Below are 143,855 nucleotides of genomic sequence, written 5' to 3' on the forward strand. Positions count from 1 at the left end.
TGGAATTTTTTTTTTTTTTTTTGAGATAGGGTCTCGCTGTGTTTCCCAGGCTGGAGTGCAGTGGCACCATCTTTGCTCACTGCAACCTCTGCTTCTTGAGCTCAAGTGATCCTCCTGCTTCAGCCTCCCGAGTAGCTGGGACTACAGGCATGCACTACCATGGCTGGCTAATTTTTGCAGTTTTTTTTTTAGAGGCAGTGTTTTGCCATGTTGCCCAGGCTGGTCTCGCACTCCTGAGCTCAATGATCCTCCCACCTTGGCATCCCAAAGTGCTGGGATTACAGGCAAGAGCCACTATGCCCAGCTTTGTTATGGATCTTGAGCCAACAGGAAAACAAAGCCCAGCCTGACTTCTCAACCAAGCTGCCACTCCCAATATGTTACCTCTCCCAGGACCCTTTGTTACCAGGTTTTGCTCCATGGGAGTGTGCTCTTTTCTCTGCAATGTTGAGGCCCCATCTATTTCTTTTCCCCTCTCTTCCTTTCTGTCCATTCTTCTTTAAGCATCCCTCTGTGAATCTCTCAAAGAAATTTTGTGTCAGCTTCCTGATGTATTTACAGATATTCCCATGTTAAGGGGCAGGTCTTGGGTCACAGAGTTCTAAGATAAATCTACTCTCACTGCCATGGTCATATTTCAAAATGACTGTGAACCCAAAGCATGGGCCTTGTAACAGTCTGAGCTGTCCAGTGACTGAGGAGGTAGTGAGCGATCTGTCATAGGAGGTGTGCAAACAGCACCCTTTTAGAATGCTGGGATTGGGCCTCCTGTGGTGAGCCAGAGGAAGAGGCAGCAGAATGGAGGGCCTTCCAGATTCTAGAGTGAATAAAGGGAGGGATATTGAGGGCTGGAAGGGAAGCAAGACAGCTGGCCAAAGACACACTTGATTCAACAAGCTATTATATATCAAGCACTTAGAAATGTACCTGATACCTAATGAACATTAGCTATTATGATGACTGTGAATGATTCATAGACTATATAATGAAGGAGCTGAGATCAATCAGTCCTTCACTCCCATCACTGATAACAAAATAGATGGGGAATTGGGGTCTAGAGGGGGAATGGGCTTGCAATGGAACTTTAGGAGCTGCGCTGGGACTACAACCTACGCCTCTGCCTCCCAGGAGAGCCTCTGCACAAAGCCAGGCTGGCTTCTTTGCAGGAAGAGGCAAGAGCTCTAGGTGGGCCTTTGTTGATGCTTAAGAACCAAGCTGCTTTTTAATTCCTGTCCAGGCAGCTTGTGGGTTAGAGGCAGTGGAATGACAGCAAGACCTGAGGAAGTAGATGCAGGTGTCTTCTGGGGAGTAAGCTCAGGAGTCAGGCCCATGTCCTGCCACCCCCACTGTAGCTCCAGCCAGCAACAAGTATCTTCCTCTTCAGGATGGCCTCCTGTCCTGTAATTAGTGTTGGGATTGTATTTCCACTCTGTCCTTTTATCCACTACCTCAAAAAAACCACCCAGATTAAGGGAGTGGAGTGAGAAGAGCCAATGCCAGGCAACCTGAGATGAAACAAGGAACGATTCCTATCAGACTGAGTTCCTGGAAGGCAAGGGCCAACCTTCTCCACCCCAAGTGTCCCAGTCTAGCCTGGTCTAGAATTCCCAGAGCCCCAGGAGAATCTTGGTGTCCCCACCCTAGAGAGCTGGGCCAGACATGACCACACCAGCCAGCCCTCCACATGGTCCAGTATCTCAGGACAAAAAGCCTTCCCAGCCCCATTCTGGCTCAGTTCCTTCCATGGTCTGCCAAGAGCCATGTGGCACCCAGATCACCGCTTCCCACCAGTGGCTGCTTTAGTTTGCCTTTTATTTTACCAAAAATAACAACAATAAAGTCTTCCCTCTGTTTCATAAAAATACATTTTCCCACCCTCCCCCCAACCCAGAAATCAGCCCTTGCCGCAGCCTAGAATCCATCATGCAAGTCACAGCACTCTGGGGAAAGCTCCTACTACCCTCGCTCCACAGCTCTGGCAAAGCTGCCGGGCCACCCGGGAGGCGGCAGAGGCAGAAGTCCCAGGCCCAGCTGGCTGGCCCCAAGAGCTCCATCTGTTTCCCCAAAGTGCAGGCAGCTTCTAGGCCATTTAGTGGGGCATGATATTGGATGCTTGGCTCAGGAAACAACCCCAGCCAACCCAAGGGCAGTGGGGCATGTTGGCATCAGGTTAGAAATTATTGCTCAAAGCAGAAACAGTTATGTCCTAGAGAAGGTCTGTTAAACCCTCTTTCCATGTGCATCTCTGTGTAGCAATAGATGGGTCAGGATCCCTGGTTTCTCCAGCTCTGTGAACGCCTCCCTGTGAGGCCTTGGACAGTTTCTCCCTCTTCTTCTCCTGGCTTCAGTTTCCTCGTATGTACATTGAGACATGAGACTGGATGATTCTCAGGTCCCTTCTGGCTTTCATTCTGGCCTCCCAGAGTGGAGGCTCTGGGAGGGCAGAACCCGGTTCCTGCCTCAGTTTCCCCACCTGTGGGTCTGAGCATAGTGCTGGGTATGGAGGTACTGAGTAATGGAGTGCTGAATGAACATCCCAGTCTCCCTGTGGATAGCTGTGCTCTGAGATCCAACCGTCCAGAATGCCTGAGGGATGGCTGGGAAGGAGGCAGGTAGTTTTAGGATGGAGGATCTCCATACCTGGAAGAGTCCATTCACCAACTATATCCTCAATGTCCTGGGATGGGAGAGAAGACTCCAAAGTTCCCAGCTGAAGTTCCACAAGCTCCTTGGACTGGGGGATTATTCTGTGCTGGGCTTCAGATCCGAGGAGCCAGGTCTGTAGATTCTGGGAGCTAGACTGGAGTATATGATTCCCAGATGAAGGGCCAGGGGACCTTTGTGTACTTGAGGGATCATCTCCAACCCCCAGGCTACCTATAATATAGGCCTTCTTGGAGGCAGAGGGATGAGTATAATGTCAGCTCATGGGCATCTGTGGGTAAGAGAATCAGAGCCTGTGGCTGTGGTGGGTCAGGGTTTAGGAACTCAAGGCAAGGCTCCTCTTCCTACCTTCCCCTAGCTCTCCAGGACTCATGCTGATGGAAGAATGTAGCCTGGAAGGTTTGAATGTAGAGCAACATCTACAACCACATTTTGGGCACTTAGTCACATGGTCAGATATACTGAGTGGGGACGCTGAGCTGTCATCACTCCTACAGTGGCCGTGGTCTGATGGTCCCATGGTCTGATGGTCCCAATCTATTTATCCATCCATCCAACGTTTATGGAAGGCCTATTATGTGCCAAGGAGGGGTAAGGCAGCTAGCTCTCACAGACACATCCCACAGTGAAAATCACACACGCACACACCCCGGCATCTGTGCTCACTCACAGGCAGACTGCTCACTCTCTTGCACCTTTCTTGCCATCACCTTGGCCACACCCACATTCCTCCAATAGGCTTGGGAACCAGCATGGAAGGGTCAAGTGTCATAGAAGAAACCCCCTAGCCTACCCTACTCCCACACTTCATGCCAGAGGTTTAACTCCACTTCCCTTCTGTTTGCCCGCCTAGATGCTCTCCCCTTCTCCATCCACAAGCGGTCAGGGCGACAGGTAGGCAGACTCCTGAGAACCAGAAGTCCAGAGGCTTTGGGTGTGTGGAGTGGTTCCAGTGCCTTCAGATTCCTTCAGGCTCCTGGAGGTCCCCTCTGCCAGCCATCCTGTGTTCAGATTGTCCATCTGATGGCCAAAAAAGTCCAGACCTGGGCTCAGTGGCAGATCCGCTCTGTCATCTCCCTCTGCAGAGACACAAGGTAGGGAAGGGTCAGTCAGAGCTCAGCCTACTAGGCAATCCCTTCCCAAACCATAGGGCCTAGCTGCTCTTCTGTCTGAGCCTGGCCCGTTCCCCCAGCAACCCCAACTCTTAGGCTGCAGATCTGGGTTTGTAAACCGACACCTGAAAGAATTCTCTATTGAAGTAGATAATTCACAGTTATATGAATGGCCTTCCCTAATTTATCTACTTGGGCATTGGAATTACTTAAAGCAGGCAGCTTTTGGACATGAAAACTCAGAGGCTAGCCTTGGTAGGGGAGGGTGGTAGGGCTTGGCCTCACCAGTGGCTCCAGCTCCCGCTGGTCCACCAGACTGAACTCGCGGATGAAGTAGTAGAAGTGCTTGTAGCAGGTGTTGACGTGCGCCTCTGCCCCCATGCTGAGGATGCTATCGAAGTGGTGGATGTAGACATGGACAAAGACTCGGAAGAGGCGGGTCAGGATCTTGGTGCAGACCTGCTGGAAGTTCTTAGGGAAGGGAACTCCTAGAGGGCAGGGGAGGACAGAAGAAGGGGATCAGTATCCTGGTGCCAAAGCTCTGTTCAACTTTTCCCTCCCACACACAGGCAACCAGGATGGCTTTTTCCCCAGCATACTTCTTAGTACACTTCCCTTTGGGAAATAGAGAGTGGTTTGACTTTCTCCCACACTTTTTTTCTTTTCCTTTCTTTTCTTTCTCTTTTTCTTTCCCTTCTTCCCTTCTTCTCTTCCTTCCCCCTCCCTCCCTCCCTCCCTTCCTTCCTTCTTTCCTTCCTTCCTCTCTTTCTCTCTTTCTTTCTGATGGAGTTTCCCTCTTGCTCAGGCTGAAGTGCAATGGCACGATCTCAGCTCACTACAACCTCTACCTTCCGGTTTCAAGCTATTATCTTGCCTCAGCCTCCCAAGTAGCTGGGATTACAGGCATGTGCCATCATGCCCAGCTAATTTTCCATTTTTAGTGGAGACAGGATTTCTCCATGTTGGTCAGGCTGGTCTGGAACTCCTGACCTCAAGTGATCCACCTGCCTCAGCCTCCTAAATGCTGGGATTACAGGCAAGAACCACGGTGCCTGGCCATACTTTTCTTTTTAATGAAGCACAAATCTGACTGTGGCTCTCCCCTGCTGGAATATACATCATCTCCCACATTTTCCCATCACCTAAAGCAGGGCTTTGCAAACTTGTGGGGGTCACTGACCAACCCTTCTTAGACTATGATAAAAGTTACGACCTAAACTCTCCCCAGAAATATGTGCAATTGCAGAGATGCTCACATCACACTCTGGTATACAAGTCCAAGGAGAGTTCAACAACTGGATCCATTTAAAAAAATCTCTGGGTCTTCAGGATTAAGTCCTAACTTCCCAGCAGGATGCTGCTCAAGGCCTTTCATGATCTCATCCTGACCTCCCTCTCTAGCCCCACCCCGTGTCCCTCCTCTTTTCAACATTCACACAGAAGTCCTCAGACCCCCAATCCTGGAAATGATGAATTCTGCAAGAATTAGTTCAGACAGCCTTCATTCCTTCAAATATTCAACACGGAGAACCTTCCATTTGTGAGCCAGGTCCTGTGCTGGGTCCTTCACACCTTTAGCTCTAATCCTTAGAACAATTAGCCTTATGTGTCCGCTTGTCATTTTAGATATGATAAAACCGAAGTGCTTATCAAGGTGAAGCTGCTAGCCCAAGGCCACATAACTATTAATCAGTGCAGAATGGAGACAGGATTCAAACACTCTTTGCACTGCACTGCAGCGACCCTCACAGATATGGGACCCATAAGAAAGGCCCCGTTTCTGCATAGTCCCCCCTGCTCAAGGCAGAGATCTTGGTGGCTTATGCCCTCTTCTCTGTGTGGCAGTCACCCAGGGTTTTAGGCATCTACACCTGGAGTCCCACAGGCCCAGGGAGGTATGGCCGGCAGGGAATATGAGTCTACCTACATTCAGGTCCCCCCAGCTCCGTAGGCCCCCTCCTCTTCCTCACCGTTCCCAGGTGGGGTCGAGCCTTCCCTCCCTCTGAGACCCTCCAGCCCAGCCCAGATCGCCCAGACATATCCTGCCCATCTAGACTTGGGGTCCTGAGCTCCCATGGACCTGAGCCCCAGTTCGGAATTCCTCCCAGTTCAGTGCACTTTCCCTCAGTAGCCTCAGTTTCCTCCTATGTAAAATGAAGGTGCTCACTGTCAGGCATGACAGCGCAGGAAATGGCAGGTCACTGGCCGGGGAGGAGCCGTGGGCATTGAATTGTGACTCAGAGCCCAGCTTCCTTCAGCATTCAGACTTCTCCCCTCAGGGCTTGACCACCCTGCCCCACCCACCGCTGAGCCACACAGCCTCTGTGGAGATGAGCTCCAGGTTGGGGCTGGGCCAGGCTACAGGTGGGGCCGGTGTGATGAACACAGTGTCATGCCTGCTCAGCTCCTGGACCAACACCCCCCTCCTGCTGCCTTTGGGTGGGTAAGCAGTGCCTGGGTGACATCACTCATCTCCCCTCCCTACCGTCACCCACCCAGGCTGCCCAGCTGAGATAAGAAAAGGCCCCACAGCCTGTGCCTGGCAAGGGAAAATTCTGCCCTCAGAGCCCCAATCTGAGGTGATGATACCATCAGGGTCCACCCAACCACCAACTCCCTCCTTTTCCTGAGGCCAGGAGTCAGAGGGAACCCCGGGAGGCTGGAGGTCAGATCAGCTATGACGTCGGGGCACCTGTTCTGGAAGGTTCTGAGAATCACAGCATCTGTGGTCTCGCCAGAGTGGTCTTTGGTGGGACCACTTATGCTTTAGAAAAGAAAAGCCCTCTGAAGTGGGTGGATCACCTGAGGTCTGGAGTTCGAGATCAGCCTGGCCAAGACGGTGAAACCCTGTTTCTACTAAAAATACAAAAATTATCCAGGCGTGGTGGTGGGTGCCTGTAATCCCAGCTACTCAGAAGGCTGAGGCAGCAGAATTGCTTGAACCCCGGTTGAGGGGGAGGCGGGGGCAGAGGTTGCAGTAAGCTGAGATCACACCACTGGGCGAAAGAGTGAAACTCCATTTCAGAAAAGAAGAAAGAGAAGAAAAGAAGAAAGAAAGGAAGGAAAGGAAGGAAAGGAAAAGAAAGGCCCCAAATTGGGAGTCAGGAAGTCCTAGTCAAATGCTTGACCTTGAGCAAGACACTTTTAACCTGTTTCAACCTCGCTTTCCTCTTCCACAAAATGGGGATGAAAATCATCCCCCAACCCTGCACAGAGTGTCTATATCAAACCAAATCCTCATCTGTGGAATAGGCTCCCAGTGGCTCCCTCCCCACCAGGTGACGCTCACCAACGCGCGTGGGAAAGACCTCTTCGTCGTTGATGAGGCCTTCGATCCAGTCCATGAGCAATGCCATATAGCGTGGCGCAGAGAGCTTGGCCGGCCGCCGGTACTGGCGCTCATCTTGCCAGCGGTACTCGTAGCGGGGCCCACCGGCCATGACCGGGCAGCTGGTCTCACTGCAGCGCTCGGCCATGGTACCGTAGATGAGGTTGATGCGGTTGAAGAAGTCCACCACATGCACAGCGATCCAGTCGTCGATGTTCTCCCCAGGTGGCAGCCTCACCACACTGCGCAGGTCCAGGCCCGACTTGAGAGAGGCCTGTGCCTTCTTGTACAGCTCAAAGCGCTGTGTGCCCGGCTCAAAGCGCTTCCGCGGCCGGAACGTCTTGTCCTTGGCGAACACCTGCTTCAGGCACAGGGCCATGGCCAGCTGGGCCTGGGGCTGCTATCCAGGGGCTCAGACCTGAGGATACCCTGCCAGGGACAAGGGCATGGGGGAGCTGGCGGTCAGGGCCTTATCATCTGGAGTCTGACTTCCCAATTCATCATTTCCCTGTCACCTCTCAGACTTTGCTCAACCTCTGCATCCCCTGCCTGGGAATCTAAATCCTCAACCCGTAGGTCCAGTGCCCCGCCCTCTTTCCAGGCTACATTTGTCCCCCTTGCTAAGCCCCACAGCCCTCCCATCTCGTTTGTCTCTTTTCTGCTTTCATTGCAGAGCTGGGCCTGGGCTCTAAACAGGTGCCCCTCGGACTTGCTGTTAGTCACGACAGAGGTAGCAGAGGCTCCCTGCAGGCCCACCAGCAGACAGGGGCTTGGACGAGATGACCTCTAGGAGCCCCCTTGGCCAGCTGGTGCAGCGTGGGAGAGCCTCACAGCATTGTGCTGGGGGCAGGGTGGAGGGGGTGGGGGATGGCTTTCGGCTTCCTCTGGGATATCCCGTAGTCCATCCGGCCACCGGGGATTCCCAGGGAGCAGCAGGGAACTTTTCTACCAAAAATGTCCTTTCCTTTTTTTTCACCCTGAAAGAGGAAAGGGCCCTCCGGCTGCCAGCTGGGAGGCTTCTGAGTGTGGCTGCAAGCACTGGAGAAGGGGGAGGGCGGCAGATCAATGAGGGCATCGCTTCCTCTGACAACAGCTGGAGATCCTTCCCCCAAAGCCAGCCTCCTCCAGCCCCAATTCTGAACAAGCCACTGGCCCCTCCCCTTGCACCTGACACTCAGTAGACATTCCTAGAGCAACTACTATGTGCCTGGCACTGGGAGGTAGAAGAGTATAGTCAGATTCATCCAGGAGGGCCCATGTAGAGCTCAAGCAAATTTGCTTTGCCTCCTAGAATTTAAGGACCCCAGATTCAGAACAGACTTCGGGAGACAGTGATCAGGGCCCTACGCTCAGAGGCAGGAGTCCTGGGTTCTAGTCGCAGCTCTACCATTGGCTTACTGGGTGACCCCTGTATCACCATGGATTTGGCCCATCCAGGTCCTGGGTCACTCTGCTATAGCTAGGTTTCTAAGACCTGAGTCATCTCATCTCACCTGTGAGTGTGTGAGCTACTGGGAAATGCAGACCCATGTACCTACCAAAACTAGAATTTAGCCACAAACTAAGCACTGCCCCTGCCCCTAGACTGAGCACTAAGGCTGAGTATAAGCTAAGAATTGCCTTCTTTTTCCAGGCTAACCTCTGACCTAGGCTCTGGCAAGTGTGAGCCCTGACTCTAGCCTTTAGCCCTACTCTGAGGCTTGCTTATGGCCAAAGCCTGGGCTTGACCTCTGACTGATGCTGGAGCACTGTCCTTTCTCACATCTCTGGTAACCCTGGGACAGGATTGGGGAAGGGAGGGTGGGAACCAGGTGACAATTGGGTAAAAGCAAAGGGAAGGCACATATTGCGGGAGGGATATTCTGGCAAGAAGTCAAACTAGCTGGGGAGATGTTTGAGACAAAGGTCCTTCCTTGAACCCACAAAGGCAGGCCAGGATGGGGGCAGTCTGGTAAAATGAGAGCAGCTTGGAGGGTAGAAACAGGCCATTCAGCAGGAACTTGTTCTCTTGAAAAAACTCACAGATGTGAAAGGTCATCTCATCCATCCTGACTCTTCAACTTCTCACCCAAAGAAGTCCCCAGGGTGGGACCCCAGTTTCCTGAGCAAAGAGGAGATTTCTGCGCTTCACTTGCCATCTCCATTTTAAACTCTGCTTGGGGCAAGTGCTTCCCAAATCCCTCACATTGCAATTAGGCGGGGCTCCTGGGCTCCCCACATTGCATGACCCCCTTTATGACAGTTAGAAATAGGCCCCCACCTTGGCATTCAGCACCTTGTCCTACCTTTCCTGCCCCACTTCCCACCTCCCCACACCAACCACCCTGGGCTTCTTCCTGATTCCGGAACATGCCCCCACTCTCTTGCTTCTGCATGTTTTCTTATACCTCCACCTGCCTGACCACACATCCTCAGATTGGCTGCTACCTCCTCCCACAGCCTCCTCTCCTGAACTCAGATCTCCTTCTCCTTGGGTAGAGGCTGCTTTTGGTCATTGCAGTCTCCACTCCATCCCCAACCCAGCCCCAGCTTAGGAAAAGGCCTGGCACAAAGTCAGTGTTCAGGCTTGAAGGAAAGCTTAGACTAGAATCTTAGAGTTAAAATAGCCCTGATAGATCAACGGGCCCAGCTCACTTGTACACATGGGAAAACTGAGGCCAAGATGAGGAAACTGAGGCCTAAAAATAGGACTTGAGGAGCCTGTGTTCACACAGCAAGTTACAAGCAGAATTGGGAACTGAGACGAGGTGGGGCTCAGATCATGACCAAGGGTAAAACACCATTTTCCTGCACTGGCTTATCAATGGTCTGGTGCAGACAGAGAAGAGGAGGGGAGTGGAGGGACAGTGGAAGCATCTTCTCCACCAAACAGCCCAACGTGCTTCCTGTCCCCAACACACTGACTCCGAACAGCAACTGGGATGTCCTGACCAGTGAGCTAGAGTTCCACCTTACTCCCGTGGAACTTCAAGGCCTGGGTCTCTTTCCAGGAAAACGTAAGCTCAGGGGGTGGGTGCAAGGCAGGTACTCTTCTAGCCACAGGGTTAACTCCCTTCACTCTCCACCCCCATGCCCTCACTGAGTTTCTGTCACAGAACCTCTGTCCCTCCCTGAACCATTGCTGTTCCCCCTCCTAGCCCCCATTTCCCAGTGCTGGCTATCCTTTCACTCCTGGAGTGGCAGTGGCTTGCTCATTCCCTGGGTGGGGATCTGGGCTTCTCAGATGAAGACAGCAGGGTGACCCTCCCTGTTTCTGATATTTAGCTCCCTGCTAGGCTACATCTACCACTCCTTGGGCCTGGGCCAGAGGATGGCCGCAGTTTGAACCCAGAATCCAGCCTGGGACGCTCTTCAGGACAGAAATCGAAGAGAAAAAGTAGAGGCGAAGACTCCACGCTCTCCTTGGGGCGCGCAGCCACCCACGCCCACCCCCGGCTTCCCTGCACCCCCAAACCAGCTCCTAGGGCCAGGCAGGTCGTAGGACCCAGAGGAGCCCGCCTGACATTTCCGCTCCCCGAAAACACGCCCCCCAACCCCTCTCCTCTGCCCCGTACCGCCCCCTCCAACCCCACCCCAACTTTCGAAGCTCTGAGCTTCGGACCCCAGCCCCAAGACAGCGGCCAGTCTGCCTTCGGGCGGGACTCTCCTCCAGACCGTGCCACGCCAGGACAGCCGAAGAAATGAAAGTGGAAGCCAGGCGGGCGGGGTGCGCGGCGAGGCCGCAGGGGCACGGCGCACACTCACGGGTCCTCCTCTGGCCGCGGGGTCACATTCCCAGCCACAGGGTCGCCCTTCCCTTGCCGGTCCCGCAGTGCCTGTTCTCTCTCCTGTCAGCCTGTCCGTCTGCCTGTCCTGCCGGCTGCGGCCGCCCTCCTGCCCGGGTGACGCCAGCTCCGCCCCGGGCCCGCCACGCCGCGGCCACAGGGCGGGGAGGGGCGGAGAAAGGGGACTCCCCTCCAGCCCAGTACACAGACGCACTCGCCCCCACCCTCCCGGAAAGTCCATATCGGGCTCCCAGCTTCCCCCTGGACAAAGGACTGAGCTGCCCGCCCCCTCAGTGCTTCCTTGGACCTCCACCAAGGAGGCAGCCTCAGGTTCCCAGACGGTAAAATGGGGAAAAACTCGGCTTCTTCTGGAGCAGAAACAAGAGCTGCTAGATGAGGGTGTTCTTTGCCCTCCTAGAATCGTCTGCGTCACACTTGTCCCGGGACCCGATAAGGGATCAGGACTGTCCTATCCACTCCCATATCCTCAGCTCCTGGCACATAGCAGGAACTTAAAACCCACTTGATGGATGAATGAATGAATGATTGAGTGAAGGAATGAATGAACGCCTTGGGAATCATGAGCTGAGTCCTTCACCCCTGAGGGACAGGCCCAGAAGAGCCTCAAATCACAAACTTCATCTCCTCACCAGGGAGGGGGCCTGGCTCAGGCTGGGCTGATTCTCCTTGCTCCTCACCCAGAGTCACCCCATTTCTTACCTCCAGACTTTTATCCCAGCTGTTCCATTTTAGAATACCTTCTCTCCCTCCTTCCTTCCAACTAAATCCAAACCACTCAAGATCCGATCTGCTCTCCCTATCACCTGGGTTCCTTCGAAGACAGAGAGATATCCCACCAGCATTCAGTGCACACTGTGGCCCCCAGGCCCAGGGACCAGTTGGCTGCTCTGTCTGGGATGGGAGGGAAGATTGGAGGCCTTCTAGGGTAGGAAGACCAAACCAGAGAGCTTAGCTGTAAAAGCCACTCTGGAGGGGTAGGGGAGAACTGGAGGCCACAGGTGGGCATTTACTATGGCACACTGGACACTCCTTGTGTCTGGACCTTCTGTTTGCTGGATGACATGAGAACACGCTAGATCCTTAACCCAGATCATATCCTTTGCAGCAACATGGGCTGGAGCTGGAGGCCATTATCCTAAGCAGACTAACACAGGAATAGAAAACCAAATACTGCATATTCTCACTTATAAGTAGGAGCTAAACAATGAGACTACGTGGATACTAGGAGGGGAACCGCAGACACTGGGGCCTGCTTGGGGGGAGGGCGGGAGGAGGGAGGATGAGACAAAAATACCCATCAGGTACTATGCTGCTTACCTGGGTGATGAAATTATCTGTACACCAAATCCCCATGACACAGAGTTTACTTATATAACAAACCTACACATGTACCCTTGAACCTAAAATAAGAGTTAAAAAAGAATCCCAGCTCATAGAACTGTGGATATGTTCTTTTGTTGAGCACCAATTTTTGCCCCAGTCTAAAGTTCTCTGTTGTCTGACTCTTAACTCTCTGCCCTGAATCCCCTATAAACAAACACTTGCTTATGGAGCAAATTAAAATATGCTTCTTTATTTATTTGATATCCTAATCAATATCTTTTATTAAGTATAACTCTCCACTCATATCACATCAGGGGATTGGGTGATGAAGCTGACCTGGTTGCTGACCTCAGGTGCTGACAGGTCAGTAGAGGGGACAACACAGAGAGATACACAAGGTCAGAGCTCAGTCACCCAGAGGTGAGAATGTGGTTGTGGACTAATGGACTTTGTAAGAGTAGGGGTATTTGCTGGAAGTACATAGAACACCCAGAACGGGTATGTTTAACAAAGACATTATTTACAGGTATGGTCAAGGTGTAGGGAAACCACACAGACAGTGTATCACCAAAGGACTCACAAGAGCAGAGGCTGTCAACCCTAGGCTGCAGGAGTGCAGGAAAGGAGTGGTGAAAGTGGGAGCTCTGAGGAGGGGGCAGCTGTGGCCTAAGGTGGAGGGGTATACCCAGCCCACAGCAATCATATAGGGAAGGACGGGGGGCAAGTAAGAGACCTCACTCTCCTCCCTCTCTCCCTCCCTCTGATCTCTGGCCAGGTTTCCCCCACTAGCTGAATCCTCCCAGAAGCTGAGAACAAGGGAACCTGTTGCTGCAGCCTGTAGATGTCAGCCTCCTAGGGCGTAGAAATGGGTGGAGGGTGGAGAGCCGTCTGAGGAACCATGTGGGGTCAGGGCCGGCTTCACAGGGGAAATGATTTGGAAACTGCTTGTGTTTTCCTTATCATTCAGTTCTAAATAGTTCATAAATTTCAATGTAATTTCCTCTTTAACTCTTGAATGATTTCGAAGTGTGTTTTTCAGTTTCTTAGCCTATGGGAGGTTTATGTTTTTCTTGTTGAGTTCTAATTATATTGCACTGTGGTCAGAGATCATGGTCTGGAAGATTCTTCGGAATTTGATGTGACTTCCTCTGTGGCTTTGTGCAGGGTCATTTTCTGGACTTCTGAGCTGGGTTTTATAGGATAGGGAGGAGTTTTTCTGGTGAAGAGTGAACAGCACAGAACCTTACACTGTGGGAAATAGAAATGATCCATTTTGAAGGAATATCAGAAGTTCCCAGCTCATCCTCAGAGTCCCTGGGTGTCTGTGGGATGGGAGGCAGGTGGAAGGGTTGGGGGAAGCCAGAAAGCCCAGATCTCTCAACTACCTGTACCCTCTTCCTGCCCTTCTCAGTCCTGGTTAGAGAGACTAGTTCTTCTAGGAGGCTCTGCTGGGGCTGAAAAGACCCAGACCTTGGAGAACAGTGTCCTGGCTTTACCATAATTTCGCTGTGTGGCCTTGGGATGGTTTTTCCCTCTCTGATGGCACACTGTAACCCTACAGCACTGGAGACCTACACAAGACAGGCTCTGTTCCCTGCCACTGTGTCCTGAGTATGATAAATGGCTCCAGAAGAGTTTAAACAAGGCTCATCTCTGAAGCTTGGCGGAGCCAGTGAGGACCTACGATAGGACGTGACCTTTTCCACTACTCAGCCTGGGCACAGGCCCCCCTTGCAGTGGGAACTCTGAGTGGCAGCAGGGTGGTGTCTGCCTGCTGTGTGCCTTTGGGAAAGCCCTTGCCCCTCTCTGGGCCTCAGTTTCTACACCTGTACCATGAAAGCATCTTCTAGCCACACCAAGTACCACTCCAAGTACCGTATCAGAACCAGCTTCCTGTGCCTTCCCACTGGAGGCCTGTATCCAGTGACTCCACTGATACAGAGTGGCCACTTCCTGGGGACTCCGCAGCCCTTCCTATGCCAAGAAAGTTCCCCCTCCCTCCCTGCCCCACACAATGAGCTACTGCACCCTCAGTTCACCTTACCAGATGTCTGGCAGCTACTATAGCCTGATGGGGCCCACCCTCTCCTCACTCTCTCCCAAGAAAGAGTTTCCATTTCAGCTTCTGCCCCTCCCTGCCCAGGAGGCAGGCTCATCTATCCTGGATTTTCCATCCTGGCCCACTGAGGAGAATGCCATGGGCACCCTTATGGCAGTCAGAGGAATTGAGGTTAGACTTCCTTTCACTTGAAGGAGACAAGGTTCAAGGGAAGATGGCAGGGTAAGACAAGGTTGACAAGGATATGCACTAAAATTCTGTGTGACTATGGACAAGGCACTTGTTCTCTGAGCCTATTTCCCCTTCTCTAAAGTAAAGACAACAACAACAACATCTGCCCCACAGAAGAGCTGAGAGAATCAAATGTGATAGCCCTTGGAAACAGTAGAAGGCTGTGGTCAGTCTGTTTCAGGGGTGCTGCCTTCAAACACCCAGCAGGTGTTTGTGTGGAAGAGGGACTGAGCTTGCTCCAGGGTCCTGGAGAGCAGTGGGCAGACACCCAGGACAATATGAAGGGGCGCTTGGCATATCAGAGCTGTCCAACCATGCAGCCTGGATGGCTGTGCTGTTCTCTCAGGAGGGAGCCGTGCAAGCAGAAGTTACCAGCCCCTGGTGACATGGACTTCAGAGGGTTTCAGTCCCTCCAGAGAAGGGGAGGGCCCTCTTGCCTCTAAGAACCTCAGGCTCCACTGTTCTCTGCTCCAAGCTACTCCTCCTTCCCAGCCCTCTCCCCTTAAGGTAGAGGCATTGCTCTCATCTCTTCCATCTTGGGAAGGACACCTCTGGAGACTGGGGTGGAAGTCTGGTGTGCATAAGTGCCTGAAGACAATTTCACAGCCCTCAGACCTCACCCTCAACATGGTCCCAGTAGGCATTGTCCCCTCCAACCATTTGGGTTAGTTCCCAGCCTGGGGTGCCCCGGGAGTGGAGGTGATAGTTGTGGGGGAGGGGTGGTTTCACCAGTGTTCCAGGCTCAGCCTTCCATAGAACCCACCATGAAGGCTGCCCAGGAAATTCTGTCCAACCCTAGCCCCTCCTCTGCTGCTGGGGTGCCTCCATTTCAGCCTCTGGGGCTGCCTGCATAGAGCAACCCCTACTTAGTTCAAAACTTTTCTACAGAAAGCCCTCAGATTGCCCCAGTCTGGATGCACCCTCCTCCTTTCTCCACAGCACAGCATCCCTTCTCCAAGTGAGTTCAGTAACACCTGCCTCCCTGCCTCAGAGTTGCCAGCAGGGATGGGGGTTTTTATGGTCCCCAGAGGCCTGGGTGTTATCTTTTAGCAATAGTGGTAGTAAATTATGGCCAGGCGCAGTGACTCATGCCTGTAATCCCAGCACTTTGGGAGGCCAAGGCAGGCGAATCACAAGAGGTCAGGAGTTTGAGACCAGCTTGGCCAACATAGCGAAACCCCGCCTCTACTAAAAACACAAAAATTAGCCAGGCATGGTGGCTTGCACCTGTAATCCCAGATACTCAGGAGGCTGAGGCAGGAGAATCGCTTGAACCCAGGAGGCAGAGGTTGCAGTGAGCCAAGATCCAGCTTTGGTGATACAGCGAGACTCCATCTCAAAAAAATAAAATAAAAAAAATAATGGTGGTAAATTATGCTTTAAATTATTATGGTGGTGTGAAAACACATCACTTTCTTCTATTTGTTCATTCACTCTTACATTCCACAAGTATTTACTGAGGGCCCATTAGATGTCAGGCACTGTATGTTGGCCAGTTGTAGACCTTCCCCTTGCTTTGTGGGTGGTGACAAAGGCCTCGGTCTTCTAAGGAAGTTCCACTGGGCCCACGTGTCCCATTGGCTACAGAGGAATATTATTGAACAACAAGTCAGGGAGGGGGTGGCTTGTAAAAGGGAAAGGTACTTGGATATCACTTAGTGTGATCTCCTCGAAGTATGTGGAAAATTGAGACATAGGGAGAGAAAGAGATCAGCCCAATGATGAATCACGACAATAAAAACCATTAAGTGAACCTTACATATGCCTCTCCCTGAAAGGCATATTCTCATTTCTTCTTCTCAGCAACCCTGGGAGAGAGGGAGGTTTATCTTTCTAGAGCTTTTAAATTGTTCTTCCCTTCAGAGAGGGATGGAGGGGCTGGAGAGAAAGTTCCACTAAGTAGGGAGAAGGGATTGGCCATGTTTAGATGATGTTCCAAACCCTACACTGCAGCTCTCTCTGGGTCCCATCTTGGCTTCATGTCCAGGAGATGGGAAAGCTGTGTCTGCTGCAGCGGGAAGCAGCAATTCGGTGGGTGGAGTCCACTTCTTGGTGGAGACTCATGCTGCATCCTGTAGAGTCTGGATTCCACACAAGTACAGCTTGTGACTTCCAGCAGTTGTTAATCCAGTATGTCATCAAATTGCATTTGGGGCCTTTTCAAGAAGCAGCTGTAGGAGCTCTGCTTTGCCTAAGGCTAAGTAGACTAAGGGTATGCTCTTCTTTCCCAGGAAGTTTTCCTAAATTACACCAGTTGCCTGGAACCAACCCTCCTCAGGGGGGAGCCCTTGACACGAAAAGTTCTCAGTGGTTTGTAGTTGTGCTCCTTGGTTAAGCCCATGGAGGTTGCGTCTTCCCTTTTGGACTGTAAGCCCTCAGAATTGGGGTTTTATTTATTTTGCCTCCTCCCATATTACCTTGTAGCAGCAACCGACAGTTGTAAGGAATGTTGTGGTTTACAAAGTGCTTTTACTAACTATTTTTTTTTTTTTTTTTGAGATGGAGTCTCGTTCTGTCACCCAGGCTGAAGTACAATGGCGTGATCTCGGTTTACTGCAACCTCCGCCTCCCAGGTTCAAGCGATTCTCCTTCCTCAGCCTCCTGAGTAGCTGGGATTACAGGCACACACCACCATGCCCAGCTAATTTTTGTAGAGACAGGGTTTCGCCATAGTTGGCCAGGCTTGTCTTGAACGCCTTACCTCAGGTGATCCACCGCCTCGGCCTCCCAAAGTGCTGGGATTACACATGTGAGCCACTGCGCCTGGCCTACTCTGGTCATTCTTGAGTCCTGCAACAACCTTGAAATGCGAGTATTGGCTCCAAAAGGTGAAATGACTTGGTCAGGAAGTACAGCTTGAAATGGCAGAGCTGGGCCGCGTGAGGTGGCTCATGCCTGTAATCTTAGCACTTTGGGAGGCTGAGGTGGCAGATTGCTTGAGCTCAGGAGTTAGAGACCAGCCTGGGCAACATGGCGAAACCCCATCTCTACTAAGAAAATACAAAAATTAGCCAGGTGCAGTGGTGCGTGCCCATGGTCCCAGCTATTCAGGAGGCTGAGGCAGGAGGATTGTTTGAGCCTGGGAGGCGGAGGTTGCAGTGAGCCGAGACTGCTCCAAGGCACTCTAGTCAGGGTGACAGAACAAGACTTTTATCTTAAAAAAGAAAGAAAGATGGCCGGGCGCGGTGGCTCAAGCCTGTAATCCCAGCACTTTGGGAGGCTGAGACGGGTGGATCACGAGGTCAGGAGATAGAGAGCATCCTGGCTAACACGGTGAAACCCCGTCTCTACTAAAAAATACAAAAAACTAGCTGGGTGAGGTGGCGGGCACCTGTAGTCCCAGCTACTTGGGAGGCTGAGGCAGGAGAATGGCATAAACCTGGGAGGCGGAGCTTGCAGTGAGCTAAGATCCGGCCACTGCACTCCAGCTTGGGCGACAGAACGAGACTCCGTCTCAGAAAAAAAAAAAATCCAGTATGTCAGGAGGAGGGTGCATCCAGACTGGGGCAATCTGAGGGCTTTCTGTAGAAAAAAAGAAAAAAAAAAAAGAAAGAAAGAAAGAGAGAAAGAGCAAGCAAGCAGAGCTGAGACTCAAAAACAGGTCCAGTCACAGGGTCTATCCTTCTGCCCGACACTGCCTGAGCACTTAGCAAATATAAGTTAGGCAAAGAACAAGTCAGTTTGAATGGGGGTTAGACACTTTCAAAAAAATGCTCTCCTGGGAAAGTAAACGATAAGACATCTGTGCCTGGATCCATGTTAAAGCAATTGGCAGCATTAAGTACATCGACCATCCTCCATAACCTTGACATCACCTTAGACTTCTCACTCACTCTTTTGATACTCTTGCAAAATGTGCTGGGGCAGATCATATTCCACACATTCTACAGATAGCACCCAAGGGAGGAAGTCATTTAGTGTGAGCTGAGAGTTGAAAAACAGATAAGAAGGAGGCCAAGTACAGAGAGAAGAAAGGGAAACAGAAGGCTGTCTGAAGGTCACTCGGCTTCTAGAGTGCCGAGTTGCCTGCCTCTGGGAAGAGGGCATGAGGTAGACTTTGAGAGCAATTCCCTCTCCGCAGGGGTGCCCAGAGGACACAGTGCAGGTTGCTGGCTCTGAGACAAACTGAGAAGGGTGAGAAAGTTCCAGCAATCAATCCTAGCTCCAATGGGGTGTGAGTCTCCCAACTGAGCTCTGTAGCTGAGTTCCCATCAATCCCTCACACCCCTCAACCCTCTCCCCTGCCACTGCTGCCTGCCTGGATTTCCATGTATCATCCCCCTCTGCTCACTCACCACAGGCAAGTACAAAATGCATGCAGGATGGATGGAGAGCTTCAGCCTGTGCAGGCAACACACAATTCTCTATGTAGCTGCAGGGGCCAGGCACAGATAGTCCAGCGCAACAGATAATCCAGAATTTGTTTCCAGGGGTCACGAGCCAGGGAAATTCTCAGCTTTCAAAATCAAACAAGGAAAACATCTGAACTCCAAGCATCTGGGGAGGCTTTCCTCTCTTGCCCCATAGAGGTCTTACCTAAGGGCATGCTGGGAACAGCTAGTCTCATCCAAGAAATCTTTACCAGAGGCAGACAATAATAAAATCCTTGTCTTTTTCAGATATTTTCCAGTTGGGTTGCCTTGGACTGAAGTGCAAAGAAAATTTGGAACAAAGAGATAGAAGGAATGCTGCTACCGATACCCTGTGTGACCTTGGGGAAGTCACTTCACCTGGTTTGGAGCCTTTTTCCTCAGGTGCAAAGTAAAAGTAAAAACTTATTGCAGGGGTTCCCAAATCAGGCTGAGTTTCAGAATTACCTGGAGAGAGTTAAAGAAAAGAAAAGAAAAATATTAAGTTGGTGCAAAAGTAATTGCGTTTTTGACATAAATGGCAAAAACTGTAATTACTTTCACACCAACCTAATAGTTTCTCAGGCCCCACCCCAGGCCAACAGAATCTATGTCTCAATGGTGAAGCTCAAGAATGGACAGCTCTGACAAGTGCATCAGGTGTTTCTGATGCCCAGCCAGGTAGGAAAATGACAAGGTTAGATGGATTTGGTCTCTTTAAACTGTAAACAGTTATGTTTAATAAGTTGCCAAGGAACTAAATACATAGACATCTGTAACCAGGAATAACTTTGTCTCAGATAAGCCATCTACAAATAATCAGGCAGGCCTGCACCTTGGCCCAAAACTCCAGATGTTACCGGGCTTCCGACCTAGATGTTAGCTGCCAGGCTTTGGGTCTGCCTGCTCGCCTGCCCACCTCCCAGATTCCTGATGCCTGTGCCCTGGTCTGGTATGATTACCACTGCTCAAGCCTCTCTAAATTCCTGGAAGAGACTTTCTGAAAATTGAAACATGGTGTAGAAAAATAGTACAAAAGAAATATGTTCTATAAATGAAAGGTCTAGTTCTATAAGATTTATGTTCCAGAAACAGAAATTCCTCCTCCTCTGTATAGATGTGCACCTTGAAAAGATACTTAACCAGCTACCGTTTTGCACTTTTATTATAGTGCTAAGCACTCTGTGTTTGCTACATCATTTAATCCTTTCTTATGTTTTGAGATAGGTCCATTATTATGTTATTTACAGATGAGAACACAAAGGCTCAGAGAGACTGAATAACTCGTCTAAGGCCAGACAGTGAACGAAAGGCAGAACTGGGATTCTAATTTAGTCCTGACTCTTCACATCTATGATGCTGTTTCCCCAGTGTCCTCATCTGTAAAATAGGGAATAATATTGGCCGGGTGTGGTGGCTCATGCCTGTAATCCCAGCATTTTGGGAGGCCGAGGCAGGTGGATCACCAGAGGTCAGGAGTTCGAGACCAGCCTGGCCAACATGGCAAAACCCCATCTCTACTAAAAATACAAAAAGTTAGCTGGGCGTGGTGGCACACACCTGTAGTCCCAGCTACTCAGAAGGCTGAGGCAGGAGAATCCCTTGAACCAGGAGGCAGAGGTTGCAGTGAGCCGAGATTGCGCCACTGTACTCCAGCCTGGGCAACAAGAGTGAGACTGTCCAAAAAAAGAAAAAGAAAAAAAAAGGAATCATATTACTTTTAAGGTATTGTTGCAAAGATCAAATGAAAGAAACTTAGGCATCTCAGAGAGTCTTTTGGGGGTCACACACCAAGTGAGATTCAGCAAAATACCTCTCTTCTCCCTCTCTTCCCCTGCAAAATTAGTGCCAAAATGTAAGACATGTCTGCTACTTCTTTTTTTTTTTTTTTTTTTTTGAGGCGAAGTCTTCACTCGGTCGCCCAGGTTGGAGTGCAGTGGCGCGATCTCGGCTCACTGCAAGCTCCGCCTCCCGGGTTCGCGCCATTCTCCTGCCTCAGCCTCCGGAGTAGCTGGGACTACAGGCGCCCGCCACCGCGCCTGGCTAATTTTTTTGTATTTTAGTAGAGACAGGGTTTCACCGTGTTAGCCAGGATGGTCTCGATCTCCTGACCTCATGATCCGCCCGCCTCGGCCTCCCAAAGTGCAGGGATTACAGGTGTGAGCCACCGCGCCCGGCCATGTCTGCTACTTCTTACTTGACCAGAGGCAAGGTCAAAATGGGAGAATGAATGTGGGTTGGAGAAATGAGAGTGCAAGATGGGGATCCATACATATTGTGAGTGTGGGAAAAATAGCAGTAACAAACATGTGGGGTCACAGTGGACCACATATCAAGCATGACCTAGTAGTGATTGTTTCAAACCATGGCAAATATTTTTTGGGTAAATGAAGATCTTGAGAGGACATCACTAATCTATGGTTACTGCCATGGCAGATGTAGAAGAGGACCAAGGTCACGTGAATATCATATCTGTTGGGAGGGACATGGGTTCTGGGCAATAGAGTGAAGATTCAAGTCAAGATGTGATGGGAGCACTGGACTGAAACCAGCCAGATGGAATGGGGCTATGTGTGGAGGTCCAAAGGACTAAAGTTCCAGGCAGGAAAAGCAATGTTTGACAACAGATTATGGGAAGATAGCAAGGTGGGAATAAAGACGAAGGCCAGGAAAGGTGGAATCAGTGAGATGACTTCAGTAAGTGGCTATGTGGGGAAATGACTTCCAGGTGGGCCATGCCAACTCCCAAGGGACGGCCACCCAGAATCCACTCTGAATACCCCACAAGAGCATCTTGGGCTCAACTCCGGGCTCCAACTGTGAGGCAGACACTGGTGACACTGGCTAGTCTGTCCAGATGCAGGTGAGCCAGAGGGTGAGGGGCTGGGGTTTTGGGTCATATAACTAAAGACAGACAGTTCTGCTGAAGAGATGCCAAAGCAACTTGAGAGTTATTTTTGCTTATCAGCAGGAGAGGTGGTTAGGTGGAAAAGTGAAGACTCTCCTGGGAGGTTCCATCTACAACAGGCAGAAGGAGGTGAGGGTAGTGAGAAGAGGCCAGATTTTGGCTAGGAGTGGGGAAGAACTGACTTACTCAGAGCTGTCTCAGCATGGTGCAGGTCAGTTAGCAGGTAGAGAGTTCCAGTCCCCGGGAAAATTTTAAACAGTTGTCCAATGGCTTAGTGGTGCTGTAGGGAGGCCTACAATGGTAGGTGGGAGAATTAGACTAGACCAGGGTTTTTTTTCAGTCTTTCTTGAAAACTGTTTCTTCAGATGACAGCTTATGAGAAGCCCCATAAATAAAACACAGATTCTCTGGTTGAGTTGGGGGGTCAGACTCCCAAGGTCCCCAGCTCTGGACTTTGGGGATTTCTTGAAGCACAGTTTGAAAACCGGTGATTGGACAGTCTGTAAGGTCTTTTTTTTTTTGAGATGGAATCTTGCTCTGTCGCCAGGCTTTGGCTCACTGCAACCTCTGACTCCCTGGCTTAAGCCAGTCTCCTGCCTCAGCCTCCCGAGTAGCTGGGATTATAGGCACCAAACCCAGCTAATTTTTGTATTTTTAGGAGAGACAGGGTTTCACCATGTTGGCCAGGATGGTCTCAATCTCCTGACTTGGTGATCTGCCCTCCTTGGCCTCCCAAAGTGCTGGGATTACAGGTGTGAGCCACCGCGCCCGGCCGTCCCTCAACCTTTTTTTTTTTGAGACAGAGTCTCACTTTGTTGACCAGGCTGGAGTGCAATAGCGCGATCTTGGCTCACTGCAACCTCCCCTCCCAGGTTCAAGCAGTTTTCCTGCCTCAGCCTCCTGAGTAGCTGGGATTACAGGCTCCTGTCACCATGCCTGGCTAATTTTTGTATTTTTAGTAGAGATGGCGTTTCACCATGTCGGCCAGGCCGGTCTCGAACTCCTGACTTCAGGTGATCCGCCCACCTCGTGCTAGGATTACAGGCATGAGCCACCACACTTAGCCTGTAAGGTCTTTTTTGTTTTTTTGGAGACTGAGCCTTGCTCTGTCCCCCAGGTTGGAGTGCAGTGGTGCAATCTTGGCTCACTGCAAACTCCGCCTCCCGGGTTCACACCATTCTCCTGCCTCAGCCTCCTGAGTAGCTGGGACTACAGGTGCCCGCCACCATGCCTGGCTAATTTTTTGTATTTTTAGTAGAGATGGGGCTTCACCATGTTAGCCAGGATGGTCTTGATCTCCTGACCTTGTGATCCGCCCGCCTCAGCCTCCCAAAGTGCTGGGATTACAGGCGTGAGCCACCGCGCCCAACCAGGTCTTTTTTAATGTTAAGGTTTGGCAAGGCAAGACAAGAATTTGAAAGTGACAGCCTGGTACTTAATTGTTTTGCTCCAAAAGTTTGTTCATCATCTCTCAGTTCTTTCTGCTTACAAACCCTGGACCTGACTGCCTTCTCTGTTCGCCCCTTGGCTTGGTTTTCCACATGTAGCCTCTGCAATAAGAGCAAGCAAAATGACCACTGTCTTGGGCTGGGACATAACCACAATGTGTTTGTCAGAGCTGGATCTCACTTTGCAAGCGATATTTGTAGACTTGGGTGGTCTGAGTTTAGTGGTCACTCAAACGGAGTTTATTCAGCATCCACAGAGTATCTTATCCCTCTCTACCAGGTCTCGTGTTGGACACTTGGAATATAATGTCCAGTATGATATGATCCCAGTCTCCAAGGGCTATTCAGTCTGGTGGGGAAGCCAGGCTTGCAGGGGGGCCATGTGGAAGGGAATAGGTCTCAGGGAAGGCTTCTCATAGAGATACTACAGTGAAGCTTTGAATTAACTTAAGGAGGAATAGGTATTTGAAGCAGGCAAATGTATTTGAAAAGAGCAGAACAGAGGTAGGAAGAGCACAATGTGTTTAGGGAACTGCAAGTCATCCAGAATGGCTGGAGCCAAAGGAGTGGGTAGGAGAGGCACAAAATGAGCCTGGAGAAGACACCACGCACAGGATCCTGAAGCTCCTGTGAGCTGATCTAAAAGGACTTTGTCCTGAAAGCTCTGGGGAACCTGTCACGATTCATAAGTGGTTTGAACTAATTTTTCTTGTAGATATTCCAGTTCCTAAAGCCTGAAGACCTCAGAAGTAGCCCTGTTCAAGTGAATGTGAAGAATGAGCCAGCTCAGTGGACATTACAAATGATCCTATTAAGTGTGGAGCATGGGCAGTCATCTATTCCTGGGTTGGCTCCTGATGCAGACAGCAACCTTGAAGTCATCTCTTCCCTTTCTGTGCTCCAACTCTCCCTTTTAGCAGAACAAGGATAAAGATGTTGTTATCAATCTGTCACATCAGAAGAATTGACAAGACCAAAGTTCTCCAAAAGAAGTCCTCCCTAGTTAGAACATGATGTCTTGCAAAATTGTCTGGAGGAATCAGAGGTACATAATGCATGCATTTTGTTCTTTAGTTACCAGCAAGAAAATTGGAAGACATGTTTCTCAGGGCTGGTTCCAGAGCCAACCATGACTTATTATTTTTTTTTTTTTTGAGAAAGGGGCTCACTCTGTCACCCAGGCTGAAGTGCAGTGGCACAGTCTGGGCTCACTGCAACCTCTACCTCCCAGGTTCAAGTGATTCTTGTACCTCAGCCTGAGTACCTGGGATTACAGGTGTGTGCCACCATGCCCAGCTAATTTTTGTATTTTTAGTAGAGACGGGGTTTCGTTACGTTGACCAGGCTGGTCTCTAACTCCTGGTCTCAAGCGATCCGCCCACCTTGGCCTCCCAAAGTGTTGGGATTACAGGTGTGAGCCACTGCGCCTGGCTGGTTGCTTTCTTTTCTGAGCTGGAGTTGGGGCAGGAGGGTACAAGGAGAGAGCAGCACATGTCACTGACCAGCAGGTTCCTGCCAACCTCATAGGGTTGGTAGGATTGAGATAAGCCATGTAAGGACTTAGCACAGTGCCTGGTATACGGTCAGCCCTTAGTAAATGCTACTGGTTATTGTGTTTTGTTTTTGTTTTTTTTTAGTGGTTATTGTTAATGTGTATACAGTCAAGCGTTGCTTAACAGTGGGGACTACACTGAGAAATGTATCATTAGGTGATTTGGTTGCTGTGCAAACATCATAGGATGTATTTACACAAACCTAGATGGTATATAGCCTATTGCTCCTAGGCTGCAAACCTGTACAGAATATTACTGTGCTGAATACTGTGGGCAACTGTAATATAATGGTAAATACGTATCTATACATATCTAAACATAGAAAAGGTACAGTAAAAATACAGTATAAGATAAAAAATGATCCTGCTGTATAAGACATTTACAATGAATGGAGTCTGCAGGACTGGAAGTTGTTCTGGGTGAGTCAGTGAGCGAGTTTTGAGTGAATGTGAAGACTGAGGAGGACATTACTGTACACTACAGTAGGCTTTATAAACACTGTACACAAATCTATAAAAATATTTTTCTTTCTTCAATAACCTTAGCTTACTATAACTTTTTAACTTTATAAACCTTTTAAGTTTTAAAACTTTTTGACTATTTTATAATTACACTTAGCTTAAAACAAACACACTGCATAGCTGTATGAAATATTTTCTATCTTTATTCTATAAGCTTTTTTCTATTAAAAAATTTTATTTTTCACTTTTTAAATGTTTTGGTTAAAAGCTAAGACAAAAACACGTACATTAGCCTAGGCCTACACAGGGTCAGGATCATCAACATTACTGACTTCCATCTCTACATCTTGTCCCACTGGAAGGTACTCAGGGGCAATAACACACATGGAGCTGTCCTCTCCTATAAGAACAAGGCCTTCTTCTGGAATAATTCCTGAGAGACCTGCCTGAGGCTGTTTTGCAATTGACTTAGTATTTTTTATATGTAGAAGGAGCACACTCTAAATGATAAAGTGTAGTAAATACATAAACCAGTAATAATCATTTACTACTATCAAGCATTAGGTACTGTACATAATTTTATGCACTATACCTTTTTATTTTTTGAGATAGGGTCTTGCTCTATCGTCCAGGCTGGAGTGTAGTAGTGTGATCCCAGCTCACTGTAGCCTCAACCGCCTGGGCTCAAGTGAACCTCCCACCTTAGCCTCCTGAGTAGCTGGGACTACAGGTGTGCACCACGACGCTCAGTTAATTTTTAAATTTTTTTGTAGAAACGAGGTCTCACTATGCTGTCCAGGCTGGTCTCGAACTTCTAAACTCAAGGGATCCACCTGCCTCAGCCTTCCAAAGTGTTGGGATTACAGGTGTGAGCCACTGTACCCGGCCCCTATACACTATACTTTTATAGGACTTGAAGTACAGATTTACACCAGCATCACCACAAATACGTAATGCATTGTGCTATAACATTACTACAGCCATGATGTCACTAGGCAATAGGAATTTTTCAGCTCCATTATAATCTAATGGGACCACAGTTGCATATGCAATCCAACTTGACCAAAACATTGTTATGTAGTACGTGACTGCAGCTTGGGAGGCCAGCACCGAACCCAGAGTACCTCTTGTCTCTTGCAAGAAACACATGGCCTTTGAGATTTTAACACTGTCTACCCATTATTCCCCATTAAGCCATAAGTGCCTCTTGGGTGGGTACCAGAGACCGGCAAGCTTTGCATCCTCCATAGCACGTGGGAGAGTTCCTTAAATCTCTTTGCCTCTTCTGAGATGGCATTGATCGATATGTCTTGTATTGTAATCATTCACGTCAGGTCATGCCGCTGAACTGTGGGCTCCTAAAGGGTAGATACTGAATCTTTGTATCTGTCCAGAAACAAGCATTCTTAGCTTGGCTCTGCTCCAGGGTGTTTAACACTTGCTGTTCTCTTTACCTGGTTCTCTTTCCCCAGCTCATGTATCAGCTGCCACTGCTGCAGAGATGCCTCTCCTGACCATTAAGTCATTGCCTCCACTCCATAGTCTATAATATTATTTTTAAATTTTCATAACACTACCAGTATGTGAAATAATTTTATTGGTTTACTTGTCTTCTTTACAAGAATATAAACTACATGAGAATAGGGGCCTTATTTGCCATGTTCATTGCTATATTATCCAGTTTTTAATAACAGTGCTTGGCAAACAGGTGCTCAGTAAGTGTGAATGAATGCTGACTCAATGCCAAATCAAATGACTAGGAAGTGGGCATTAGTACCTCTTCTCCAAGACTGAACAAAAGGTCAATATGGAGAGTGCAAAACCAAATATGTGGCTCCAGCTTCCAAACTGGTTGGAGAAGAAAGAAGTACCAGTATGAACATCCAAGAACTAGACAAAGCAAACTATAATCAGGTGTTGGTGTGAGGCATTGAATCAGAGGCAAAAGAGAAACAGGCAGTGGCTAAAACAGAGCTTGAGAGCAGGAATCATACCTACTCATCTTTCTGTGTCCAGCACTTAACATAGTGGCTGCAGAATAGATGCTCTGTGAGCAACTGTTAAGTTGTACTGTGTAATGGTCCACCGAGGTGATGCCAGTGGATTGTGAGGTACAGAGACTGTGTATAACTTGGTATCTTGGTTTGCAAATATTCCTACTCAACAAATTCTCGATCTATGTGTATTAAGAGATTCTTTTAAATCTAGAGTATTTACATGTAGGTACATACACAAGACAATGTTTTGGTTGAAATCCATATTACCTATTTATTCAACAAAAAACTGAGTATCTTCTATGGTCCAGGCCATGTCCTTGGCACTGGGAACAGAGATAAATCCTGGCCCTCAAGGAGCTCACAGTCTAGTGGGGGAAAAAAGACACAAGAATAAATAAATATAATGTATTTGGAGTTTGCAAAGGGGGCCACTATGGGAGACAAAGAACAGAGGAACCTAAATATCCTATAGTTAGCATCCACAGGAAAGAAAGACCTAGCAATGTACATTTTTGTAAAGAATAAATAAGGCAATGGTTCTCAAAGTGTGGCTGGCTAATTACCTACATCAGAATCATCTGGAGCACATATTAACAAGTAGATTCCCAGTGCCTTCTGCACAGATTCTTGATTTTGTGTGTGTGTGTGTGTGTGGTGGGGGGTGTACGGTTGATGCCTGAGAATCTGCATTTTAAAAGCATTCTAGGTGATGCTACTGCATCTTAAAGTTTCAGAACTGATGAGATAAAGTTTGTTCTTTTAACTGGAATAAAGAATGATCTACACTTCTGAAATGCTAACTTGTGTTAGTCTTTAATGAGGGGCAGGGGAAGTAGAGAAAAGGATGGTAGTTGATATTTTCTACTGTAGTGTAGTTAGTTTAATTCTCACAATAATCCTATGAGAATAATATCTATGAGGTAGATATTATTATCCCTATTTTAGATGGAACCCCCCCCGAATTAGATAGTTTAAGCAATTTGTTCAACAGTAGAGAGCTAATGAATAATAACACTAACATATGAACCCAGATTCACTTAACTCTAAAGCCTGTCCACTTTCTATAACACCATGCTAGCACCAGGGGACAAATTTATTGATTAAATGGTACAATTTTCTTTGAGTTCTTTGCCAGATCTTTCTATGTAAATAAATATAAAGAACAGCTACATGGTACTTTAGTCAGGCCAACATAATTATCCATGGACACATCCTACTTGGCAGTTAGGGACTGAGGGCAAATCCAGGAGGAATGATTAAAACGAGTAGCCATTTCTTACTCCTTTCTCCATCATTTCCTCACCCGCTGGTGGAGGTGTAACAATGTATTATATATGGCTAATAACTGGGTCCATCTGGAAAGACAGGCAAACATAACTGGATACCCATAAAAACGACTCCATCTGATGTCAAAAATTCTTGGGACCCAAAACATTCAGAAGGTCAGAAGGCATTTAATGAAAATGGCAGGGCAGATAAGACTCAAGTTTCTCAAAAGATAAACTGCCAGGACCAGAAGCAGGTCCAGAATTTGCATTAGTTAACAGCTCAACCTTTAGAGAAATAGTGAAAGGATAGCAGCTTCCCCAGTTTAAAAAAAATACTGTCTCTCTCAATACATAGACTCAAAGGTGCAACAAAATAGACACAGCTCAGAGAACAGTGGGAGGTCTATCCTATTTTAAGAGCTTAGGGACAGGCTCCACCTATAAAAATTCTTCTGGAAGGAAGAAAACACACAGACACAAGCTGCAAATACTGCTTAAATTCCCACTCACCACATTCAGTGTCATACAACCAGATCTTAGGCAGGAACAGCAGAGTGGAGCACATTAGATCAATAAAAAAATGTCAGGCCAGGCACGGTGGCTCACACCTGTAATCCTAGCACTTTGGGAGAGCAAGGTGGTGGATCACTTGAGGCCAGGAGTTTGAGACCAGCCTGGCCAACATAGTGAAACCCTGTCTCTACAACAATACAAAAATAAGCCAGGTATGGTGGCATGCGCCTGTAATCCTAGCTCCCCGGGAGGCTGAGGCAGGAGAATTGCTAGAACCAGGGAGGTAGAGGTTGCAGCGAGCTGAGATTGTGCCACTGTACTCCAGCCTGGGCAAGACAGAGTGAGACTTCATCTCAGGAAACAAAGAAAGAGAAAGAAATGCCACAGTAAAGGCAGCTGACAACAATACTGGGGGCCTTGGGTTCAGAAGGCTGGTGTGTAACCACCGTCCTTTCCTATCACTGAGCTTGGAGCCACAACAGTGACATTACAAACAAAAGATGGGTTTCCAGCTCTGGAGAACAACTTTCTTATTTCTGGTATTCCAAGCAATTGTTCAGTCCCAAGATGAGTTTTGATAAAATCAGCCCATAGCCCTGATACTACAGACAGTACATAACTTAGATTTCATTATTTTGTATAACAAACATTGTAAGCCAAACTTTAAAAAAAAAATTATTGCTATATTTTCCCCACATCCATTCTGGGAACATTTACTTTCGCCCACTTTTTTGTATCATGTTTAGAGTTGTTTTTAAAAAAATCATGCAAACCTGGATTAATCTTCTCCTTACAAAAGCATTTTATTTACACTGCACTGATTTATTCCTTCAAACATATAGCTTCTAACAGGTGGAGTTAGAGAAGTGGGTGCCACAAACTATGGTTTAACAGTATGCAGACCCTGTACCGTTTATCTAACTATACCTCAAATTTGCTGATACCCCAAGCCAGCTACACTAAAGGCATCTCTGAGGGGCATCATCTAGATGAAGTCTTTATCCTGATGGGAATATCTGGTTATTCTACAGTTTAAACAGGATGTTTGGCTTATGCTTTTGTCCAGATGACTGGTGCATGGGAAGCATTAAAGCCCCTATCTAACTACAGCAGGTCTTCAACCTTATTATCCTGTCATGAGTTCATAAAAATGATAAACTCATCATTTAGGAGCTATGAGGTCAAAGTGGCCAGAATGCAACTGCACTGTTACACTGTGCAAAACCAAGTCAACTGTCTTATAGGTCCTTGTCTGTCTCTTGTTATAACCTCGAACACTTAATAAAGGAAACCTCAAGTATGCTGAGATAATTATCAGAATGTTTAGGTACCTTCGTTCCTGAACATCAATTAATAGGGCTCATCTCCATGACTACTTGCGATAAGCACACAGGGCAACTCATTACCAATTGCTCATTATAAATGCTGAGCTCTTGAGTTCCTGAGGAGGGGTGGGCTCTAGACTATCGAGGGCTGAGTCTACTAGGTGAAGGGCCAACTTGTACAGTTCTAAGTCTTATTTTGGTTCTGGGAACATTTCAGTTCTGCTCCAAGCCCGCTTTGCTCCAATTCAGCGATGACAGACATATATTTGAACTCATTTGGTCTGAGGTTAAAGGTCTCCACTAACCCGTAGGTCTCTTTCCGATCAGTAGCATAGAAGAGCTGAACTTGGTTGGCAATGCACTGTGCCTCAGCAACATTCTGTAAGGTAAAAAGAATAATGAGGTCCTTTCTTGCACAGGGTCACAAAGCTCTTGTCTGAGTTGTGTGGTGGGTGGGGGCCCTCGCCCAGGAGTCACCACTTCCAGAAAGTTTCCCTAACTTCTTGACGTCCCTAGTCTTGGTTAGGTGCCCCTTCTCTGTGTACCAAATCATCCTGTGCTTACCACTATCATAGTATTTATCACACTGTATTGTATTTTTCCTTTTCCTTTTTTTGTCTATTTTCCCTAGTACAAATTCCTCAAAGACATAGACTGGTTTGTTTTATATCTCTGCAGAGTGACATCTGGTAAATGTTTACTGAATAAATTAATGTGCATGTTCACATTATTTCTCTTCATCCAGTTCCTTAATAACTGTTAAATATATCTCAAGGGGGAAATAAAGAGAGCAATAGTTACTCAGCTCTAAGAACCAGTTTGTGAGTGAGAACTGAGTTCTTGACTAACCAGATATACACTTGAATAAAACCTGTTATGATACTACCTTGGTCAGAAAAGTACTCCCAGAGCCAGCTGTGATGGTTTTAAAATTTGCCCACAAATTTTATGATACTCCTCCCTTTGATGGAGCCTAATTTCCCTTTCCTTGAGTGAGGGCTATACTCAATGACTTCCCTCTAACAAGTAGACTATGACAAAATGGTTGGCGGCATTGATGTGAGCCTGTAGTCCAAGCTACTTCGGAGGCTGAGGTAGGAGGATTGCTTGAGCCTGTCTGGGTAATGTAGTGAGTCCCTCTCTCCTAAAAAAAAAAAGAAAGGACTTTGAAAAAATGAAAAATGATGGACAATGACTTCTGCTATCAAGCCATAAAGGTTGTAACTTCTCTCTTGCTAATTTTCTTGCTCTGGGAAAAGTCAGTTGCCATGTAGTGAGGACACTCAGGCAGCCCTATGGAGAAACATGATGACAACATGAGGCCTCTGCCAAGAGCCATATGAGTGGGGCTGGATGTGGATGCTCAAGCCCAATCAGCCTTCAGATGACTGTACTCCTAGATAACATCTTGACAGCAACCTTGTGAGACTCTGAGCCAGAACCACTCAGCTAAGCTGCTACTATAGAAACTGTGAGGTAATAAATGTTTCTTGTTTTAAGCCACTAGGTTTTGTAGTAATTTGTTATGCAGCCATTTATAACTAATACATCAGCAAGGGCTCAGGGAAGAGAATGGGCCACCTTCTTTAAAGCTCAGTAGCAGAGAAATGGTGAGCAGGCTACTCTACATGACAGAGGCAGAGAAATTAGCCAGATGTGGTGGCACGAGCCTGTAGTCCTAGCTACTCGGGAGGCTGAGGCAGGAAGATCGCTTGAGCCCAGGAGCTGGAGGCTGCACTGAGCTATGGTCATGCCAGTACACTGTAGCCTGGGTAACAGAGCAAGACTCTATCTCTAAAAAAAAATTAAATAAAAATAAAAATTAAAAAATGACAGAGATGGGGGTTAGAACATAGGCTACACGTTCAAACTTTGCAAATGAGTCACCTCAGACATCTCTTACTTTTGCTATACATTCTGCAGTTCTAGTTGGCCAGAGGTACTTGTCCATTATCACTGTGTTCATATGGCCAAAATTAAACCTCAAAAGGTCATGGAAAATTCCCACTAAAAACTTACTGCCAAAAGTATGCTATGTCTAGCTAGAGAATGATGAAGACGGGTTTATAAATAACATAGGCTGTGCTCCACCTCTGTTCCCTCTGTGGGACTTTCAGGACATTTCTCATGAGCAGGCACTAATCTCTGAGACTGCATCTTCAATCAAAAATCTTTTCCCAAAAAGCTGGCTACTTCAAATTAATAGAATTTTAGAGCTAGAAGGGACCTCAGAGATCACCCAGTTCTCATTTAATAGGCTAGGAAACCAAGGTGGATGAAGTTCAGGGATGGGCTCAAGGTCAAGTGGCCAGCCAAGGTCACAGCCAGGACTAGACCTCTAGACTCCCTGGTTGGTATTCCCCTCAATTCATCCTGCTGTTTCTGGTAGGGCAAGATAATTAAGATTGATTAAGGCCAATAAATACTTCATCTATTTTACCTTTCTTAAATTCACACATGCCTCAAGAGCAAATCATTTCTAAAGCAAGTGCACTGCTATAATCTGAGGATACCACCACTCTCTCAGTCCCTGGGCTACAGGGCCTCTGACATCAACTTTTATCTGAAGCTTGGGGTGGTGAAGGCAGGAGTAAGTTCAGCTGTGTTCACCTAGAACACTGGTGTTCAAACTATTCTGTAGAGTCCTTGGGGCTCTGTGGAGGTGCCTCAGGTCCCTTCACCTCTGTTTTAGCTGTCATATCCTGGGGTTTTACATAGTAAGATTTTGTTTGGATAAAGGGGTCTTCCTACTACTTTAAAAAGAAGTTTGGGCCGAGCGTGGTGGCTCACGCCTATAATCCCAGCACTTTGGGAGGCCAAGGCAGGCGGATCACGAGGTCAGGAGATTGAGACCATCTTGGCTAACATGGTGAAACCCTGTCTCTACGAAAAATACAAAAACAAAATTAGCCGGGCGTGGTGGTGGGCACCTGTAGTCCCAGCTACTCGGGAGGCTGAGGCAGCAGGAACCCCGGAGGCGGAGCTTGCAGTGAGCTGAGATCTAGCCACTGCACTCCAGCCTGGATGAAAGAAAAAAAAAAGAAGTTTGAAGACCACTAGTACAGTGAGTAGGAAGGTAAGACACAGGGAGAGATGTCTATCTCTCATGGAGGGTTATAGAAAGGCAACCCCCACCAGCCCTTATTCTCCCCCTGCCTTTTATTCTCTTGGCTCTCAACATGAAGCAACAGTCTCCTCCTTTTCCAAGACCCAATAAGATAAATATACTAACTCCCTGTGCTGCTCAATAAAGAGGTATTTTAACAAACTTGATTCCTCCCTTTCAATTTTCAAATCTACAATCAACACACCAAGTCCTGCCTATTTTATTCCCTACATATTCCTGGGGTCATTCTCTTTCCTCCGTCTCTACTACCACTGCTGTAGTTCAAGTTTTCACCATTTCTTGTGCAGACTATTGCAACTGACTTCTAAATTATCATACTGACTAGACTTGAACTACAGAATGTTTAGGAAGCAAATAATTAAGGTTAATAATTAATAGGCTAGGTCTTAAAATCCAACTCTTTATGGGTTCTTTTCTGTTCAAACCCTTTAATGACTCTTTTCATGCCCTCAGGGTAAAGCCAAATCTCTAAACGCAAACCACCAAACCTTATATACAGACACATACATACACACACAAGTGATACCAAACTCTTTACAATACTCCAAGTCATTTTATGTCTCTTAGTGTTTCCTTATGCTATTCCCTCTGTCTGAAACATTTCTCCCCTTCTTTATCAGGCTAAACTCCTGCTATTTGAAGGTTCAGTCCGGTGTCATCCCCAGGAAATATTACTCCCTTTGGCCCAGGGATACCGCCCCACTCTCTATCCCTAGAACCTTCTGCATGTCTATCCTAGCACTTACTGCATTTCAATGAAATCATCCATTGACATAGATGTGGAGCCAAATAAAGCTAGGTTTTTAAATATTCCATTAGTTTTTAGCATTAAAGTTAGTTAGTTTGGAAGAAATCTCTAGTCTCCATGTATGTCGATTCATTTGACATTAATGCTTTACCACAGTTGGAAATACTATGCCTAAAGTGCACAGTTCATGTGTGAGTATACAGGGGATCATATATTCATGTTATACTTCTAAGTTTCTCTAAGTCACGTACAACAAGTTCTAACATGTCTAGTTCTATACTACATTGGAACCTCACAGTCAAGCTGATTTATACAAGGCATATATGTATTGTCTTATATGCTGTCAAATGTTAAAAGGCCAGGAAGCAAATTTTAACAATTGCAGCAGTTTGAGACCTCCAGAGTGAGGTGGTAAAAATGGCAAACAGCAGAATGGGCCTCCTCTGACCTCTAGGATCCACTTTTAATATGATTAGATGCTGTGCTCTGCCGAAGACCAGAAAATATAGTATAATCTCTATATTGTCACTCACTCGCATGGTCAAATTATGTCCTATCTTTCCAGCTCACTTCCAACTGCCACAACCCATTAGGACTCATAATTCTTACTGTCTCTAACCTCCCTTATATTTTCACTTTCCTCATTATCCAGCTTCCATTCCACAGTCAATAATCATTTCTTTGCATTCACCTTTAACTTCCTTCAGACCATAGATAATACGTAAATAAATGAACATGGCTGTGTTCTAATAAAACTTGAAATACTATTTTTCTTTAACAATAGCTTTTATTATTAAACAATTTCTGTATTTCTTTAAGAATAAAGAGATTTTGGCCCGGCGTGGTGGCTCACGCCTGTAATCCCAGCACTTCTGAAGGCTGAGGTGGGTGGATTACCTGAGGTCAGGAGTTCGAGACCAGCTTGGCCAACATGGTGAAACCCTGTCTCTACTAAAAATACAAAAATTAGCCGGGTGTGGTGGCACACGCCTGTAATCTCAGCTACTCAGGAGGCTGAGGCAGGAAAACTGCTTGAGCCTGGGAGGTGGAGGTTGCAGTGAGCCGAGATTGTGCCACTGCACTCCAGCCTGGTCAAAAAAAAAAAAAAAAAAAAAAGGTTTTCCCCCTAATCATTTAAAGAGGCAGAAAAAACTCTTAACTCGTGTGCGTTATAACAACAAGCAGTGGGCTGGATTTAGCCCATAGGCTGTATAGTTTGCTGACGCTTGTCCTAGACAACAAGTTTGTACTTCCTTTTTTTGACTCAAATGTCCAACACTTTTCCAACCTTGCTTTCAGCTGATAACTTTTCTTTCTTCTCACTGAGCAATCTGCAGGAAACTCATACCACTACCTCTATCCATCTAATTGTATCAGTGTCCTTACACTCTGGCTTCTCTCCTGCTATCTTATTCCTGGTAAAGATCAACCCCTCATTACCAGACTTGCCCACTCAAAAATATCACTTCTCCCTGCTTTCTCCTGTATCATCAACATATCCCTCTCTACTGGATCTATCTTTTTTTTTTTTTGAGACAGGGTCTGGGTCTGTCGCTCAGGCTGGAGTGCAATGGTGCAATCTCGGCTCACTGCAACCTTTCCTGCTGGGGCGTAAATGATCCTACTACTTCAGCCTTCCGAGCAGCTGAGATTACAAGTGCATGCCACCATGCCTGGCTCATTTTTGTATTTTTTGTAGACACAGGGCTTCATCATGTTGGCCAGACTGGTCTCAAACTCCTGAGCTCAAGTGATCCACCCACCTTGGCCTCTCAAAATGCTGGGATTACAAGCGTGAGCCACTGTGCCCAGCCTCAACTGGACCTTTCCCATCAGCATACAAATATGTTATCTTTCTCATATTTGAAACAAAAGATACTCTTGGGTGCACTTCTCCACCTCCAGCTAATACCCCATTCTCTCCTTCCCTTTATAGAAATGCCCCTTGAAAGAGTTTCTATGCTGATTCTTCAGTTTGTCTTTCTATCTTCTCTTAAATCTACTCCAATCACACTTTTTTTTTTTTTTTTTTTTGAGACAGAGTCTCGCGCTGTGTCACCCAGGCTGGAGTGCAATGGCGCGATCTCGGCTCACTGCAAGCTCCGCCTCTCAGGTTCACGCCATTCTCCTGCCTCAGCCTCCGAGTAGCTGGGACTACAGGCACCCGCCACCACGCCCGGCTAGTTTTTTGTATTTTTAGTAGAGATGGGGTTTCACCATGTTAGCCAGGATGGTCTCGATCTCCTGACCTCGTGATCCACCCGCCTCGGCCTCCCAAAGTGCTGGGATTACAGGCTTGAGCCACCGCGCCCGGCCTCCAATCACACTTTTATGAAACTGCTCTTATAAGGCCCCCAGTGACTTCCATGTTTGTGAAATCAGTAAATTCTCAGTCCTCATCTCATTTGCCCTAATAAACAAGGGAGATTTGGTGAGTTGAGCAGTCCCTATTCCTTGAAACATTCACTTTTAGCTTCCAGGGCATTCTACCATCTTAATTTTCCTTCTACCTCACGGCCATTCCTTCTTAATCTTTGCTGATGCTTCTTCATCTCTCCAGGGATGGAAACCCTTCTCTCAGTTCTTAGATCTCTTCTCTTCTCTATTTTTACTTACATCCTTGGTTGATTTCATTCAGTCCCATGGTTTTAAGTACAATCTGTATGCTGACAACTCCCATATTTACATCTCCAGCCTAGACCTCTCCCATGAAGTCCAGGCTCATATATCTAATTGTCTACTACTTGGGTACTAATAGGCATCTCAGATTTAACACATCCAAAAGTGAGCTCCTGATTTTCCTGTCAAGCCTATTCCTCCTGCAATCTTGCCTATCTCAGTTAATGGCAATTCCATATTCTCAGGCAGAATTGTGGCTAACTTTCAGTTGAATGTGATGAATGGAAGGGTTAACATGGAAGGAAGAATGGGAGAGATGGAACTGAATAGCTTGAAGAATAACAGGGAAGTAGAAGCCTCACTGTGTCCTAGGTTTGTGGGTCACTGCTACTGTGAGATATCAGCTGAGTGATATCACTTCTTTCTCCCTATGCAGCTGGTAAGAGAAAGAGAAAAAATAAGTGGGTGCTGTAATGAAGACTGTTAGGGGAAAGTGTCCACTGTTTGGGGACATTCTGAACTTAACCTCTGCCAGATAAATGTGGCTGAAATGAGCAAGGACTAGATAAACAATATACAGTAATCACAACACTGCTCCTGGCAACTGGATGTGCAGAGAGAACACAGTGGGCACCATCAGCTATGAGCATACGGTCAATGCTCTATCTCAGTGATTCTCATCTAGGAATGGGAAAAGGAGGAAAGAAAAACACTATAAATGATGAATGTTGTACAAATGAACAGTATGAAAGAAGATAAAATATTGAGAGCTATCCCAGGCTTCCATACAACTCTTCCCTATAATTAAGAAGCCGTAATTTACTTGTCTACAATCCCTTATCTGAAACCTTTAGGGCCTGATGTGTCTTAGATTCAGAATTATTGAATTTTAGAAAGATAATAGGTATAGATACTGTATAACTGTATATTATGTGACTCCCCATATTCAAACACATTAATATTTCCCTAGTAAAATGCATAATACACCACACCAAGTGGGATTAGTTATATAAGTAGTTTCACATCAGTTTAAAGATTCAGTTACCAAATGAGTTCAAGTTTTGTGATCAGATGAGAACAAAAACATTTTGTGATCAAATGAGAACAAAAACATTTTGTTCTCAGAGCCCATGGGTTTCAGAATTGTGAATAAATGATTGAGAATCTGTACTAACTTCAGATTGGAAGATCTTGAGCAAGACAACTTTACTGTCAACTTTAAAATAAGTAAGAAACAATGTATATGTAGCTCTCTGAAATTCTCTCTCACGAGCTTTGGCAGAATAGTAATACCTTCAGTGCCACGAGGTAAATCCAAAGAGTTTTACAAATTAATTCTTACCAGAAATGTGGAATCCATTTCTGCAGTCATCAGCACTATGCCCTTTTCTTCCTTAAGTTCAGGATAGTGATATAAAATCAGCTGGCTGGCTGCAGCTTCCCCTCGGGTCTGCAAGGTGGAACACTTATCAAGGCACAATAAGGTACCATCACAACAAACTGCAATTTCAAAGCAATAGACAGTCTAGAGGAAATTCTGGCTCTTAACAGCCCCTTGGGTGGCTAGTGAGTTGGAGGACTGGTATGTGGCGGTAAGGTCAGCCTGCAAAGGCACAGTGAAACTGACAGTTTGCACAGTGTTATTTGTGTCTTCAACTGGAAAAGCTTTGGCTTTTTTCCCAGAAAATGTTTACAGTAGGCAGTGAATCTGTCATTGTGACCATACATTTAAAAACAAAATGGCACAAGCAGCTACCAAATCAAGTTCTAAAGAAAGCAATGTGCTTGTGTAATTGCCACTTTTATGGACTAGTGCATTTCACAGCTGAAATCTACTTCCCTTGGCTGGCTCTGAAGACTGAGCTCTTTTAAGCTGTAGCAGTAGCTGGAGAGTTTGCACATGAGCCAGATTTGTAATGTGCAGTTCTAAAATATAATCTGGGTTGGGGGGTGAAGGGGAGAAGGATGGAAACACCATAATTTTATGAAGAATGATCAGGGCAGTAGTGGTTATTAAATCTGAAGTCTAGACTATGTAGAGAGGATGGGTTCAAAGCTAAAGCCCCTGTATAGCACAGGAGGAAACAATTATATTCAAAAGAAGATTCCTGGACTTTATCTCTAAAATTTCAGCGAGTCTTTTAAATTATAAATATCTAACTATCACTAGGGTACTTGTAATAGTTCAGCATCTCATTTTTCTTGAACATACTTCTAATGTTACACTGATCATTTTGGTCGTCATCCTAATATTGTATTAATCACTTTTATTGTAATTATGTTTCTGGCTCTTTCTCTTATACCTGAATATTAGCTCCATGAAGGCAGGAACCTTGTCTCACAGATCTCCAAGTCTTAGCACAGTTCCCAACACAGTCCCATAATGATTAAGTTCACAGAGTTTGGAGTCAGATAACCTGGGCTCAAACCTGGCTCTATCACTTATTAGACAGTGTGAACTAACTTCTCTGAGGCCACTTTCTTCTACATAATTAGAAATAATAACAGTAAGTATCTCATGGCGTATTTGTGAGGATTAAAGGACATAATGTATATAAAACATGTGGCACATAGTAAGTACATCAAATGTCGGTTATTAAAGTATGTGCTCAATAAAAGGTTGTTAGATGTATTACAAAATAGCAAAGTAAAAAGCTGCTCCTTCATTTTTGCATTCTTTACCCCAACTTCAAAGCAAATATAACTCATGCTTGTTTTTTGCCACATTTGGCCTCCAAATATAGAATGCCAATCCTAGTTATGATTTAAAATATTGACTTTTATTTTAAAAGTTTTAAATGTTTTGAATCTAACATTTAAGTTAATATTGTTTTGTTGGAAATAAAACAAAGAAAAAAGGAAGAAAGCAAACAAAATAACATTTATTAAACAGAAACTATTCACTTAGCATGTTGGAAGGTGTTGACTTAGTTAATAAAACACATTTAAGACTTGGAGCTTTCCTCAAGGGGCTTCTAGCTTGGGTTGAAAATATAACCATCATAACTCAGGCATGTTTGTTAAATGAGGCACATGCAGTATGTGCAACTAGAGGTCTGGGGAAGAGACAAAAGAGAACCAGAAGTAGTCAGAGAAGGTGTTTTGGAGTCTTTTCCAATTTCTAGGTATTGAGGAGGGCCTAGAAAACTAGTCCACCACAAAAAGTATGACAATTCAAGTGTGCCACAATAATACATGCTGGGAGTAAGTAGATATTCTGTGTCCTTGAGCCTCAGCAAGGGTTTCTAGTCCCACCAAGGGATAGTCCTCTTTCCTCTAGAGGAAGGGCCCAAGCCACCTACCTGAATATTTATAAGTGCAGTGAAGTGGAGTTCAGTACCTGTCCATTGTCCTACAAAGAACTCATAACCTTCCCTTCTTGGCAGAGCACACAGAAACTGAAAAACAGATATACAAGGAGACGGATGAATAAATGAAATCATTTGCTCTATATCCAACCACCTATAACATTCATTCCATTTCCTCCATATTTAGTTTTTAAAACATTTAAAAATTTTTTTGAGACAGGTTCTTGCTCTGTTGTCCAGGCTGCAGTGCAGGCATGATCATCATAGCTCATTGCAGTCTTGACCTGCTGGGCTCAGGTGATCTTCCCACTCAGCCTCCCAAGTAGCTGGAACTACAGGTGTGCACCACTAAGCCTGACTACTTTTTTTTTTTTTTGGGTAGAGATGGGGTTTTGCCATGTTGCCTAAGCTGGTCTTGAACTCCTGGGCTCAAGCAATCCGCCTCCCTCAGCCTCTCAAAGTGATGGGATTACAGGCGTGAGCCACTTGCTCCCAGCCTAAAACATTTTTTTAAAATTAAGAAATTCATATGAGGCAATAAACACTCATGTACTTACCAATCCACCTAAGACAGCATCAGAAATACAACTGAGGTTCCCTCTGCATTCCCTCTAATCCCATCCGAGTTAACATCTATCCTGCATTTGGTGTCTATCCTTCTTTTTCATATTTTAATACTTTAAATGTATATGTATATAACTGTAAGTAAGAAGTAGTAGTTTACAGGCTAGGCATGGTGGCTCACACCTGTAATTCCGGCACTTTCGAAGGCCAAGGTGGGAGGATCACTTGAGCTCAGGAGTTTGAGGCCAACCTGGGCAATATAGTGAGACCCCGTCTCTACAAAAAAATAAAAAGATTGCCGGGTGTGGTGGCATGCGCCTGTTGTCCCAGCTACTCGGGAGGCTGAGGCAGGAGGACCGCTTGAGCCCAGGAGTTTGAGACCAGCCTGGGCAACATAGTGAGACCCTGTCTTTAGAAATTTTTTTTTAAAAGTAGTAGTTTATATGTTTAAAAACTTAAATCTTATCAAAGTGTATGTATCCTTTTGCAACTTTTTTACTTCACATTATGCTTCAGATATTTATCCATGTTGATATCTATAACTCTTAATTCATAAATATCTCACTGTTGTATGGAATTCTACTGTAGAAATTTATCACTATTTATCCTTCTTTTGATGGGTGTTTCAATTTCCAAACTTTCTAATGCTGCTGAATTAGCTCTTGTTCCAATTGCTGTAATTACTTCACATTCTATTAGGTGAGGTTGATATTGGAGCATGGCTCCAGGCTAAACACCGAAAAATAAGTTTTATGCTCAAGATGTTTAGAATTGGGGATGAGTAGCAGAGAAAAGAATGGTGCCAGAACAAAACAAAAGTAGAAAGCAGCCCAATACACATTAGTCACAAATTATCTTCTTATTGCCAACCACTCAGGCTCCAATTTTTATTATTAGATGAGATAAACTTAGTGCCTACCTGACAGATGATCCCTTGCTAGGGAAAATACTTTTTTAGAGCTTTATTGAGGTACACTTGAAATACAACAAATTGCACATATTTAAAGTATACATTTGATGAGTTTGACATATGTGTATTGTGAAACCATAATAAAAATCAACATAATGAACATAGTTATTACTTCCAAGTTTTCTTTGCCCTTTGTAGTTCATACTTCCCTGTCCCTCACTGTCCCTAAGCAACCACTGATTTGCTTTCTGCCACTATGGGTTAGTGTGCATTTGTAGAATTTTGTAAAAATGGAACCACAGAATAAGTACTTTTTTGGTTTGGTTACTTTCACTAAGCATGATTGTTTCATGATCTATCCATGTGTGGGAACAAGAGTGACTTTATTTTAAATGCTAGTCCAACATGTGACTTCTGATTAACCCCAAGTCCAGGAATGCCTCCCAAATGTCTAGCTGATGTATTACTCTTTATGTAGAAACATCTATTCACTGTAAATTTCTTCCAAAACAATCCTTGATGCCGTTGCAGAAATCACAGGCGGTGATGACTGTATCCACCTACACGTTCCTTCCAGAGCATGTATACTTTCCCCAAGATATAAGATATATTGGGTCTGTCTGGTTGTGGCGTGGAGATCTACCTGTCTTGCAGCCACTCAATACCACACTTCTGTCTGTAAGTTCCCCCAATAAATCAACCCGTACCCACAAATTGGATTTGTCTGCCTCCTTCTTTGGTTTCTCAGCTCCTTCAGCATTTGGGGGTCGTTTTGCACATATGGCCCCTTTGCAAAACACCATGTTGTTGAATGTATCAATAGTTCATTCCTTTTTACTGCTGAATATTATTCCATTGTGTATGTATACACACACACACACACACACATACACATGCACACATTCTCTCTTTCCACAATTCCTGTGCATTAGTGACAGACATTTGAATTGTTTCTAGCATTGGTTGTTACAAATAAAGCTGCTTGAACATTTGTGCACAAGTCATTCTATGGACATATGCTTTGAGTTCTCGGGAAAATATCTAGAAATGGAATGGCTAGTTAGTATGGCAGGTGTATGCTTAATTTTTAAAGAAACCACCAAACTATTTTCTAAAGTGGTTGTACCATTTTGCAATATGACCAGCAGTATAGGAGAGTTCCAGGTGTGCCACATTCTTACCAACACTTGGTATGATCAGTTTTTGAAATTTTAGTCATTCTAATGGTATCTCACTGTGGTTGTAATTTGGATTCCCATTATGACATGCTGTCAAGTATATTTTCAGGTGCTTATCTGCCATTGTTTGATAAAATGTTCAAATCTTTTGTCCATTTGTCTGTCCTCTTATTATTGAGTTATAAGAGTTTCTGATATAACTTGAGCTGCTTATGCTTTTTGGCTATTGTGACTAATGTTGCTATGAATGTAGAAGCTATTTGGGTATGCAAATAGAATGCTTTAATTTTGATGAAATCTAATTTATTTATTATATTTTTTTTGAGACAGGTCTCACTCTGTGACCCAGCCTGGAGTGCAGTGGTGTGACCTTGGCTCACTGCAGTCTCTACCTCCCAGGTTCAAGTGATTCTCATGCCTCAGCTTCTGGAGTAGCTGAGATTACAGGCACACACCACCATGCCTAGCTAATTTTTGTATTTTTAGTAGAGATGGGGTTTAACCATATTGGTCAGGCTGGTCTTGAACTCCTGACCTCAACTGATGCACCCACCTTGGCCTCCCAAAGTGCTGGGGTTACAAGGGTGAGCCGCCACACCTGGCCTATTTTTATTGTTTTGAGACATGGTCTTGCTCTGTCGTCCAGTCTGGGCTCACTATAACCTCCATCTCCAGGGCTCAAGTGATCCTTCCACCTCAGTCTCTTGAGCAGCTGGGATGACAGGTGCTTGAAATTTTTTTTTGTAGAGACAAAGTCTCACTATATTGCCCAAGGTGATTTTTTTCTTTTACAGTTTATGCTTTTTGTAATGTACTTATGACATCTTTGTCAAACCCAAGGTAATTTAGATTTCTTCTTTTTATTTTCCTTTACAACTTACATTTATGGGCCAGGTGCGGTGACTCATGCCTGTAATTTTAGCATTTTGGGAGGCTGAGGCAGGCGGATCAATTGAGGTCAGGAGTTTTGAGACCAGCCTGGCCAACATGGTGAAACCCTGTCTCTACTAAAAATATAAAAATTAGCTGGGTGTGGTGGTGGGCTCATGTAACTTCAGCTACTCAGGAGGCTGAGGCTCAAGAATTGCTTGAACCTGGGAGGCAGAGACTGCAGTGAACAGGGATCACGCCACTGCACTATAGCCTGGGCAACAGAAGAAGACTCTGACTCAAAAAAAAAAAAAAAAAAATTGTCTCTACTAAAAACAGAAAAATTAGCCCAGAGTGGTGGCTAATCCCAGCTACTTGGGAGGCTGAGGCAGGAGAATAGCTTGAACCTGGGAGGCGGAGGTTGCAGTGAGCTGAGATCATACCACATTGCACCCTGGGTGACAAAGGAAGCGCCGTCTCCAAAAAAAAAAAAAAAAAACAACAGTTACATTTACTTCTATGATCTACTTTAATTTTTGTATACACTGTGAGGTAAAAGTAGAGGTTCTTTTTTTGTGTGTGCACAATCTTCAACTGTTTTAGCAGCATTTGTTGAAAAGATTATCCTTTCTCTAATTTATTGACACCTTTGTTGAAAAACAACTAACCACATACATGTTTGTCTATTTCAGGACTCTACTCTGTTCCATTAATCTACATGTCTATCTTTGTGCCAATATCATACTGTTTTAATTACTGTATCTTTGTAATAAGTCTTGAAATCAGGAAATGTAAGTCCTCAAGCTTTGTTCTTTTTCAAAATTGTTTTAGCTATCTCAGGTCCTTTAAATATCCAAGTAAAATTTTAAAACCAGCTCATCAATTTCTTAAATGCCTAGTGGGGTTTTGAATGGTATTGTATTTCATCTAGAGACCAATTAGGAGAGAAGTGACACCTTAACAATACCAAAGGCTAGGCACAGTGGCTCACACCTGTAATCCCAGCACGTTGGGAGGCTGAGGCAGGAGGATTGCTTGAGCTGAGGAATTTGAGACCAGCCTTGGCAACATAAATGAGATCTTGTCTCTACTAAACATAAAAAAAAAATTAGCTGAGCGTGGGGGTGCATGTTTGTAATCCCAGCAACTTAGAAGGCTGAGGTGGGGGTATTGCTTGAGCCCAAGAGATTGAGGCTGCAGTAAGCTATGATCATACCACTGCACTCCAGCCTGGGCAACAATGTAACATCCTGTCTCAAAAAACAAAACAAAACAAAATGTAACAAGCTGAGCCATCCAATCCATGAATATGGTATATATCATTTCCACTTACTTAGGTATTCTCTGTTTTCAGCAATGTTTCCAAAAATGTTTTGAAAACCTGAGAAATCATTACTGATACCAAGTTAGCTGGTCCATCCCACCTACTCCTTTTCCCTTAGGCCTTCTGACAGCTCAGTATTTCAGCTACAACCTCTTAATTCCTTTTAGGCCCATATTACCAGGATAGCATAGCCAAAACGGTGAGGAAAACTGCCAATAAAACTGGCATCTCAGCCCAGTTTGAACAGCTATTATGAAAAAAAAAAAGACAACCTGTAATCCCAGCACTTTGGGAGTCTGAGTTGGGAGGGTCATTTGAGGCCAGGAGTTGAAGGCCATCCTGGGCAACACGGTAAGACCTCATCTCTAAATGAAAAAAAACAAAAACACAAAAAAAAAAAACGCTGGTGAAGATGTGGAGAAAAAGGAACTTTTATATACTGTTGGTGGAATGTAAATTAGTATAGCCATTATGGAAAACATTATAAAGATTCCTCAAAAAAACTAAAAAGAGAATTACCACATGATCCATCATTCCCACTACTGGATATATATCCAAAGGAAAGGAAATCAGTATGTTGAAGAGATATCTGCACTCCCATGTTTACTACAGCACTATTCACAATAGCCAAGATATAGAATCAACCTAACTGTCCATCAACAAATGAAAGGATAAAGAAAATGTGGTGTCTATACACAATGGGATACTATTTAGCCATACACAAAAAAAACAAATTCTGTCATTTGTGACAACATGGATGAGCTTGAAGAACATTACGTTAAGTGAAATAAGCCAGGCACAGAAAGACAAATACCACATGTTCTCACTCGTATGCTGGAAGCTAAAAAAAAAAAAAACCAAAAAACTTAATCTCATAGAAGTAGAGAGCAGAACAGTGGTTACTAGAGGAGGGAATAGCCAAAGGTTGGTTAAGGGATAAAAAGTAGAGCTAGATGGGATAAATATGTTCTAGTATTCTATGGTGCTATAGATTACTATAATTAACAACAGTTTATTGTATATTTTCAAGTAGCTAGAAGAATGGATTCTGAATGTTACCAATACAATGAAATGATAAATGTTTGAGGTGACAGATGTGCTAATTATTCTGATTTGATCATTACACACTGCACACATGTATTGAAATATCACACTGTATCCCATAAATATGTATAATTATGTCAATTAAAAATAATAATGAAAGCAAAAAAAAAAAAAAGTTGAAAAGATTAAGGTCTCAGATGTCTTCCAAAATGCACTTGTACTGATAGATTAAGATCTGCATCAGAAAGGGCTGATGTGGTAGGGAGCTAAAAAGCCAGACGCTTACTGGGCCAAACCCACATGATTTCATAAGGCTGAAAATGTCACTTATTAGTACAATCAACATGTGAGCATCTTTATTAAGTAAACAGAGCACTAAAACATGTGAGACAGTATGGAATATGATGTGATTGGTTGGAAAATACTTGTTTGGCAACATTGATAAGCAACCCTTACATGACCACCAGAAACTTACTGTTGGACAGGACTGAGCCCGGTTCCAGATCAAATCAAACTTTTCTGCCTGCAGGTTGGAAAAGAATAAAGTTAACCTACACAAAAAACACAAAAGGCCACAATCACATGAAAATTCATCAAGACTGAATTCTAGAATTATAATACAACTAAAACAGTCTTTTAAGTGTCATTATTTTCAAATCACTCTTATGACAGAAAGACAGGAAAAACCAGACGTCTGTTTTGCTGTTCATTGTCAGAATTATGTGTAAAGACTAGGTGCACCAATGCTCCAAATGCTCCAGGGAACTTTAACAAGTGTCAGAGACATCAAGTCACCAAGTCAGTTTGAGGGAGAGCTGAGAAGGCCTGTTCAAACAATGAGTCAGTATCAGAGATCTAAAACATCACAAAAGAGAAGACTCTTCTTCTGGCTGTTGAATTCATGTAGCATAAGGGTATACATATATGAGAGATTAAAAAAAAAGATAGTGATACCATCATAACTACCAAAAGGCCTGGCTTTATCCTCCATCTATATGTTTTCCTCCTTAATCTTACATTTACTCATATAATCTCTGTATACCTTTGTGTGCTTGATAGAAACTTAACCTAAGCCCCCACCCCTCCTTCAGGGAAAAGCAATTAAAGAACTAGCTGATAATCCATTACTTCAAATGCTTTATTATAGTGGAGGCCAGCAAAACATTAAACCAGAGAAGCCAGCAGCATCCCTTCTCTGTCACAGACCTTAATGGCCAAGCAGTAGATGGTGACCATCTCTAAGAATAATTTCAAGAAGGGAAAGACCAAGAAAATGCCACTTGCTAAGGGGAATATTCGCCAGAGAAAGACTAGGAAGAGGCTCCAACTCAGCTCAGGCATAGGTCGCTTATAGGCAAGAAGGGAAAAAAGCCATGCTACAGGCCCTGTCTTAAATTCCAACAGCTTGGTTGGAAAACATCAGTAAGAAAAAAAAGACATCTGGAAATTACTCAGCAACATGAACTTATACCAAGCTCCCTTGTCAGAGACTTGACTCAGAGACATTTCTAAAGTAGAAAGAAGGAAAACAAGAGCCATAAATATACCATATGGAGCTTCCAATCTCTGGTGCTCAGGGCATAATAAAAACTCTCAGGGCTGTAAAATGCAGCTTCTCAAGAGGCAATAAACATAGGAAAAGTAAAGGCAACTGCCTGCTAAGGTTAGAGAACTGACTTTCATGTTGTAACACTTTCATTTCCCCCTCCAAACTACTTACAGGAATAACTGCGTAGACTGTATCTTTTGCTGCAAAATATTGCTGCCAAATCTGTACAGAAAAGAGAGGGGTGTCTGTGACATGTGGGTAATCTTTTCAACATGTGCCAAGAAATGGTGACAGCTTTCATTGTTCAGAGGAATATGCTATTTGATAACAGAGAAGAAAAACCCAATGTAACGCTTTTATTACTAGCACATTACAAAAAAGATTTAATACAACCCACTCTTATAGATGATTAAACTGTAACTCTTAATAACAAATTCCTGACAGAGAAACTGATTCTATGACTTTAAAAATCATTCCTCTTAATAAGTTGTGTGTGATAGACAACTTCTTTTTTTTCACATTTTTATTTCCTCCCCAAACCCACACTTCCCCAGCCAACTGTGAGCCTTCCCAGAGAGTCAGGACTGGGGCTCAGGGTTCAGAGTCAGGCAGACCTGGATGTGAATCTCAGCTCCAGTCATTTACTAGCTATACTACCTTGGGCAAATTACTGAAAACTCCCTAAATAACATCAATAAAATAGCAATAATAACCTCACACAATTGTCACGACTAGCTGAAATAATGTAGGTCTGTGCTTAGCTCAGCACCTGTCACAGAATAAACACGACAAATAATGTTAGCTTTTGTTAGATATTGTATTAGTCCATTCTCACACTGCTAATAAAGATATACCCGAGATTGGGCAATTTATTTATTATCATTTTTATTATTATACTTTAAGTTCTAGGGTACATGTGCACAACGTGCAGGTTTGTTACATAGGTATACATGTGCCATGGTGGTTTGCTGAACCCATCAACTTGTCATTTACATTAGGTATTTCTCCCAGTGCTATCCCTCTCCCAACCCTCCACCCCACGACAGGCCCCAGTGTGTGATGTTCCCCACTCTGTGTCCATGTGTTTTCATTGTTCAACTCCCACTTACGAGTGAGAACATGTGGTGTTTGGTTTTCTGTCCTTGTGATAGTTTGCTGAGAATGATGGTTTCCAGCTTCATCCATGTCCCTGCAAAGGACATTAACTCATCCTTTCTTATGATTGCATAATATTCCATGGTATAAATGTGCCACATTTTCTTAATCCAGAGACTGGGTAATTTATAATGGAAAGAGGTTTAATTGACTCACGTTACACAGGGCTGGGAAGGCCTCAAGAATCTTACAATCATGGCGGAAGGAGAAGCAAACGCGTCCTTCACATGGTGACAGGGAGAAGAAGGAGCAAAAGGGGGAAAGGCCCTCTATAAAACCATCAGATCTCATGAGAACTCACTATCATGGGAACAGCATGGAGGTAACTGCCCCTGTGATTCAATTACCTCCCACTGAGTCCCTCCCATGACATGTGGGGATTATGGGAACTACAATTCAAGATGAGATTTGGGTGGGGACACAGCAAAACCATGTTAGATATTATTGGCATGTTACAGGCAGCTCTTAAAATCCTGCTTCCAGAAAGTCTTCTACATGTGGAAGAGATAAGGTCTGTTGGATCTATGGTAAGCACCAATCAGAAGTCCTACCTCTGCTTGGCACTAAAGAACAAGGAAGGTACAGTTGACCTTCATGATGCAAATACCAAAAAGTAGGGAATAAAAAAATTATATAATAAAATTTGAAAATTAGAAAATAGGGAAAAGGAAAAAATGCCCATAGTCGTACCACCCTAACAAAGACCACTGTTATTTTCTTTCCAGTATGTCTTAAGAATTTTTCTTTTACAGTATACATAGATGTAGCATATATGCAATATTGTGTCTTTTTATTATTTACCATTAACATCATATAGATGGTCCGTATTCTTATTTTTTACTACCTTTTTTTTTTGCCTTCCCATGCCTTTTTACATGTTATTGGCTCTGACTAGAAAGCCTTTCTTTCCTACCTCTGACCTCCCAAATTCCTCCTGTCCTCTGAAGCTGAGCCTATATGCTTCTTCTTCCATGTAGTCTCCCTTGATATTACAGTCAGAAGTTTTCCTATGAGTTGCTTTTCTATTTTATTTATTTCCTCCCCCTTGCTTTCATATTTTATACCTCTCTTAAGATGTCTAGGATATGCTACTTCATAATAAGATCATTTGCATCTGGATCTATTTCCCTCACTAGTTTGCAAGCCCCCTGTAGGCAGGTATCTGCTGTGTTGTCACCAATGCCTTGCAACCCAAAAAGTACTCAAAAATGTTGGTTGAATGACAGATGATTGTGACATAGTAAGAAATATGTACTATAAAAGAGGCACTTAACCCAGGGCAGGGAAAAGTGCCAGAGGAAGGGACACTTGAACTGTATCCTGAAGAATGATTAGGAGTTAGTAGGGAAATAAGGATGCTGGGAAGATAACAGGTAAGGCACGAGAAGGAGGTAAGAGACACATTTGAAGCAGAGAATGACAACACTAACAAAGGCATAGAAGTAGAGGAGGGTATCATAACCAAGGTGACACCACAGTGAGCTAGTGTTGAAGAATGGGTCAACTTCCTTTAGAGTTGGTCTGCTTTGGTCAACATTTCTGTTAAAATATGGGGCCCCAGTGGAAGATACTAATCAAAGTGTGATCCATCTAATCAACACAGAGCACAAAAGGACTATTAACTCCTAGGACCTATGGAAACTACGTTCAATGTGGCATAAGGTTGCTTTACCTTTTCTTTTTTTGCATGTCAAAACACTGTCTTCTCATTTTAAGGACAGCATATTCTGATTATTTATTTATTTTTTGAAACAGAGTCTTACTCTGTCGCCCAGGCTGGAGTGCAATGGTGCAATCTTGGCTCACTGCAAGCTCTGCCTCCCGGGTTCATGCCATTCTCCTGCCTCAGCCTCCTGAGTAACTGGGACTACAGGCACCTGCCACCACGTCCGGCTAATTTTTTGTAGAGACGGGGTTTCACTGTGTTAGCCAGGATGGTCTCAATCTCCTGACCTCATGATCCACCCGCCTTGGCCTCCAAAAGTGCTGGGATTACAGGCGTGAGCCACTGTGCCCAGCCCATATTCTGATTACTTTTATTTAATTTTCCCCTAAAGTGTCCATGTTCCTTTGGCACTTCTTCCCAAAGGCACAGCCTGAGTTCTCCCTGACACTTTGCATATGCCTCTATTAACAGAAAGAACCCTGTGCTGATCTGATCCGTTTTGTGGAGGCTAAAACTCCCTGGGGATGAGGATTCTCTCATTTATCTCTGTATCTGGCACAAAGTCTGACATTTAATTGGTATGCATTAAATGTGTGCTAAAATAAATGATACAGCATCCAAAGGAAACCCATGGTAACTAGCACAACTTCCAGTTCTGGGAATATGATGCAGAGTCAAATAGACATGGGTTTGAGTCTCAGCTCTACCACTGACTAAGTTACATAATCTCTTTAAGTCACAGTTTCCTCAATTGTAAACTGGGAATAATGGCACCCACTTCACGGGGTGGTTAAAAGAATTTAATGAAATAATGCATATGAAGCATTAGGCATTGTACCTGATACAGAGTATGCTGCTTTTATTATTCTTTTGATCCTTTCAATCTACCTAATATATAATTCATGGAACTATAAGGAATGCTGGAAAAAAATAGCTTATTAGAGAGAAAAGAATCACAGGTATAAAAATATAAATGACCAAACAGGCAGGATAGCTCTTGAGTGCTTTGAAGGAAAGTGTTCAGGAAGCTTCCTGCAGAAAGTCCTTTGATAATGGAGAGCTATGAATGCCAAGAAAAGGAATACAGGAAGTCATTGAACATTTGTGACCAGGTTCCTAATATATTTTTTTCCCACTTATTTAAAAACATAAATATAGCACTTACTCTGTGCCAGGGACTGTTCTAAGTGATAAAAAATGTTAACTCACTTAATTATCCAAATAACTCTATAAGGTAAGTACTATTATTTGCTCCACTTTAATTAAACAGGGAAACTAGGGCCCAGATAAGTTAACTTGTCCAAGTCCTATAGCTAGTAAGTGGCAGAGCTAGGACTTAAAACCAACAGCTTGGTTCTAGAGTCTGTATTTTTAAACCAATACACTATACTTCTCCATAATGAAAGAAGAAGTTTCAGAGGACTCAGTTGATGAGCATATTATGGGTGGAGTGGAAAAAATAGGAGCAGGGAAACCTATTTGGAAAGGTAGTGCAGTAATCCAGGTATAAAGTACTGATGAGGGTTACAGGAGATGTGGATTATAGGAAGGAAAAAGAAAGTAGAAATACAAGTTGATTAGACATATAAGAGTTACAAAGAAGACAAGTTTTCTTACGACATTGTTCTTCAAGTAATTCATCACTTTTGCCTTTTATTATCACCTTTCATTATGGCTAGAAAGAGGTGTCAGAAGATGTACTCTCAGATTTGGTTCACAGAATTCACATTTTCATAGAGCATGCCAGCCCATTTTCATTCATTACCTGTTTTATTTCTTCTGCAGTCTTTTCTTTTACCATCTCAATGTTAAAGATTGAACTGAGAGTCTTCAAAGAGAAAATAAAAACCAATTAACACATAATTAAAACAAAACAAAACAAAACAAAACAGCTTAACTCTTATCTCTAAGCCTGTGGCAAACACATCAAGACAGTGAAACAGATTTCCAAAAGCAGAAAACAAGTATAAGAAAACCCACATGCTCAGAGAAAGTGAGCCCCCAAGCCTAGACAGGTTTTCACAGTTCTGTTCCTGAAGAGTTTCTATTAGGTTGCCATGTACTTCCCAAATGCTTCACCCTTACCAATGAGTCCTGCGGCACTTTGCAGCTGGTAAGAGGAGAAAGTTTGGTTGTTATTTTTAATTAAACTGCTATGCTAGGGGTCATGGTCAAGGACACAAAAGTTCATAGAAATATTTCTCACTGGCCGGGCGCGGTGGCTCAAGCCTGTAATCCCAGCACTTTGGGAGGCCGAGGCGGGTGGATCACGAGGTCAGGAGATCGAGACTATCCTGGCTAACATGGTGAAACCCCGTCTCTACTAAAAATACAAAAAACTAGCCGGGCGTGGTGGCGGGCGTCTGTAGTCCCAGCTACTTGGGAGGCTGAGGCGGGAGAATGGCGTGAACCCGGGAGGCGGAGCTTGCAGTGAGCCGAGATCACGCCACTGCACTCCAGCCTGGGAGACACAGCGAGACTCCGTCTCAAAAAAAAAAAAAAAAAAAAAAAAAAAGAAATATTTCTCACTTTTACAGATGGAAAATCACCTTACACAAAATAATTGAACCACAGTACTTATGTTCAAATTTGCAGCCTCTTGTTCTAGATGTACCATATGACTTCAAGCTTTTTTTCCTCTGTTTAATTAGAAACCTACCTTGTCCTTAGTGAATCCTCTCTTCACAGACTGTTTCCCCAAGGCATCTGTCTGAAATATATAAGACAAGATATTAATCTACACTTTACTCATAAGAACAAAGGTCACTAAACTAGGTGAGTTACCCAATCTCATTAAATAATTTTGCATGTGAGAACTCACTTCTTTCCACTTTTTATAATAATTGTTCTAAAAATTTAACACTACTTTAAAAATTATTGCTGGCTGGGCGCAGTGGCTCATGCCTGTAATCCCAGCACTTTGGGAGGCCGAGACGGGAGAATCACAAGGTCAGGAGTTTGAGACCAGCCTGGCCAACATGATGAAACCCCGCCTCAACTAAAAATACAAAAAATAAGCTGGGCATAGTGGCGGGTGCTTGTAATCCCAGCTACTTGGGAGGCTGAGGCAGGAGAACTGCTTGAACCGGGGAGGCGGAGGATGCAGGGAGCTGAGATCACGCCACTGCACTCTAGCCCAGGCAACAGAGTGAGACTCTGTCTCATAAAACAAAATAAAATAAATAAATAAAAAGAAATAAAAATAAGAATTATTGTTTATAAGACAACAACTTTCCTCTAAGATTCTGATATTCAGAGATAAGATTTCTCTGTCAGTAAACTATCATCTACTAGTACTGACAGTCCATTCTCCACCTGCCACTGTGGATATGAGGGATTTCTTCCCAGGATTAGGCCTGCTTGGGATTACTGTGCTCTGTCCTGACCTATTCCACACTGAACTATAGAAGTGGTAAGAAATGGAAAGATGTGTTATCCAAGGATACTGCTTATCTCTGACAACACTTTGATGGTAGGCATCCTCAGCAGATTAGAGTCTTTTTGAGTGTTCAATCTTAATGTTTCCTCCATCAAATTAGACTCCCTTCAAAAAAGGCCAAAAACAACTGAAAGTGATTATTTTGTCTCTTAGCCATTATCTCTCATAAAGGTCATAGCCAGTAAATCCTGTTTTGAGTTGTTTCTGATAGTAGGGATGGGTTGTTCTGAGTCTTCCACTCAAGGCTGTGCTTCTCAGAAGTACATTTCTGAGTCTTCCACTCAAGGCTGTGCTTCTCAGAAGTACATTCTACACCTGGGATTCTGAGGCTGAAAAACACTTTCTGCATAAAACCTTGCCTTTAGTCACTCTGTGCTTTAATTAATCCACACTTTTCATAAATGATGGTCACAGAACCTGTACCCACAGATCAGAGAAAAGCCTGTTGAACACACTTTAGTTTTTTTGGTCATGCACCTATACACTGACAACATCCGGGTGTAACCGTTCCTTCATATGTAAGCCATCTGAAAAGGAGTTAATTTCATTTTCTGTCTTTCTTTTTTTCTTTTGAGACAGGGTCTTGCTCTGTTGCCTAGGTTGGAGTGCAGTGGCTCAATGTCAGCTCATTGCAACCTCTGCCTCCCAGGTGCAAGTGATTCTCCCACCTCAGCCTCCCAAGTAACTGGGTCTACAGGCATGTGCCACCATGCCTGGCTAATTTTTTGTATTTTCAGTAGAGATGGGGTTTCACCACGTTGGCCAGGCTGGTCTTGACTACTGGCCTCAAGTGATCTGCCCGCTTCGGCCTCCCAAAGTGCTGGGACTACAGGCGTGAGCCACCGCGCCCGATGAGAATTTCATTTCCATACCACTCATTCTCAGGTGTACCATGAAAACAAAACAAAAACAAAACAAAACCTCCACTTGCACAGCTGCTTTCACCTTTCAATCATGAAGCCTCATGTATTGGTTTTTACACAATGTCTCTCCAATCCATTATTTGTACCCATTTTCACTTACAGAAATAAAAAATTTAAGCCCTAAGTATAAGCGTATTGCATTTTATCAAATCTAAGACATCATATCTTAAGATGCACCATTATTTTATGCATCAGAAAATGATGCCAATTAAATAGCACAATACTTTCCTGTCACATCAATTATAAGACAATTTTAGTGATGTTAAAATGAGAAAAATAAGAGTGAGCTTTAGAATTGATGAAATAAGGTACTTAAAGCAGTTGAAGCTACATGCCAAAAATCAGAAACATTTAATACGAACTTTAAATGGGTGCTTTACTTCCCTACTATGCATGCTTTGGAAATCTGTGCGGATAATTTTATGGTTATCATAGAAGTTTACTGGATATTGATATCTGCATTATGGGAGGGGTGCCAAATGAGATGAGTCCTACATAATAAAAAACTTTCCCTCATCCTGTACAACTTTTCAATGTCTAGCCAGACATTCTTGCAGGTGAAAATACCTATAATATTTCAATATTTATAATTACTTGGGCCTAGAACCTTTTTTTTTTTTTTAACACAGCTTTAATAAATACTAAAATTTCCAGAAATGCAACTACTATATAACTTGAAAGATTCTACATTGTGATTGTGGAATCATAGGTCACTGATAACAACACTGCTCATGGTTTTGGAGGTTTTCTTTTTTTTTTTTGAGTTGGAGTCTCACTTTGTCACCTGGGCTGGAGTGCAGTGGTGCGATCTCGGCTCACTGTAAGCTCTGCCTCCCAGGTTCATGCCATTCTCCTGCCTCAGCCTCCTGAGTAGCTGGGACTACAGGTGCCCGCCACCATGCCTGGCTAAGTTTTTGTATTTTTTTAGTAGAGATGGGATTTCACAGTGTTAGCTGGGATGGTCTCGATCTCCTGACTTTGTGATCCACCTGCCTTGACCTCCCAAAGTGCTGGGATTACAGGCGTGAGCCACCGTGCCTGGCCTGGAATTTTTTTTTTTTTTTTGGAGACGAAGTCTCGCTCTGTCACCCAGGTTGGAGTGCAGTAGCACAATCTCCGCTCACTGCAACCTCCGCCTCCTGGGTTCAAGCAATTCTCCTACCTCAGCCTCCTGAGTAGCTGGGATTACAGCTACCATGCCCGGCTAATTTTTCTTTTGCATTTTAGTAGGGATGGGGTTTCACCATGTTGCCCAGGCTGGTCTCGAACTCCTGACCTCAAGTGATCTGCCGCCTCAGCCTCCCAAAGTGCTAGGATTACACGTGTGAGCCAACACGCCCGGTGGTTTTAGAGTTTTTATAATTATCAACATAACACCCATTTGCCAGTCAGTATTTGCTGCTTACATGTTCGTGGTTATTTCACAAATAGGTGGAAGCACCTCATGACTACGTTAGGTCTCACAGTGTAGTCGTGCCCTAATATTTACATGCTAAAATATGTATTTTGTTAAAAAATGCTTTCCTTTATATTATGGTTAGGGCATTATATTGATTTTCCCATCTGAGGTTATACATACAGGTAGGTTATATTTTTACATATCTATTGTTTTATTTCAGGGTAGAAAAGGGAGAATTTTAAAAAAATGTATTATCAAAGGGGGATGTTGAGTCCCATGTGGTTGGGAACCAATGACTCAAAGTAGTAAAGACAAGACTGTGGGAATGGAGAACATGTGTTAGCTGTTAGCATTCCTCTATCTAGCTAGATAAAGAAGATAGCAAGTGAATATTTACCTAAGAGCTGCCATAATTTAAATTAAATCTTTACATATTCTGCATTTTATCATAAAGCCAATTTTTTTTTTTTTTTTTAATTTTAAGACGGAGTCTTGCTCTGTCGCCCAGGCTGGAGTGCAGTGGCGCGATCTCGGCTCACTGCAAGCTCCGCCTCCCGGGTTCACGCCATTCTCCTGCCTCAGCCTCCCCAGTAGCTGGGATTACAGGCACCCGCCACCATGCCCAGCTAATTTTTTGTATTTTTAGTAGAGACGGGGTTTCACCATGTTAGCCAGGATGGTCTCAATCTCCTGACCTCGTGATCTGCCCGCCTTGGCCTCCCAAAGTGCTGGGATTACAGGCATGAGCCACTGCACCTGGCCTCATAAAGCTAAATTTCTAAGTCTGCTTGCCAAAAAGGGGCAAAGAACATTCCTATCTAATATTTAAAGTTTATAATATAGTAATATTTCCAAGAGCTATTGACTTGTAACCTTGCTACTATAAATGTTTATTATAGGAAATGACAATTGTTAAAATATTTGTAGAAAGAATTGTTTGTTCATATAAAGTTGTAAACTATTTGTCATAGGAGTTGAATTTGCTCCCCAACCTTGTTATAATTAACCCATCTACTATTTTTTTTTTTTTTTTTTTGCCCAGGCTGGAATGCAGTGGCATGACCTCAGCTCACTGTGCCCTCAGCTTACTGTAACCTCCGCCTCCCAGGTTCAAGCAATTCTCTGGCCTCAGCCTCCCAAGTAGATGGGATTACAGGCATCCGCTACTACATCCAGCTAAGTTATGTATTTGTATTTTTAGTAGAGACAGGGTTTCACCCTGTTGGCCAGGCTGGTCTTGAACTCCTGACCTTAAGTGATCTGCCCACCTCGACCTCCCAAAGTGCTGGGATTATAGGCGTGAGCCACCGTGCCTGGCAACCCATCTACTATTAATCCTGTTCTAATTAACTAAACTAGTTACTAAGACTGAGTAGATTCACTTAAAATTTAAGCAAAGAAAGTATTTTCCAAGTAAAATAAACACTTCTAATTTGACTTTAAAACACAACGTAGAATCCCAGTTTTCTACTATAACTACCTTAATTCAGGCTTCTACAGCGCACACCTGGATTACTCCATATTTTCCCTGGTCCTGGCCTCTCCTACACCAGTTTGTTCTGTGCACCACCCTAGGTTAGAATTTTTCAAATAATAGGTTGTGAAATACATTTAGTGGATTGTGATCAGAGTTTTTCAAAAGATGAAAAAGAATAAAAATTAATAAGAATGGACTGCATGTTGTAAAAGTAAGCATTATTTTGTAAAATTTTTTTTTTTCAGTTACAATCATATACATACGTGTGTACTGAACTGCAATGTAAAATATATTTCTTACTGTGGGTCATGGTCAAAAAGTTTGAAAAACACTGCATTAGAATAATCTTCCCAGACACAGTTTTCAACATGCTTTTCCTCAGCTTTGATTCCTATTTAAGGATAATAATGGCTAATATATATTAAGTACTTATTATGCCAGGGATGGGGCTAAAGAGTTTTAAATGGTATTATCTCTTCAGCACAACTCTGTGAAGTAGGTACTGTTATTATTCCTGTTTTACAGATAAGCAAACTGAGGCATGGAGAAGTAACAATTTGCTGAAGAGTCACCCAGCTAGTAACTGGAAGGGTTAGGATTCAGTCCTTGGCATCTGGCCCCAGAGCTCACCCTCTTAGCATCTAAATTAACCTCCCTGTACTCCTTAAGCCCAAAGAGTTTAATGCCTAACTTACTTCCTTAGCCTTAACACTTCCCTCTCCATTTTAATTGGGTACGGTACCATGCTGTCTCCTGAAACCCCTTTTACTTTCAAAGCTCTTCCTCTGTTTAAGCTAATTCCTCAACATGGGAATGGATGGAGGTGGGTTGGCAGGGGTGGCTGGTTGTCAGGAAACTAAATCTAGTCTGCCAAATATTTTTGTAAATTAAGTTTTATTGGAACAGAACCATACCCATTCATTTACGTGCAGTCTAGGCCTGCTTTTGCACTATAATGGTAGAGCTGAGTAGTCACAAAGAAGACCATATGGCCCACAATGCCTAAAATATTTAACATCTAGTCCTTTACAGAAAAAATTTGATGACCCCTGCTCTACATCAAAGTCCCATTCCCTCCTCTCTACTTAATTTAAATCCCCCACAACGTTCCTAGCCTAGGTCAAGTTCCATCTCCCATGGGAAATTTTCTCTGATACCTCTAGCCCGCTGCCAAGTGTGCCTTGCCTTGACCACTAGACTGCTCCTCTTGGGAGCAGGAAGTACCCCTCTCATACTTCTATATCTCCACCACGACCACAGTACTTTGCCTAGAAAGAGCAGGATAAACATTTATGGATGGAAACGGAGTTGGGAGAGACTATGTTTAGTTCACCCAGTTGACCCATCAATAGGCCAACTTTAAGGATAAGGGCCAGGGTAAGGAGGTTAAAGGAGTGCTGGTAAGCAAACACCACCAGTGGGGGCAGGTCTTACCTTCTGTTCCACACATTTGATAAAATCACCTTGCCTGGAACGCCCCACTGGCTGCTTCCGAAATTCACTGCGTTTCTCCAGACGGGACTCAAAAGCAGCTGGGTCAGACCTGATCAGAGGTAAACCAAAGGGTAAACCAACTGTGCCTTTTTGGATTCTAAAATAATAAAGCATACTTTCCACCTCTACAGAGAAAGGACACTGCCATTCAGAGAGGTTGAAAAATTTGCCTTCAGTTAGTAAGAACTGGGCATAGGCCTAGAAATAAAGAAACCGGAAAAAGAAATCCTGTTATTCAACTGTTGTTAATCCTCAAGGGGCCTGTGTAACATTTTTCGTTTGCAGGCTGTTTCCTAGGTTTACACAGGGCTTAGTCCCTCAGGTACTTACATTTAGGGTACTTAGAATTTTCAGGTCATCTTGCTAGATCACCTCTTCAGGCAAGAATCCTACAGCCTCCTTACTAGGTGTCAAGCTTTTACTTGAATACATCCAGTTCTTGAAAATATGTCCCCCCAACTAGGTTAAACATCTGTTTTATTCAGATCCTGGTGATTCAGAGGCTTTAGGCAGCCTAGTTTGCAGAAGATTTAGCATCTTAGTGTCTCCCTGACCCACCCTCCAAAGAAGCTGCTCTTGGAGGTGAAACATCAGAACATATTCTTTATGTCAAAATGGAGTTGGTTTTCAGGTTTGAAATCCAGGCTGGGGTGCTGTCCCTATTAAGAATTCTTCAGGCTGTGTAGCTAACCATGGGATATTTGGTTTTGTACACTGTGGTGAAGATATCATCCAGGGATTCCAGCTCTTTGGCCATGAGACCCAGAGTTTCACAGGTGAGGTCTGTAGGACCCAGGGACATCTTGGCTATCCTTCTGGTGGACTTTCCTGGTCAAGGCATTATAGGTGGCCCCTTCTTCCATAAAATTCCTTTCTGGAGGTGACATAAAACACCACTGCCTTCACTGTCATGTAGATGGGCTGTTTTTCTTCTCTCTGTAGTGGGCCAGCTCCTCCTCAATAAAGAGCCACACCAGGGGTTTCTGCTTAGTAGGGCATGGCACCTGCCTGGCCAGAGCTGCAAGCAGCCCTGGGGGCTGTACCAGGACCAGGGTCAACCCTGCTAGTGGCCACAGTTGCAACTGGGCCTGCCATAGTGAAGGAGTAGAGAGGGCAAGGGACAGCCTGGGCAGTGAAGCTCTTGCTGGGATCTGAGGATATAGAAATAAATGAGTCAGACTCCCTACCTCAAGGAGCTCACTATCTAGTGGGAGAGACAGGCATAAAAGTAAACAAATGAAAGTGCAACAGGTATTATGATGAAAATTTGCTCAAACATCCCCAAATGTTAAGGTGGTTTCATGCCTCTGTACCTTTGTTTATGCTGCTGCTCCCCTTACCTGGAACATCCCCTCCTCTCCATTTTTTTTTCAAAGGAAGTTTGCTAACAGATAAAGCTAGAGAGAGACTGGCAGGGACTAGGGTGCGAGGAACTTGTGCGGAACATTAAGGAGTTTGGATGTTATTTAGAGGTCAGTGGGGGGATAACAGTATGTATAAATGTTGATGGGAATGATCCAGTAGGAAAGGAGGGCAAAACCAGTTATTCATTTGTTCATGAGTGGGTAAGAATGAATGGATGCTGATAAAGTATTCAAAGTATGAGTAGACAACTCTTCAGAGATGCTTGTGTGTAAAAGAGATCAAATACAGATCAACGAGAGAAGCTCGTTGGGGAATGTACATCAAGGAAAGGTTTTTAAGATGACAAATACTTGAGACTATCTCAATGCTGCTGGAAGGAGAGCAAGAATCCTCATTCATTTACTGCATAACTGTTTCTTTTTTTTTTTTTTTTTTGAGGCGGAGTCTCCCTCTGTCGCCCAGGCTGGAGTGCAGTGGCCATATCTCAGCTCACTGCAAGCTCCGCCTCCCAGGTTTACGCCACTCTCCTGCCTCAGCCTCCCGAGTAGCTGGGACTACAGGCGCCCGCCACCTCGCCCGGCTAGATTTTTGTATTTTTTAGTAGAGACGGGGTTTCACCGTGTTAGCCAGGATGGTCTTGATCTCCTGACCTTGTGATCCGCCCATCTCGGCCTCCCAAAGTGCTGGGATTACAGGCTTGAGCCACCGCGCCCGGCCAGCATAACTGTTTCAGATGGCAAGAAAGATCACTATAGTAGCAGTGAGAGGAACTGGGGTAAAGGGGTCCAGGAATGGAAGTAGGGAACACTAGAGGATAATGGCAACAGCCCAAGTGACGATGATGGAGTAAATTAAGGCAGTGGAAGTAGAGATGAGACAGAACTCAAAGAATTTACCGTACTCTTTGGTTTCCTTTCATAACTCTTTGGTTTCCTTCTTACCCTGCTAAATTCTCTCCCAAGCCCCTTGAATTTTCACCTCTGTTCTCCTTTAGCTCTTCCCGCTTGAACTCTTCAGACTCTCCTATAGCCCCTCACATGCACCTCAAGCCCCTCTAAGCTCCAGGGCCTTCCCTCTGGAAGCTAAGGGGTGGTGTTAGGGACCCTGGACTCAGAGTCAGACAAATCCCAAAGAGCTGTGTGACCTTTGGCAAGTCTCCTACTCTCGCTGATCCTCAGTCCCCTTAAGAGGGTTCAATGGGTGATCCGACTGTGACACTACTAGTCTTTGATGCCTTTCTCCTATCCCCAATCGCCTTTCCTTGCAGACAAGGGCCTCAGCTGTCTTAATATGTGACCTTGAGCAAGTCAAGTCCCTTCTCTAGAAGGCGTTTTCCCATTTCCATAATGAGGACAGGTGTCTGAGCTGCCTGCTTTAGGGCTGTCATAAGAGTCTACCTTAGCGTTTGGAGAACCAAAACACAGACAAACATGGAACGAGCCAGGGCTTTGCAGACTCCCAGCTCTGACACCAACTAGCTGTGTGATCTTGGGCAAGTGACCTAGCCACGTGGAGCCTGCCTACATCATCTGAAGAGTGGGGACAGTACCAGTGCCCACCTCACAGGGCTGTCCTAAGGCCCAGCAGCCCGGGCCGCCCCTCCTCCCGCCTCCTGCCCGCCTCCAGCCAGCCGGGGCCCGCACCTGCGCAGCTGCTGGATCTTGTCGCGGTAGCGGTCGTAGAAAGGGTTGGCCTGGAGCTCGGCCTCGGCCCCGACCCCGCTGCCGTCGGCGCCCCGCTCGGGCCGGCCCGAGCCGCGGCGCACTGGGAACACGCGCAGCTGCGCGGGTGACACAAGCCCCAGGCCCAGGGCGCGGCTCCGCACAGCGCACAGGCCCCGGTAGAGACCGGCCACCTGCAGGACCGCCGGTCCCGCGCCACCTGCAGCCGCCACCACCACAGCAGCCATGGCCGCCCCCGCCTCCTCCTCCTCAGGCGCGTCGGCCTCGGCCCGCGGCCCGCGCGCCCGCTCCATCCCGCTCCGAGTGCGCCGCGCCCGCGCTCCGGCACCGAGGTTCCGCGCGCCCAACGTTCCGGGCGCAGGAGAGCGGCTAGGCGGGGCGGGAAGGAGGGGGCGCGCCGCTCTGGCCCCGGCACTGCGCGCTCTCGCCGCCCTGTGTAAGCCACGGCCCGCCTCCTCCAGGGAGGCTGCCCAAATTCAACGCCCTTCCTCCCTCTGGGACCAGCAGCCTCTGCGCGCCAAGTCCGCTCTCTAAAGCCAGCGGACCTCCAGGTCCTCGCGGTGCTTGCCCCTGGCACTTGCTGTAGTGCCAGGTACTCGCTGTAGTAGTCCGTCCTTCAGCATCGAAGGTCCTTCATCAACTATAATCACAGCAGCAAGCTTCTCTTTACTGAGGTTGCTATGTGCAGGACACTGATCGGCTTCATACTCTGTGTGGCAGGTATTATCTTCATCTAACAAATCAGGAAACTGAGGCCGAGAGTAATTATGTGACTTGTTCAAGTTCTACCCGAGAGCTGAGCTCTTTTCAAGATGACAGCTGCCTCCTAAGCCTCCTTTTCCTCTGCTTCCTGACATCCTCCTTGAACTCCAGCCACACTGATCTATTCTCTCCCAAAGAAACACCAGGATTACTCCTTGAAGAGTCCTTATTCAGGCCCTTTTTGACCCCTGGAATCCTCTCTCTCCATTCTCTCAACCCAAATGCCACAGTCTTCCTTACCGTGTGAACCAGGTGCGAGGTCCTGGGGTCAGGGATAGTGACATCAACATCTCTGTGTCCCACCTGCTCACAGAACGGGGCCAGTCCTGGAGTGGGCTCTCTGGGACAGTACTCATCATCAGGTCCTTCTTGTCTGGGTTTTGTCTGATTGAAACCCTTCCCGGGACAAGGGCAGAGCCTTCAACTCTGCTCAATCCAACCTATGCTCATGGAGATCAGCCCTGAGCCCTGCCCTGTGCGACGAACAGTGTAATGGAAGATGAGTAAGTCCTTCAAGTATGCCAGCCCATACCTGGCTCACACTCCTCACACTTGCTGTTTTCTCTGTGGATTTGCATGTGGCTGCCTCCTCATCATCTAAGGGCTCAGTTCACATGTAAGCACCTTCAAGGGACCTAAATGACAAACCCCCCATCTCTTTATAGTCTTTATCCCATTGCTCTGTTTCATTCTCTTTATAGCAGTTATCATTATCTGAAGTTCTTAGATCCTTGTTTATATTAATTCATTGAGCTTACATTCTGGAGGAGTGAAACAGACAATAAATAAACATATAATGTTAGGTGATGCTACATGCTGTGCTGAAAAACAGCAGGCTAAGAGAGAGAGAGATAAGGGGACACTTGAGCAGAGACCTGAAAGTAATGTGGGAATACTGGGGGAGGAGCCTTCCAGGTAGAGGAACAGCAAGTGCAAAGGCCCTGATGAGGAGGTTATTGAGTCTGAATGAGTGAGGGCACAGCGGTAGAAATGAGACCAAGAAGGTATAGGGAGGGTTAGTTAGATTGCTCATGCCTTGGTTAAGGACTTTTATTTTAAATCTAATGAGATCGGAAGTTACTATATGTTTTAAGCAGCGGAGCAACATGATCCTTTTTAAAAGGATCATGCTGGCTGCTGGTGGAATTTAGGGTATGTGGAGGCAAGGATGGAAACTCTCCCAAGGGTGACTAATTTGTCCTAGTTTGCCTAGGACTTTCTTGGCTCTAGCATTGAAAGCCCCATGTCCTGAGAACCACCCCAGTCTTGGGCAAACCAGGATGTTGGTCACCCTACAGGGAGAACAGTAATCTAAGTGAGAGATGGTGGTACTTGGACTAAAGTGACAGAGAGAAAAAAGTGGCCAGATTTTGGTTGTATTTTGAAATAAAAGCCTACAGATCTTGCTGGTGGAGTCAGTGTGGGTGTGACAGAATGAAAGGAGTCAAGGATGACTTGCAGGTTTTTGGCCTGAACAACTCGAAGGACAGAGATGCTACTTATGAAGAGGAGGAAGGCTGTAGGTAAAGTAGACTTTGGAGGATGGATAATCAGAGTTTGGTTTTGGACATACTGGTTTGGGATAATTTAACAGACTGGCAAGGAGGGATGTCAACCAGGTATTTGGGTATGAGTCTAAAAGTTCTGAGGAGCATTCCAGGCTGGAGAGATACAGTTGTATGCTGTCAGTGTATAGTAATATTTAAAGCCAGGGGTCTGGGTGAGATAACTGATGGAATGAATGTAGATAGAGCACTAAGAACTGAGCCCTAGACATGCCTATATTTAGCGATCAGGGGAAAAGGGGGAAACCAGCAAAGGAGAATGGAAAGTAGGGGCCAGTGATATAGGAGGAGAGCAAGGGTAAGTGGACCCTGGAGAGAATTCTGTGCTGAATAGTTCCCTAAGTCACACACTGGAGGACTATAAAGAGGGGAGTTATTAAAATGGTGCCAAGAAGCTGAGCTACAAGCAGTGGTGCAACCTACTGGGAAGGCTGACTTTTAAGCTTAATTAGGGAAGGGCTTTCTAACTGAGCTGCCCATAAATGCATCAAGCTGCCTCAGGAGGTGGTGAGCAAGTTCCTGACTCAAGTGAGTACTGAGTCCAAGGGGATTAGTTGCTGTGTAGGGAAAAATCTACCCCCAGGAGTCAAGCATGGTCCTGATGGTAGGACCAGATGGTGTGAGATGAACTAGACAACTCTCAAAGTTCCTTCAAATGGGAGATGATATGATTCTGGGCAGTTTGTCACAGAGTAGGGCAGCTGAGCTGAGTCCTGAAGGATGAGTAGGTGTTCAGTGGTGGGAAAGTGGGCAGGGGCACTCCTGGGTGAAGGAGCAGCATGAGCACACCTCCAGAGATGTGAATGAGCAGGGTCTGTTCAGGAGTATGGACTAGGCAGAAGGGAAAGGTGTGTGGAGGATGAGGAGGGAAGTAAGGCTAGCAGGAGATGCAGGCCAGATGGTGGGGAGCCTCACAGGGCCTGGTGCCTGGGAAACACTTGTCAGCACTTAAAGGAAGGTAACTAAATAAAAGACAGTTTGTTGGAGCCAAAGAAGGAGGTATTGACCAATTGGTTCCCTTGAGCAGGTTTTTTCCTGCAACTTGGTTAGATACTTTTTGAGAACGGGCTGCCCAATGCTGTGTGTTCCTTGTTACATTCCTCACTGGGGACAGGTATCCCATCAACTGTTCCCTAAAGATCAGCAACATCAGTAAATCCCTGAGGGATGACGGCCCTTTCCTGGGGTCTGCTCTGTGGGTTCACCATAAGGGGTAGGGGCAGACAATTCAATAGGTGAACCAGTCTCTGATAGAAGTAGTAGAGACACTCCACCCAAAAAATGCCACTGGATGATGTCCCCTCCTTCCATTAACCCAGGACCACTTCACAAGCACTACCCCTAGAATGCCCAATGCTCAGAACCCAGTGACCTCTCCTTTAGAGAACAAAGGGCCTGGGCATTCTGGAGACTCTGATTGGCTGGGCAGATAGGCTGACTGGCTGGGCAGATGGGTGGGTGAGTTCCCTCTCCCCAGAGCCATCGGCCAGGTACCAAAGCTCAACCATATGGATTCCCAACAGGAGGACCTGCGCTTCCCTGGGAGTAAGTGCTCCTCCAGTCCCTGTCACTGGACTTGTGCCTTAGGGCTTGGGGACAAACACTTTGCATGGATGGGACAGTGCCTGGCTGCATGGAAGAGAGCTAAGCAGTTAGGAGATAGTCTACTCTAGAAAACTAAGGATTCTTTTAAGGCAAAGACCATGCTCTGATCAACCAGAGAAGATACTATCAATAGCCCAGGACCATCACAGCTGAATGGAGTGGGATGGGACATTGGTGGCTCTGTCAACTGATGAACTTTCACTTTTTTTTTTTTTTTTGAGATGAAGTTTTGCTCTGTTGCCCAGGCTGGAGTGCAGTGGTGCAATCTAGGCTCACTGCAACCTCCACCTCCTGGATTCAAGTTATTCTCCTGCTTCAGCCTCTCAAGTAGCTGGGACTGCAGGCGTGCACCACCACACCTGGCTATTTTTAAAATTTTTAGTAGAGATGGGGTTTCACCATGTTGGCCAGGCTGGACTCAAACTCCTGACCTCAGGTGATCTGCCCGCCTGGGCCTTACAAAGTGCTGGTGAACTTTTACTTCTTGATGGACTTGCCCATAGTGAAACTTCTCAGTCTGATGGATTGGATGGGTCCTGGGTTAGGAATCAGAGGCTTGACTGAGCCTGGGCAGCACATGGCCTCTCTAGACATAGCTTTTCTGATCTGTAAAGAGTTAAAGGTGGTGCTTAAGCTTCCTGGAAATCTAGCTTTGACTGAGTAAGAGAATGATGAGGCAAGTCAACGAGGGAGGGAAGGAATGGTGAGAGTAGTTAAGTGGATGGAGTGATTGATGAATGGGTTAAGTGAAAGAGGAATGAGAAACAGTTCGGGCCCCAAGCTACAGCTATCAGCCAGCATGCCTCTTTTTCTTTCTTGTTGCCTTAGTGTGGGTCTCATTGTACTTTGGATTCCTGGGGCTGTGTTCTGTGATAACTGGAGGGTGCATTATCTTTCTGCACTGGAGGAAGAACTTGAGGCGGGAAGAGCGTGCCCAGCAGTGGGTGGAGGTGATGAGAGCTGCCACGTTCACCTACAGCCCACTGTTGTACTGGATTAATAAGCGACGGCGCTACGGCATGAATGCAGCCATCAACACGGGCCCTCCCCCTCCTGTCACCAAGACTGAGACTGAGGTCCAGAATCCAGATGTTCTGTGGGAGTTGGACATCCCCGAAGGCAGGAGCTATGCTGACCAAGTCAGTAACCCCAAGGCGGAAGACCCCGCTCCCCTGCAACCTGCACTGCAGGGGGCTCCACAGCAGCCCCAGGCCAGCTCCCCATTTCCACTTCCCATCTTTCAGGAGGTGCCCTTTGCCCCACCCTTGTGCAACCTACCCCCGCTGCTGAACCACTCTGTCTCCTATCCTTCAGCCACCTGTCCTGAAAGGAATGTTCTCTTCCATTCCCTCCCGAATCTGGCCCATGAAGACCACAGCTTCAATGCCAAGCCTTTTGCTTCAGAATTGTAGCCTCCTCTCACTGAGGGTGGGAGCTGCAGGAATCAGGTGCAGAGTAGGAAATGGAACTAACCTCAAGAAGGCGGTATTGACAGAGGTCAGGACCCACCTGGATGTCATGCTATGAAATTAAAAAAAAAAAAAAGTCCAAGGCTCCCTCGTGTCTCATTTGCTGTTAGGAAGGCAATGTCCTTCCTGTCTGATGGGGTCACTTTGCAAACCAAGTTGGTTGCTGAGTCTCACCAATATGAACTGGCACTGGAGGTTGGCTGTGGGGAGACGCACTGAACCAGTACTTGTGAATGGACTCAATATCCCTCTGTTCAGTATTTAAAACAAAAACGTGTGCCAGGCCCTGGCCTGGGTACCCCAAGGCACTGGTGTTCTGTGGGATGTGAAGCACAGTTGCCACAAGAGTGATAGCTGCTGAGGGTGTGAGCTATGGTGATTTACAGTGGCTATGGCACAGGCAAAACGAGTCATCACGAGCCCTGTGAGCCACACTGCACTACGGGATGAAATACATTCTTTGTTATTATCTATGATGTATGTAGCTCTTACGTGGTTGCCTCTGTACATTATTTCTAACAATTCACAAGAACACTGCCAAATGGATATCATGATCCTCCTCTTATGGATAAGAGACAGGTTCCAAGGGCATATGCCATACCTTTCTTAGTTGCAGAGCCAGTTCTCAAATCTACATCTGCCTTTCATCAAAGTTACTGGTATGAAAGTCATTGATCATCAAAGGTACTGATCTTCCCACCATACACCATAGTGCCCCTTCCCTAATGACATGTTGTGTTAGAAAATGCTTGGTGAATGCTTTGGATTGTACGTAGGGTGTCATTAAGTTGGTCCATGAATTGGCTTGGAGGAAGGGCTGGTCAGTGAACTGCCTAACATTATAAGTAGACATATGTCCATAGTTTTTACCTTTCCTACAGGAATCCATGTCCCCCTCCCAAAAATTAAGATCCATCACATGGGAATATTAATAATGTTTGTACTTCTGGAAATGGTTCTAAAAGGTGAGACAAAGATAATACTGGCCATTTGGCTCCAGTTTTGAGGTAAGAAAGCCCAGCTCTATCATAGGATATGTGTTTCTCCCTTTCCTTTTGGAAATGAACAAATCCTTTCATTATATTTGTAAGTAATAAAAGCTTTATGTATAGTCATTTACATAATGACTAAGGGGGAAGGTCACCAGATTCTGTGTGCGGGGAAGGGGAGGAGGTATCCAGAATCTAGCAAACAAACATGTAGAGTTAATTTATTTTTTTTCTGTGTGTGAAAAAGCTTTAGCTCCTCTATGACCCCTCTTTAGCAACAGATTTTAAGCTTTTTTTTTTTTTTTTTTTAAAGGTGGTGGAACATTTATGGCAAACACGCTTTTATATTGATTCTCAAAATATAAAACAGGCCTAAGTGGAGCATCTTGGGTAGACACAGAGGCAGGGCTCACTCCTGCCTCACCTTGCCCCTCCCATCCTCTGGATGCCTAACGCCTGAACCTTGCGGCCTTTGCTTCTTCAGGCCAAATATCACAGTCCTTAAGGCAGATTCTTAATTACTTTGGGCCCACCATGTGTTACTCCTTGCTTTCAAAAGGCGTAAGGCGTCCATAAAAATAGAAATCAAAGCAGATTTTTTTTCCCCTTAGAAATCGCAGGGGAGTGAGAGAGGCTTTAGTCAAGACACATTGAGAGAAAAAGAAATTTTTTTATTTAGCTAAATTAAAATGGCTGTGTTACTTATATGAAATATGCAAAGCTCAAATCAAGTCATGGAAACCCTGAATTCTCCCTAAACAGAACCAAAATTGCTTATATGTTACCAAAATAGCTCCACTAAAACAAAGTAGATTTAAATTTCTTAATATGAGAAAACAACAAGGTAGGTTAGGTTCGTATAACAAACAATACACGCTCTATAAAGTCTCAGGAATACCCAAATGTGTTCCGGTTTGGATATGAAAGAGGGACCACATCTAGCTGGTGCTGGTAAGCAAGCCAATGAGGTGTGCAGCAAACAAAACCTGTCACTAAAAACAACTCAACAGGCCATTATAAGTATGAGCCCATCACAGCCAAAATCCTCAACTGTGACCGGCAGGACCAGCAAGCGGGGGTGTTGAAGGGGTTATGAACAGCAACCATAAAGAAAGGAATCTCCAACAGAAGGGACAATGGCCAGCAGTAGGTGACGGGAACCCACTCTTCAGCTCTGTTGCATCACACACCTTCCTGAGGGTCAGGCACCTCTCTGCCTTTTAGATGACACCGCAGTCATCTCGAAGTCAGGTATTCTCTTCTTTTGGTTCTTCTTTTTCTATGCTACCTTTTTGCCTCTGTGATTTATGGGGAGGCTCTTTTAGTAAACATTATACGAGATAGTACAAGGCAAAAGAAAACAAGGACCAAGAAGCAGTGAGTAACTTAGGAAAGCAGCAGTAGGAGCTGCCAGACTGAAAAGGTAAAAGGATTTAAAACCAAAACCCAAACCAAATTCACTATCCAGTCTTCCTCTCAGAGATGAGATATGGCTGGTGAGGCTTGACTACAGCTGAATACAAGTCACAGGCTCAGTAAGTTAAGACAACATACAAATAAAAGTACCAAATTCACACTAAATAATAGGCTTATGGGACGCTTAAGCCAGTGAGTCTGCTCAACTCAGGAGTTCAAGATACCCTACTTTTGCCTGGAAGATATAGTACTTTCTCAGGCTGGATGACAAAAATATTCATAGATCTGAGAATGCAGCATAAACACCTCTGCCAAATTTGGTAGGGGGAGCGGATGGTACTATATACTGGCTCAGGGATGATACTAGTCAGACAAGCACAAGGTAGGAAGAACAGAAGATAAATCAAAAAACAAAATGGATTTCTCCACATATAGCTATCTGATGCAAGGGAAAAGTACACACAACAAAGAGTTAAGGTGTCTTCAAAGTATCTGCCTATGAATAAGAATCTGAAACTAAAAAGGACAAGCTACATTACCCTCAAGTATATTTCATATAAATCAGTTTTCAAAAAAATACCTTCCAGGTACAGACATACTATTTATGGTACAGTATATACAAATATAGCAGTATAATTCAATTTATTGCTAGAATTTTATTTGGTTGTTAGAAAATCTGTAAGGGTGTATATATATTAAAAAAAGGTGGAGGGTGAGAGTGGATGGAAGGCAGCCAGAAGGGTGAGTTATTTTCAAGTTACCTAAAGTGCCAGGCTAATTTGTTTTAACCTTTCCAAGAAAGTGAAACTGAGCATAAGCTATAATGAGATAAGGGGACACATTCATGGGAAAAGACTTCATTTTGCTTTAACTAAATTTTAATACTTCTAGAAAAAAAATTTAAGGTTAGTCAACACCAAGCTGAACATCATGTAAAGAAAAAAACAGCCCTTAAATGTTTAAGGGTACCGGACTGTATCCATGGCTGAAGGGCAACCTGAACAAAATTAAAAAGGAAATGACCTCCACTAAAGAAGTGTGTGGCATGAAAGCTTCTCTACTTTCTCCCTGACTTGGCCTATAGCAATGTTAAGTTTTCGTAGTTTTTTTTTCCTTTCGAGTTGTTGCCCCAAGACTGCTTCTAAGAACACCACAGCAATTCTAGACTCAACATACAGGAGACATGGAGGTATTATTTCTTTCAATCTAGGGATCTTTCATGCCAGGTCCACAGAAGCATTAATAGGAAGTATTGTACTTGCTTGTATTAGATTTGAAATACTTGCTACCACCATGTGAAGGCCCCAGCTCCAGGCCTGCCCTGCTATACTTTGGCATCCTTTGGATAGAAAGCCTCTAGCTACTTCTGAGCTGATAATTGTAAGGAAACGGAATATTATTTCACATGTTTCATCTCACAACCTTTTTGGCTTTAGTCATCCCCCAGAGAAACATATCAGGCTCTTGATTAGCCTCTAGGTAAAATCTCAAGGGGTATGGTTTTCTGGGTCAAAATTAGAAGCAGAGCTCTCTTCTAAAGCTCTGGGTGGTCAGTGTGAGACAGTGGCTGGGGAATTTAGCCCTGCCATTCAGAATGGAGATTGTACTGGTGGTGGGAGCCAGCTACGGCTTTAAGACAGACTTAAGTGGGTGGGTGGGGGAAGGCAATCTAGCTCACTCAGCGGGGAAAATGGAGCTCCCCAGTGGATAACTTTTTATGCTCATAAACCCTGAAATAGTACTAAAAATGAGAAAAATCCCCAAGACCTCTCTGATTCCCAGGTTAGGTTTAGCTGAGGGAATAGGAACAAAGAACCAGAATCCTACTTTCATGAGCCATGCCTGGAGTCAGTACTGTCTCCAGTGTCTACTCCCTGAAATCGGTTCCTCCAGCTACCAGGACAAACCCCCTGGCAGCGCCTGGGCCTTTGAGAGATGCCTTATGGAGACATGGATGCAGTTTCAGCTGCCACCCACACCAGATCAGCAATTTTTAATAAGTCATTTTTTCACATCCTGTTCAAAACCATTCTTCCTACTTTCCACACAATATGCACAATGCTTTCTTTCATTTAAGTATTTACACACAGAAAAGGCCTATCTTTTAAAGAAAAGACATTTTCTGAGTCTCTATAAAGTGCAGCTAATTTAAGGCAAATTTAAGTGAAATATAAAAGGTGGCTTATTCTCTCTCTATATACATTTCCCAGCTTTAAAAGATAAGGTCTCCTCCCCTCAAAAAAAGGAAAGAGAAAAAAAGAGGGCTTTAATTTTTTTTTCTGGCAATTTTAAAATGTAAGATCTTACTAGTTTTAGGAAATCATAGATTTCTGAACATCATAAGTAAAATGGTCTTCTTCTTTAAAAAAATAACTTTTATATAGCTTCTTCAAACAAGTTAAAAGGTGGCAAAGTATCTGCTACAGTAGTTTGGAGGACTAGAGGACTGATGGGTAAGTAAGGGTTGTTTTGTTGTTAGGTAAGTAGATATTAGGCAGTCCATTTCTAAAATATGCCTGATGAGGCTAGATACCTAAAGCTACCCTTAGCTCGAGGAATGAGTATCTTCCATCTCCATCGGAATCAAATGCTCTCAAGCTCTCTGGTTCTGGCATAGCAGAACCTAGGGAGGTCCAGATTTCCTGGTAGGTCAGCTTCCCATCCACGTCCTGGCCAGCCTTGTGGAATAAATCCTGAAGATCTGTCAAAAATGAATTAAAAAAATGTATATGTCTAAACATACAGCTAAATTTAGTTAAAAGTAGTCTCAACTGAATTTAAAACACTAAAAGAAAAGCTACTCCGCAAATTTTATTTCCATATGGTAAAGTTTAGGATTTCACTAAATCAGAAAGACTAATTTTTGATTCCTTAAGAATATTAAAAAAAAAAAAAAAAAAAAAAGGCTGGGTGCAGTGGCTTACACCTATAATCCCAACACTCTGGAAGGCTGAGGCAGGAGGATTGCTTGAGGCCAGGAATTTGAGACCAGCCTGGGCAACACAGTGAAACACTGCCAAAGTAGAAGCAGTGACAGATAATCGCAGAAGAATGAACGGTCTCATCTTCTCTCTGTCCAGTGTCTTCCCTTTAGATTTTCCTGATGTTATTCTTATGTTGAAGGGGTGAAAAGGAATGCAGAGGCCTAATGAGTTATATGATAGGAGCTAGCCCATAAAACAGACTGTGGCATATCGTGAGATTTCTTGTTGGATGGCTGAGTGGAGACTGGAGGAATGACTTGGAAGCCCATAAAACAATCCCAAACACTCATAGCTTTCTCGGTTTTGATAGGAAATCTAAAGCTCAAAGAGGAAAGTAACTTGCCTATGGTCATGTAACTCTTAAGTGGAATAGAATACAAATTTCTTTTTTTTTTTTTTTGAAGCTAAAGTCTCGCTCTGTCACCCAGGATGGAGTGCAGTGGCGTAATCCTGGCTCACTGCAACCTCTGCCTCCCGGGTTCAAGTGATTCTTGTGCTTCAGCCTCCTGAGTAGCTGGGATTACAGGCACCCGCCACCACACCCAGCTAATTTTTTTGTATATTTAGTAACGATGGGGTTTCACCATGTTGGTCAGGCTGGTCTCGAATTCCTGACCTCAGGTGATACACCCCCCTCGGCCTCCCAGAGTGCTGGGATTACAGGTGTGAACCACCAGGACTGACTTTTTTTTTTTTTTTTTTTTTTGAGGTGGAGTCTTGCTCTGTCACCCAGGCTGGAGTGCAGTGGCGTGATCTTGGCTCACTGCAACCTCTGCCTCCTGGGTTCAAGCGATTCTCCTGCCTCAGCCTCCTTAGTAGCTGGGATAACAGTTGTGCACCACCATGCCTGGCTCATTTTTGTATTTTTAGTAGAGGTGGGTTTTCACCATGTTGGCCAGGTCTCAGACTCTTGGCCTCAAATGATCTGCCCACCTCAGCCTCCCAAAGTGCTAGGCCACCACACCTGGCCTAGAATACAAATTTCTTATTAGCTAGTCCAGTGCTCTTTCCACTATGTGACACTGTCTCTCTGGATCCAGAAATTAAGCAGCTCAAGAACTAGTGACTCAAAAGTGTAATGAGATACCATGTCATAATCACTAGGATGGCTATAATAAAAAAAGACAGGCCTAAACAAGCGTTAGGGAGGATGTGGAGAAAGTGAATTGAACCCTCATAAAGTGCTGCTGGGAATGTAAAATGGTACAGCCACTCTGGAAAAGTAAAGGAGTTCCTCAAAAAGTTAGGGCTACCATATGACCTATTAATTCCATTCCTAGATATACACTCAAGGGAAATGAAAACATACGTTTACATAAAAACTTCCACATGAATGTTCATGGCAGCATTATTCTTAATAGCCCAAAAGTGAGAACAATCGAAATGTCCATCAATGGATGAACAGACCAAAATGTGTTAGGTCAACAGAATGGAATATTATTCAGCCATAAAAAGGAATGAAGTACTGGTACATGCTCTAACATGAATAGACCATAAAAACATTATGCTAAGTGAAAGAATCATATTGAAAGAAAAAGCACACACAAGGCCACATGCTGTATGACTCCATTTATGTGAAACACCCCAAATAGGCAAATCCATAGAGATAGTGGTTAAGAGACTAGTGGTTGCTGGAGATTGGTGGGAGAGGTGACTGGGAGTGACTGTTTAATGGTTACAGAGATTCTGTGCGGGGTGATGAAAATGTTCTGGAATTAGATAGCGGTGATGGTTGCACAACCTTGTGAATATACTAAAAAACACTGGATTAAATGCATTTTAAAAAGGTGAATGTTATGGTATGTGAATTGTATTTCAATTAAAAAAGAAGAACCAGAGGACTATATATCTCTCCAAAGTGCACGCTCTCTACTTTTAAAAAATCAGTAAACAAGAAAAACAGCAGTATTACTAGTTGTTCTGTATCTTCTTTTTTATTTCAATGGCAATATTGAGCCAAAATAGTTAGAGAATGTTTATCAATAGTTTCTTCTGGTATTTTCTCAAGGGCCTCATCACAAACACTTAGGAAGGTCAGTTATATACATAACTTTTTTATTTTTTATTTTTGAGACAGGGCCTCCCTCTGTCACCCAGGCTGGAGTGCAGTGGCATGATCACAGCTCACTGTAGCCTCAAACTTCCAGGCTCAGGCTATTCTCCTGAGCAGCTGGGATTACAGGGTGTGCGCTACCATGCCTAGCTAATTTTTGTATTTTTTGTAGAGATGGGATTTCATTGTGTTGCCCAGGCTGGTCTCAAACTCCTGAGCTCAAGCCAACTGCCCGCCTTGGCCTCCCAAAATGCTGGAATTACAGGCATGAGCCACTGCACCTGGCCGTATATATATAACATTTAAAAAAGACTTGTGTGCCCATAATCAAATAGAAGATTTAATCTCTAATACCAAAGAAGGTCAATGAGCTTTATGTTTCTTTAAAAATCTTCCCAAATTCCTTTAATTTCATCATTTATTCCACACCATACCTAGGTTCAATAGGCCTCTTGCTGTTTGGTATTCAGGAAGAATAAAAATAACTTGAAGGGAGGGAAAACAGTTGCAGTGCAAGGTCCAGTCCATCAAGGAGCTCCTATAAACAAGCATCTGAATAGGGCCCTACTCTCACTCCTACAATAGGTGCAGCAATGCAGCTAATAAAATATCAAAAGCTCTCTGAAACGCAGGAAAGCAGTGGGACACTTGTTCCCAACATCTTACACCAAGTGGCTAGCTGAAGAATCCTGTTTCTTTCTTTTTTCTTTTTTTGTGGCATGAATTTACACAACATGCCACACTACGCATTTGGTTAGCAGTATTCAAATAAAAATATGATTGCTGCCTCAGGTCATTCCAAAAGTGTAGTCATTCAAAAGTATCTAAGGCCTATGCTGAGGACTCAAGCACGAATGTTAAGACTGCTATTCCTTAATCTGACCTAATAGCTTTCCCCCATTCATTCTCATCAAATCTTGATGTAACAATGGAAAGTGGCAGGAAGCTTGCATTCCCATTAAACGCAACACTTTCCCTCCTCCCCAAAAAAAAGAAAGAAAAAAAAAAAAGGAACAGGGAAGAAAAGTAATCACATTAAATGGTGATACAAAAATTTAAGTCTTCTATGCTTTAAGCATTTAATTGCAATGTGTAGGTAACTCATTCATTTATTTAACAAATATTCAGGAGTACCAGGTACTGTGCTAGGGGCTGGGAGTAAACAAGACATAGTCCCATAGGAAATTATATTTTGTATCTCCCCAGGAAATTACAACAGAGTGACATATGCTAAACAGGGGCAAACAAAATTTAAGAGCACACAGGAGGAGCCTAATTCAGTCACGGGAGGTAAGGAAATGTTCCTGGTAGAATGGTATAGAGAAGAGCCAGAGCAGGTGGGGTGGACAGGAGCAAGTGATTTACCAGGCAGCCAGCTAATACAAAATCAGGAGGCACTAAATAACACCATGAGGGATAGAACACACACTGTTGGAAGCAATGCAAACACATTTTTCTGTGAATCATATCCTTTCTACTAATATTTTGCTGATTTTCAGTAAAAGGGCTCTTCATTTTTGGAGGGCCCTGACAAACAGGGTCAACTTTTACTTTATTTTACTAATCTCATGGTATTGTATTTGCTTTCATGCCTTCTCCATTAGACTGTAATATCCTTGAAGAAAGAAAATGAGACCATATCTTACACTGTATTCTTATTGCTTAGCACTAGGTTTAATGAGGCACTCAGTGAATGAAGATCCTAAAAAACAATAACAGAAAGACAACATAGTACACTGGTTAAAAGTGCAAGCTTTGGCCAGGTGAGGTGGTTCATGCTTGTAATCCCAGCACTTTGGTAGGCTGAGGCAGGCAGATCACCCTATCTTTACTAAAAATACAAAAAATTAGCCGGGCATGGTGGTGCACACCTGTCATTCCAGCTACTTGGGAGGCTGAGGCATGAGAATTGCTTAACCCTGGGAGGCGGAGGTTGCAGTGAGCCCAGATTGTGCCACTGCACTCCAGCCTGGGGGTCTAAAAAAAAAAAAAAAAAAAAAAAAAAGAAAGTACAAGCTTTGGCATCAGACTGTCTCGGTTTGCGTTCTGTTTCAACCAATTATTTGCTGTGTGGACTTAGGCAGTTTCCCTATCAGTAACATGAGTATAATACATAAATACTTATGTTCATGGAGTGGTTATCAGGATTATATGACATAATGCATATCAAGTATCTGGCACTTGATATCTGCTCAATAAATGTTAGATCATATATATTTTTGACAAGTGAAAATAAACATAAAAAAGTTATTACTTGGAACATTCCCATTACTACCCCATGGTATAAAAATTTACCTTCAATGCTAGAAACTCCTGGTAGAGAGACAGGTCTTAGTTGGGCAGCTTTCTCAACTGGATCTCCAAGAAACTGTGAAAATTTTGGCAATGCTGATGGCTTTGATGTGAAACTCTCTACTTGCTCTGTAACAAATACATATAGTTTTATTTAGTATTATTGAATCTAACACCAAAGTAAACAAGTATCGAAGGTCACCTTTTAGGAAAATTGGATATACAATTAATTTAGAGAAACATTTGAGAATTAAGTAGCATAGTGACTACGTGAAGTTAAAGGCTTGGATTGAGACATTTGTGGGCAAGGGAGGACCAATCAGTATTATACTACATTAAGGTTTGCAGTAGCAGTCCCATTAGAAGATCTTACAGTACAAGCTAGCATTATACATGTTTAGATGGTAAGAGTTTAAGCTGTCAAGTGACAAGAACATAGAGGTTGGATATCAAAGATCTTGACATCCTGGGAGATGTGCTTTAAACCTAGTCTAGGGGTATGTGTCACCCACTAAGCTAGTGCTAAGAGTGCGACCGTAAGATGATGTAGCACAATGTTAGGACAAGGCATCTCACCACAATTCTGTCTCCTATCTAAAAGAGAATTCAAGAGAGGTTGTACTGCTTTTCTAAAACAGAAAAATACTTGTGTGCAGAAAGGGTCAAAGCCAACACAGTCCGGTGCCTTGATTATGTCCTCACACGGTCTAAATCAGTGGAGGCTAATGTATCTGCTAATATTGATCAGACAGGTCCATACCTAAAGCCAAAGACCCTTCCAACCCAAAGATGCCATCATTATTTTTGTTAACGATTTTCAGAAGGACGAACATTTATTTTTAAATACATGTTATGCACTTACAGAAGGGAAAAGACTCCCATAAACAACTTTCAGGGCTGGTTTAATATACGCTACGACAGTAACATTTTTGCCTATAATTGGATGCAGACAGCATGGAGAAGTCTATTTCCAGCTAAACATTACCGATTCTTCCCTTAATAGACTAGAGTACAAATCATGTACAAAATGGGCCTTTTCTAAATGAAAGCAAAGTGTATCAGCTTCATCTCGGTGCGTTCAGGCATCACTCGCTTGGTGCGATCAGTACTGCTGGAACACCTTCCCTGCTCCCCGTGTGGGAGGCAAGCTGCTCAAGCCTCCATGAAATATTAAGAAGCTGGCTCTGCTCTCACCTTCATCGGTGGTCTCTGGAGGCCTGTTGCTCTCAGGTTTGTTTGTAAGAGCACTGATCAGCTGGAGTTTCTCTCTTAGCTTGGATACCTGAGAATTTGAACTATCTTCTTTCTGCCCAAAACAAAGATTACAGAAGGTTTAAGGTGGTAGTAAGACTTCATCTAAATGTCCACTGTATTCCCAGAGCCTGTTTAGCTTGTACTGCTTGACCCTCAGTAGGTTCCCTATAAAGACAATAAAAGAATGAATCAACATATACTGGTGATGTCTTTGGTCCTCAGTGCTGATAAGTATCTTGCTGGATTTGAGACCATTAAGGGAACATTATGCTACAGATGATCTGATTCACTGTGAACATTTGGCTGATGGGGGAAGGAATGCATGTGTCAGCAGTAAAGGATATGTACCCTTGCTCAGGGGCCTATCTAACACCCATTTCCTAAATGAGCAGGATCTTGTTTTCTAGGAGCTATTTCACACTAACTAAATAACTTTCCGAAATATCTTGCTTCACTGTGTGACTAGACCACTTCAGGCAGAATTTCATGCTCTTACCACCTTACAAAAAGAAGCAACTGAACAAAAACAAATTACAAGTTTTCCCCTGATCTCCCCTGGAGATGATTCAACTGGTGGCAGAAACTGTTAGGACACAAAGAAGGAGCTGTAATATTTCTAATTCAAAGTCTTGCTTGCTCATATCTTTTAAAGTTTTTTCCCCCATACCCTGCCTCATTCCCAGGAGTATTAAGAGTGGCATAAACAAATACATTTAATTATAAAAAGAGAGACATCTGGTTTCTATGAGGCTTGTTTCTAACTGCTTAGACAAGTGTGAAAGGTCCTGAGCCTATGCTTAATTAGAACACCAACTCATTACACATTTTTTATTAATTATGATGATTTACTTATCTTGTATAATTATTATGTATTTACTTATCTTGCCCCTATCTTATTTCTACTCTAATAGTTACTGTACAGTAGTTCACTTAGTTTATTTAGGGAGCTAAAATATGAACATATGTAGTGAAAACTAGGTACTAAATGCTTGAATAATTAATGGTAAGGAGAAATTGTATCTGGTTAGGATGTCTGGATAAGGCAGGACAAAGGAACTGATACACTGAGATGACAGTTAAAAACAACAAGGGCCTGAAAGCAAAGCCAAGATGAAATTTATGTACATGTGTGTACTAGTGTGTTCTGCCATTTATTGTTAAAATGTGTACTGTGGCTGAAATTGCTACTATTTTCTGATAGTAACTCCCTGTTAGTTTTTTGTGCTCAACATTTATATCTGGCTCTTAAGTTTTTCTGTCTTCTGTAGGTGAGGTTTAAAAAAAAATTTGCAGAAGCAGTTAGAAAACTCAACAAAAGCTTAGCTTATGATGCATTAAAACCTTAATATATTGTGACTTTATCTAGATAATATAAAACTATTAAGGAAGTAAAAATAAAGATGGAAAGCATTACATTAAAAGCTGCCTGTACTGTGGTTCCACTTCAAGTTCCTTTCCTCTGAACCTCAGATCTTCCCAACTTCTCAAACATAATATGCATCTGAGATGGTAATTTAGTCACTTGGTCATAATCTTCCTGGCTTTTCCTTTATCTTAGCCCATGGTTTAACTCTCTAATCAGAGAATACTGTAATCACACTTTCTTTCCTGGAATATCAAAGCATATCATAGATTGCTTGTCTTGACAGTATATCTGTCTGGGAAGAACAAAAAAGGGGAAGGTACAAGGTGAAGGGAACTGGCTGAGGTTTAAATGGACTATGAATAAAATGAGATTGCAATATAAAAATAGGAAATAATTTTTAGATGAGACACCATTTTCAGATTATCTGTGCCTCTGTACCCCATCATCAGTACAGATAACTTACTGTCTTAGCATAAAAGTCATTTCCTTAGGGAAGCCTTCTTGATCTTATCATATCCTGTATTTGTCCTTTATAATACTTATCATACTCATGATACATGACCTGTTCAATTATGTGTTAACGATTTTCTGACTGACAGGACTTTGAGCTCCACCAGAACAGGGGTCACATGTCTGCCTTGCTCACTATGGTCACCCCAGCTCCTATTAAAGTGTTTGGCACAGGGTAGGTGCCTAAAAAAGTATTCATTTATTCACTAATATACTAATTGCTTTGTTTTGAAGTTTCAACACATGAGACCAAAAGTACTCCCTTTGAAAAAGCAGGAGATCAAAACCACAGAGATGCTGCTGCATTTACTTTTACTTCAGGGTAAGCCTCCCATTATTTACCTTTATGTTTTGGATTTTTACTGTATTTGTTTTGTTGGTGACTTGATCCAAAGACGCTCTTTTCAGAGTGGCAGATCTATCACCCATCTTAAAGGGCAAAACAAAAACAAACAACAAAAAAGAGAAGATTAAAGGCAAACATTAAAACTTGAACATCTAGCACTTTTAAATAAATTGGTCAAACTTATTTAAAGGATCTCAGAACACTCTCAACAGAAATTGCAGAGGAGTGGGAGATGGGAGGAGAGAGGGAGAAAGGCCAGAGAGACAAAGTTGAAACTAGTGCTTCTAGCTGTTTCAGTCACAAACTTTAAGACTTCGAAGGATAAAAGGTGGTAGAACTTTTACCCAAAATATCATACTGAGTATGATGCTGCTCTAAGAAACAGTAGGACAGATGGATACTATTACCTATTTTCTCTGCTGGAGAAATATAAAGTAGGGGGAGAGGGCAGAGACAGTAAAGAGAGTTTAGGAGTGGTAAGTTTTCACAATAAGCTTTGAAAACTTTCAAGGCATAACACTCATCAACAAAAATTCTTAGCCAACCTAGTTTAGCTGAGTTCAAAAGGCTTTGTAAAATAAAGCTTCTTTAATCTTCACAGCTTTGTAGTAAATTATACACCCCTGTAAAGCAGGAGGGGGAATAGGTCTTCCCACTCCACCCTTCAAAGCCAAGTCCAGGCAACCTGCCAAGGCTCCACTGTGGCAGAGCCAGTTCAAATGCTGCTTTCCATGAACCAGGGTTCGACTTTATTTGTGGGCTTGCTTCCAGCTTTGGTGGTTACTTGAGTTTATGGCACAATTTCTTGTATTTGGTTTCTATTTTTAAATATATGCCTGTGTCTTCGCTGTACAAAATCTTTAAGGGTGGGGGCTGCAGTTATTAAACAAAGAATCCACGTGGATCCCTGCACAATGTTTATGTGAAACTGCACATTTTATTCACAGCAATATGAAAACCAGTAAACTGCACAGTCTGCCAGCATGAGCGACTTAGCAGGTCAGTTTCCTCACATGTAAAATAAGGAGGTGAACTCAACGACCTCTTAAGCTGGGGAGCTGGTCTGACCTGATCTGTTTCCTGACATATGCAAAAGGTTCCCCTTAATATATAAACAGCAGGATAAATATGAAAGCCAAGTTCAGGCTTATAGAAATGGTAAAAGATTTTTGGTTACTATCATTTTCATGGCTTCCACCCCTAACAACTTCGAAAAGAAAAGATCCAGAAGGCTCTTGGAAACACGTGCTAGCGCTTCCCTACCAGATGGCTCACTGGTAACATGACAGTAGCCTTGTCATCTCTGCCAACAACTTGTGGTGAGGCCTTGGTAAGCGACTTGACCTCTCCACATCTCCCTCTCCAAATCAGGACAAACACTGCCTGGCCATTCACATCACACAGCTAGTGTGAGCATTAAAGGAGACACGGATTAAGCACAATACAAACGCGTAGCCTCTCAAATATGCCAGAAGGCTGTTCTCCAAAGGTGGTGGAATGTCATCCATGCACAGACAAAACACACTGCATGTCACAAAAGATCAGAAAAGGCTTACCATGCTGAAGGACAGGTTTGCTTTCTTTTCTACCTTGCTCATAGCAACCACATCGCTTTCTATCAGGTTGACTCTCTGGGTAAGATTACTGACTGTCTCGTTCATTCCCTCGAGTTTAAGATCATTCTGTCTCTGGTACCCCACTAGGGCACTGTTTACCTCCTCTAAAGAGCTGTGAAGGTACAGGATATCCTAGAGTGGAAATAAATAAAGTTATGGAATCCACTAAAGACGTAAATTAGACAAGCAGGCCAGCAGCACTGAACAACCATTACTATGTCAAGTACTGAAGTAAACTCCTTTTCCTGGTTTTGACCATCAATCATCTGTGTCTGCTTTGTCCCTCCCACTCTAAATTGTTCCTTTTGGAATTGTTTGGCCTCAGCTAGACAGGAGGGGGAAAGAGGGAAGAGGACTACCTACATGATTCACTCTTTGGTCCTAGAAAGCTGAGAGCTTGGGAATTGATTTCCCCAATGTTTACCTCACCTGCTGGCAGAAAGGCTTGCTGGGTTATTAACTGAAAGGTCCATTAACCTAATTTGTCAGAACGAACCTTCCTTAGGAACAATACCAATTACTGAATTGGCTCATGTAACAAAACCATAACAAGTAATGCATTATTTAGTATAAGATTCAATTATTTTTATTGACATCCTCCAGTACTGATTGCTACTTAAAAAAGAATGATAACTATAGGTTTTAAAGGGCATTAAACCCAGGACAGGAATTCTTCTTAGTGAAGATTTCCTCTATTCTCTTTAATGTGATTCTGAACTCAATAGTCTTTTTTCTTCCCTCTTGCCTTTTCGTCTTTACACTTTAGAAAATCCTGATTTTCAAGGATATGCTTTCTAACATTCTTAGAATTTACTGTGGCTCAAAATAGCCATCACTCTGCATTAATTTGCTATCCATTCATCTTTAACCTGCCCAGATAGCTATTTTTCATAGTTTCAGGATAATCTGCTCATTCTAGGTCTTTCAAGGTAAGAAAAGGAATTTACTCCACTGATTGACATGCGGGGAAAAACTGCAAAGTGCCAAAGAAGGGATGGACAGCAATATGGATCCCCGAGATACCAACACACATTCCTCTCTGGTCAGCTCCCAGGCAGGCAAATAAATATAGGAGGCACCTGCTGAGACACCAAACACTAAGCCCAAACTATCTGGCTGCCTCTGAAGTGCACTGTGATCACAGGGAGTTAAGCCAGAGATAAAAAGCACCTGTTTCAAATTCTCACTATGGGTTTTATTGTCAAGTTCTGATGTGGCTGAAGGTGATGGAATGATCTGGTTGCTTCCAGGAGTCTCCTTCAAGAAGTGCTGATTCTGTTAAGAGGAAAGGTTAGTGTAGGCAACAAGGAATTATTAGGTCTACTTAACTATCTGAAATTGTCCTAGAACATTCTAGCCTCCCCCAGAATACATCCACAGATTAATCAGTAAGAATTGCCTGGGAACATACAGGCTAACCAGTCCTGTGCTAGGTTCTAAGAGAACCCAGCTTGAGCAGGCACTAGGCCAGCAGCACCTAGATTACATCAGGGAACTGAGATCCTCCTCGTCTATTTCTCAATCTCTTAAGGAATGAACTCTCTAGAAACCATTTCTCCTTTGCCCCATTGCCTGTACTCCCAGAGAAACTATAGCATCACTGTAACTTTCCAGGGACCAACTCAGTCTCAACCTGGGACAGTGTCATAGTTTCCACTGGACTCAAGAGCTTTGACATTAAAAAGGCAGCCAGTCATGTAACCACTGGCTTTGGGCATTTAGCATAACCACCAATCATGTGCATTATTAGTTTTTCCCTTATAGCATTATGCTAGGTAAGACTTACATTTGCGGGTTATTTTTCCTTTCCCATTCCCTTCCCACTGCTCAAGTTTCTTTCCAGAGACTGAAGTATAACATGTTTATATACACTTTTCCTTTAGTGAGGAAAACTGCAGGGCTTAATCCTTCAGAGTCTATAACTATGACTTATCTAGCATAAAGAATGACAGTAGGAGGATTACTATTGGCAGCTATGGAAATTTAAAAGAGACAGATTTAATTATAACACAATGCAACTGGTGAAAATAAATTGTTTTCCTTGAAATCTGAAATCAACCCTGTTTTTAATAAGAAAACCAAAAGGCAACAATAAAGAGAAAAGGAGGAGAGAAGGACGGGGGAATCCATGGTTCTAGAAAGCAGGAAGATTTTAGTTAGGTAAAATTATTTTAGAAAATAGTGAATTACTTGAGAGCATAATCAAGATATTAAAATAATAAAAGAATTGCTGAATTAGAGGGGTCTTTGTTACTATGGGTCACAGAGTTACTCAGCGGCAGTTAGAACCAGAACCAGGGGTCTGGACACCCAGATCAATGTTTTTTCCTCTGGGTTAGCCCCACTAAGTAACACAGTGAGGTGTGCCAGTCCTGAAGAAAATGGAAAAAACTCCCTTCTAGAGCTAATACAGCCCAGGTCTCCTTGGTACAGACTTCTCAATTTAAACTTGGAATCTGAAGCTTGCAAAGAGCAGGTGGGGGTGGGGGGCAGATCCAGAAATTGGCAGAGAGACTAGGGAACTTTTGTGCGCCTTGAATAGTCCTGATTTCAGATGAGTTACACATAACTCATCTCCCCAGCAAGATGGCAAGGGCTGCACCATCCTTTTTTACCCTTCATAAATTCTTCCTGGGGCTGTCACCCGTTAAGTGACTGATTGAGGCCTCTGAATGACTGCGGACAGCTTACATCTGCAGCAGCACTAAGTGATCCAGAGATGTGAAAAGAATTCCTGGGCACTGGAGTGAGGTTTGCTTCTGTCAGTTACCTGTTGCTGCCTAACAAATTATCCCAAAGCTTTGTGGCTTAAAACAACAACAATTAAGTATTTCTCATGATTCTGTGGGTTGACTGGGCTCAGCTGGGGGTTGAGGGATGGGGGTGGTGCTGTTCCATGTGTTGTAGGCTGCATTTAACTGACAGCCTGGCTGGAGCTGGAACATGCTAGACAGCCTGCCTGTCATCCAGGAGCACACGTTTCAGCATTTGGGAGTCTAAGAGCCTTGCTCAAATTCCCGATGCACAGAATAGTGAGAAATAACTACTTGTTTTAAGTCACAAACTTCTGGGGGTGCTTTGTTATGTAGTAATAAACAATGAGACACTTTTCCACTTTCCATTTTCTCTCCTACCCATTCCATCCTCAGGAACTGTGTCTTATTACCTTACTTTCTTCAGTAATATGTTTGCAAAAGATTTGGCTTTTAATTCTATCTACCACAATTGCTTTATTAACAAATTATAAAATAATCAATGTATACTGTGTATTAGATCTTTTGAACAGATGCCTAGCAGGGCCTTTTCAGATTAGTGGAAAGTTGGCATCATGACTCTTACACAAAAAAGGGTGAGAGTAGGAGCATGCTGACTTGCTGGGTCTCCTTACCATATCACTCTGCAGTAATTCCATCGTTTTCTTCTGTTCATCCACAGTTTTCTGTAGTGCTTCCACAGCAAGATGGACACTGTTTAAAGTATTGCCAATGGAAGCTACGCTCTGAAGGGAAACACATAGGAAGGTATAAAAAAGCTTTAAGAGACAACTGACATGCAATACACTGTACATATCCAAAAGGTATAATTTGAATGTTTTGACACATATACAATTGTGAAACCAGTACCACAATCAAGATAATAAACACTCATCACCTCTAAAAGTTTCCTCCTGACCCTCTGTAATCACTCCCTCGCCGCTCGTTCCCAGGCAACCACTGATCCACTTTCTGTCACAATAAATCAGTCTTCATTTTCTAGATTTTATATAAGTAGAACCAGTGAGTAAGTCGTGCTTTTTAAAGTGTGACTTCTTCCACTCAGCAGAACTGAGATTCATCCATGTTGAGCCTGCTTGGCAGGCTGATGAGCAGCACTCCATTGTGTGGCTCTGTCACAGTTTATCTCTCCCCCTGCTCATGGACATTCAGTCCGTATTCCATATTTGACTATTACAAATGAAGCTGCTATAAACATTCATGTTCAGGTCTTTATGTGTGGACTTATGGTCATTCCCCTTTATCATGTGCATTCTAATCGCCATAATACCTAGCAGGTGAATGGCTGATCATATGGCAGATCCATGCTTCACTTGTTAAAAAACTGCCCAACTGTGTTCTAAAATGGTTATGCCATTTTACATTCCCACCAGCAGGGAATGAGAATTCTTGTTACTCCATATCCTCATCAATATTGGTACAGTCATTCTTTTCAACTTTAGCCATTCTAATGGAAATGTATACTGTGAATTTAATTTACATTGCCCTAATGAAACACTGCCCTAATGAAAATCAGTGTTTCTAATTATTTCAAATATCTTCAAACTATGATTCCATGTAGTGTATACTGAGTTAATTCATAGGACTATCTCTCTCTCTATATATCAATCAATCAATCAATTTTCTTAATTTAAATGATTTTTCCTAGAGGAAAACCAAATCTTCCCTAAAGAAAAAATATTAGTTTATAAATCTGGAACCCAGGGATAAGGTTCTCTCACAAACTGCCTCTGTCAATCCCTGCTGTGGGCTGGCAGATGGCCAAGCTAACACAGTAGACTGCCACTTGTTAGGAGCAAAGGACACTTCGAGCAAAAGTGGGAGGGAACCATTTCTGGCTTTGGGAAACTCAACATTGCAGAGATGAAAGAAAAATTCATTTGGCAGTGTTTGTTCTTCCTTTACTGTACAATCCTGTCAGCAACCATTGAATAGAGATATGAGTAGTGGCTTATTTTGCTTTCATTAGCCCTAAGGAGCCGAAGTGGACAGGGAACTTGGAGATATAATTCAGAAGCCATGTTTTAAAAAAGGCCTGTCCTAAGGGAACATCTAAAAAGGTGTTACTATTCAGTGAGTTTTGGCCTTTTCAAGACATGCTGACAGTTTTATAGTGCTACATTAGTATTTTTAACCAAGGTCATTTTTATTACACTGATATCCAAGAATCCAAGAGAACAGGAGATGATGTTAGAAAACATTACATGAGATACAATAAAGTTAGGCATTTGGGATGACCTACCACTTCAAAACTGAGCCACTTGAAAGAAACACAGCGCCTGGCATTATAAACACACAGATTTGCAAAGAGACAACACACTGGGTAAAAGTCTCTAAGTTGGTTTGCTATCTATGTAAGCTCTGAATGCCTGTTACAAAAGCTACAGGCATTCAAAGACACCTACTGTTTGTGAATCCAATCCTCACTGGCTGGATGTATGAGCCCATTAGGATGCCAGAAGATAGTAAGCTCTTGTTTAAGGATTTTTTTCTTTTTTTTTCCCTGAAGGAAGCAGCTGACAGAGCCATGTCAACTCTGGAGCAAAACTCTGAAACCAGTATTCCCATCAACTGCAAAGTGCCTGGTACATACTGGAGGAAGTTTCACAAATGTTTATTGAATGAATAAATTCAAGAATAAACCAGTTTCCTTTTCTAATGCAAGACTGAGAGTTGCTTCTGTACTAATGGCTACAGAAGCCTACCATTTCCTGACTTGGCCCTAGGAACAATGGCAAGAATCTGGCCTCATCAAAGTTGTCCCTACCTTTTGTTTTTTCTCCAAAGTTGTAAGTGGATGGTCACATTAGCCAAGTAGCAAATTATGGAGATTGAGCACACACAGATGGTGTGGCTATAAAATAGTAAATTTTGTTTTTGCTTATGGCTTAGAAATTTCTTGTTCCTTTGTGGAAAGAATTCATATGCTCAGAGGCCCTGGCACATAATCTGATCAAACTTAGCACGTATTTTTAGAATTCAAAGATCCTAGATTTGATATCCACTGTTTGGGGAATCCCTTCTTCCACTTCCTGTGTCAGGGGATGATGTTCTTTGTGTTTGAATTAGTCACCTTCTTCTCCCTTCCTACCCCTATCCACTCTTCCCATCCAGCTCTAAAGATCCCTGAGTACTATTCATCTTGTTGGTCACAGCTCACTGTAGCCTCAAACTCCCAGGCTCAAGTGATCTTCCTACCTCAGCCTCCTGTGTAGCTGGGACAACAGGTGTGTGCCACCATGCCCAGCTAACTTTAAAATTTTTTGTAAAGACGAGGTCTCCCTATGATGCCCAGGCTGGTCTCTAATTCCCAGGTTCAAGTGATCCTCCTGGCTCAGCCTCCCAAAGTGTTGGGATTATAGTCATGAGCTACCATACCCAGCCTCCAAAGTGATTTTTACCAATTTATACTCCTAGCAGGAGCAGGAGTGTTTGAAAATTTCCTTTGTTCCAAATATCCTTGCCAACGCTTGTTTCCTGAAGTTTTAATTTTTGCATTTCCCCGGGTCATCTTTCTTTTTTTTCTTTTTTCTTTTTTAAAGTTTCTTAATCATGGAAAATAATAGAGATTTAGGGCAACTATCACGTATAATTGGTCTGCTTTCATGAAGACACTGTGAATGGTGAACTGAAAAAGCAAGTTGAAAAGCAAACCCACATATGCTAACATAAGAGAGCCAGCAGAGCAATTCTGGGACTCAGAGAGCCAAATAAAAAGGTATGAACCCATATAAACCACAGCTAATGTAACCTGTTGCAAATTAAAGGCCTAACTAACCAGACTAAAACAAAATTGTTCTGAATTCTTTAGGACATAATGATACACTCCATTACTGCTCTCTTGGAGCAGCTGATTTCAAATGCTAGGCTTTCAATGAAAACTTGTAAGAAGCTAGAATTATGGCAAATAGTACCCATACATGGCACCTACCTTCTGAAGTCCCTCTACAGTGGCAGGCAGGCTAATCAAGTCTGCAGCTGACTTAACATTGGCTTTGAGGTGGTTCACTGCAGAAGTCAACAGAGAAATCTGAACAAAAAAGAGTAACAAACAGTGAAAACAAATGAGAATTTGTAAAGTACATGTTACCTTCACAAACTCTATGGTTGGTGATGTCAAGACAGTCTAGGATTTTATGTGTTTCTGCAACCCTGTCAGCTCACAGGAGTAAAGGAGATAGTACTTTGGATAGAGCTGGGATCTGGGAGGCAACAATAATACCCCTTCTTTCCCTGCCCAATTTGAACACTAGTGCCAAAGAGTAAAGGCAAGTGTTATTCTTTACCCTGTCCTGGCAGCACAAGATTCCAAAATCTTAAATTACCCAAAAGATGCTGTAATTGTCACACACTCCTTCAACAATTGGACAGGAAGAAAGCTAATGACGAAGGATCACTTCGAAATTTCATTTTGGTAAAATCTAACACCTCAGTCATTTACCAAACTTTTGTTCCTGCCCAGGTGGGAACATATAAAGCAAAAGCCCATCTCACAAAATACAGTCTACAGGAACTGCACTCTGACAATCTGAACAGCACTTTCAACTAGTTGGGGATTTGGTTTCGGTTTAATAATGTGACTAATACTTCAAACTCAATAGCTCAACCAGAGCACTACTTTGTATCCTGAAGGGGCTCAATAAATACCCATTGACTCACTGACTGATGCAATGTATTAAAATAGGAATTGAATCAAAATAAAATGGGACCTCCCTTCTGCCATTTAGGCATAGAATTCTAAATACCTAGACTTCGCTCTTGAACGGGAACTGGGGGAACCTGTGTAATAGTTTCAGGCTGCAGAGACAATATTCTAAAAGCTTTGCAGTTTGGCTCAAAACACTCTTGAAAGATTCTTAGTTCTACACTGCTTTCCCATTCCAAATTCTAGGATGAGAACACAGATCTACCAATAGCAATTATATTCAGAGTGGCCTCATAGGGTACCCACCAGTTTCTGGGTACTTGTTACGGATCAAGCACAGTGGTAGGCACTGGGGGATGTAAAACAAAACAGATCCTGACTCCCTACTCATTCCTTTAGCAAATGTTTGGCATCTCTGTGCCAGACACTGCTGCAGTCACTGTGGAGACAGCAGAGAGGCAAACAAGACCATGAAGCTCTGCTCTCATGGAGCGTACATCCTAGTAAAAGGTGACAGAAAAAACAAAGAAAAGAATCCAGATTGGAGTAAGTACTATGCTAAGAACGTTTTCTTTTCTTTTCTTTTTTTTGAGACAGTCTTGTTCTGTCGCCGCAGGCTAGAGTGCAGTGGAGTGATCTCGGCTCACTGCAGCCTCTGCCTCCTGGGTTCAAGTGATTCTCGTGCCTCAGCCTCCTGAGTAGCCTGGGATTACAGGTGCATGCCACTACGCCTGGCAATTTTTTGTATTTTTAGTAGAGATGGGGGCTTCGCCACGTTGGCCAGGCTGGTCTCGAACTCGTGGCCTCAAGTGATCCGCCTGCCTTGGTCTCCCAAAGTGCTGGGATTACAGGCATGAGCCACCATGTCCGGCTATGCAAATAATTTAATTTAAACAAAGCTCCCTGAGTAAGTAGTAGTAGCTTGGTCTGAGACAGGGAGTCCGGTAAGGAGCCTGGGAACTTGGGAACTCAGGTTCTCTTTTCCCTCTTTTCTTTTAGGAGGGAAAAGTTCAGAGGCTTAAGACAAATTTTCAGCCATTCACTAATATAACAAATACTATTGGACCCTATTATACACCAGAGGTGAACAACACAGATGTCAGGGATCCTGTGGTGTTTACATTTTAGTTCAAGGAGATAGATACTTTTATACAGAAAAATATCAGATAGTGGGAAGCACTAGAAAAAAATTAAAATAAGGTAACTTGATAAGAGTGACTGGGTAGCAACTTTTAGATTGGTCGATCTGAGGAGGCCTCTGTAAGGAGATAAAATTTAAACTAAGATCTAAATAATAATAAGGAATTAATCATATGAAGATTGGATGAAGCATATTTCAGGGAAGAGGGAACTGCTAGACCAAAAGCGCCAGTACAGGAAAGAGCTTGGCATATTCAGAGAATAGAAGTTTAGGTGGCAGGATCTCATGTGTGTGCATATGTGAGAGAGACAGAGAGACAGAGAAGTAGGCGGCGAGGCCAGTTGTGCAGTAAAGGGCCAGAACAGGCAGGACTCTGTAAACCAGAACAAGCACATGGGTTTTATTTGAGGTGTGATAGGAAGGGGTGTTTAAGCGGGGTAATTACATGAATGGAGACACCTTATGGGAAGACTACTATGGCTCTCAGTAGAAATGGAGAGACCAGTAAGAAGGCAATCTGTGTAGTCTTGGCAAGAGATAATGGTGGTTTAGACTTGAGTGGTAGTAGAGGTAGTAGCAGAAGTAGAGACAATACGATTTGCTGGGACTGGGTGGAAACAGTGAGGAAGGTAGAAGAATTAAGGGAAACTTAGGGCTGTCACCTCAAGGAGCTTTCAATATAACTGACAGATAGGGCAAGAGTACATTAAAGAAACAAGCATTAAACGTGATACTGAATAAAGTTCTGAGAAAAGGACATCAATGCAAGCTGAAAGAAACAGGCTTCGCTGAAGTAGGACTCAAATTAGACTCTGACAGAGAAGTTAGAATTTTATACACAAAAACAAAGCAGACATTCTTTCCAGGTTAGAAGGGTGAGGGTGGCATCAGGGGATAGGGAACACAGTATGAATAGGCTCAGGAGTACTTTCTTTTCACAACACTTCTCAAAGTGACAATGATTTGTTTATGTGGTTATTTGATTGAGGTTTCTCTCTTCCATAAGACTATAAGCTCCATGTGATCAAGGATGTCTGTTTTACTTTTCACAATATGTGTGACACAAAGACTGGAATTTGTTGAATGAATGGCTGAGAATGAACACTCTGTGTCTGGGATGGACAATGAGAAGGCTAGTCTATGCAGAGTAGAAGACAGAGGCCAGCGGGTAGGACGTAAGGCTAGATAAGTAGTGAACTTATTCTTTTCATCAGTAACTGGGTATAACAATAATAACAACAACAACAACTATTTAACAACTATCTTATAGGGATGTGTGATGGTTTCAAAACATGTCTACAAATTCTTTGATAGTCTTCTTCCCTTCAAGAGGTGAAACCTAATTCCCTTTCCCTAGAGTGTAGCCTGACTTAAGTAACTTGCTTCTAGAGAACAAAATAAAGTGGAAGTAATGACTGGTAACTTCAGAAATTAGGTCACAAAAGGTCCTATGCCTTCTTCTTTGCTCTCCCTTGGATTAGTCACTCTGGGGAAAGGTAGCTGCCATGCTGTGAGGACACCTGAGTAGCCCCAGAATGGAGAAGTCCATGTTGGGAGGAACTGAGGCCTCCTACCAAAAGCCATGTGAGTGAGGAACCTCCAGCCCCAGTCAGACCTTCAGATTATAAAGGTTGGCTGACATCTTAATTGCAGCCTTAGAGATCTTGGCCAGAACCAGTCTGCTAAGCTACTCCCAAATTCCTGACATACAGAAACTATAAGATAATAAATGACTGTTGTTTTAGGCCACTAAGTGTTGGGGTAATTTGTAACCAAGGAACAGATGACCAATACAGGCTAGGAGAATTAAAAGATATATAATCAAAGCTCTTAGCATAGTACCTGGTACAGATGAAATATCAAATAAGTGACAGTTCTTTAACAGTGAAACACTAAAACATGCAATTCTCCATAAGGACTCCAGAATAACCAGACTAATCATCAACATTGTAAATCTGTTCATTTAAAAACAAGATGGGTGAGAAATCTCAGCTCAAAGAGACACTCTCAGCAAACGATAAACTTCCTGAGATAAGCAATTACATTAAGGAGGTTTTCACCCATGCCTTTAAAAAGATATGAATAATATCCAGGTTTGAAAAGGACATATAGAAACAGGCATTTTCATGCACTGTTTATGGGAGTATAAATTAGAGAAGCCTTGTAAGAAGGAATATCCATCAAAATTTGAAATGTTTATATTCTTTATTTTAGTAATTTCATTTCTAGAAATCTTACAAATTAGTAGCTCATATGCATGATACATTTTAAAAAATAATTTTCCCTTATTTGTAACAGCAAAATAGTAGAAACAATTTAAATGTATATCACTAAGAATGTGGATATATTCAGTGGAAAAGCAAGTTGTAGAACACATATTGAATGACCTTATTTATTTACAAATACACACGCATGTTAACCCATAGGCTAATTCATATTAAAAACTATTATGATTTTGTAAACAGAAAGAGAACTAGAAGGATGCAGCCCACATTACTGACCCATTACCTATGGGAGTATGAGACAGAGAGAGAGAGAAAGAGAGAGGGAGAGGGAGAGAGAAAGAGAGAGAGAGAGTGTGTGTGTGCGCGCGCATGTGCATGTGAGATGGGAGCACACAGATGGGAATTGAAGGAAAATTTTCATAGGATTTCTATACGTGTTTTATAGTTTAAATCTTATATAAGAATCCACTCACAAATTACTTATGACATTTTTAAAAGACAAAAGATGAGAAAGAAATATACACATAGGAAAAAGATAGCACATAACTTTGGAAAGGGTTTGATGGGTTTTCTTGGCTGACCCTTTCTTTTATGCCCTCGCTGGGCTTTCCGAGACCACTGTAACATGCCCAATCATAAAATGCTAGGAAGGGGTCCTGCCCCAGATATGTTTTCCTTAGTGCCCCAAAGTATGTACACAGTTGGCTCAAGATCAGTTTGAAGGGCAAGACTATAGTTACTCCTAAACCCCTATCAATGATGTGATTACCTTTCAGCCATCTGAGGGGACAAACTCCTTCCTCCACTGACAACTGGCCAGATCCTAAAGGGACAAGCTGTTCTTGGGGAAAAACTCTTCTTCCAGGTACTGAAAGTTCCAACCTCCTGAGGCTATGGCAGAGTGCATGGCTAATCAGAAGTATCTTGGGAATGACAGTGGTCTCACAAAAAGGTAACTGGTTGGCAGCTGCCATTTCACCCAAAGTCAAGGAGCAGCTGAAAGCCAATGCCAGTAGGATCAGTGAGATGCTGCTGCACTTTTCTCCACGCCACAAACACTCTATGCCTGGTGTATCAGCTGCCTCACAGCAAAAGCATGCTCTGGAGAGGTGACCATTAACTTTCCAGGTAACAAACATCACTTAGGTCTTCTTACTCACTTATAAAACCTGGATCACACATTGTTCCCTAGGACTTGGCTATTTACCCATAAATTACAAAGCTGGAGTCCATCTTCTAGCATTCCTCTCTTCAGTAAAATAATGTCAAAATCTGTGGAAAACTATAGCAAAGCTTATATATGTAACTGAAATGGAGACAAGGTACCCTCCCATTACTTTCTCTGAAATTGCTCTGGCCTCTAATAGATGCATTCTAGAATGTCAGATCAGACTCAGGCATTAGAGAACTTACACCTAAAAGTCACACTTTGGAATTCAAAGAGTCTAAAAGTTGAATTAAATAGAATCCATTAAGAAAAATCCATATTCCAGCCAAAATATGAGTCATGACTTTTATGCATATTACATGACTTTTCATTAGAAAAATTAAAAATAGCTACTGTAGACCATTTGCTTAACACATCATTTTATACTATAAAGTTGGAAATGCTGCTTTTCTGCTTTGGGGTTGAAGTTAAGTGTCCTTTAAATAGTAAAGAAAAAGTTATTAAAACAGACAATCATCAATGATGAGTGATTATTAGCCCTAGTAGGGACTCAGCATCATATCCTTTCAACGTTATCTACTGAACACCTACTGAATCCTACAGGGGCTACAAACATGTAACGCAGCATGGGAAGCTGGAAAGAAAAGAGACTTCCAGGAATCGAATATTTTACTTTTAGTATTGCTACACAGCTGAGTGACTGTGGGCAAGCTACTTAACTTCTTTGAACCTCAGTGTTCTTATCTGTAAAATGGAGAAAACATCTCCTACTTCATAGGACTGTAGAAGCCAAGAAAGGAGATCACATGTGCAGTGCACCTAATAATGGCTGGCACAAAGAAAGCATTTAATGAATGGCAGTTACTGTCAATACCATCATCGTCATCATCGTCGCTGCCATCATTTTCTTCATCATCATGCTTAAGGCTCAGAGAATAGTGTATGCCTTTCTAGTGCAATTAGAAGTATATGCAAATAAGCATCACATAAGGTATTTGGACTGAGTGCTAAGAGAGAGCTAAACAGAGTGCTATAGGAGAACGGCACTCAAGGTCCTTCTTGATGTGGCTCTTGCTGACTTACTTATCTCTGGCCTTTTTAACCAAACTATACTGCAGCTATAATGAGTGACTAAAATTCCCTGAACACACCATGTTTTCATTCATCTATACTTCTGCACATATAGTCAATTCTCATTATTAGTAGTAGTTATTCCTAGAAAACTTGCAACAAACATTCAATTAGTGAATACCGAACCACTGCTCCTTGGGGAAACACAGGTTAGGTTGCTGTGAGCCCTCTGCTCATACTTTTTTTTTTTTTTTTCTGACACAGAGTCTTGCTCTTGTCACCCCGGCTGGAGTGCAATGGCATGATCTCGGCTCGCTGCAACCTCCAGCTCCTGGGTTCAAGCGATTCTCCTGCTTTAGCCTCTTGAGTAGCTGGGATTACAGGCGCTTGCCACCATGCCCGGCTACTTTTTGTATTTTTAGTAGAGATGGAGTTTCACCATTTTGGCCAGGCTGGTCTCAAACTCCTGACCTCGTGATCCTCCCACCTTGGCCTCCCAAAGTGCTGGGATTACAGGCATGAGCCACCGTGCCCGGCCTGCTCACACTTTTTTTTAACTGATCAATACAATACACAACCTTGTTGTATGTGTATTTCTGTTTAAAGATATCTTATTTAATGCATATTGTTGACTCATTAGCATTGAACCCACAGCCTGCACAACCATAACTCATGCCTGAAAGAAGCCTATCTAACACAGGTATTTTTTCCATAGGGCACATCACAGTCTCCTTGCACTTCGGAACAATAGATAACACTTTAGCACTAAACCTGGGGAACATTTTTGAACATGGAAATCACCAAAAACACCACAAAAATATAAAAAATATGGCATTAAATATACTGTGAAAAAGACACTGTTTACAGTATGAGAGCTGAACCAAAAAGGCAGTATGTCACCTTGTTCAAACTCAGCTGTAAATATGCATGCTGGGTGACTCAAATTCCTTGCGGCTATGTGTGTGTTGGTGAATGACTGCAAAAGTGCCACAAGTATAGATTTTGAGATTACATATAAATTTAGCAAGTACAGAATTCATAAATTATGAGGATCAACTGCACTAATCTACGTAAAACATTCTTCTCTCTTTCTGTAGAATTCAGCTGGCCAACTCCTATTTGCCCTTCAGGACTCAGTTCAAATCTCTAGGAAATCTCACCTGGCCCGTCTAGGTGAGATATATACTTAAAAATGCCCTTACAATACTCATTTGGACCTATTTCTTTTTGCTTATCAGGCTGCTTTACAATTGTTTACTTTTCTGTTTCCTCCATCTGATTATAAGATCCTTGAGGGAACTGAGGGCAGTGGTTCACATGTGTAATCCCAGCACTTTGGGAAGCTAAGGTGGGAGGATTATTTGATCGCAGGAGTTCGCAACTAGCCTGGGAAATAGTGAGACCCTGTCTCTACAAAAAAAAAAAAAAAAAAAAGAAAAAGAAAAAGAAAGGAAAAATTAGCCAGGCATGGTGGTGCGTGCCTATAGTCCCGGCTACTCTGGAGACTTAGGTGGGAGGATCACTTGAGCCCAGGAGGTCGAGGCTGCACTGAGCTGTGCCTGCGTCACTGCATCCCAGTCTGGGTGACAGAGTGAGATCCTGTCTCCAAAAAAAAAAAAGTCAGAGGGAGTTTGTTTGCCCATTCTGTTCTGCCATGTGAGGACACAGCAAGAAAATGCCAAGTATGAAATAATGAGCCTTCATCAGACACCAAATCTGCTTGTGCCTTATCTTGGACTTCCCAGCCCCTGTTGTTTTTAAGTTACAGTCTAAGATATTTTGTTATAGTAGCCCAAATGGATTGAGACAGTATCCAAACCTAGCTCCATAAAAGCAGCTAGGTAAATGTTTGTTGAATAATGTCTTCAAGGAAGTAGGAGGAGACTCCCTGTAACAGTCAAGAGGGAATGAGTATAAAACCAGAGGTTTCATGAATAAAACAGCAAAGTAAATTAGATTTCAACCACTAATTTAAAGCTTTTTCAAGGGAAGATTTGATTTTAACTTTTTTCCAAACTAATGGCTTTTTTTAAAGATTATATTAACTTCAACTTACATTGTGATAAGAACAGTTCCTGTTAAGTGATATAATAAACTTCTTGTTTGAGCCAGTTTGAACTGCTTCTAAAACCACTGCCACTAAAAGCATCTTAAGTGACAGTTATGTTTAGATATAGAAACATAGTTAAATATTCTTTTATTTTTCTGTCTACTTTGGTTTAGGACAGATGCCTCTGACTTCAACAGACCATCAGAGATATGTAACATTAATTTTAGAAAACCACTCAGACAGAGAGTACTGAGCTCCCTTTGGAAACAGTGCAAGTCTCTGCTTTCCCATCACCAATGCTTCTGGGCCTGCGCTCACGGAGAAGTCCTCTGTTATCAGGCTGGCTTCGTAAGTCAGTCCCAGCATCTTTGAAGGCATATTGATGCTGAAATGGAAAGGGTTTCAGGGCAATCTCTTCCAGCTTCATAGATGAAGCCCTAGGATAGAAGCAAACTTTCCTATTTATAGCAGATCCTTGAATAATATTTTGTTCAACGTCATTTGGTTACAACGTTGATGAAAAAAAACAGTCTGACTCCTGGCTGGGGCCACTGTCTGTTTGCATGTTCTCCTCACGTCAGCGTGGGTTTTTTCTGGGTACTCCCACATCACAAAGCTGTGCATGTTAGGTTAGTTGGCATGTATAAACAGACCCAGTCTGAGTGTGAGCATGTGTATGAGTAAGCCCTGTGATGGGGATGGTGTCCTGTACAGGGTTGGTTCCCGCTTTGCACCCTAAGCTGCCAAGATAGGCTCTGGCCACTCAGGACCTGACCCTGCACTGAAATAAATGGGTAAATAATTATTTTACTTGCTTTTATTAATCTTTTGTAAATGTATGTATTGCTCACATTTATTTCAATGCTGAATATTAGAAGTGTTTTGGTCTTTATCTAGAAGTTTAGTGATTTTTTTTGTGTGACCAGAAATGTGCCCTAGGAATTTAACTTTTTTTTTTTTTTTTTGAGACAGGGTCTTGCTGTGTTGCCCAGGCTAGAGTGCAGTGACACGATCATAGCTCACTGCAGCTTCAAACTCCAAGGCTCAAGCAATTCTCCTGCTTCAGACTCCTCAGTCGTTGGGACTAAAGGTGTACGCCACCATGCCTGGCTAATTATTTTTTGTAGAGACAGGGTCTTGGCTTTGTTGCCCAGGCTGATCTGGAACTCCTGGGATCAAGTGATTCTCCCACCTTGGCCTCCCAAAGTGTTGGGATTACAGGTGTGAGCCACCACACCTGGCCTTAAGTCCTGTTTATATTAATTAGCCTATGATAAAACTGGTTTCATTATGTGCCATTTACTTAAGTTCACAGTTTCCAAAACCTGTCAATGACATTGAGATCTACTGTATCTGCATTCTCAGGTGCTTCTTGCATTAAAAATAATGGCAGGCTAAGAATAAAATGATTCTTTTGTGTCTAGCTTCCTGGTTAAAGAGAACTCAGAAATCAACATATGTACCAAAAATTTGAAAATCTATCTGTGTTCTCTCACCATGTACCAATATCCCCTTTGACTCTTCCTATAATGTCAGTTTACAAGACTGAGATGAAAAATAGACAGCTGACTTCACCTTTTCATGCTGAACAGTATCATCCTCCTCTCAGAACGGCAAACTGTATGACTGGCTACTTACATGGAATCCCCAGTTTGCCCCAGGAGAGATGCTGACTATCTTTCAGTGCTTCAATGTGGTCTACTTTTACCTGATGTAATTTGCTGTATGAATGTAGGCAAGGCCAATTTCTCCTACCCTTTTTGCAAAAAAGGGGTGAACACCTGCTTTTCTCTAATTACATAGAGTCCAAGAGTAAAGGACAGATAGTAAATACCAGGGGCTGTAACTCATGAATTATTTCATGAATAATTTTGAAAGATTAAATAGAACTGAATGGAAAGTAGCATAAGGCACCATACATATTAAGGGTGAGCTACTGTTTCAGAAACGTTTATGCCAGTTACAAATAGGTATGTATGCGTTTACTGGGTAATGATGTAAAACATTTTTTACCGCAGGTTCCAGGCAAAAGTTTGGAAGCCACTGCCCCACACTATTTATCACTGGTCTTAAGTGCTGAACTGCCCCACTCCTGGACCATTGCTGAAAGGTGTGGCTTCAGACATATTTGCAAGCGCTTTCTTCTAGCACAGCGCTCCTTGTCACTACTGGCTCATTCTGAACTTTGTGATTCTACTCTGAAGAAGACAATAACTTCTTAGCCCCAAGAAAAATAATATCTAGTTTTAAGCACTTTGCATGTGTGTCATTCATCTGGTACTTGACTTTTCTTTTCTACATATATACATTTCCTAACTAAACTGGAAAAACTAGGGATGGGACTATAGTTACCCTGTGACAAATACAGTATCCTAATCCATACAAGATGCTTGATCAACATCCTTAGAATAAGCCCCTTTTCTCCGGCAGAGTCCCACTTCTGGAATGAATGTCTATTCAACTCTGGTCAATTTAGGGACTGGAAAAGTCTATGCCCTATCTAGGCTTATTTGACTGGCCAAGGTATTTAACCAACTCCATCACCCACTCCTAAGCTATTCTTAGAATGACTACTGCTGATCATTTCCAGATTTTGTAAACTCAAATGAAATAAGCTCTCATTAGCTAATAAAAATGGGTTATCCACTTTTCTTGGGGGTTAGATGACACTCCTGTTTTATTTGACACCTACTCTACTCTGTAGGAAAGGGTGACTCAAGAAACTTCCAACTTTCTCTCAACTATTTAGTAGAATTATTTTCTTTTGCAGAAAGGATTAACATTGTAAATATTTGGTAAATTCATAACTATTTTACCTGACTTTAACATGCTGGGATTACAGTATGCAAAACCCCATTTCAAAAAGTAAAACAATCTGAAATGAATTCCCTATACCTACAATTCCCTATATCCTATTCATACTAAACAACCAAACAAATATTCATAGCTTACACAGCAAAAAATCAAACTTTTCCTACCTGCTTATTCATTTCTGTGATGTTTATCCAGACTTTGTTCAAACCCATCTCTCCAGATTCAATCTTCTCAAGCTGTTTCTGCTTGCTGAGTAGTTCTTCATTAAGTTTGGGGATTTCTTGGAATGAGCTTTTCTGATTAGATTCCACTAAAAAGACAAAATAAGAACAATCATAACTAGCATAAAGTGCCCTCATGGTCCTAAGATGAAAAAAATCATCAAGCCCTAGGAAAGAAGATGGATTAATAAAAGTTAATTCTGACATTGTTCTTTGGTTTATGTGAATATATATCTTTTACAGTAAAGCTCTCATTTTAACTGGGGCTATTTCACTACTGGCAATGCAACTTTTAAAGTTAGCCAACTAAAACTCATAACAGAATGTGAGCAGAAAGAGTTGCCTTTGAATCTCAACTCTGTGACTTACTATGATCTTGAGCAAATTACTCAAATTCTTAGAGCTCAGTTTCCTCATCTGTAATACAGTGATAAAATATACTTCACAGGATTGTTAATATTAAGTGAGAGAATGGCTGTAAAGCACTTAACACAGCTGGCCAGGCATATAATAGATGATAAATGCTGAGTACTATTGACCAGCTCAATTAAGGAGCTTTTAGATTAGTCAATTAAGATTTATAAATCTTATTCTATTAATGCCCAAGGTGAGATTGTAAGTTATATTTCTAAATGCTTAAATCTATTTTTTCCACCTTAGTCAACTGCAAGAGGGAGGTCTTGCCACCTTTTGAAAGCTGTGATGAGGACTAAGATTTTTAATCTTTTTCATAAATAGTAAACAGTATTTTCTTAAATCTTAAATCACCCCAAAACTCAAAATGAAATAGAAGATAAAAGAATATGCTAGGTGAAGTAGTGTGATATTTGGCCTTTTTTTGGGGGAAACAATAGCTCCTGAATGGTTTAGGGATTTGCCAGCCTGAAGGTAGAGGCCTGAAACAATGCTTTCTCTTCTTTCTTTAAAGAGCATTTTCCCTTTTCATAGAGAGTAAAATATTAATAATGGCTGGTCCTCAAGAATAAAATCTACATCCCTTTTTTTTTTTTAAAGCCACAGACTGCCTTAGTTATTATATGCTGCCTTAAAACTAGAAACTGACATAAAAGAGCCATATAAAATAACTTCCTAAAATATAAGCTCCAAGACTCTTTTGTTCATTTCTGCACAGTTAGCTACATTTTGTTCATTTGCTCATGTAGTATTTTGTTCATTTCTACACTTAGAACACTCCTGACACATTTTACGCACTCAATCAATATTTACCACCTGAATAAATATCTGGCCTTTGCTTAACTTCCAATTACATTTCTCATCACTTTACTTACCTCTTCAACCTACTTGTGGTCAAGCAGATCTTCCTGACACACTAACCTCTGAAGCCTCATGACCCTTGCACATGCTATGGTTTCTGCCTAGATGCCCTTGGTTTGTCTCTTCATTTCTACCACTTTGGCCTAGTTAATTCCTTTTAAGATTCAGCGCCAACAGCCAGGACCCTCGGACCACTGAACTTCTTTCCACTCCAAATTCTACCAAGCACTTAACATGCGGTGCTGTAACTTTACTCATCTGTCTCCTCTACCAAATGGCGAGAGGCTTGAGGACAAAGACTAGATCTAACTTGGGTATGCATTTCCAGCAGCCAGCACAGAGCCAGGTATACAGAAGGGTTCAAATGCTTGCTCTGTGAAATAATTGTAGGGTATAAAATGGAGTTAATGTTATACTATTAAGTTAAACAAAAAAACCCTCAACACATAACCCAGGCTGGGTGCGGTGGCTCATGCCTATAACCCTAGCACTTTGGGAGGCTGAGGTGGGTGGATCACCTGAGGTAAGGAGTTTGAGACCAGCCTGGTCAACATAGCGAAACCCCCTCTCTACTAAAAATACAAAAATTAGCCAGGTGTGGTGGCACACTTGTAATCCCAGCTACCCGGAGACTGAGGAAGGAGAATCACTTGAACCTGGGAGGAGTTTGCGGTGAGCCAAGATCTCGCCACTGCACTCCAGCCTACGCGGCCGGAGCTAGATTCCATCTCAAAAACAAACAAACAAACAAACCAACAAACAAACCAACCAAATAAAAACCCAAACACATTAAACAGCAACTAAGATCCCCCACAAAATGAGGAGTGATGGTGGTATCCTTATTTTAAGTAAGCTCACTACTCAAAATTCAGAATAATTAAAAGAAATGAGATATATTTCCTCATTTTCCAAACACGTTTGTCAAAGGGTTTCATTATAATGACAGACTTCCTATATGCTTTAACATTTAAAAAAATTGATATTTGGTAATTGTACATGCTTACAGGGTACACAGCAATGTTTCCATACATATAAGGTATAGTGATCAGATCAGAGTAATTAGCATATCCATCATCTCAAACATTTATCATTTCTTTGTGTCGAGAATATTTGATATCCTCCTTATAGCTATTTGGAACTATCTAGTGTTAACTCTAGTCATGCTACAGTGGTACATAACACTAGAACTTTCTCCTCCTATCTAGCTGTAATTTTTCATCCTTTAACCAATCTCTCCCTATCCTTTCTTCCCCTACTCTTCTCAGCCTCTAGTATCCTGTTGTATTTTTTTACTTCTATAGAATCAAATTATTTGAAATATATTTTTATTTGTTTAGACATGAGGTCTCTCTCTGTTACCCAGGCTGAAGGGCAGTGGCATGATCACAGCTCACTGCAGCCTCAAACTCCCGGGCTCAAGCGATCCTTCTCCCTCAGCCTCCTGAATAGCTGGGACTACAAGCTTGCACCACCATGCCTTAATTTTTTAAGAGATGGTGTCTTGCTATGCTTCCCTGGACTGGTCTCAAACCCCTGGGCTCAAGTGATCCTTCCGCCTCAGCCTCCTTAGTTGCTGGGATTACAGGCGTGAGTCACCACACCCAGTGAGATAAACTTTTCTTATCTTCCACATATGAGTGAGAACATGCAGTGTTTAACTTTCCGTTCCCAGCTCATTTCACTTAACAATGTCCTTCAGTTCCATCCATATTGCCGAGAACGACAAGATTTCACTCTTTTTTATGGCTGAATAGTATTCTACTGTGTATATATACTACATTTTCTTCATCCATCTGCTGTTGAACACCTAGGTTATTCCATATATTGGCTATTGTGAATAATGCTATAATAAACATGGAGGTGTGGATGTCTCTTCCACATACTGATTTCCTTTTGCCCAGTAGTTTCCAGCAGGTGCTTTTAATATAGCACTTGATTTACACACGGTTTACAGGAATATATCTATCTCATACAGTAAAAACATTTTACCAGTCTAAATTCATTTCACTGATTTTCCTATACATTTTCAGTTAGGTTATAAAGAAGAACTCATCCAACAAACATCTGCCATACTCAGGTACCCCAAAGGGGCAAGGGGCGAAGTCTCTCTTTCCTGCAGTCTATATGCACGAACTAGGAGGCAGGAGTGGAAGAGGAAATAGACAAATACATAAATAACCTGGGTTACAATTATTAACTAATAAACATATAAAGCTGACCAGCCCTGAAAATATTCTGGATCCTGAGGATTGTATGAGCCAAGAGGGGATCACAATGATTATCTGGTTTAGAGCTTTTTAGGAGAGACAAGCCAAGTAGAGGTACGTTTATTACATACATGGGAGGAAGTGTAGCAAACAAATAACTTATGACTACTAATTCATGTTTTTCCAAGATAGGAAGCAAATAATTTAAAATTTTGTATGTTAATGCTCAAAATAATGTACCTAGTTCTTTTGATTCCCTAATCTTTAAGATGAGGAAATGGAAAAATGTCAACATATACCAAATAGTAAACATAATGTTGACAGGATTAAATATAAAATAAACTATATTTTATAGTTATACAATGTCTTTCCAGTTTGCAATAAACTTTTATGTATTAATTATTCAACAACTTGCTATTAAGCCCCCACCATGTGCCCAGCCCTGCATGGGTACCAGTATATACAAAAGACCCTGAAGCTCTCAGTCTAGTGGGGAGCCAGGCATGGTCACAGAATTACTATACAGTGTGACTGATGTTATGACAGAGGAATGCCCAAAGTGCTTTGGTAGCACAAATACATCTCTATATTTTATAGATGAGAAAATGAAGGCCCATAAGTGACTTGTCTAAGTTTTACAGCTAGTTTTGCAAAGCCAGAATTCAAAAAGTCAAACCTGCTGCTCCTAGGACCAGTACTTTTTCTACTATACTTTAGAGGTCACAGATACCTATATCTCCTAATGCCCTCGTTAGCACAAGACCATTTTTAAGTTCTGCGCTAAATGACCAAGTCACTACTTTGTCTGTATGGACAGAAAAGGAGGTGCCTGATTTATTTACACTTTCCACATTTATTTATACTCTTTCAAATTTCTTTTCATTTATTCAGGTGTTCCATAGTTGAGTGACAGAAAAGGATGGTTGAGAATAGAATCTTCCTAACTGTGGAGGTCTTTTGAAGTATCTGATTTTGGAAAAAAGAGCACTGAGCTAAGAGTTTCAGGGCCAGTCAGTACTTTTAGCTTAAGGATCAAGTTTCTCTTTGACTGAAAAAAAAAAAAAAAAAAAAGAAAAAGCCTATCTGCTTTGCTTTCTATTTCAGGTATTTTAGTAATCCTTCTTCCTTTCCTTGCAAGTGTCTTGGAAAATTTATAGAAATAAAATCAAGAAGTTCTGGATTTCTCAAAAAGGTATTAAAGCCAGACAAGCAGGTGGTCTTATCCAAATTCGTGAATCCCACTGTCTTCTTGAAAAACAAGAAAAAAAATTAACCTTAAAAAATATATTTAGGCAGGGTGTGGTGGCTCAGGCCTGTAATCCCAGCACTTTGGGAGGCTGAGATGAGTGAATTACCTGAGGTCAGGAGTTTCGAGACCAGCCTGGCCAACAAGGTGAAACCCTGTCTCTACTAAAAAAAAATTAGCTGTGTGTGGTGGCATGTGCCTGTAATCCCAACTACTCGGGAGGCTGTGGCAGGAGAATCACTTGAACCTGGGAGGCAGAAGTTGTAGTGAGCCGAGATCGTGCCATTGCACTCCAGTCTTGGTGACAAGAGCAAAACTCCACCTCAAAAACAACCAACCAACCAACTAACCAACCAAAAAAAAAAAAAAAAAAGAAGCATAATTCAAAGAAAGATTATTTAAACCTAACAAGATTGGTTCCATTTAGTCAAGATACTGGTTATCACAAAAAAACTCTCAAGTAGTCTACAATGGTTTAGCCTATGGACTGACTACACCCCATCCCCTACCCTCCCTCAGGAAGTCCTGTTTTGCAGTGTCAGGAAGACATTGCAGGTGCTGGCATTTCTATTGTAGCAAATCAAAGCCAACAAAGCAGCTGGACTGACAATTCCAAATGTGCTTCATTCAGCTTGCTGACAAATGTTGTCAGGGTCCTAGGAGAATGTGGCTCAGTGGTAGAAAGCAGGGTCTGCAGTCCAGGGTATAATTCTTGACATCTCCTGAAGACAGTATAATATTTCCAGGGATTGGTATTAACAAGTGTTCAATAAATATTTGTTGACTGACTGCCAGGTCTATTATATGTACCTGGTCTATTTTTAAAATGTAGTACTTTGTTTGCATTCCCAAAGAAATTACCTGAAAAGCTCAGCTAACCCTATAAATTACATAAGTATCCCATAAACTCAGGTGCAGAGCAGTCAGAAAAAGGAATCCCTGGATGCGTGAATTGAGCAATGTTTTGAAATATATAAATAAATAATTGCTATATGTGATCAAAACAAGCTACAGCACAAGCCTATAGCTCAACTACAAGCCTAACTCACTACAAGGCTGTAGTTAGGAGACCCAATTAACTAGCTACAGAGAGATGATGGCACAGACAGATGACTTCGGTGGTTATTTATGGTTGAACACTGTTTCTGAGAACCTAGTTTCCAAGTTATGCTTACTACCTACATACAAAGAAAAAATTGGCCTTAGAGACACAGTGGAATATTGCAAGGACAACTATAAAGGAGGAAAAATAACTATGGGGTACATATCTCATTGTTTCTTATACCATACTCCAAAAATTGGTAATCCAGGTTAGGATTCTGGCAGAGAATTGTGGCATACCGAATCCCCATCCCCAGAATCAGAAACTCAGAAGAAAACCAAAGTTAGTATTTTAACTTTTGTTTGTTTGTTTCAAAGCAACATCACTAGAAATATCATTAACACACTAAAAATTAGCTGTTCTTAGGCTGGGTTCAAAACTTGAGTAACTGTAGGCAGCCAACAGAAGTTGGGATATGGTAATCTTCTAGGCTTCAGATGGGAAAGTGAGGATATTGTAATCTTCTAGGCTTAAGCTGGAAGGTAAGAACTGCAGTTCTGGAGCCAGATTTCTTTATGACCTTGAGAAAGCCTTGTGGTCAGTTTCCTGGTGTGCTCATGCTATTAAGGTTAGGGTATTTGTGATTAAGTTGAAACTGGTGCCTTTGCTTAGAAGATTAACCCTTGAAACCTAGAGCCAAAAATTTCAGTGTTGCTAAAAAAAAAAAAAAAAAATCTGTCAAATCCAGTCAAAGCTACTGTGCCAACGTACCTTTTGGAAAAAGTAATTTGGGCCGAGCACAGTGGCTCACAGTTCTAATTCCAGCACTTCGGGAGGCTGAGGCAGGCAGATCACTTGAGCCCAGGAGTTTGAGACCAGTCTGGGCAACATAGCAAAACCCTGTCTTTTACAAACATATGAAAATTAGCAGAGGGTGGCGCGTGCTTGTAGTTTCAGCTACTGGGGTTGGGGGTGTGGGGTGCTGACGCGGGAGGACTGCTTGAGTCCATGAGGTCAAGGCTGCAATGAGCCAGATGCTACTGCACTCCAGCTTGGGTGATAGGGCAAGACCTTATCTCAAAAAAAAAAAAAAAAAAAAGAAAAGAAATGAAAAAGTAATTTGGATGTGTAAAATACAACTTTACAATTTAGAATATGCAAAACTCTGTGACTTGAAAACCTCCTTAAACTTTAAAACTCATTCATGAGATAAACATTTCTGACAGTTGGATAGTGTTCAAAGTATGTATGGTTGTTGTAAGCCCTTCATGAATATGTAAATTAGGGCAAGTTTCCTAAAACTTTAAAATGATAACACTCATTAATGGTATTTAAATTTTTTTTCTTGAAACAGATCATGTTACTAGTATAAGTACAGCTAAGGAGAGAAATCTATCAGTCCTTGCTCTAAGCTTGAAAACTGGTAAGTGTGCAGAAAACCAGTTCTTCCTGTTTCTTCTACTAAACTTCTTTTAGATTACTGACCAAGTTGATATCCAAGAGATTTGTAGGCCCTTGAATAAATGTGCGTAGGTTTACAAGGCCACTGGGAACAGTGGTGCAGATAGTAGTGTTATAAATGTGAAGTTGGGCGGCAAGGGGCAAGAGGATGCTCAGCTCTTTCATACTTAATCACTGAACAAATTACTTAATCCTTCCAAGAGCACAAGATAATAAAAATAATAGCCATCTCACAGGATTATTTTGTAAAGAAAATGATATGAGACTTGGCACACAGTAGGCCTTCCACAGATGTTAGCTACTCTTATTATTGCCCATTCCTATGCTCTTATTTGGTCTTTCTAAAGAGGCAATCGTTTGACAGATGCTCCCACATTCTTTCTCAAATGGCCCTGTGAGGTAGAAGGAATAGCTCAGTGTTGTCATTGTCACTTTATACTCGGGGAGATGCAAGCTATAAGTAGAGGTTACACGAAGTTCTAGACTCCTATCCTAGGGGTAGGAGTCTCTTGCCTTCTGCACACTAAGCATTTACTGCAATGTCATTATTTCAGATATTACTTCTCCTGCTGGTGCATAAGCACTGCCTTTTATTTGTGAGTTTAAAAACAAATAAGTGTTACAACATTCAAGCAGACAGCTCAAAAAGAGTATAAAAATACTGAGAGGAATGTATAATTGCTTCACTAGAATGAGCAAAACTCTTCGTTCAGCATGGCTGACTTTGTCCCAGAACCTGGAAAGGTGTCCAAGATTACACCCTGAAGAGAGTGACCACTGCTGGGCGCGGTGGCTCACGCCTGTAATCCTAGCACTTTGGGAGGCCGAGGTGGGTGGACCAACTGAGGTCAGGAGTTTGAGACCAGCCTGGCCAACATGGTGAAACTCTGTCTCTACTAAAAATACAAAACAATTAGCTGGGCGTGGTGGCATACACCTGTAATCCCAGTTACTCAGAAGGCTGACCACAAGAATCACTTGAACCTGGGTGGCAGATGTTGCAGTGAGCCGAGATTGCACCACTGTACTCCAGCCTGGGCAACAGAGCAAGACCCTGTCTCAAAAAAAGAAAAAAAAAAAAAAAGGAGTAACCACTTACTTGTTCGAAATTTTTCCTTGAGGGCATCCAGATCCTCCTTGAGAGCAACCTGCATCCACACCAAGCCAACACATGCCACAACACAGGCAGCAAGGATGACAAAACCACAGAGCGGATAACAGATCTTGCAGCATCGTAAATAGTCTCCCCTGCTCAAGAGAACACATTCAACCATGAGTACAGAAGTGACTATGGGGTATAGCTTCGTTAGAAATAGTACACGTTTTGCCATGCAATTATCTCCTCTAAATGAATAACCAGTGAATTAACCAGGGAAGGTAGGGTAAAGCACTTAAATGAATAATACGACCTATTAAGGGTTCATCTACTGGGTACAAAAGTTTCAAACGTCACATAAAACAGAGGGAGCTCCTGCAGGTAAAAGGAAGATCGTAAAGGCACTGCAGCTGTCATCATCAGGAGAGAGGTCTTTGAATACAAGCTCAGGTCACAAAAGTGTAAAGATCAATGTTTCTCTGCAATTCCATCTCTGTGCTGTAATTTGCCTATTGATTTCTCTCTCTCAAATGCATACTCACTCACTCCGGGGAATCTTGTTTCAGTTTCCTGAAACTTTATAAACTTTTGAGCAAGTTTTACTGCAAAAGAAATGAAAGAAACAGGATCTGTAGTTTTAAGTGGACACCTGGTGTATTCTAGCTTATTGGCTCAGAAGTAAGGAAACACAGAAGGGGCTAGATTTCACACAAAACATCAACCAACTTTCAAGGTCTAAACTAACTTAGCAGGGTAACTACTCCAGGTATCTTCTGATGAAGGTAACACTTCATCAGACCTTCATAACCCAAACCCAGGATTGCCCTTAACAGCCTAAGTTGACAAAGCTCATTAGAAATCAAACTCTTCCTTTAACAAAACAAGACATTTTAAACCAACCAACCACTCAATGTCAGCACCCTGACCTTCTGCCTAGCCATTGTTTCCACATCTTCAGCAGAATCCTCTTTTCTTTTAGTGTGCGCCCAGAGAGTCCAAGGGCGTTTTTAAAGTTCCCTTTGGTCCTTTCCCACCCTGAGCCCCATTCCCAATGTCCTCAAATCTTACTACTTGATTTGCCTGGTGGTCTCTACACCTATGAATGACTAGGGAAAATGATGCCTCTTCTTTTGCCCCCCCACCCCACCTACTCTCAAGGCTCCTACTTCCTACTATATCTCTCACCATATTTCCCCATCACCAATATTCAGAATCATCAAGAGTGCAAAAACGAAATAATTTGCAGTCTTAAAGTCTCCGTTTCTCCTTTGTTCTACACTGTTTCAAAAGGTCTAGTCTCCAAAGCTTCTCTGCTCCTCTGTCTCCATTCTTCGCTTCTTTAGGACTCCCTGGGCTCTTGGCACATTCTCCCAAGTCCATATTTCCACCTCAGATTTGGAGATTTTCTTTCTACACCTAAAGACAGGTCTCTAACTTATTCTTCATTCAGGATCTGAACTTACCTTTTCCCTAAAACCGTTTTTCCCTCTTTGACTTCCAAGGTCTACACCCTTTTTTCTTCCTAAGGAATTCCTTTCTCCTTCCTGTCAATGTGGCCCCTTGGTAGTGCAAGGAGATGCCTTCTTCCCATTCCACCTTTCACCACTACTCACTTGGCAAAGCGAGAGCGATTTCCAACCACACCGAATTCCTCTTCCTCTTCGGAGCTGGACTCAGAGTCTGAGTCGGGAGGCTCAGTGCGAAGCAGGCGGTGACTGCTTGGGCCCTTCTTGGGCTTCTTTCTCCGGCTGTCCCCAGCCAAACCAATCAGTGCATTGAGCTCTTTGCGCTTTTTCATCTTTTTGTGTGGGGTAAGTGGAGCCCCGACTCCTGAGCTGCCAGGTTCGTACCCGACGCCCAATTCTCTTCCTGCCTTGGAGCTGCCTTCCAGGGTTGGAGATCCTGGGCCAGAGCCCCCTGGTCACTCCCACCTAGGGGTGGGACTGACCAGATCCGCCAGGGACTGGAGATTGGAGCCCAGAGGAAACTGGAACTCAGATGGGTGGGGGAAATCACATAGAAATGGCCAAGGAGCTGGTGACCCCAAAGGATAAGGCCTTGGGCGCAGAGTGTTAGTAGAGGGTGGAAAGGGGCCTTTATCTATCTTCCAAATGGCGAAAAAAAGCCAAGTCAAAAATGAAGGATTCTCAGCCCGGATAAGTAGGCAATACTTCTAAGAGTGCTCCAGGAGCTGAGGAAGGGCACGCTTAAAATAGGTGTTTTGTACCTCCGGGGGAGGATTTCCAACGGAGAGGGAAGAGAAACTTGTTCTTGAATGGGAAGAGAGCGGGGAGGTGCAGAGCAAGAACGTGGGAACGCGTCAGTCCCTTCCTGGCAGGACAGGTGGCGGCAGGAGGCGGCTCCCAGCAGTTACAATCCCAACACTGCTTGGCCGCAGAGAAAATGCCCGGCCCAAGAAGCCGGCTGGGGTGTGTGATGATCACCGTTCTCCGGCCTCCGTCCTGAACGTGAAGGAGGCCCGAGGCCGAGGAAGATCCGGATCCCGGCTCGAAGGGTCGGCCTGAGAGAAGCCAGTCCCGCGCCTGCTAGACCCCCGCCCCGCTGTCTGGGCCTTGGGGACACGGTGCCGCGGGCGACGGCAGCTTGGCCGACAGAAAGCGCTCCCGCCCGTAGTTTGAGGTCTCCGGCACGGGCAACTCTCGGCCACTCACACGCGCAGGCCCCACTCCAGCCGCGACTCCGGCCCCTGCTCCGGCTTCGGCCGCGGCTGCTCCCGACACGTTGTTGTTGGTGTTGGTGGCGGCGGCGGCGGCGGCCGCGGGCTCCAGACCCGGGCCATCGCTCCAGCCCCAGATCACTTCCCCTTTGGCAGCGGCCACCGGCGCCGCCTGCCAGTAAGCCGTGCTCCCATTGGTCGCCCGCCTGGGTGACGTCACGCCGGGGCGAAAGTCGTGGCGGAGAGGTGGGGCGTTAAAGGGGCCCTGCCCCGGCTGGGGCTGGGTCCCACCCGCCGGTTAGGGTGGTCCTACCCTCAGGAGGGCTTCCGGGACCTGCTGCTCATCTTTCGCCGTGTGGAGTTCTGCATCCTGCGGAGCGCGGGCGGGGCAGGCAAAGTACCCAGCTGCTCGACCTACCTGGAAAGTTTATCAGCCGCCCAGGCACCCAGTTGTGAACTGGACTAACCAAGTCTGAAGGCTCCGCCCCTCTGACTCTCACACAGGCTATTAAAAGTTCAGGCGCGTTTCAGATTAATGAACACATTCATTCAGTCAATAAATATTTATTGAGGGCTTACTTACTACGTGTCAGGAGCTGTTCTATCGCTGGGGATACAGCCATGAACAAAATAACCAGGGTCCTTGTCTTCCTGTGTAGGGTTGCCAGATTTAGCAAATGAAAATGTAGGACACCCAGTAAAGTTTGAATTTCAGATAAACAGCAAACAATTTTTTAGCGTTAAGACATCCCATGCAACATCTAGGACATCCTCATACTAAAAAATTATTCATTGTGTATGTGAAATGCAAGTTTAGCTGAGCATCCTGTATCTTATCTGCCAATCTATTCCTGCAGTTTATTTATACTCTAGTAGGAGGAGAGCAACAATAGGCAAGCATGTTAAATGTCAGGAGGTTATAAGTGTTATTAGGAAAATTGAAACACGGTCAGGTGATGGGGAGTGCCTCTGTGAAAAGGGAACATTCAGCGAGATTATCAGAGGAGGTGAGGGAGTGAGCTGTGCAGTGTTTGCAGGAAGGAGTGACCAGGAAGACCTGTTGTGGCTGGACCAGAAGAGCAAGGAACAGAGTGATAGGAAATGAGGTCAGAGAAGCATGAGAGGCCAAAGCTTTAGGGCCTTATGGATCACTGAAAGGACTTTGGGAAAGCACTGGGGGCTTTAAGCTAAGAGGTGGTATACTCTGGCTTTTCCGTTAAAAAAAAATCACTCTGGGCCGGGCGTGGTGGCTCACGCCTGTAATCCCAGCATTTTGGGAGGCTGAGGCGGGCAGATCGTGAGGTCAGGGGATGGAGACCATCCTGGCCAATATGGTGAAACCCTGTCTCTACTGAAAATACAAAAATTAGCTGGGCGTGGTGGTGTGCGCTTTTAATCCCAGCTAATTGGGAGGCGGAGGTTGCAACGAGCCGAGATTGCGCCACTGCACTTCAGTCTGGCGACAGAGCGAGACTCCGTGTCAAAAAAATAAAATAAAATAAAATAAAAATAAAAAGAAGAAAAAAAATCACTCTGGCTACTTTGTAGAAAAAAGGAGGGGAGAGTGAGGAACACAGGAGAGCAGTTTGTTACAGTCCAGCTAGAGATGATGCTGATAGATTAGAGAGGCAGTAGCAGAGATGGAGAGCATTCTGGATGCTTCCTGAAGACAGAACTGACCATTTTTGCTGATAGATTAGACAAAAGGTGTGAAGAGAAGAGAGGGTTTGGAGGTGGAAACACTGGAAGCAGGGAATTGTTATTTATTGAGATGGGGAAGAGCAGGTTTGGGATAAGTTTGAGAAGCCAATTCAATATTCAAATGGAGGCTGTTTGGTATACCCATTGAGAGTTCTCTGGGCACAGGTTGGGGCCTGAAATATCAATTGGGAAGTCATCAGATATAAATGGAATTTAAAGCAAAGTGCTTTGAGCTACTTGGAAGAAAGTCACTTAAGGTAATTTTTATGCCTATATTCTTATTGTGGCAAGTACACTGCTTTTGTTTAAGGATTCTTGCAAAGCCTGGGCCTGTATCTGATTTGTTTTTAAGTGTCTAGCCCAGAAGTATGCTCCTAAATAACAATGACCCAATAGATATGTGATGACTACGTAAGTGGGCAGTGTTGCAAAGAGGTATGAGTGGAATTTTGGAATCAAAATCAAGAAACCTGGGACTCAGTCATGTCTCTACTTCTTCCTGGCTCCATCAGCATGGAAGCCATTTAGTTTCTCTGAGCTTCAGTGTTCTCCTCTGTAAAATGGGATAAACACCTATTTCACAGGACGATGAGATGACTGTGAAAGTGTTTTTGAAGCCCCAAGTCATGGTGTATTGTCCCCTTTTGTTTCTAGAGCTGCATTGTCCAATACAGTAGCCACTGGCCACATATAATAATTTAAATCTCCATTTAACATAATTAAAACAAAATACAAATTTTAAATTAGTTCCTCAGTATCATTGGTCCCTGTGTCCAGTAGCCATATGTGGCAAGTGGCTACCAGGCAGCAAGGAGTAGTACAATTCCACCACCATAGAAAATTTTATTGGAGAGTTCTTCACTAGTGCTTCCCTGAAGGACTGGGGATAGACAGGTGAGGCTCTTGACTTCAAGAACCATTTCTGAAACACATCCTGCGGTCATCAGAAGCCCCAGGCAGGAGAGGAGGCTGGCCCAAGGATAGGGTAGCCCTCCTTTGTTGTAGATGATACAGGTTCCCAGGGAACCAGGGACTGAGGAACCCAGGGGAGTAGGGCAGGGCTGAGGACACACCACCCCAGCTTCAGGGACTTCTGGTCAGCCAGAACCTGTGCACTCTGCAGGTGGAGATTTCTCCCAGGACTGGTCAGTGGGCTGGTCATGGGTGGGGAGGCTACAGAAGTAGAATTGACAAACAGGGGGATGCTTCTGCTGGATCTGCCTCTTGGTCCTTCTGTCTGCCTGTTTGCTTATGATCTGTAGATAACACCCCTCCTATGTTGGGTAGACATCACACAGGATACTGTCACCCTTTGAAAGTTACTGGCCAGGTGTTTCGTTTCCTTCAGGAGCTCTTGGATACCTCTCTGGCCTCCTTCCTCAGACCTGGGACTGTCAAGGCCAGGGATTAAGCCACCCCTCTCAGAGTAGGGGCTCCTGCTGCCCTCCCACACCAAGACTCACAAGGTTGTGATCCATCTTCTCCTTTGGGGATGTTCATATTATGATCCTGGGGAGTCCTATTAATCTATTCAAAACTTGCCTGAAATGCATTGAGTTTGGGGAAGTCACTTTAGAGTTCTGGTGCTTCAAAGTTTCTGTCTGTGATATGGGGATGATAATATTCCTAGCCCAGCCTTCTGCTTCATGTTATTTGCAGCAGGGAGTAGCATGGGTGTGCTTTATATGCTGTGAAGTGTCATGCAGAGTGGGTATGTGTCTGTTGAATGCTCCTGGCAACTCTATGGGGAAGGTAGGCAAAGATGATTTCCCTGTGCTCAAAATCACAGCCCATGTAACTGGCAAAGTCAAATTTTGAGACCCTGTGCTACTTTGGAAGACTCAATAGAGTGCTTTCACTTGGGTAAGCTGAGGCACAGAGTAGGGGCAAACTTGCCGAGGTCATGGTCAAAAATTGGATCCAGCTCTCCTAATTCCTGGGCTGAAAGCTCTTTAAGATCTTGGAGTCCTCTCTTACCTGGGATCTAAGTCTGTGTCTGAACATTGCCACTTGGCAGCTGTGTGATCCTGGACAAACTACTGAGCCTCTCTGAGCCTCAGTGTCCACTATGATTGCCACCTCAGTGAAATGGAGGCAATCATAGTACCCAGGACTGGCTACATAATTTATGAGGACCAATGCAAATGCAAATGCAAATGCAGGGTTCCTTTTCTGTCTCTGCTGTCTCTCTCAATCTGTCATGCTGTTTATTATTCACTATTTAATGTTGTATTCCCTTAGGTCTGGTGATACAAGGTGAGTGTAGACCCTCATATGAGACAGGCAAGAGGCCTGTTTCATGACTTGGCATGCAAACTCTCTCTTCCTCTCCCTGTGCCGACACCCAGGCCCCTGCCTGGGATAGAGTTGTGGTGGCGATAGGCATGTGGGGTGCGTAGGGGGAACAGACAGCTGAGAATCCATCCCAGGGAGGAGGAGGTGGGGAGGTGACAGGAGGCAGGACCATGTATGAACCAAGGCTCCAAATACCCAGGGTGTGCTCCAGTGCTCCACCCAACTTTACTTATAAGACACAAATTAAAAGATAGAATGATTAAGAATTTCAAGGTGGTGACCACAGAAAATTAAACCCCAAGTATAGGGCACCCTTCTGAGTGGGGGGCCCTGTGCAGCTGCTCTGGTCATACACCCATGAAATTAACCCTACAGTACTTAACTCACAGAGTATCTGTGCAGAAGCGATGTGTCTGACACATAGTAAGTACTCAATAAACGTTAGCTGTTCCATTAATGTGATTGTAAATTACTAAATGGGACTTATTATAGATTTATTCAATGTGATTTTTCAGATAACCCAGTTGTGGGAAAACGTCTTCATTTATTTAAGAGAAAGCACTGCTTCTACTTGTCACAAGAGCCCTCTTTGACATAATCTTTTTTGATACTTTGCTATGGCTGAGGTAGGGGGAAGGAACAGAAATGAACATTTAAAAATATTTAGGTATCATGCATTTTTGTGTTACTCCTCAATTCAGTAAGTCATTCTTCACTAAGCAAGCATCTTATTCTTCCTCTAACCAAGAAGGAAACTGTTGCTCAGATTCCTTCTGAGCAAGGAGGCTTGCCCAGGGACACACAGTATGTCAGTGGCAGATACTGGGGCTTGAATCGGGATCTCTCTGCCTCTGAAGCCTGAGTTCTGCACCCAGTGCCCAGTGCCATGCTGGCAGAGCCCGCTGCCTGGGGCCTTTGTCAGCAGCTCTTCTGAAAGGGACCACCAGCTGAAGCCTCTCAACTCTCCTGGGATGGCCTCATCTACTTCTCCCAGCCCCTTCCCATTCTTTTTGCTGCTGTGCCGGCAGCTGCATCCTGTACCCTGATGAGGGGCCTAAGGACAATGGGAAGGGGAAGGATTGGGTGGTAGGAAACAGGCCAAGCAACAAGCTAAACAATGGCTTCTCTGCTGGTGGGTCCTGAACAGCCGGAAGCAGCAATAGGTTCACAGCATTATTGTGGGCAGGAGTGAGGACTGCCCCTGCTGAGATTCTCCTTCTATTCCAGGCACATCCTCCTCTGAATCGCTGCAAACTTTTGTGTCTCTGCCAAGTAGTGGCCTCAGTTTCCCCATCTATGTGTCTTTAGCATCCAAAACAGGGCTCAGTGCTGGGGGAGGGATGGGAATCTTCTCGAGCTGTTTACTGAATTAAAAGATGAGACTCTAAAGACTCTAAAGAGTTCGCAGGCATTGCCCTTCATCTCGATGATCCTATTTACCCATCCATCCATCAAACCTGCCCTGGGTGAGCCCCTACTGTGTGTGAGGTCCTGGACAACACCAGTAATACTCAGATTCTGCCCTTTAAGAGTTCCCAGGAAGCAGGCAATGCTGTTTCCCCCTACTCTCCATGCCCCCCACCCTGTAAATGTCATAGAAAGGTTTATAGTGGGGGTGGGGTGGGGGGAGGAGAAGCAAGCCTGGAGCAACTAGCTTTATTTTAGGGTGATAATAATAATCCTGGGAGTAAAGAATCTGTACTGTGACCTCCCACCCTCCTGCCCATGGCTCCACTCCTGTCCTTTCCCCTGGGGCTTGAGCTGGAATGGAGGCTGCAGCTGGCCATGAAGGGAGCCCGAGGCCAGCACCCCTGGGTTTGAATCTGAGCCTCTCCACTCGCTAGCTCTGTGACCTTAGGCCAGTTCCTTTTCCTCTCTGAGTCTGTTCCTCATCTGTAAATTGGATCTAACAGTGCTGACCTCCTGGTAGTTCCTGTGGTAAGAATTAAATTTAAATGGTGAGCATTAAAAGGCTTCAGGGGAATTGCTAAGTGCACTGAGTGGACGGGGAGGCTGGGAATGGAACCTCTGAGGAATCCATTTGAACTAGAAAACCGAAACAGCACAGGCTGGGAGAGAAGGTGATTGGATCATGAAGGCAGGGCTCTTCTGACTGAGGAGGGGTCTGTGTGCATGTGCATGTGTGTGCTCGTGGGCCTGTGCTCCCACTATCAAGGCTGGGTGTTTGTGGATGGAATACACAGTGGGACATGCTGAGTCAGCAAGGCCGTGTGAGAGACCCCCTAGAGAAGGCTGCCTGCGCCCTCCTGAGTTCTATTCTGAGGGAATAACACTGGCTCTGTTTTCTAAGTCTAGCTGCAGCTCCAGTTCCATCTATCTGCTACCAGGCCCTCTCTACTTAAAACTGGCATTAGGGAGGCGAAGAGAGGCACAGCTTTGTGCTGCCCTCTGCTGGTTTCTTGGACTCTGTGCTTCTCAGATGGGGTCAATTTCCACGCACACAACTCACCTATGTTAATCCGTGTTGGATGGTGGGGACACACAGACAAGGTCCATTTCTGCTGTGTGTGTGTGCGAGTGTGTGTGTGAGAGAGGGGAACAAAGTGTGATCAACAATATGATACAAGATGCAGAAAAGATAGGAATAGCATGAAGGAAAGTTTTCAAAAGGTAATGATCCTTTATTCATTCAGTCATCTGTCATATATTTATTGTATCCCAAGACCTAACCTTTGTGCTGGAGCTAAACATGGAATAAAATACACAAAAATTCCTGCCTGCATGGACCTTGCCTTCTAATGAAGAGAAACAGTTAGTAAGTAAGACAGATAGGTAAATAGATAGTGTTGGATGATGAGTACTATGGAGAAAAACGAAGCAGGAATGGAGGACAGGAAGAATTGTTGGGATGATTGCAACTCTTGTGTAACATTTGAGTAAAGATCCAAAGGAAAGGAACTTTATCTTCTGAACATGACTGAGTAACTGGCACTCGACTTTCTGGCCTGTATAAATAACTAGACAACTGGATAAGTGTATGAAACAACTATTTAGACATCGGACAATAGTTAGCATGGAACTATGATCCCTGAGAGAAGAAAAACAAGCAAAGTGAGCCTGATGATCACTCTAGCTTTCTGTCTGAAGGCACTTTTGGGCAGAGCAGGGAGGATAAATCCAAGTAGATCATAGGGGTCTTTTTGTGTTGAAGATAGAGATCTTGACATTAGGAAACTCTGTGGCACTATAATTTGCAGGGAAGAGTACCAGAGAGGAAGAAGCTACTCAGAAAAAGAGCTCCGGAAATCTGTATAGGGGTCTCCCTTGAGTCTTTGTCTAAATACTGAGTTGTGCATGCATATAATAAAACTCCATGAGTGTGGGCAAATGAAAACTACTGGGGAGCTACAAGCTGAACAATTTTCAGAGTTCAGACATGGCTGAGAGACATTCACATTACAGCTGAAGAGTGAAGAGAACTTATTGAACACCCATAACATTCAGTAGAGGCCTCAAAAGGGTATTGGTAGTAGGGCTAAACTAGCCCTAGAGTAAAGTCTACTCTAGCCCCATCCTAATAAATCTTAAACACAAGCCTTACAAGGAGCAAGCTGAGGAGCAAGTAAGTTAACTCCTACCAAAACAAAACAAAATTCAACATTATTGAAAGGAAGGAAACAAAAATTCAGACCCTCAACAATAGAATATCCACAATGTCCAACATCCAATAAAATTAGGTATGTAAAAAAGCAGGAAAATATAGCCAGGAGAAAAATCACTCTATAGAAATAGACTCAGAAATGACAGGAATGATGGAATTAGCAGACACAGATTTTGAAGCAACTGTTTTAAATATACATTAAAAGATTTAAATGAAAACATGAACATAATGAGGAAAGAAGTGGAAGTTATCAAATGGAACTTCTAGAATTTAAAAGTATAGTATCTGAACTAAAAATGCGCCATATAGCTTAACAGCAGATTATATAGTATATATAGCAATACAATGTATATAGCAGTTATATACTAAAGAATAAAAGATCAATGAACTCGAAGACATAACAATAGAAAATATCCAAACTATAGCACAGAAAGAAAAAAGACTTTACAAAAAGAATAGAGCCTCAGTATTTGCAGAACATTATCAAATGGTCTAATATATGTGTAACTGGGTCTCAGAAAGGCTAAGGGCAGAAAAATATTTAAAGAAATAATAGTCCGAAGTTTCCAAACTTGAAGATCAAAAACAATTGTCCCAAGAAGCTCAACAAATCCTAAACAGGATATACACACAGAAAACCATACCAAAGTACATTGTAATCAATTTACCAAAAGACAAATGATAAAGATAAGACATTAAAAGGAGACAGAAAAGGAGGCATATATTATATACAAGGGAATAAAGATAAGAATGATCATTGATTTATCATTGACCAAAAGACAATGGGATAATAACTTTAAAGGAACTGAAAGGAAAAAAAAAAAGAAGTCAAACAAGAATTCTACATCCAGCGACAATACCCTTCAAAATGAAGGTAAAGACATTTTTGAGAGTATGTACCCAAAGGAATAGAAATTGTTCTATCATAAAGACACATGCATGCATATGTTCATTGCAGCACTATTCACAATAGCAAGGAGATGGAATCAACCTAAATGCCCATCAGTGGTAGACTGGATAAAGAAAATGTGGTACATATATACTGTGGGATACTATACAGCTGTAAAAAACGAGATCATGTCTTTTGCAGAAACATGATGGAGCTGGAGGCCATTATCCTTAGCAAATGAATGCAGGAACAGAAAACCAAATACTGCATGTGCTCACTTATAAGTGGGAACTTAAAGTTGAGAACACATGGACACATAGAGGGGAACAACAGACACTGGGGACGACTGGAGAATAGAGAGTGGGAGGAGGGAGAGGATCAGGAAAAATAACTAATGGGTGCTAGACTTAATATTATACTTATTAATAATCTATACAACAACCCCCCATCACATGGGTTTACCTATAAAACAAATCTGCACATATACCCCTGAACTTAAAATAAAAGTTAAAAAAGGAAAAGAAATAAAAAAGTAATCCCATTTATAATAGCCACACATAAAATTAAATACCTGGTGGCTGGCAAGATGGCTGAATAGAAACAGCTCTGGTCTGCATCTCCCAGTGAGATCAACGCAAAATGTGATTTCTGCATTTCCAGCAAGGTACCCAGCTTATCTCATTGGGACTGTTTAGACAGTGGGTGTAGCCTACAAAGGGTGAGCTGAAGCAGGGTGGGGTGTCACCTCACCCGGGAAGCGCAAGGGGTCAGGGAACTCCCTCCCCTAGCCAAGGGAAGCCGTGAGGGACTGTGCCTTGAGGAATGGTGCATTCTGACCCAGATACTATGCTTTTTCCATGGTCTTCACAACCTGCAGACCAGGAGATTCCTTAGGGTACCTATGTCACCCGGGCCCTGGGTTTCAAGCACAAAACTGGGTGGCCATTTGGGCAGATACCAAGCTAGTTGCAGGAGTTTTTTTTCATACCCCAGTGGTGCCTGGAATGCCAGTGAGACAGAACCATTTACTCCCCTGGAAAGGAGGCTGAAGCCAGGGAGTCAAGTGGTCTAGCTCAGTGGATTCCCCACAGAACCCAGCGAGCTAAGATCCACTGGCCTGAAATTCTCACTGCCAGCACAGCAGTCAAGTCCACCTGGGACACTCCAGCTTGGTGGGGGAGGGATGTCCACCTTTACTGAGTCTCGAGTAGGCGGTTTTCCCCTCACAGTGTAAACAAAGCCTCCGGGAAGTTCAAACTGCATGGAGAGCACCGCAGCTTGGCAAAGCTGCTGTAACCAGACTGCCTCTCTAGATTCCTCCTCAGATGCCTCCTTCAGGCAAGGCATCTCTGAAAATAAGGCAACAGCCCCAGTCAGGGGCTTTTAGATCAAAATCCCATCTCCCTGGGACAGAGCACCTCCGGGAAGGGGCAGCTGTGGGTGCAGCTTCAGCAGACTTAAACGTTCCTGCCTGCCGGTTCTGCAGAGAGCAGCAGATCTCCCATCACAGTGCTTGAGCTCTCCTAAGGGACAGACTGCCTCTTTGAGTGGGTCCCTGACCCCCGTGCCACCTGACTGGTAGACACCTCCCAGCAGGGGTCGACAGACACCTCATACAGGAGAGCTCCAGCTGGCCTCTGGCAGGTGCCCCTCTGGGACGAAGCTTCCAGAGGAAGGAGCAGGCAGCAATCTTTGCTGTTCTGCAGACTCTGCTGGTGATACCCAGGCAAACAGGGTCTGGAGTGGACCTCCAGCAAACTCCAGCAGACCTGCAGCAGAGGGGCCTGACTGTCAGAAGGAAAACTAACAAACAGAAAGGAATAGCATCAACATCAACAAAAAGGACACCCACACCAAAACCCCATCCGAAGGTCACCAACATCAAAGACCAAAGGTAGATAAATCCACGAAGATGAGGAAAAGCTAGCGCAAAAAGCCTGAAAATTCCAAAAACCAGAATGACTCTTCTCCTTCCAAGGATCACAACTCCTTGCCAGCAAGGTAACGAAAGTGGACGGAGAATGAGTTTGATGAATTGACAGAAGTAGGCTTCAGGAGGTGGGTAATAACAAACTCCTCTGAGATAAAGGAGCATGTTCTAACCCAATGTAAGGAAGTTAAGAACCTTGAAAACAATTAGAGGAATTGCTAACTAGAATAGCCAGTTGAGAGAAGAATATAAATGACCTGATGGAGCTGAAAAACTCAGCACAAGAACTTCATGAAGCATACAAAAGTATCAACAGCCGAATTGATCAAGTGGAAGAAAGGATATCAGAGATTGAAGATCAACTTACTGAAATGAAGCATGAAGACAAGATTAGAGAAAAAAGAATGAAAAGGAATGAACAAAGTGTCCAAGAAATATGGGACTATGTAAAAAGACCAAACCTATGTTTGATTGGTTTGATTGGTGTACTTGAAAGTTATGGGGAGAATGGAACCAAGCTGGAAAACACCCTTCAGGATATCATCCAGGAGAACTTCCCCAACATAGCAAGACAGGCCAACATTCAAATTCAGGAAATATAGAGAACACCACAAAGATACTCCTCAAGAAGCGCAACCCAAAGACATATAATCATCAGATGCATCAAGGTTGAAATGAAAGAAAAATGTTAAGTGCAGCCAGAGAGAAAGGTACAGTTACCCACAAAGGGAAGCCCATCAGACTAAGAGTGGATCTCTCTGCAGAAACCCTACATGCCAGAAGAGAATGGGCACCAATATTCAATATTCTTAAAAGAATTTTCAACTCAGAATTTCATATCTGGCCAAACTAAGCTTCATAAGTGAAGGAAGAATGAAATCCTTTACGGACAAGCAAATGCTGAGAGATTTTGTCACCACCAGGCCTGCCTGACAAGAGCTCCTGTAGGAAGCACTAAATATGGAGAGGAAAAAGCAGTACCAGCCATTGTAAAAACATACCAAATTGTAAAGACCATCGACAATATGAGGAAACTGCATCAACTAACAGGCAAAATAACCAGCTAGCATCATAATGACAGGATCAAATTCACACATAATAATATTAACCTTAAATGTAAATGGGCTAAGTGCCCTAATTAAAAGACACAGACTGGCAAATTGAATAAAGAGTCAAGACCCATCTCACGTGCAAAGACACACAGGCTCAAAATAAAGGGATGGAGGAATATTTACCAAGCAAATGGAAAGCAAAAAAAAGCAGGGGTTGCAATCCTAGCCTCTGATAAAACAGACTTTAAACCAACAAAGATCAAAAAAGACAAAGAAAGGCATTACTTTATGGTAAAGGGATCAAGGTAACAAGAAGAACTAACTATCCTAAGTATATGTGCACCTAATACAGGAGCACCCAGATTCATAAAGCAAGTTCCTAGAGACCTACAAAGAGACTTAGACTCCCACATAATAACAGTGGTAGACTTTAACACCACTGTCAATATTAGACAGATCAACAAGAGAGAAAGTTAACAAGGATATCCAGGACTTGAACGCAGCTCTGCACCAAGCAGACCTAATAGACATTTACAGAACTCTTCACCCCAAATCAACAGAATATAGATTCTTCTCAGCACCACATCACACTTATTCTAAAATTGACCACATAATTGGAAGTAAAACACTTCTTAGCAAATGTAAAAGAACAGAAATAACAACAAATTGTCTCTCAGACCAGAGTGCAATCAAATTAGAACTCAGGATTAAGAAACTCACTCAAACCCACACAACTACATGGAAACTGAACAACCTGCTCCCAAATGACTAGTGGGTACAAAACAAAATTAAGGCGGAAATAAATAAGTTCTCTGAAACCAATGAGAACAAAGACACAACATACCAAAATCTCTGGGATACAGCTAAAGTAGTGTTTTAGTAACTTTATAGTACTAAATTTTAGTAAATTTATAGTACTAAATGCCCACAGGAGAAAGCAAGAAAGATCTAAAATTGATGCCCTAACTTCACAATTAAAAGAACTAGAGAAGGGAGGGCTAGCATTAGGATAAATACCCAATGTAAATGACAAGTTAATGGGTGCAGCAAACCAACATAGCACATGTATACATATGTAACAAACCTGCACATTGTACACATGTACCATAGAACTTAAAGTATAATAAAAAATTGCAAAAAGAAAAAAAAAAAAGAACTAGAGAAGCAAGAGCAAGCAAATTCAAAAGCTGGCAGAAGACAACAAATAATTAAGATCAGAGCAGAGCTGAAGGAGATAGAGACATGAAAAAACCTTCAAAAAATTAATAAGTCCAGGAGGTGGTTTTTTGAAAAGATTAACAAAATAGACCACTAGCCAGACTAGTAAAGAAGAAAAGAGAGAAGAACCAAATGGACACAATAAAAAATGGCAAAGGGGATATCACTGCTGATCCCGCAGAAATACAAACTACCATCAGAGAATACTATAAACACCTCTACACAAATAAACTAGAAAATCTAGAAGAAATAGATAAATTCTGGGACACATACACCCTCCTATACACCCTGCCAAGACTAAACCAGGAAGAAGTCGAATCCCTGAATAGACCAATAACAAGTTCTGAAATTGAGGCACTAATTAATAGCCTACCAACCAGAAAAAGGCAGGACCAGATGGATTCACAGCTGAATTCTACCAGAGGTACAAAGAGGAGCTGGTAGCATTCCACCTGAAACTATTACAAACAATAGAAAAAGAGGGAATCATCCCTAACTCATTTTATGAGGCCAGTGTCATCCTGATACCCAAACGTGGCAAAGACACAACAACAACAACAAAATTTCAGGCCGATGTCCCTGATGAACATCAATGCAAAAATCCTCAATAAAATACTGACAAACCAAACCTAGCAGCACATCAAAAAGTGTATCTACCAAGATCAAGTTGGCTTCATCCCCAGGATGCAAGGCTGGTTCAACATATGCAAATGAATAAACATAATCCATCACATAAACAGAACCAATGACAAAAAAGACATGATTATCTCAATAGATGCAGAAAAGGCCTTCGACAAAATTCAACAGCCCTTCATGCTAAAAACTTTCAATAAACTAGGTATCTATGGAACATATTTCAAAATAATAAGAGCTATTTATGACAAACCCCCAGGCAATATCATACTGCATGGGAAAAAGCCGGCAGCATTCCCTTTTTAAACTGGTACAAGACAAGGATGGCCTCTCACCACTCCTGTTCAACATAGTATTGGAAGTTCTGGCCAGGGCAATCAGGCAGGAGAAAGAAATAAAGCATATTCAAATAGGAAGACAGGAAGTCAAACTGTCTCTGTTTGCAGATGACATGATTGCATATTTAGAAAACCCATACTCTCAGCCCAAAATCTCCTTAAGCTGATAAGAAACCTCAGAAAAGTCTCAGGATACAAAATCAAGGTGCAAAAATCACAAGCATTCCTATACACCAATAATAGACAAACAGAGAGCCAAATCATGAGTAAAATCCCATTCAGAATTGCTACAAGGAGAATAAAATACCTAGGAATCCAACTTTCAAGGGATGTGAAGGACCTCTTCAAGGAAAACTACAAACCACTGCTCCAGGAAATAAGAGAGGACACAAACAAATGGAAGAACATTCCATGCTCATGAATAGGAAAATCAATATTGTGAAAATGGCCATACTGCCCAAAGTAATTTATAGATTCAGTGCTATCCCCATCAAGCTACCACTGGCTTTCTTCACAGAATTAGAAAAAACTACTTTGAATTTCATATGGAACCAAAAAAGAGACCATATATCCAAGACAATCCTAAGTAAAAAGAACAAAGCTGAAGGCATCATGCTACCTGACTTCAAACTATACTACAAGGCTGCAGTAACCAAAACAGCATGGTACTGGTACCAAAACAGATATATAGACCAATGGAATAGAACAGAGGCCTCAGAAATAATGTCACACATCTACAATCCTCTGATCTTTGACAAACCTGACAAAAATGAGCAATGGGGAAATGATTTCCTATTTAATAAATGGTATTGGGAAAACTGGCTATCCATATGCAGAAAACTGAAACTGGATCCCTTTCTTACACCTTATACAAAAATTAACTCAAGATGTATTAAAGACTTAAACGTAAGACCTAAAACCATAAAAACCCAAGAAGAAAACCTAGAAACCTAGGCAATACCATTCAGGATATAGGCATGGGTGAAGATTTGATGACTAAAACACCAAAAACAATGGCAACAAAAGTCAAACTTGATAAATGGGATCTAATTAAACCAAAGAGCTTCTACACACCAAAAGAAACTATCATCAGAGTGAACAGGCAACCTACAGAATGGGAGAAAATTTTTGTAATCTATCCCATCTAACGAAGGGCTAATATCCAGAATCTACAAGGAACTTAAACAAATTTACAAGAAAAAAACAAATAACCCCATTAAAAAGTGGGTGAAGGATATGAACAGACACTTCTCAAAAGAAGACATTTATGTGGCCAACAAACATAAGAAAAAAAGCTCATCATCAGTGGCCATTAGAGAAATGCAAATCAAAACCACAATGAGATACCATCTCATGCCAGTTAGAATGGCAATCATTAAAAAGTCGGGAAGCAATAGATGCTGGAGAGAATGTGGAGAAATAGGAATGCTTTTATACTGTTGGTGGAACTGTAAATTAGTTCAACCATTGTGGAAGATAGTATGGTGATTCCTGAAGGATCCAGAACCAGAAATACCATTTGACCCAGCAATCCCATTACTGGGTATATACCCAAAGGATTATAAATCATTCTACTATAAAGACACATGCACACATATGTTTATTGCTGCACTGTTCACAATAGCAAAGACTTGGAACCGATCCAAATGCCTATCAATGATAGACCGGATAAAGAAGATGTGGCACACATACACCATGGAATACTATGCAGCCATAAAAAAAGGATGGGTTTCTGTCCTTTGCAGGGACATGGATGAAGCTGGAAACCATCATTTTCAGCAAACTAACACAGGAATGAAAAACCAAACACTGCATATTCTCACTCATAAATGAGAGTTGAACAATGAGAACACATGGACACAGGGAGGGGAGTATCCCACACTGGGGCCTGTCAAGAGTTGGGGAGCTGGGGAAGGGATAGAATTAGGAGAAATATCTAATGTAGATGATGGATTGATGGGTGCAGCAAACCACCATGGCATGTGTATACCTATGTAACAAACCTGCAAGTTCTGCACGTGGATCCCAGAACTTAAAATATAATAAAAAAATTAAATACTTAGAAATTAACCAAACAGTGAAAGCCCATTATGATGAAAACTATAAAACATGTATGAAGGAAATTGAAGAGGACACCAAAAAATGGAAAAACATTCCATGTTAATAGATTGGAAGAATCTATATTGTTAAAATGTCCATAATTCTCAAAGCAATCTATAGATTCAATGCAACCCCTATCAAAATACCAACGACATTCTTCACAGAAATAGAAAAAAAGTCTTAAAATTTATACGGAAACACAGAAGATCCAGAATATCCAAAGCTATCCTAAGCAAAAAAGAATAAAACTGGAAAAATCACATTATCTGACTTCAAATTATACTACACAACTTAAGTAACTAAAACAGCATGGTACTGACATCAAAACAGACACACAGACTAATGGAACAGAATGGAGAACCCAGAAACAAATCCATACACCTGCAGTGAACTCATTTTTGACAAAGGTGCCAAGAACATACACTGGGGAAAAACAACCTCTTCAATAAATGGTGCTGGGAAAACTGGATATCCATATGCAGAAGAATGAAACTAGACCCCTACCTTTTACCATACAAAAAATCAAATCAAATCAAATGAGTTAAACACTTAAATCTTAGACTTCAACCTATAAAACAACTACCAAAAAAACAAAACAAAACAAAACAAAGCAAAAAAACCATTGAGGAAAGCCATGGGACTGGATTAGATCACTAGTGGGATGAGTGGTGAGTGGAAATGAAAGGACAAGGGTTTCAAGAGTTGAGCCCTGGTGATCCTCCAATCCCCAGCTTGAGGGCATGGGGGGAATAATTAGAGAAGTAGGAGGGAATCTTTGTTATGAGCAAAGTTGTGTAGGAACAAAGGCTACCAATAATGTTAGAAATAAGGGCAGGGAAGGTCATGAAGGGCCTTGAATGCCAAGCTAAGGTAATCATTGGAGGTTTACTAAAAATACAGAGTCATGGTCAGATTCATGATTAGAAGGATTGCGCTTGCAGCACTGAAGAGATGAAATGAAAGTTAGGGTGGGGTAAGCCTATAGGCAAGGAGACCAGGAAAGAATCAAGGCAAGCATGTGGCCATTATATCAGTCTATATCAGGGCCAGTAGTTTCCTGATACAGATTTTTTTTTTTTTTTTTTTTTTTTTGTCTTTTTGTCCCTGGGCTCCTCTAGCCCAGAATGTCAAAGTCTCCAAGGAATTGTTGGCCAAAGATTCCACTGGACTTCCCTGGCTTGGCCTGAACTCAGAAAAAAAGGGAATTGCTGAGGTCTCTGTCCGTGGTGCTGATATGTAAATCCTCCATTTCCACCTCTAGAAGGCACGCTTGCATTCCTGTCTCAGCTCTCAGGATTGGCACAGAATTAACAATCCCAGCATCACCCCACATATGGCCAGAGGCTCAGAGGCCTTGGGCCTGGTGAAAGGATGGTTTTGGGATGTGTGTCTGGTTCTACTTCTGTTTAAGTGCCCCAGGTCATATTTGCTTTGAGGGAGTCTTGGTGGCCAGACTGAGAAAAGCTTCGTATCTAGGAAACAGGAGGGCTCTGACCCCACCACTTTCCTAGGCTCCACCCCACACTATAGTTGAGGTTGTTAGAGGTGGCCAGAGTTTGGCTAACCCTTAGTCTTGTTTCTCATAGTGGCCTAATTTCCACTCTGCTCAGCAGTTATCCTGAGCAGCCAGTAGGCACAAACTTTCTGGCATTTTGTCTTGCCTGTTACCTCTTCCTGAAAGGCCCCTTTATGATTCCTTCATCTAGATAAATCCTCAGTGCTATTAAATGCTCAACTTGGGTATACAGGCATACCTCAGGGATATTGCAGGTTTGGTTCCAGAAAACCACAATAAAGCAAATATTGCTGTAAAGTGAGTTACACACATTTTTGGTTTTCCAGTGCATATAAAAGTTATGTTTACATTATACTGTAGTCTATTAAATGTGAAATAGCATTATGACTAAAAAGTGTATATACTTAAAGTTAAAAATGCCTTAGTGCTAAAAAATGCTACTGCTTCTCTGAGCTTTCAGTGAGTCATAATCTTTTGTCTGCTTGAGGGTCTTGCCCCCATGTTGCTGACTGCTGACTGATGGCTGCTGACTGATCGAGTAGTTGCTGAAAGCTAGGTTGGCTGTGACAGTTTCTTAAAATAAGACAACAGTGAAGTTTTCCACATCAGTAGACTCTTCCCTTCATGAAATATTTTTCTGTTCTATTCTATGTTTTTGATAGCATTTTTATGACAGTCAAACTTTTCAAAATTGGAGTCAATTCTCCCAAGCCCTGCTGCTGGTTTATTAACTAAGTTGACGTAATATTCTAAATCCTTTGTTGTCACTTCAACAATGTTCACAGCATCTTCACTAGAGGTAAATTCCTAAGAAATCACTTTCTTTGTGCATCCATAAGAAGCAACTCCTCATCCATTAAAATTTTATCATGAGATTGCAGAAATTCAATCACATCTTTAAGTTCCACTACTAATTTTACCTCTCTTGCTACTTCCACCATATCTGCAGTTACTTCTTCCACTGAAGTCTTGAAACCCTCAAAGTTGTCCATGAGGGTTGGAATCAACTTCTTCCAAACTCCTGTTAATATTTATATTTTGACCTCCTCTCATGAATTATAAATGTTCTTAATGGCATCTAGAATGTTGAATCCTTTTCAGAAAGTTTTTGATTTACTTTGCTTAGATGTAACTGAGGAACCACTATCTTCAGCACCTTTAGCCTTACAAAATGTATTTCTTTTTTCTTCTTCTTTTTTTTTTTTTTGAGACAGGGTCTTGCTCTGTTACCCAGGCTGGAGTGCAGTGGCATGATCTTGACTCACTGCAACCTCTGCCTCCTAGGTTCAGGCAATCCTCTCACTTCAGCCTCCTGAGTAGCTGGGACTACAGGCAAACTTGACCAGGCCCAGCTAATTTTTGAATATTTTTGTAGGGATGGGGTTTCTCTATGTTTCCTAGGCTGGCCTCAAACTTCTGGGCTCAAGCGATCCACCTACCTTGGCCTCCCAAAGTGCTGGAACTACAGGTGTGAGTGACCACACCTGGCTATATTTCTTAAATAATATTTGAAAGTCAAAATTACTTCTTGATCCATGACTACAGAATGAATATTATGTTAGCAGGCATGAAAATGTTAATCTCCTTGTATATCTCCATCAGAGCTCTTGGGTGACCAGATGCATTGTCAATGAGATGTAATATCTTGAAAGGAATCTTTTTTTTTTTTTTTCCTGAGTAGTAGGTCTGAACAGTGGGCTTAAACCATGCTGTAAGCAAATGTGCTGTCATCCAGGTTCTGTTGTTTCATTAATATATCACAAACAGAGTAGATTTAGTATAAATTTAGCCCTAGGATTTTAGAAATGGCAAAGGAGCGTTTGCTTCAACTTTAGAGTTACCAGCCCATTAGCCCCTAACAGGAGAGCCAGCTTGTCCTTTGAAGCTTTGAATCCAGGCATTGACCTCTCTTATCTAGCTAAGAAAGTCCTAGATGACATCTTCCAATAGAAGGCTGTTTTATCTACATTGAAAATCTGTTGTTTAGTGTCATCATCTTTATCAATGATCTTACCTAGATCTTCTGGTTAACTTGCTGCAGCTTCTACATCAGCATTTGCTGCTTTGACTAGTATTTTTATGTTATGGAGATGGCTTCTTTCCTTAAACCTTCCAAACCAACTTCTGCTAGCATCAAACGTTTCTTCTGCAGCTTCCTCACCTCTCTCAGCCTTCATGAAATTGAATAGGGTTAGGGCCTTGCTCTGGATTAGGTTTTTGCTTCAGGGAATGTTGTGGCTGGTTTGATCTAGCCAGACCACTAAAATTTTCTCCATGACAGCAATAAGGCAATTTTGATTTCTTAACATTTGGGTCTTTACTGAATTAGCACTTCAAGAACTTTTCGTTTGCACTTATAACTTGTGTAAGTGTTTGGTGCAAGAGGCCTAGCTCTTTGCCTGTCTTGGCTTTCAACATGCCTTCGTCACTAAGAGTAATCATTTATAGCTTTTGATTTAAAGTGAGAGATGTGCGACTCTGACTCTTTCACTTGAACGCTTAGAGGCCATTGTAGGATTATTATTATTATTTTTTGAGACAGTTTCACTCTGTCACCCAGGCTGAAGTGCAGTGGTGTGATCTCGGCTGACTGCAACCTCTACCTCCTGAGTTGAAGCAATTCTTGCGCCTCAACCTCCCCAGTAACTGGGATTGTAGGCTTGCACCACCATACCCAGATAATTTTTATATTATCAGTAGAGACGGGGTTTCACCATGTCGGCTGGGCTGGTCTTGAACTCCTAACCTCAAGTGATCCACCTGCCTCGGCCTCCCAAAGTGCTGGGGTTACAGGTGTAAGCTACTACGCCTGGTCTAGGATTATTAATTGGTCTAATTTCAATATTATTGTGTTCAGGGAATAGACAGGCTCAAGGAGAGGGAGAGAGATTGGGGGTGGCTAGTTGGTGGAGTGGTCAGAACACACACAACATTTATCGATTAAGTTTGCCATCTTATATGGGTGTGGTTCCTGGCTCCCTAAAACAATTACAATGGTAACATCAAAGATCACTGATCACCATAACAGATACAATAATAATAAAGTTTGAAATATTGCAAAATTACAGAAATGTGACACAGAGACACGAAATGAGCACTTGCTGTTAAAAAAATGGCACAGATCGACTTGCTTGTTGCAGGGTTGCCACAAAACTTCAATTAAAAAAAATACTCAGTATCGGTGGGGTGCAATAAAGTGAAGCACAATAAAACAGGATAGTCCTGTACCTGGTTCCAGAAAGCCTTCCCTAATTTCTCTTAGGCTGCTTAAGTGTCTCTTCCTTTTCTTCCTTCTCTTTTGCTTGACACTATGCACAAAATCAGCTGATTTGCAATCTTGTCTCCTGACACTGTCGTCTTTGGCTCTTGCATAGACCTCTTTCCCTTCTTCCCTCCTTCCCCCTTTTCCTCCTTTCTTTTTCATCTCTCCCTTCTTCCTTTCTTTTTCTTCTTTTCCTCTCTCTCATCTCTCTCTCCACATCCACACCTACTGTCCAACTCACAACCCAACTCAATCCAAGAAGTAACATCAACAACAATAATTTATATTTAAGTGTTCATCACCCTTTCCCATCCCTGGGTAAACATCATCCTGAAATTTATATTCATAATATTTTTAATTAAAACTATGTACCTGATGTATACTTTTAGTTTTAGTTTTTATTAAAATTTATGAAAAAGGGTATCATGCTGTACACAATCTTCTGAGGCTTGCTTTTTTTTCTTTCAACATAATGTTACCAAGATTTGCTCAAGTTGCTATAGGCTACAGTTCATTCAATTTTGCAGTATATACAAAATATTCTTTTGTGCAAATGTATTACAATTTATTTATCAATTTTCCTGTCAATGAGCATTGGAGTTGTTGCCATTATTTTGCTACTACAAATAGTACTACTGAAGATATTGTCGTACGTGTATCTTGGTGCATTTCTTTTTGTACAAACACACACATACACATGTACGCACATATTTTGAAGTGAAATTTCTGGGTTGTAGAGTATGTGAAAATTCAACTTTACAAGATAATATATATTTTTTCAGAACGGTTGTGTCAAATAACTCTCCCACCAACAATGTATAGTAGAATGGTTGACCCACATTCTCTCCAATACTTGCTGTTGCCAGACTTCTTAATTTTTGAAAATTAAATGAAGGTAACTTGAATTTCATCTTTGTCTTTATCTTGCCTTATCAGTAATGAGATTGAACCAACATTTATTGAAGATGTGATTCCCTTTCCTGCGAAACGTCTAATCATGATTTTTGTTCATTTTTCCTACTCTGAATGTCTGAGACATTGTATAGTTTGTTTGTTTGTTTGTTTTAGATGGAGTCTCACTCTGTTGTCCAGGCTGGAGTGCAATGGTGCAGTCGTGGCTCACTGCAACCTCTGCCTTCCAGGTTCAAGCAATTCTCCTGCCTCAGCCTCCTGAGTAGCTGGGATTACAGGCCCACCACACCTGGCTAATATTTGTATTTTTAGTAGAGACGGGGTTTCACTGTGTTAACCAGGCTGGTCTTGAACTCCTGACCTCGTGATCCTCCCACCTTGGCCTCCCAAAGTGTTGGGATTACAGGCATGAGCCACCATGCCTGGGCTCTATAGTTTTTGATATAAATCCTTTGCTGGTTATTTGTTACAATTATTTTCTCCCAGTTTGTAAATTATCTGTTTTCTTTCTTTAAAATGTCTTTCATCAGCAGAAGTAATTATTTTAATATAGTTCAGTTTATTAATCTTTTCTTATACAATTTGTTCCTTTTTGGGTAGATTTTTAAAGGAATTGTTCCCTAGATCAAAGTGATAAAGATATTAGCCTACATTTTATATTAAATATTTTGAAGTTTTTTATTTTCCCTTTTGGTTTTTCGTCCATTTTGAGTGGATTTTTTTTGTGTATGTATAGGGAAAAATAGGAATCCAATTTCACCTTTTCCATTTCTATAATATCATGTGATAGGTCTATTTTGGGGCTGTCTATTCTAATGCACATTGACCAGTTTGTACCACCACACTGTCTTAATTACCGTGATTTCATAATATGTTCTGATAGCTTGTAAGACGAGTCCTTCCTCCCTCTTTTTCTTCTTCAGAAATACCTGGGATATTCTTGGTCCTTTCCTCTTCCATATTAATTTACAATATGTTTGTCAAGTTTTATTTTAAAAAGCCTGTGGAGATTTTAATTGCGGTTGCAGTCAATCTAAAATTAATCTTTTAACTATATTGAGTATTTCTATTTATGAACATGAGGTAAATGTTGCCTTCATTTGTTTAGGTCTCTTTAATATCTTTCAGTAAAGTTTTTTTCTGAACTGTTTATTTTGCAAAAATTGTCAGAGCTACAGAATATTCATAAGAGCAGTAAATCAATACCTATTTACCCTTACCACATTTGCCTCAGCTGCCTATGTAAGTATTAATATGTTTTCTATTCTAACCTCTTTGAGGTTAATTTTCTCCTAAATTATGAAATTTCCGCCTTCCAAATATTTCTACACGTAACTCCTAAGTACAAGGACATTCTTCTGAATGAATGCAGCATAATTATCACACTGAGGAAATTTAATACTGATACATTGTTACCCTCTAATATATGATCCATTTAAAAAACTCTATACCTTTGATGTCCTTCACAGCTAATTATTCAGCAGATCAGGATCCAATTAAAGATCTCAGATTATGTTTTGCTGTCTTGTCTCTTTTTTCTCCTTTAATCTGGAACAGTTCTCTAGCCTGTTATTAACCTATGTGAATTTTTTCTTTTATGATGTTCTTGGAAGTATAGGCCAGTTGTTTGGACAATGTTCTAAAGTATAGATTCAAAAGGGTTGGGCCAATTTACAGTCCCATTAGCAATTGTTATATAACTGACCCAATCATACAACGATTGGTAATTGAATAGGCCAAGTTACAATTCCACCAGCAATTGTATGATTGACCAGCCTGCACAGTCATGGTTAAGTGAAGCTGGAGAACCCACGCTGGATAGTGGAGGAGCGGGAGGACGGGACTAATGTGAACAGCTGGCACTGAGTGGGATGCCACCAGCTGGTCCAAAGAGAAGCTCCAGGAGTTCCCGGCGGTCATCGTCGTGGAGGATGAGGCTGGCCGCTAAGAGATCAGCGAGCTGAAGCAGGCAGAAAGTAAGGCTTCTTGCAGCATCCGCAAAGGAAAGCTGATTTTCTTGTATGAGTGGAACATCAAACTGGCCTGGAAAGGTATCATTAAAGAATCTGATGCGAAGCACAAGGCATTGATTAAAATACCCAATCTTTCTGAAGAAAATGAAGTAGATGACACTGAGGTGAACATGAGTAAAAAGAAAGGAGATGGGGATATACTGAATGATCTTATGAAAACTGCAGGCACTGCCAAGGTCAGGGAGGAGGTCCTTGGAGATTACCTGAAGGCATTCAAGACAGAATTTACAATGGGAATGGTTTTACCAATGAAAACTATGGTAACCTAGGAATTGATTTTTAAAAGAAAATGGAGTGAGAATATCTTGCAGGTTCAGGCCTCATCTCCAGTGCCACTGGGTATAAGAATTCCCACTATGGCTCATCCCATGAGGGAACAGTTCGACACAACTGTAGAAGAGCTGTACAGCATCTTCACTGTGAAGGATTTGGCGCAAAAATTTTCCAAATCTCCTGCTGTATTAGAAGCTGAAAAGGGAGGGAAATTCCAAATGTTTGATGGGAACATCACTGATGAATATATAGAATTGTTAAGAAAAGGGAGGGAAATTCCAAATGTTTGATGGGAACATCACTGATGAATATATAGAATTGTTAACAGATAAAAAAGTCATAATGAAATGGAGATGTAGGAACTGGCCAGAAGGGCACATAAAATTACAATTGGACTGTAAAGGAGTTCCTATCTCTAAAAAAGAGAACATGAAATTCTGTTAGCAGAAGCAGCATTTTGAAGAAATAAAAGGTTTACTGTGCTGACCACCCTAAATGGTTGAATTAGTTAAATTTTTATAAGGCATTACTTTTTCTAAGCAGAAAACATGTCACATTTGCCTTTTCCCTATCCTTCCTTTTCCTTTTAAAAGAGGAAAAAAATCCATGAACGTATAACTAATTTAAAGCATTGTTTGACTCTTTATTATAACTAGACTCTGCATTGGGTTAAAAGTAGCCAACAACCTGAAATTAGGTATTAGCCTGACCTTCCATAGATGTTCCCCTGGAAATTGATCAAGTTCCTGAGTGCAGATAGTTGATGTTTCCCAAGCTAAAGTTTGTCCTAGAGCAAGCTTGCTTGCAACTGTCCTTTTAGTTCAAGATGACAAAAATAAATGACATGTTGATACCATTCCTTTCACTTTAGTTAAGGTGTGCAGATTTTTGGTAGTGAGACAGTGGCATGTTGCATTTAAAAGCCTGTTGAGGCCGAGTGTGGGGTGGCTCATGCCTGTAATCCCAGCACTTTGGGAGGCCGAGGTGGGTGGATCACCTGAGGTCAGAAGTTAGAGACCAGCCCGGCCAACATAGTGAAACCCTGTCTCTACTAAAAATACAAAATTAGTGGACGTGGTGGTGCATGCCTGTACTCCCAGCTATTTGGGAGGCTGAGGCAGGAGAATCACTTGAACTCGTGAGGCGGAGTTTGCAGTGAGCCAAGATCGCGCCATTGCACAGCCTGGGCAACAAGAACAAAACTCGATCTCAAAAAAAAAAAAAAAAAGTCATGTTGAAGTGAGGGCTAATTGGCTAATTGGCTATGTTGTGCTCCACTTCTCCCTGCTGTGGTTTTGCACTTTGGGCTGGAGAGGATTGAGAAGTCTGTGGGTATAAGTTAATTTTGTGGGCTGCCAGTAACACTTCTAATGAAATAGCCTATAGTGGATAAGTGTTTCTCCTCACTCACGGTTTTCTCAATACTTTCACCTGAGAAGACTGAAGCAATGTATGTAAACTAATGAAAAGTTATCACAATCAGTTTAATTAAGTGCACAGAATAGCAATCAGTCAGGTCAATAAAAAATTATTTTAAAAATTGTCATGTAGTTGTTTCCTCATGATAGATTTAGGATAAACATTTTTTCTTTTGGTAGGAATGATATTATAGATCAGTGACATGCGTGTCACATCTGAGGGCATACAATGTCATTTGTCTAAATATTGGTTATGTTAGCTTTAATCACTTTATTGAGGAGATATCTCTCAGTAATGTGTTATACTTATTTGTACATAGATCCTACACAACTTTGTGTTACATTTATGCCCTAATACCTTATAATTTTGTTACTATTAGTGATGGTATTTTTAAATATTGTTTTCTACAGTAATTTTTTTGTTGCTGGTATATAGAACTGCACTGACCTCTGTATATCAACCCTCCATCCAGTTGCCTTGCTATACTCTCCTAATAATTCTAATAATTTGTCTATGGATTTTTTGTTTTGTTTCATTTTATGCAGACAAGTATATTATTTGTGCATAGTAACAGCCTTATCTCTCCCTTTCCAATCATTTGTTGCCGAATGTCTTTTTCACTTATTAGGGCTGAAGTTTTTCCTTTGTGCTCTCTAAGCCTGTGGGCTTCCCTCAGCCACAGCATGGATAGTTCTGTATAATTATTGTCTGATCACTTGCCTATCTCCTTTACTAGCCTGAGAATCCTTTGACACACAGATTGATTGGTATCTGAATCTATGTTGCTCAGTACTGTCTTTGAGGGCTGTCCTTGGGGGCAGTAATATGCTAGGGGTTCATGGTAGAGCAGGGTCATCACAGCTCCCCATGGCAGGGATGGCCATCTCTATTTTCCAGATGGGGAGGCTGGTTCAGAGATTTAGTCATTTACCTGAAACCATTGAGTTGGTAACTGGTTTGCCTGGGATTTGAACCAGGTCTGCTGGTTCCAACTCTCTCACCAGGCCAAGAACAAATGCCCTGTTGAAGGAAGTCAGGGTCCAGAGTGGATGCTTGGGAATAATAACAGCCACTTATTGTACTCTGTGCTATGTTACACAAATAATTTATATTTAATTTTTATTTATTTCTTTTATTTCACCATACTACAGATGTGGTCTATTTCTTTTATTTATTTTTGAAATTAAACATTTCATCATACCATAGTAAAGTTTATATAAATAATTTCATTTAATCCTCCTAACAACACTATAAGATGGGTACAGTATTATCTGTCTTTTTCTTCAAGAGACAGGGTCTTGCTCTGTCGCTCAGGCTGGAGTGCAGTGGCATGATCATGGCTCACTGCAGCCTTGGCCTCCTGACTCAAACAATCCTCCTACCTCAGCCTCCCAAAATACTGGAATTACAGGTGTGAGCCACTGCGCCCAGTTTATTATCTCCTTTTTGAAATGAGCAAAGTGAGACTCAGAGAAGTTAAGCAATTTACCAGAGTAGCTAAAAAGAGGAAAAACTTGGATTTGAACTCAGATTTAACTCCTAATACTTTTGTTTCAATAATTATTCTGTACTGCTTCTCCAGTGAACTGACAATTGAATGGGTCGGAGGAAGAATCGAGGTGCCTTCCTCAGTCTCCAGGGGGATTAGGAAGATCTCAGGGTTTTTTTTCTTTCCCTGGAGAGGTTTGAGCATGAGGCTTCCGGTTTTGGTTAACTCAGGAAGTCCTAGCGGTCTCTCCTGCAACACGCTGAGGCCCATTTTACATTCCCAGGCTCCTCCAGCTGTCCTTGGGGGCAGTAATATGCTAGGGGTTCATAGAAGAGCAGGGGCATCACAGTGGCTACTCTCCTGGGACAGCCCTTATCAATTCAGGCAATTTTGGAGGTAGACTAAGAGTTTTCTTTGGGTCCAAGGAATGAGCAGGCAGCTCTGATTTCTCAGGGATTATGAGGTCACTGTCTACCCTAGCGACTTCCCCAGACTTGGCAGCAGATGGTCTGTAAGCCTTCACCTTGAGAATTCGCAAGAGACTGTCCCTCAAGCGACAGTCTTTGGCTCCTAGTTTTGTACTGCATCCTTAAGGGGCTGGGAATAACCAGACCTAAGATTCAGGGGGTCACATTAATGAGTCTGGAACAGAGCCTGAGGGTAGTCAGGGTGGGAGGAAATGTTATACTCTCTGTAGCAACATATGTCCTATAATGCTATGGAATAATAGCTACGTCTTGTCCAGGAATCCTAAAATATTACTAGGGGAGATAATTCCATCTCAGACCTGAGCTATATGCTTCCTGCCATATAAGCATTATGGTTAACACTGAGCTCCCTGGAAGCCGGGGCACAAAGGGAACCACAATAGATGTCAGCATTTAACTTCATGAAATTCTTGAAGTCCCCTAAGATGTTAACAAGGGTGCCCGGAATAAGCAGTTCCTTAGTCAAATAAACCCAGGAAATACTGCATATACTACACTCCATTCTGTTTGAGGATTCCTAATAGCATTAAATAATGAAGGCTCTGACACATCTTGCAGCAAAATTTATTTTTTACTCAGTTTCCCAAGTTTAATTGATCATGGAGCCCCTTTCTCATGGAAAATTTGTCGATGTCTAGCAAGAAATCAGCATTTTGAATAGTTCATTTTAGAAAATGCTTATTTATAAGTTTTCCTTGTCAGACAAAAATTTTTCTTTCCTGATTTTAAATTCTAAGGAAGGGCTAAGTATATCTTGGTTTCCCTGCAAGCTTATTCCTGTTTCACTATGTGAACCTCCCTCCATACCTGTAATTTTTTGTCCATACCCATGTCCTCAGGAATTTCTACAGATTTAGGAAGCCAGGGTAAGTTTCCTTGGTGGAAACTCACCTATGGTAATCTAACAAGTTTAGTGAGGTGAGGTCAAAATAAAGCTTTGGAGGTGAGGGTAATTGTGAAGCCCATTAGGAGTTGGCCCAGGAAATCTGGTGAGAAGGTATTATAATGTACAGCAGTCTCTTGAGAGTCTTACCCCAATATGAAGTGGTTTCTCTACTTGGAGACAGCTGTGGTTTTAGCCTGTGGACTCTGGCGACCCCTTTCCATATTTCCCTGTTCTCTGCTTTGGGGAAGATGGCCTTGAGGGGCAGAAAGGAGGATTACACTAAGATATGCAATAGTTGGAAACCTATTGGTCATTCTGGACATGGCTTCAGCCTCTGCACTTTTAGGGATGAAAAACTGGGGGTCTTGGAACAGGCCAACAGACTAGCAGGTCTTTTCTTGTTTCCTCTGGGCACACAGAGTCCCCATCTCATAGCATCAATACCTGCCTGAAGCATGACTTGTCTCCCTGACTGGATTGGAGCTCCTCAAGAATGCGGGCAGATTCTTATATTTCCGATGCCCCTTCCCCACCACACTAGCTGCTCAAGCTGGGTGCTCATGAGCACATACCCAGCCAGCATGAGCACCTAGCGGGGTGGGGAAGGTATATCAGAAAGTGCCTGATCACTAACATTTATGGGTAGCTCAGGTTTTCTAAAAAGTTCCATAGACATAATCTTATTTGGGATTCACAGCAACACTGTGAAACATGTCAGAGATTATCACCCCATTTTATAGCCAAGGAAACAAAGTCTCAAAGAGTGGTGAAGTGATGCATCCAACTTCACACTGTTGGTAAGTAGCTCGTGTTCTATACGCTACATCACATCTGCTGCCTTTGGAAGGATTCACCCTGAGGTTCAATGGCAGGGAGCTGTGTCTGGTCTTAGCATCCTGAGATTCTCTCCTCAGTGGAGCCTGCCTCTTTTGACCAGCAGAGGGAAGCATGGAAACACAGAACCTTCCAAAGCCTAGGACTGTTTAGGTTCACCCTCACAGTATGTGATCACAGCCTCAGCAGAATTCTAGGCAAATAATACTGACTGCCATTTAATGCACACCCACTCTGTGCCCAATTAGTATAGTATATATTATTTATAATCCTTAAAGCAGCTCTCCTTGGCAGGGATGGCCATCTCTATTTTCCAGATGGGGAGACTGGCTCAGAGATTTAGTCATTTACCTGAAGCCATTGAGTTGGTAAATGGTTTGCCTGGGATTTGAACCAGGTCTGCTGGTTCCAACTCTCTTAGTAGGCCCAGGACAAATGTCTGTTGAAGGAAGTCAGGGAAGGGTCCTCTTCCTTCCCAGACATACTACTTCTCCCAGCCATCCTACTTCTCCAAGTTGATAGTACACAGGGCTGAGTGTAGCTCCCTAGCTCAAGGAAAACGTCATGCTGCTCTCCACCCTCTACCTCCCAATTCTGTCACTGCTCAGCATCTCATACCTTCCTCTCCTTTTTTTTTTCTGCACCTCCCTCTAATATTTGTTTTCCATCCAAAGCTGGGACAAGCAACAGGTGTATGGGACCAGAGGCTGGAACACTGGACTGGGCTGAATCTGGATCTCTGGTCTCTGACCTTGTCGATTGTCCTGGTTTTGCTTCTGTTCCCTCTGCTCCCCCAATCCCCTGCATCCAGGAGCTCCTCCATGGTCACTGCCCTAATATAAGCCTCCATCATCTCTTGCCAGCCTTTCTCACTGATCTCCCACCCTCTGGTCCACCTGCATAAAGTAATATCCCCATAATAATCATATTAATGAGGATCTAACTCCTCACGTCAATCCCCACATAGCAGCCAGAGTGGACTTTACTGCCAATGCCTTAATTCCCTTAAAACCTTCTGATGCTCCCCAAGGCTTGTAGGGTAAAGCCCCAACCCTGCTCCATCCCTGCAAGGTCAGGGATGACCTGGGCTGGCCTGCCCCTCCAGCCTCCTCCCTCAGCCTGCCCCATCCTCATGCTCACCACCCCAGTTTTATCCAACAACTGGCCAGCTGTCCTCTGCCTCGACGGCCTGGTTCACCCACACTATGTCCCCTGCTAGGGAGTGCTCGTTTATCTTTCCACACTCATTTCTAATGGCCCCTCTTCTAGGAAGGCTTCCATGACTTTCCTTCCCACCCCAGTTGCAATAAATTTCTTCTCCACTCCCCTCCCTTTACTCCCAGTACCAAAAATGCATGACTGCCTTGATCTGTTCTGTGTCCTTTTTTTCCACTCATCTGTGAGCTACTGGAGGGCAGGGATCATGTCCAAGACACCTGTGTGTTCCCATCCCTTGTGTTGGGCTGGCACACAGTAGTAGCTTAATGGGTGAACTTGACCTCAGATGGCTTTACTGCTCAGGCCTGTGGCTTTGGGTTCCTGCTGCTTCAATCTGCTCCTGGGTGATGGGAAAACTTTGCAAAGATGCATGAAGAAAGAACTAGCCTCAACGTCCCTGCTGGTCAGGCTCCTCCTTCCTCCACAACCCCTCACATAGGGCACACCTCCTCCCACCCTCCTCACCCTGCCATAGCCTGAGGGAGATCCTGTCTTTGAATTCCACCTTGGTATAAGCTTTGAGGTCTATTCCCTCCTCCCTCCTTCCTCAACCACTTTCCTTTCCAAAACTCTGCCCACAAGTCTTTATAAAATTTCTGTGTATCTCCTGGCCTCTTGCATTATTCATCATCTGTTGCTGTCATTTATCAGGAAAGAGGGAGAGGAACAAGATTATGGTGGGCTCTGGCCAGCAGCCCACCATGCAACTGGGCTCCTTCTTTTTTCCCAGGTGGATCGGCAGGTCGAGAAATAATAGACACACACAAGATAGTGAAAGCTGGGTCCAGGGGGGTCACTGCCTTCTGGTCCTGCGGTGCCAACAATGCACTGGATATACCCTCATTTATTATTAAGTTTAGGGAGGGTGGGGGTAGGTTAGTAAGGGATTTAGGGTCATTTGATTATGAGGTGAGATGGTCACATGGGGATGAAGTAATTCTTTAACACAACATCTGTATGCAGAAGTACAGTATACAGAGATAAGAATTTACAATGTAGTGTGTGCATCAGTAATTTCCAACAGAGCCTTAAAACGGAAAAAGTCTTTTCATAACCTATGATTAGCAAGATATTAATCAGCAGTAACAGTTGCAGCAAAAACTGGTTACAAACAATCCACAGAAATAGGACGTGAAGCTAGACAACCAGTTAGACCAAAAATTCTCAGAAGGGAGTATGCCTTAACCCTAAAGAGGCCTAGAAGAGCCGTGGCAAGATGAGGGCGTTTATAGCCCTGTCTTATCCATATGGACAGGCACCCTCATGCATCCGTTTATAGGCTCTCCACAAGGGTCGCATTCCATTCCCAGAGCTATGAACATCTGCTTTTCTGGGATAGGAATCTTGGATGTGAAACCTCCCTGACTGCACGTCCGTTCATAGCCTCTCTGCAGGGGAAGCACATCACACGCTGTCAACTCATTCTGGTAGTCCAACCTGGCATTGTCTTTACACAATCCTGCATGCAATTTTGTATTTACAATAATCAGGAACATTTCATCTTTTATTCTGTAGCAATAGTTTCAGGGGGTCTCCCTACACAAGATGAAGTTGGAGATAGAAGAAGGTGAATAATACCTTTGTGTTCCAGGGCTTCCATCTTTTCAGTGAAGTGGAGAGCACTGATAAGCAAATGTAATTCCTCCTCTTCTGCACTTGCTGCTGGAAAGAGGATGAATGATTTACTGTTGGGAATCTCAGTATCTTCCTAAGGGAGGGTCCTCACAGGCAGCTTGCTAGAATAGCCAAGTCCCAGGCTTTTTCTGGGGATCTTGCTTTGGCAGAATCTAATTCACATTTTCTGCCCTTGTTGTGTCCTCTCCCACTCACAGACACGTTTGTACTATGTATGGTTTGATCGTTTTATTATTAGGCACTAACCATGTTGTAGAGGAACCCACTTCACAATCCATCTGTGCTGATTTTAACTGCCTGACTTCGTTTAGCAGTTTTGATCACTGAAGAAACCATCACCCACTTCTGGGTGTGTCTGGCAGAGCTCTCGTCTGTACCAATGCCAATTCCAGACACTCATTCCAAAATCTGCAAACTTCTGTATCCTTTCTTGTAGTGACGCTCCCTCGAGCATCACAGATTTTACACATTTGTTAGGTTTAAAGCAAGCACGTGCACCCTGTGGAAACAGAAACTCTGAAGAGTTCCAGTTGCCCTATGTTACTCCATCGCCCACATAGTCAAGTGCCTGGTGCATAGAGTAGTGAGTTCACCGTGTACTGAGAGT

The 143,855-nt window shown here is 43.1% G+C and overlaps 4 protein-coding genes across 14 annotated transcripts; 1 reads left to right on the forward strand and 3 right to left on the reverse strand.

Annotated features, from left to right (window-relative positions):
• Nucleotides 1-1,795: 1,795 nt before the first annotated feature.
• Nucleotides 1,796-11,080, reverse strand: MOB3C (MOB kinase activator 3C). Of its 2 annotated transcripts, none has more exons than XM_025368607.1 (4): nucleotides 10,849-11,080; nucleotides 7,066-7,533; nucleotides 4,062-4,264; nucleotides 1,796-3,743 (listed from the first exon to the last, which is right to left on the reverse strand). In XM_025368607.1, the coding sequence occupies exons 2-4, from the start codon at nucleotides 7,481-7,483 to the stop codon at nucleotides 3,714-3,716; spliced, it is 651 nt and encodes a 216-aa protein (XP_025224392.1). In that variant the 5' UTR covers nucleotides 7,484-7,533; nucleotides 10,849-11,080; the 3' UTR covers nucleotides 1,796-3,713. The 2 variants fall into 2 exon arrangements, with proteins under 2 accessions (XP_025224392.1, XP_025224398.1); XM_025368613.1 differs by lacking the exon at nucleotides 10,849-11,080 and adding an exon at nucleotides 9,127-9,290.
• Nucleotides 11,081-27,463: 16,383 nt separating this feature from the next.
• ATPAF1 (ATP synthase mitochondrial F1 complex assembly factor 1) lies at nucleotides 27,464-63,201 on the reverse strand. Of its 5 annotated transcripts, none has more exons than XM_025362524.1 (10): nucleotides 62,127-63,201; nucleotides 59,059-59,167; nucleotides 53,046-53,096; nucleotides 52,152-52,214; nucleotides 47,737-47,787; nucleotides 46,492-46,539; nucleotides 40,121-40,216; nucleotides 38,161-38,268; nucleotides 30,630-30,703; nucleotides 27,464-28,573 (listed from the first exon to the last, which is right to left on the reverse strand). In XM_025362524.1, exons 1-10 carry the CDS (start codon nucleotides 62,456-62,458, stop codon nucleotides 28,510-28,512), a joined length of 996 nt encoding a protein of 331 aa, XP_025218309.1. In that variant the 5' UTR covers nucleotides 62,459-63,201; the 3' UTR covers nucleotides 27,464-28,509. The 5 variants fall into 5 exon arrangements, with proteins under 5 accessions (XP_025218309.1, XP_025218557.1, XP_025218224.1 ...); XM_025362772.1 differs by lacking the exon at nucleotides 62,127-63,201 and adding exons at nucleotides 57,628-57,718; nucleotides 59,449-59,680 and having other exon boundaries at nucleotides 27,468-30,703; XM_025362439.1 differs by having other exon boundaries at nucleotides 27,468-30,703.
• Nucleotides 62,532-67,632, forward strand: TEX38 (testis expressed 38). Of its 5 annotated transcripts, none has more exons than XM_025362898.1 (2): nucleotides 62,532-63,543; nucleotides 66,926-67,632. In XM_025362898.1, the coding sequence occupies exons 1-2, from the start codon at nucleotides 63,504-63,506 to the stop codon at nucleotides 67,507-67,509; spliced, it is 624 nt and encodes a 207-aa protein (XP_025218683.1). In that variant the 5' UTR covers nucleotides 62,532-63,503; the 3' UTR covers nucleotides 67,510-67,632. The 5 variants fall into 5 exon arrangements, with proteins under 5 accessions (XP_025218683.1, XP_025218850.1, XP_025218768.1 ...); XM_025363065.1 differs by having other exon boundaries at nucleotides 63,410-63,543; nucleotides 67,077-67,632; XM_025362983.1 differs by lacking the exon at nucleotides 62,532-63,543 and adding an exon at nucleotides 65,894-66,037.
• A 1,573-nt stretch (nucleotides 67,633-69,205) lies between these two features.
• EFCAB14 (EF-hand calcium binding domain 14) lies at nucleotides 69,206-111,685 on the reverse strand. Of its 2 annotated transcripts, XM_025362221.1 has the most exons (11): nucleotides 110,442-111,685; nucleotides 108,832-108,980; nucleotides 100,445-100,590; nucleotides 89,098-89,196; nucleotides 85,781-85,891; nucleotides 83,563-83,667; nucleotides 82,333-82,524; nucleotides 80,773-80,859; nucleotides 78,495-78,606; nucleotides 77,304-77,429; nucleotides 69,206-72,672 (listed from the first exon to the last, which is right to left on the reverse strand). In XM_025362221.1, exons 1-11 carry the CDS (start codon nucleotides 110,624-110,626, stop codon nucleotides 72,497-72,499), a joined length of 1,488 nt encoding a protein of 495 aa, XP_025218006.1. In that variant the 5' UTR covers nucleotides 110,627-111,685; the 3' UTR covers nucleotides 69,206-72,496. The 2 variants fall into 2 exon arrangements, with proteins under 2 accessions (XP_025218006.1, XP_025218093.1); XM_025362308.1 differs by lacking the exon at nucleotides 82,333-82,524.
• Between the last annotated feature and the right edge of the window lie 32,170 nt (nucleotides 111,686-143,855).

The sequence above is a fragment of the Theropithecus gelada genome, chromosome 1 (genome assembly GCF_003255815.1).
Source record: "Theropithecus gelada isolate Dixy chromosome 1, Tgel_1.0, whole genome shotgun sequence".
Taxonomy (NCBI): domain Eukaryota; kingdom Metazoa; phylum Chordata; class Mammalia; order Primates; family Cercopithecidae; genus Theropithecus; species Theropithecus gelada.

Coding starts and splice junctions, on each gene's coding strand:
- MOB3C (XM_025368607.1), bottom strand. CDS start 7,483: ATGGCCCTGTGCCTGAAGCAGGTGTTCGCCAAGGACAAGACGTTCCGG. Junction 4,265..7,065: donor GGTCTTTCCCACGCGCGTTG/GTGAGCGTCACC, acceptor CCTGCCCTCTAG/GAGTTCCCTTCCCTAAGAAC. Junction 3,744..4,061: donor AGCGGGAGCTGGAGCCACTG/GTGAGGCCAAGC, acceptor GTGTCTCTGCAG/AGGGAGATGACAGAGCGGAT.
- ATPAF1 (XM_025362439.1), bottom strand. CDS start 62,458: ATGGAGCGGGCGCGCGGGCCGCGGGCCGAGGCCGACGCGCCTGAGGAG. Junction 47,788..52,151: donor CTGCAGAAGAAATAAAACAG/GTAATGAATGAA, acceptor TTTTCTGTACAG/ATTTGGCAGCAATATTTTGC. Junction 30,704..38,160: donor AAATGGATTCCACATTTCTG/GTAAGAATTAAT, acceptor TTTACCTTACAG/AATGTTGCTGAGGCACAGTG.
- TEX38 (XM_025362898.1), top strand. CDS start 63,504: ATGTGGCTGCCTCCTCATCATCTAAGGGCTCAGTTCACAT. Junction 63,544..66,925: donor TCTAAGGGCTCAGTTCACAT/GTAAGCACCTTC, acceptor TTGTTGCCTTAG/TGTGGGTCTCATTGTACTTT.
- EFCAB14 (XM_025362221.1), bottom strand. CDS start 110,626: ATGAAAAAGCGCAAAGAGCTCAATGCACTGATTGGTTTGGCTGGGGAC. Junction 108,981..110,441: donor AATCGCTCTCGCTTTGCCAA/GTGAGTAGTGGT, acceptor TCTCTTGAGCAG/GGGAGACTATTTACGATGCT. Junction 77,430..78,494: donor TCCAGAGACCACCGATGAAG/GTGAGAGCAGAG, acceptor TATTTGTTACAG/AGCAAGTAGAGAGTTTCACA.